Source organism: Esox lucius, chromosome 9 (assembly GCF_011004845.1).
Source record: "Esox lucius isolate fEsoLuc1 chromosome 9, fEsoLuc1.pri, whole genome shotgun sequence".
Lineage (NCBI taxonomy): Eukaryota > Metazoa > Chordata > Actinopteri > Esociformes > Esocidae > Esox > Esox lucius.
In genome coordinates, this window is record NC_047577.1 from 4,619,312 (window position 1) to 4,720,955 (window position 101,644).

At 42.2% G+C, this 101,644-nt stretch overlaps 6 protein-coding genes and 1 pseudogene across 19 annotated transcripts in view; 6 read left to right on the plus strand and 1 right to left on the minus strand.

The window, feature by feature from the left end:
- The window catches only part of LOC105031592 (zinc finger protein OZF-like), a 4,780-nt gene extending 2,352 nt beyond the window's left edge, over window positions 1-2,428 (plus strand). The window contains exon 3 of the mRNA XM_013132205.4: window positions 858-2,428. Within this exon, the coding sequence (XP_012987659.3) occupies window positions 858-2,116 (1,259 nt within the window). The 3' untranslated portion in view covers window positions 2,117-2,428. The remainder of the gene's footprint in view (window positions 1-857) is intronic.
- A 9,718-nt stretch (window positions 2,429-12,146) lies between these two features.
- Window positions 12,147-17,060, plus strand: LOC105031600 (zinc finger protein 271-like). Of its 2 annotated transcripts, XM_013132206.4 has the most exons (3): window positions 12,147-12,459; window positions 12,938-13,138; window positions 15,460-17,060. In XM_013132206.4, exons 2-3 carry the CDS (start codon window positions 12,952-12,954, stop codon window positions 16,707-16,709), a joined length of 1,437 nt encoding a protein of 478 aa, XP_012987660.1. In that variant the 5' UTR covers window positions 12,147-12,459; window positions 12,938-12,951; the 3' UTR covers window positions 16,710-17,060. The 2 variants fall into 2 exon arrangements, with proteins under 2 accessions (XP_012987660.1, XP_019905148.1); XM_020049589.3 differs by lacking the exon at window positions 12,938-13,138.
- Window positions 17,061-22,819: 5,759 nt separating this feature from the next.
- LOC106023903 lies at window positions 22,820-25,906 on the plus strand (annotated as a pseudogene).
- Window positions 25,907-25,991: 85 nt separating this feature from the next.
- LOC109616102 (zinc finger protein 239-like) lies at window positions 25,992-31,180 on the plus strand. 2 transcript variants are annotated; one of them, XM_029122156.2, is made up of 3 exons: window positions 25,992-27,363; window positions 27,852-28,059; window positions 29,056-31,180. In XM_029122156.2, exons 2-3 carry the CDS (start codon window positions 27,855-27,857, stop codon window positions 29,883-29,885), a joined length of 1,035 nt encoding a protein of 344 aa, XP_028977989.2. In that variant the 5' UTR covers window positions 25,992-27,363; window positions 27,852-27,854; the 3' UTR covers window positions 29,886-31,180. The 2 variants fall into 2 exon arrangements, with proteins under 2 accessions (XP_028977989.2, XP_034150438.1); XM_034294547.1 differs by having other exon boundaries at window positions 27,855-28,059.
- A 1,752-nt stretch (window positions 31,181-32,932) lies between these two features.
- Window positions 32,933-37,669, plus strand: LOC106023902 (zinc finger protein OZF-like). Its single transcript, XM_029122124.2, has 3 exons — window positions 32,933-33,231; window positions 33,749-33,935; window positions 36,325-37,669. Exons 2-3 carry the CDS (start codon window positions 33,752-33,754, stop codon window positions 37,563-37,565), a joined length of 1,425 nt encoding a protein of 474 aa, XP_028977957.2. The 5' UTR covers window positions 32,933-33,231; window positions 33,749-33,751; the 3' UTR covers window positions 37,566-37,669.
- Window positions 37,670-41,755: 4,086 nt separating this feature from the next.
- LOC105031601 lies at window positions 41,756-73,797 on the minus strand. 11 transcript variants are annotated; one of them, XR_004576205.1, is made up of 30 exons: window positions 73,714-73,797; window positions 72,746-72,860; window positions 71,397-71,491; window positions 69,480-69,540; window positions 69,033-69,309; window positions 68,680-68,816; window positions 66,193-66,472; window positions 65,849-65,916; window positions 65,584-65,678; window positions 64,728-64,788; window positions 64,278-64,557; window positions 62,321-62,436; window positions 62,060-62,154; window positions 57,692-57,752; window positions 57,178-57,537; window positions 56,573-56,831; window positions 53,635-53,795; window positions 53,219-53,372; window positions 50,949-51,044; window positions 50,826-50,854; window positions 50,658-50,716; window positions 50,338-50,552; window positions 49,416-49,672; window positions 48,939-49,073; window positions 48,690-48,837; window positions 48,460-48,486; window positions 47,375-47,401; window positions 47,269-47,295; window positions 43,716-44,684; window positions 41,756-42,129 (listed from the first exon to the last, which is right to left on the minus strand). XR_004576205.1 is itself a non-coding variant. In XM_034294526.1 (29 exons), the coding sequence occupies exons 2-29, from the start codon at window positions 72,851-72,853 to the stop codon at window positions 44,407-44,409; spliced, it is 3,933 nt and encodes a 1,310-aa protein (XP_034150417.1). In that variant the 5' UTR covers window positions 72,854-72,860; window positions 73,714-73,797; the 3' UTR covers window positions 43,195-44,406. The 11 variants fall into 11 exon arrangements, 8 of the variants coding, with proteins under 8 accessions (XP_034150417.1, XP_034150416.1, XP_034150415.1 ...); XR_004576206.1 differs by lacking the exon at window positions 41,756-42,129 and adding an exon at window positions 43,148-43,188; XR_004576207.1 differs by lacking the exon at window positions 41,756-42,129 and adding an exon at window positions 43,166-43,188 and having other exon boundaries at window positions 44,344-44,684.
- Window positions 73,798-76,744: 2,947 nt separating this feature from the next.
- Window positions 76,745-84,285, plus strand: LOC105031595 (basement membrane-specific heparan sulfate proteoglycan core protein). 2 transcript variants are annotated; one of them, XM_020049482.3, is made up of 8 exons: window positions 76,745-76,896; window positions 78,837-78,983; window positions 79,188-79,322; window positions 79,727-79,893; window positions 80,009-80,204; window positions 81,426-81,605; window positions 81,866-82,132; window positions 84,107-84,285. In XM_020049482.3, the coding sequence occupies exons 1-8, from the start codon at window positions 76,848-76,850 to the stop codon at window positions 84,112-84,114; spliced, it is 1,149 nt and encodes a 382-aa protein (XP_019905041.2). In that variant the 5' UTR covers window positions 76,745-76,847; the 3' UTR covers window positions 84,115-84,285. The 2 variants fall into 2 exon arrangements, with proteins under 2 accessions (XP_019905041.2, XP_019905042.2); XM_020049483.3 differs by having other exon boundaries at window positions 84,110-84,285.
- Window positions 84,286-101,644: the final 17,359 nt, after the last annotated feature.

The window sequence follows — 101,644 nt, forward strand, 5'->3', positions numbered from 1 at the left end:
CTTGTCGTTTCAGAGATGCTCTGACCCAGTCGTCTGGCCATCAGAATTTGGCCATTTTCAGTCGCTCAGGTCTTTTACTCCTGCCTATTTTACCTGTATCCAGCATGTTGACTACAAGAACTAATTGTTCACCTCCCATCTAATCTATCCAGACCTTGTCATGTGTTCTTCTTAGGAGATATTCAACATTATTCTCTTCACCTGTGAGTGGTCATAATGTTTTGTCTCATCAGTGTAGGCCCGTTCATATTTTATGTTTTTAAGTTCACCTGATTGATTAGGAACATTTAGGTGGTAAGTCTACTCCCCAAACACATTGGTCTTGTGTTGGTTGGGTCCCCTTACCGGTTACATGAGGCGAGGGGTCCCTGATGACCTCCAGGAGAGTTTCTGACTTGCAATTATTTTGCATACTTTATGCACAAAATAAACACAAGCGTGGCCGTACATTAGTCTGTCACAGGCGCTTACGTCATCCTTTTCCAGACAAAATCATCTGAGTTTATCTACATTACTTATTTACTGCCCTAATAGTGTTGACAAGTATTTTCAGGCATGTGACTATCTTTATAGCCCTATCCTGATAAAACATTTTCCATGTTCAAGTTGATAAATAACAATGATATTTTAAGTGTTTTGGTACCCTGGGTGACACCGTTTTGGAGGGCACTGATTGAATAAAGATTTTGGCCATATATTGTTACGCCTGGGACAAATGTGAAATTGTTTTCAGAACTTGTTCATGTTTATCATTCTTAAAACTCTTGTAATAGTTCTGTTGATCTTTAATGTAATTTACTAATTGTATTGATAAATTGTCACAGCATTAAATAACTATTCTGGTATTAATCACACAGATGAGTTGGCTGAAGTTGATACATTTCCTACATGTGGAGAGCAACAACAGGAAGACTACAAAGATAAGAAGTCTCACCTCTGCACCCACTGTGGAAAACATTTCCTTTCTATATCACTGCTAAAAAGACAAATTAACATACACTCAGGAGAGAAGCCTAACTCGTGTTCTGACTGTGGGAAGAGTTTCATTTCATCATGTAATTTAACTGGACATGAGAGATTGCATTCAGGAGAGAAGCCTTACTCCTGTCCTGACTGTGGGATGTGTTTTTCTCAAACACATTGCCTTATTACTCACCAGCGCATACATACTGGAGAGAAGCCTTACTCCTGTTCAGACTGTGGGAAGAGTTTCTCTCAGTTAGGCAGCTTTAAAACTCACAAGCGCATACACACAGGAGAGAAGCCGTACTTGTGTCCTGATTGTGGGAAGAGTTTCTCCCTGCTAGATAGACTTAAAACTCACCAGCGCATACATACTGGAGAGAAGCCTTACTCCTGTCCTGACTGTGGGATGTGTTTCTCTCGACTAGGTAACCTTAATAGTCACCAGCGCATACATACTGGAGAGAAGCCTTACTCCTGTACTGACTGTGGGAAGAGTTTCTCTAGTCGAGGTAGCTTTAAAATTCACCAGCGCATACATACTGGAGAGAAGCCTTACTCCTGTCCTGACTGTGGGATGTGTTTTTCTCAAACAAATAGCCTTATTACTCACCAGCGCATACATACTGGAGAGAAGCCTTACTCCTGTACTGACTGTGGGAAGAGTTTCTCTCAGTTAGGCAGCTTCAAAACTCACCAGCGCGTACACACAGGAGAGAAGCCATACTTGTGTCCTGACTGTGGGAAGAGTTTCTCTCTGCTAGATAGACTTAAAACTCACCTGCGCATACATACTGGAGAGAAGCCTTACTCCTGTACTGACTGTGGGAAGAGTTTCTCTCAACTAACTAACTTTAAAATTCATCAGCGCATACACACTGGAGAGAAGCCTTACTCCTGTTCTGACTGTGAGATGTGTTTCTCTCAACTAGGTAGCCTTAAAACTCACCAGCGCATACACACTGGAGAGAAGCCTTACTCCTGTTCTGACTGTGGAAAGAGTTTCTCTCATTTAGTCCGCTTTAAAACTCACCAGCGCATACACACTGGAGAGAAGCCATACTTGTGTTCTGTCTGTGGGAAGAGTTTCTCTCAATTGGACCACTTTAAAACTCACCAGAGCATACACACTGCAAGCAAGCACCTTCATTGATATAGCACAGTGGAAGCAATACAATGTGCTTTAAAATGAAAAGGAACGTAAAAAAATGCCAGATTCTTACAATTCTGTAACAACCCTCCACCCCGGTATCTGAAGCCATACTCTTGTTCTGACTTTGGGAAGAGTTTCAATCGTCTTGTCTTCCTCCAAACACATCAGAGGATTCATAGTACTGGATAACACTACTTTTGAATGTAGGAAGTGCTTTTTGACAATATATTAATTATTATTCATCACAGAGTACCGAAGGAACTGAAAAATGTAAATTCTAGATACACAGCTCTGGAAAATATTAAGGGACCACTGCACTTTTTTCTTTCCTTTCCAAAAAGTTGAAAAGGAACATTTTGAGTGAGGAACAGAAGCGTTTAATTTGCAGTGGTCTCTTAATTTTAACCCTTCTGTTCCTCACTCAAAAGCTTCCTTTCCGACTTTTTTGGAAATGTTTTTATTTACTACCCATTCAATGAGCTTTCATTTTGTAGTGTATCCATTCAGAAGTACACTGATGTTCAAAAGTTTGGGGTTACTAATAAATTACCCTGTTTTCTTACAAAACATACATGAGATGAGTTTGAGTAGGAAATATAGCAAATTTAATAGGAAATATTTTCCCTGACAAGGTTAGAAATAATAATTTTTAATTGAAATAACAATTGTCCTTCAAACTTAGATTTTGTCAAAGAATCCTCCATTTGCAGCAATTACAGCCTTGCAGACCTGTTGGCCTACATGTTATTGTTCTTGGATAAATGCATGCCCATTTTGAATTCATTGCCAGCAACAAGTTTCAAATAGGTTGGGACATGGGCCTGTTTACCACTCTGTTGCATCACCTCTTCTTTTTACAACACTCTGTAAGCGTTTGGGAACTATTTTCGGTAATTTTGAAAGTTGTTTTCCCATTCTTGATATAGGGTTTCAGCTGCTCAACTGCTCTTGGTCTCCTTTGTTGTAGTTTTCGTTTCAAAATGTGCCAAATGTTTTCAATGGGTGACAGGTCTGGACTGCAGGAAGGCCAGTTTAGCACCTGGACTCTTACTATGGAGCCATGCTGTTTTAGTACGTGCATAATGAGATTTGACATTGTCTTGCTAAAATAAGCAAGGCCTTCCCTGAAAAGGATGTTCCCTGGATGGCAGCAGATGTTGCTCCAAAACCTTTATAGTTCAGCATTAATGTTCCCATCACAGATGTTCACGTCATCCATGCTATGTGCACTAATGCACCCCCATACCATTACGGGTGCTGACTTTTGAATTGTGCGCTTATAACAAGCCGGGTGGTTTGTCTCCTTTTTAGCCCTGAGAATCTGGCATCCATGATTCCCAAAAACAATTTAAAATGTTTATTTGTCTGACCACATTATCGTTTTCCACTTCGCATCAGTCCACCTTAAATGAGCTCGGGCTTAGAGAAGGTGGCAGTGTTTCTGGATGTGGTTTATATATGGTTTCTTTGCATGGTAGAGTTTTAACTTGTATTTGTGGATGCACTGATAAGCTGTGTTCACAGACAATGGTTATCGGAAGTATTCCTGAGCCCATGCAATGATGTCCACTACAGAATTGTGTCTGTTTTTAATGCAGTGCTCCCTTCGGCCTTGTCTCTAGTGTATTGAGATTACTCCAGATTCTCTGAATCTTTTAATGATTTTATGTATCGTAGATGTTGAGATCCTGAAAATATTAGCAATTTTACATTGAGAAACTGTTCCCCATCTCTACTTTTGAAAGACCCATCCTCTCTGGGATGCTCTTTTTATAGCCAATCATGTTACTGACCTGTTGCCCATAAACCTAATTATTAGTGAGATGTACCATTTCACAACTTTTCTACAATTTTTTTTTGCCCCTGTCCCAGCTTTTTTTAAATGTTGCTGGCATCAAATTACAATGAAAATGTCTCCATTTCAACATTTCATATGTTGTCTTTGTACTATTTTCTATTAAATATAGGTTTTAAATGATTTGCACATAATATAATTTTTTTATTTACATTTTACACAGCCTTCCAACTTTTTTGACAAGTACATACATTTATAAAATAAGTACATCTTTCTTTTAAGTATATCCTATTGTATATCCTATTGATCACCTAAATCCTATGACATGTACTGTATGAGTCTTATATGGTGTCATTTGAATACTATTTGTTGCTGCTGTTCTTTCTGTGTCCTAGTCCAAATGTAATGCATTAGATGTGTAGGTTAGATGCTTTAAACAGACACTACCTATAGACTGGAATGTGTCCACTGATGACATAGTGGGTTAAGTGGTCATAACACATCCCCCAAACCCTCATGATGGATTATAACAGATCGTTTTAGAAACGCACTCTTCTGGCTTTCTTTCCTGCCTCTATGCATGCATCTTAGCTCTCACAAAGTTGAATCTCTGTAGATCTTCTGTCTTTGACACTTGTATTGAAATTGGGTACTCCTTTTAACTATTACATTTACATGTCACATTCATCTATTGACTCTTTGGAAATATATAAAATGGGTCAAATCCAGTTCCATCAGTACTTGGAACATTGAAGGAAATGTGTAATCTGGGATGACTGACAGTAATGAAAGATCCTTCACAGAGATGGGGATTGTGGTTTAAGTGACATTTTGGGGAACAGTGCTGACACATCTAAATACATTTTGGCCATAAAATGACGGAGGAGAGCAGTGTTTGATCTGTGTGGATTTCATATTATTATTTTAGATTACATTTGTATACTCTTTTGAAATTAGTCTTTTTAAGTAAATGTGTGTTAGGAATGACTAAATGCCTTTATTAGTTATCTATTTTTTTAATAGTTTTTCAGCATTATACATTTTTATATGAGACACAATTAACTTTTTGTAGCCAACCACTCAGATTGTTAGCTCAGTCTAGCCCCTCCAGTAAAGGTAATAAATATTACATCCCTTTAGGAAGAGGTGTCATCACTGATCTCCTGATTTGTATTTGATTCACAAGGTCCTGATTCCATTCAATTTAATGTTGATTTGATCTGGATATAGTGATCATTTCTTAACCAATTTTGCTTAAAACTGATATTCTTTGAGAATGAAGGCTATAAACTGCACAGGGAACCTCTAAATTATATAACATGGCAGATGATTTATAGATGTAACGGTTAGGAGGCAGGACACAAACACATTTAATAAACTATTTGAATATTCTAATATGCTTTATTTTACTGTACAGGTTATAGATTAAACTTCACCAGGATTTTGTAGAATGTTTGTGTTGCCAGGCTGACAACAACAGGCAGCAACACCCAACCCATTAGACATTGGTTAAGTGGGATAGATCCTGTCTTTTGTGTTCATTGTGTTTGCCAAGGTAAAGTTATGCTAATGAATATTTTTAGGTGCGTTTTATAAATGTCTGCTATTAGGATGAATAGTAATGTCTCAAACAGTTATTGGAGTCTGTTCTGTGTAATGAATCCTCCCGACACATTGTGTTTTATTATTTAGGAATATATTGTTAACAGATACTCATAGCACACGTTTTTTGCTATAGTGTGTTTTAGACACGTATGTTATACTTTGTAGATGTTTATTCAATTTAAGAGGACATTGAATATTGATTGTTTGTAACTCACATGTATTGAAACTATTACTTGATCCGAATAAATTGTGTTACTTTGAAATATAGATTATGATCTTCTCGTCTTCATCCGCTTATCCGGTATCAGTATCAGATCTAGAGGTGCTAATCCTCATCCCAACCGCTTCGCACTCTACTGCGAACCGGCCTAGTGAGTGCTGAAGGTAACAGACCGTTGATGCCATCAGGACCACATCATCCTCAAAAAGCAGCGGTGAGATCCCCAGCCCAGCGAACTGCAACCCCTCCCCACCCCGACTACGCCTCGATATCCTGTCCATAAAAGTTACAAATAGATTATGATGTCATTCCTAATTCATCTACAACAGGGCTGCCCATCCATGTTCCTGGATATCTACTGTCCTGCAGGTTTTCTATTCAACCCCATTTGTGACCAACCTGATCTAGCTTTTCATCCAGCTAATTTTTAGGTGTGCTAAATATAGGTTGGAAAGAAGCTAGGAATAGGACTGCCTGAAAAACCACTGCCTGAAATACCTTGCAAGGACCAAATTGTGAGATTTTACTTAATGGCTTTTTTAAACTGTGCATCCGTTCAAATATTATCGCATTATAAAGGTGTCAAAACATCGTTTGAACTTAAAACATTTGGTAAAGCTCAGACATAATTGATTTCGCACCACAGTGATTGAGTCCACAACGCGACCGGTTAAGCCATCACTGGGTTGAAAATGCGAGCAACTTCATTTTAAATTACTAAATAAGGTTACCAGTAGTTAATGTAGTTACCAGTGTTAAAGTCTCAGTCATCAAACAACCAAATAGCCCATCAAAAAAGAGGCTTTGGAGCAACATCAGTCAGTCGTGTTTCAACCATGCTGTGTTTTGTTAATAATATGAAAATTGTCACAAATACACGCACCATAATCTGTTTGCTGTACATGATGTTCTATTAAATCATTTTTATTAGCATCTAACATTTTAGAGATTGAATTGACAAAACGGAAATAAAATAGGCTATACTGACTAACTTCACACAAAAATACAGAGCTGTCCATAACTATTTTTGTGACCATTGATTCATCTATTTTATTCAGTCAGCCTTATTTGTAGCCTATAGGCCTAATAAATATTAACATTACTTTGATTTAATTTCTAATATTTTAAAACCCAACGCAGCACAAAGCGAACTTTTACCGGCACAAACCAGCACAAACGAAGCACTAACAAACGAGACTATTTTGGGTGGATTTGGAGAATGTGACCTCAGAATGACCTAAAAATATTATTTTAATATCTAAAAAACCGAAACAGCACAAGCGAAACTTTTTACAGCACAAACGATTGAGCATAGTGTGACGACGTTTTGCGTTGGGTGGGGGGCCAACTTCACGCAGGTCCTTGGCCCGGTTGGAACTTGCAGGTGATTTAGTGACGCCCGAGGCCTCGAACGTTATTGGTCACGTGGTGTTGTAGTTTGAAACGTGCTTCTGGTTCACTGCATCCAAACAGTGGAGTCTCGGATAACTGAACGGCACGTCGTTCATACGTCCTATCCCTGCTGTTTAGTGTAGAATAACGATTGGCCTCTCCATACACTGACTCGCCAATTTCTGTAAATTCCCCCTAGCTTGAAATAACAGAAAAACGTAGAACTATTGCGGAACTGGTTCTCCGTCACCCTGTTTACTGTGGAATAACCATTGAACGAATACGTACTGGGATCAGATCGTTGAGGCTGGGCGAGGAGTGGGAGACGGTTCTTGGAAAAGTTTCGTTGGTAAATTAATGTATTGCTTTTATGTATACAGATTATTTATATTTATTTTATTACAGTGACTAAACCAACATAATTAAATTAATTAAAAAGTTAATTAGGATATGTAATGAAAAAAACAAAGCATTTAACTGCGTTTTGTAGGCTCCAACTTCATCCAGATTACAGGTTATTTATCTAGCCTAGCCTGCTACCTGTTGGTGTTGTAGCCTGTCCTGATTAGATTTAAATCCTAGTTCAGTAATTACAAATCCGTTGATTGGTCAGGTTTCTCATAATACCTTGCCACATGGAGGCTTTAGCGTGATTATCGTGCAGTGACTAACGGAAAACCATAAAATGTTCAATTTGTGTACATCCATCGTTGAGAAGCATTACTCCTGTCCTGAGTGCGAGAAGGGTTTCTCTCAGTTAGGCCACATTATTATTCACCAGCGCACACACTGCAGAGAAGCCATACTCCTGTTCTGACTGTGGGAAGGGTTTAATTTCCTCATGAACTAACTAGACATCAGAGATTGCACACTGGAGAGAAGCCATACTCCTGTTCTGACTGTGGGAAGAGTTTAATTTCCTCATGAACTAACTAGACATCAGAGATTGCACACTGCAGAGAAGCCATACTCCTGTTCTGACTGTGGGAAGAGTTTAATTTCCGCATGAACTAACTAGACATCAGAGATTGCACACTGGAGAGAAGCCATACTCCTGTTCTGATTGTGTGAAAAGTCACCTGCTGGTGAGTAAATACACTCACCTAAAGGATTATTAGGAACACCATACTAATACTGTGTTTGACCACCTTTCGCCTTCAGGACTGCCTTAATTCTACGTGGCATTGATTCAACAAGGTGAAAGCATTCTTTAGAAATGTTGGTCCATATTGATAGGATAGGAGTTAAACAGAGGGGTCATATCCGACATCCATCTTGCCTTTCCAGATAACCTTCGAGCGAATGCACAGTTTAAAAAAGCTATCGGATTATGAAGGTGTCAAAAGATGCACTAAATTTTACGAGTCATATGAACAACAATAACTGGATCGTTTGACCTAAAAACATTTGTTAAAGCTCAGGCGGAAGCAGGCGAATCATCTTTCATGCAGTGCTGGAGTTTAAGTGGACAATCAAACTCACGATGCTGCAGTGAAAATATATATTTCTTTTTTTTACTTCCAGGAACCAGAACTGAAGGAAATCTCACAGGATTAAAGGACCATTTTGCTGTAATCCTCCTTTAAATCCTCCAGATAGTCTTAGTGAAAACGTTCTGCTGGATATTTTGAGGATTTGTTTCCTGAAGGGCTACCTACGGGATCCAACAATTGTCCTACAGGATTTTTTTAATGCAGGATTCCTGCCGGATCTATTTCCTGAAGGACAACCTGCAGGATTCCTACAGGATCCTGCATGAACTATCCTACAGGAAAGTGGCCCCAAAATCTTGTGGGACTTGTCCTGCACAATTCCTGTGGGCCTTTTTTGTAAGGGCATTATGGAAATGTCCAAAATGTAATAAGCCAGTGGAAAATGGGGATTGCACACGTTATTGGTCTTTTAATTCACATGGATGGAAATATAAGTTTGTCAGAAATGTAAGAATGTTCCAAACTGTTTTGATAGTTAACCAATCAAGGTATACCCACGTCTCCAGGCACCACACCATGGTCTTTATCTGTGCGTATATACTGGGACGATGCACTTTCATAACTGAAAAAACATCTTGGGGGAAAAAACACTGAGAATCTCTATTTTCAAAATCCTCCTCCCCAACTATGGAAGTTTAATACCACTATTGTCACAAATATATTTTTGTCTAGTCTCGTTTTTGTCAGCCAAAAGTAATTTTCGTTTTTTATGTTTCTATTCATTCAGTCATCGTCTGGTCAACTGCTACTGAAAAATATAAATACTTAACTAATATTTGTCACTATTTTTGTTGACGAAATGAAAAATACACACATTCCCCATTGATTTCTAATACACAATCTTATCACCCTTTCCAGGAATCAAGCTAAGCAACATTTAATATTTATCTACTCAAATGAACTACTCTTTTTTTTATGACTCTCAAACAATAGCTTACCTACATTAACTATTCTCTTGTATGACTCAAAATACTGTTCTATGACTACTATCAAATAACAAGCTCTATGACTCTCGACTCTTCAACGCCCACGTGGCCAACAACAGTGACACCTGGAGGGGCTTGATTGGGAGGAACGGCCCCCCTGATCTGAACCCGAGCGGTGTTCAGTTATTGGACTTCTGTGCTAGTCACAGTTTGTCCATCACGAACACCATGTTCAAGCATAAGGGTGTCCATCAGTGCACGTGGCACCAGGACACCCTAGGCCGTAGTTCGATGATCGACTTTGTTGTCGTTTCATCTGACCTGTGGCCGTATGTCTTGGACACTCGGGTAAAGAGAGGGGCGGAGCTGTCAACTGATCACCACCTGGTGGTGAGTTGGATCCGATGGCGGGGGAGGAAGCTGGACAGACTCGGCAGGCCCAAGCGTACTGTAAGGGTCTGCTGGGAACGTCTGGCCGAGTCTCCTGTCAGAGAGACACATTAAATGCATGTCCAACAAACAGACCATAATGCCCATGGTAGTTACTGAGTCTGTATACAGTATGTCAAAGCTGTATCCAACTATGGGAGAAGAAGCATCCAGACTGGAAAAACATTTCTCATAACATAAAGAGAATGAAAAAGTTGTCTGGAATTATAGAGGTACTGGAAGCAGTAAACTGACTCAGGAGGACATGCCCTGAAAGTGGCCTGGTAAAGTATCTAGTGTTTCCCTCTACACCCTCATGTGTCTAGGACTAATAGAAAATCAGCACGAAATAAAATGTTCTAGAAGTTTGGATTCTGGACTGGAGATTACATAACGGGTGGATTTTGCAGTGGTTGTCAAAAGTCCTCTGGAACCGGCGTGCACACCTGCTCCAATTAGAGGGGAACACTCACTAACATTCCCAAAGAAAGAAATCAACAATCAGAAATGTGCAGGTAAAAATGTCTAGCCCTTGAATTTTTAATTGGGTAGTTCAGGGCTTTAACCAAAATTTTCCTCAAGCAGCTAGCGGTCATAGCCTACATATTCCGATCACTCTCCATCCACAAATGTTTATATTTTGGTCAGTTAGCAGGTGCCAACAGGAGCAATAAAACGTAGGCCTTACTCGGGGGTATACTAAGAACTTTCAGCTGGGGAATTTGAAACGGCAACATTTTGGTTACCAGCCCAACACTGAATGAAAGGCTACTGCTCAGTTACCCTTTGTGACTGGATGTGAGCAGAGATCATGTTTTGTAGATGCATCCATAGTTTACACCACCCCAAAGATATGAACTCCTTTTAGGCCCTATCTGTGATAGTCTGCCGCATCCCAGCTCTGAATAAACAGACAGATATGGTCACTGATGGAATGGACAGGAACAGTCAAGAGACACAGAATAATTAATAGACATGAAAAGAAGGGTTTTTCCATTAGTCAAGTAGATTGTTATTTAATCTGTTATTTTAGCTGGTAAGTTGACTGAGAACACATTCCTATTTAGAATAATGACCTGGGGGAATAGTGTGATGGTAATTCCATCAATCTGAATCAATTTAATGCGCAAGCCAGGATGTCCCGCAGGCTGGCGGAATGTAATTCTTTGCTTAACGTGTTAAACGTCTACCTTCCCCTAAATGCCCATTGGTCAATTGTAGTCAGCTGATATTTTGCACTAACTTCAGGCGACAGAAGTTTAGCAACCCATAAAAACAACTTTGTATCCATTAATCCATGGATTTCTGGACAGTGTATCCTTAGATAGTGATTTGTATCCATGTCCAATGTTTTTTTTTTTATCTTTGTCTTAGTGTTTTTTTAAGTAGACAGCGATTTGCTAAAAAAATATTGTAAAAGTTCAGATCATTTACTTACGCATAACTCAGGAAATACAACTCTCAAGTGAAAGGAGTATCTGTAGATCGCGAGGTGTCCTTGTAAATGCCGATTTTTCTGCGTAAATAAGGAGTAGTGTGTGTATTTCTTAAGTAGTGAATGTGTACATATTTTTTTGAATAGAATTTAAAATAATTGAAAAAAAATATTGCAATTCTTTAATCACGTATTCACAGATCTTTAAATACATCTGCAAAATGCAAAACTGTCGTGTGGATTGTGATTTACAGATGTACACAATGCTTTATTTACCCAAAAATAAATTTGGCAGTAATTTGAGGCCATATATAGGCATATGAAATCAATAAAACTAGGCCAAACTAGGCTGTGAAGACACAAGAACGCTATGAATATTCTATAAGGACGATGCTATGAATATTCTATGAGGAGGCATGCACTTCCCTGTATGAACAAAACAAGAAATAGAAAGAATAAATATTTTCGTTTTTCTTTCACCGTTATTCAATTTCCTATTATAACAGAGGAAATGAAAATTGCGGGTATTTTTGTTTTAAATCCAAAAATAATGAACGAAAAACGAGCCGTTACCCGATTGATCAATATTCGAAATCGGAAATCAAATATTGCAAGTCAAATACAAAAAAACGAACGGTTTTCCGTTTATCCGGTTTCCTATAGCTATTAGGACATAATCCAATGACCGAAAGGTACACGGACCTTGTGGTGCCCGGAAGGAACTTGCAGGTGATTTAGTGACGTGGTGTTGTAGTTGAAACGTGCTTCTGGTTCACTGCATGGAAACAGTGGAGATCGGATAACTGAACCGTGCTTCGTGTTCATTCGTCCTATCCCTGCTGTTTAGGGTAGAATAACGATTGGCCTCTCTATCCACGGACTCGCCAATTTCTGTAATTTCCCCCTAGCTTGAAATAACAGAAAAACTAGCGCTGAACTGGTTCTCCGTCACCCTGTTTACCGTGGAATATCCATTGAACACTGATTGGATCGTTGAGGCACGCGAGGAATGGGAGACGGTTCTTGGAAAAGTTAACAACTTTCGTTGGTAAATTTTTTCTTTTATTTATACAAATTATTCATATTTACTAATTCCAGTGTCTGTAAACAATTAGAAGTGAATTAAGCCAAGTTATGAAAAAACATAGAATTTAACTACGTTTTGTAAGCTCCAACTCCATTCGGATTACAGGCTAATTCGCTAGCTTAGCCTACTACCTTTTGGTGTTGTATCCTGTCCTTCTGATCAGGTATAAATCCTAGTTCTGTAATTAGAAATCCATTGATTGGTCAGGTTTCTCATAATACCTTGCGACAGTGAGGCTGTAGCCTGACTATCGTGCAGTAACTAATTAAACAGTTAAGAAAATGTTCATTTTGGGTCACATCCTTATGAGTGTTGTTAGTTTTTGTCTTTGTACTCGATACCGCGGTCAAGTTGAATAAAGTAAACCTAGATCTGTTGTTCTGATATAGTGATTGTTTGTCGTTTTTCCTCCATTGTGTTGTATTTTATTCCCATCTAGTACGTTCATCAGTCATGTATGGGTCTGGTTTGGTCAAAGAAGAGCCCAAAGAAGAGTCACTGGATTCTTATTGGGACAATGGAGCTCAGTGTTCATTGGTGGATTCAAAGATGAAATCAGAGATGCTGGAAGACTGCAGTCAAACACATGATATTAAATATGAAAAAGAGGAGAAGAAGATTAGGGATTTAACTAATCTAGGTAAGAACTGGTTTATGAAGAGGGTTTAATCCCAGCCAACATTAAATGGGTCCATGGGTTCCACAAAGGCTTCATGTTGTTCCACAATTGCCCACATGGGGTTCATTTAGGATTACACTGGGTGTTAGATGGGCCCCAACCAGACAAGACCCATGTGGGTCCCATCTTCAAGCTTTATGTGGTGCTACATGGTCTGAAATGGTGGGTTTGTCCACCGGTTCCATAATGGGCCCATTTCAATTACCCACTTTATTATGCCCCAATCTATTGTACACACCAGGCCTTTGTGGGCCATATTGCCTCCTGGTCTATGTTACATATCCCATTGATCAGAATAAAAGGCTTGGAATTAATAAGATGATTAATGCCTCACTCACAGACATCCTACTTTTCTTCTGGACTATATGCATCTAGTTTGCTTGGACCTGGTCTGTAAATGGACTCTGTGGTCCATTTTAAGGGTCCATTGCGGTGTTGGGTTCTGTCTTCTGTTCTATCCACCATCTCTGATCACTTGAAACTGAGTAGACAAAGCTTCTGGTACTTCTGGAGTTCATATTGTCATTTGGTTTAACAATGTTCCCAGGGAAGTAAAATAACCTCACAACATAACAGGTCCTCCACTATACAATGCCCTCCACTAATTTTGTGACTCTTGGTATGTGCAAAACGGGCTGTGAACTTTTTATAAATCCTTAAAAATTTAATTTTGAAAATATATGTATTTCCAAAATCTGTACCAGAATAATTGGCATCCTTAGAAATTCTTGAGTTAAATTTATCTGATGTAGTATACACTGATGAGCCAAAACATTCTGACCACCTGCCTAAATTGCTATTGGTCCTCCGCGTGCCGCCAAAACAGCACCGACCCACTGAGGCATGGACTCTACAAGACCCCTGAAGGTGTCCTGTGGTGTCTGGCGCCAAGACATTAGCTGAGGATCCTTCAAATTATTTAAGTTGCGACGTGGAGCTGCCATGGATCTGACTTATTGGCCCAGTACATCCCGCAGATGCTCAATCAGAGTGAGATCTGTGGAATTTGGGGGCCAGGGCAAAGCCTTGAGATCTTCATGTTCTTCAAAACATTTCTGAACAGTGTGGGCAGGGTTCATTATCCTGCTGAAAGAGGGCACTGCCATCAGGGAATACCATTGCCATGAAGTACCTGGCAGATCCTCCAAGTCCTGTAAGTTGCGACGTGGAGCTGCCATGGATCGGACTTGTTGGTCCAGTACATCCCGCAGTGCTCAATCGGAGTGAGGACCAGACGGGAAAGCCTCGGGCGCCCAACACCCTGTCGCAGGTTTATTCTTGGTCCCTGTCCCTCCTCTGACAGCACTGCTGACTGGGAGTACCCTACAAGCCTTGCCGTTTCAAAGATGCTCTGACCCAGTCGTCTGGCCATAAGAATTTGGTCCTTTTCAAAGTCGATCAGGTCTTTACTCCTGCTCATTTTTCCCATATCCAACTGTCAATCAATCAATCAATCAATCAAAATGTATTCATAAAGCGCTTTTTACAACAGCAGTTGTCACAAAGTGCTTTACAGAGACACCCGGCCTTAAACCCCAAGGAGCAAACAACAGTAGTGTTGAATTTCAGTGGCTAGGAAAAACTCCCTAAGAAGGTCGAATTTTAGGAAGAAACCTAGAGAGGACCCAGGCTCAGAGGGGTGACCAGTCCTCTTCTGGCTGTGCCGGGTGAAATATTAACAGTCCAATTGGAATAATAAATACATTTCTCTTGGCTAAATCCAGAGTATATTTGATTTTAGACTAGGTCAGAAGTATGACCAGGTGGACAAGGACAGGAACAGCAACGGTCGCCCCAAACCAGGTAATCCGCAGGTGTGGACCAGGACCTCATCTCCTTCTAAAATTTAAAATTGGAGGAAACTGAGAAGAGTTAGTAGTACATCCCTCATGTCCCCCAACACAATAATATAGCAGCGTAACACCTTGGAAACTGTTTGTTTGCCTACCATCTAATCTACCCAGACCTTGTCATGTGCCCTTGTTTGGAGATGATCAACATTATTCTCTTCACCTGTGAGTGGTTGTAATGTTTTGGCTCATTAGCATTAATTTTTAAAGTTCACCTGATTGATTTGGAACATTTAGGTGGTAAGCCTATGTTGGCAATATTTTGTCACGCCTGGGCAAAATGTGAAACTGTTTTCAGAAAATGTTCACAATCATCACTCTTAAAACTCAATGTAACTCTTGGAATAGTTAGATTGATCTTTAATGTAATCTACTATCTGCATTGATACAGTGTCACTGCACTAATGAACTTCTCTGGTATTAATCACACAGATGAGATGACTGAAGTTGATACACTTCCTACACCTGGAAGGGAGCAACAACCGGAAGATTGTGAAGATAAGTCTCACCCCTGCCCCCATTGTGGAAAATGTTTCCTTTCTATATCGCTGTTACAAATACATATTAATATACACTCAGGAAAGGAGCCCAACTTCTGTTCTGACTGTGGAAAGAGTTTCATTTCATCATATGAATTAACTAGACATGAGAAATTGCACCATGGAGAGAAGCCGTACTTGTGTTCTGACTGTGGGAAGCGTTTCACTTCACCATGTCATTTAACTAGACATCAAAGATTGCACACAGGAGAGAAGCCATACTCCTGTCCTGACTGTAGGAAGAGTTTCTCTCAATTGGGTAACCTTAAAATTCACCAGCGCATACACACTGGAGAGAAGCCTTACTCCTGTACTGACTGTAGGAAGAGTTTCTCTCAACTAAGTAGCCTTAAAACTCACCAGCGCATACATACTGGAGAGAAGCCATTCATTTCATCTTATGAACTAACTAGACATCAGAGAAAGCGCACAGGAGAGAAGCCATACTCCTGTTCTGACTGTGGGAAGAGTTTTTCTCGACTAGGAAACCTTCAATCTCACCAGCGCATACACACTGGAGAGAAGCCTTACGCCTGTCCTGACTGTGGGAAGAGTTACACTGAAGCAAGTAACCTTAAATCTCACCAGCGCATACACACTGGAGAGAAGCCATACTCCTGTCCTGACTGTGGGAAGAGTTACACTCAAGCAAGTAACCTTAAAACTCACCAGCGCATACACACTGGAGAGAAGCCATACTCCTGTTCTGACTGTGGGAAGAGTTACCCTCGACTAAGTAGCCTTAGAACTCACCAGCGCATACACACTGGAGGGAGAACTTTTCACTGTTCTGACTGTGGGAAGAGTTTCCCTGAATTATGTAAGCTTAATGTTCACCAGCGCATACACACTGGAGAGAAGCCATACTCCTGTTCTGACTGTGGGAAGAGTTACCCTCGACTAGGTAGCCTTAGAACTCACCGGCGCATACACACTGGAGGGAGAACTTTTCTCTGTTTTGACTGTGGGAAGAGTTTCTCTGATTCACGTGACCTTATAGCTCACCAGGGCATACATACTGGAGAGAAGCCATACTCCTGTTCTGACTGTGGGAAGAGTTACACTCGACTAAGTAGCCTTAAAATTCACCAGCGCATACACACTACAAGCAAGTTTATTTATACAGCACAGTTCATACCATAGAAGCAATTCAACGTGTTTACAGTGAAATGAAACACAAAAAAAACGCCAGATTCGTACAATTCTGTAACCACCCTCCAGGGGGGCATTTATGTTATGTCTGCACATGCATTTTATATTCATCCTCGATGAATTACAGTTCCCAAAACTGTTTACCGCACCGCCCTGGTATTTCTATCCTCACGTTCCAACGCTTAAATAAACTTGTCAGTCGTTTTGTGAGATAATACCCTGCATCGATGTCTAAACAGCAGAACAAGAACTTGCAGTATCCGTCCTCAGCAGATTGTTACATTTACACAGAGGCTATTCCTCTGATAGCACCAAAACTTGCATTACAATGGAATAAAAACAATACACAAAAAATAAAACATCCTAATAATAAAACAGAATAAGAAAATAGAATAAAAACATAACTGGTAGATTCTGTAATAGATTCCATGAGGAAACTATAAAAGCTGTAACACAGTTATAGGTGTGTGAAAATGTTGTTTTTACCCTGGATTTAATCTATTTGGGGCCTAAAGCATTCAGTGATTTATAGACTAAAAGCACCAGTTTAAAATCTATTCTGTAACTGACTGGAAGCCAGTGCAAAGATTTAAGAACCAGGGTGATGTGCTCTGCTCTCTTGGTCCTGTTTAACATTCTAGCAACAGCATTCTGAATGAGCTGCAGCTTTTTCACAGTCTTTTTGGGGAGTCCAGTTAAGAGGACATTACAGTAGTTTTTGAGGCACCAAGCCCTTGATTCTGTCTATATTTTTCAGGTGATAGGATGCTGTTTTGGTGACTGTTATGATATGGCTATTGAACGTGAGATGATCACGTTGATAAACAACAATTAAATTTTTATAGCCTTTTGTTACCCTGGGTGACACCATTTTTGGAGGGCACTGACTGAATTAAAATGTTGGCAATATTTTGTTACGCATCATTTGGCCATTTTCACTTAGGGGTGTACTCACTTTGGTTGCCAGCGGTTTAGACATTAATGCCTGCGTGTTGAGTTATTTTGAGGGGACAGCAAATTTACACTGTTATGCAAGCTGTACACTCACTACTTTACATTGTAGCAGTGTCATTTCTGAAGAGATTCCACCCCATGCTTCCTGAAGCACCTCCCACTGGTTGGATTGGCTTGTTGGGCACTTCTTACATACCATACAGTCAAGCTGCTCCCACAACAGCTCAATAGGGTTGAGATCCAATGACTGTGCTGGACACTCCACAATAGACAGAATACCAGCTGATTGCTTCTTCCCTAAATAGTTCTTGCATAGTTTGGAGCTGTGCTTTGGGTCATTGTCCTGCGGGTACTTTTTAATGAAGCTACCATTTGAAGAGCTGTGAGGCGTCTTGTTTCTCAAACTTGACACTAATGTAATTGTCTTCTTGCTCAGTTGTGCACTGGGGCCTGTGATGGTAATTCCATGTATCGACACTCGGAGTAAGGGACACAGAGACAAAGTTCTCTTTGTACATTATTTTATTAATTATTATGCACAGAGACTTATGAGAGACGCGTCAACCGCTTACACAAACATAATCGTCTGAGGAGTCTCTAACTCCAAATAGCTCATTCAACCATATATATCACATAGGAAAAAGGGGCGTGGTAAGATGCTGACATCTGTCTCATGTCAATCAAACACATTCCCTTTGTTCTATCACACAAGTCAAATGCTATCTTCCCCCACCTTATCCTTCCTGCCATAAATTGCCTCTTCAATTCTAAGAGTTCTTACAGTATCTGGACAGACAATAGATGCCCCCTATGCAAATACCAGATCCCCCACATTCCTTTACCTATCTAAACAATGGGACTCAAGTCCTTTAATCAGTAAGAATGCATCAGGCTTCAGAAACTTCCCCAACAGGCCTCCCACAGTGTAATACGAGGTCTTCGGTTTCTTGGCAGTTTCTCACATGGAATAGTTTTCATTTTTCAGAAAAATAATTAACTGATTAGTTTCAGAAGTCTATTTTTTTTTTTTTGGACATTTTGAGCCTGTAATTGAACCCACAATTGCTGATGCTCCAGATACTCAACTAGTCTAAAGCCCAGTTTTATTGTTTCTTTAATCAGCATGACAGTTTCAGCTGTGCTAACAATTGCAAAAGGGTCTTCCAATGATCAATTAGCCTTTTAAAAGTATAAACTTGGATTTGCAAACAACGTGCCATTTGAACACAGGACTGATTGTTGCTGATAATGGACCTCTGTACGCCTATCTAGATATTCCATTTCAAAATCAGCCAGTTTCCAGCTACAATAGTCATTTAAGACATTTACAACATCTGCACTGTATTTCTGCTCAGTTTGATGTGGCAACCCAATTTTCAAAAGTTGCAGCGCTGCGTAAAATGTTAATAAAAACAGAATGCAATGATGTGCAAATCATTAAATCCCTAAGAGATCCATGATTCATTGTCTAAAAACAATATATCCCTATATCTCACTTTATTACTGTTACTGGTTAGGTGACTGTGTCTTAGATTATGTGTAATGAGAGATTTTGACAAGAAATTGGAGAAATATACTTGGTAAGATTTTGATTTTTTTTGGTGTCATTTAACATCATGTCACAAACATGAAACCTTCAGGACAGTTAAATACTATGTGGCCTATTATAAGTTTTATTATTAGTGAAATGTTTTTTCCATTGTTGTAGACATTTCCCAATGGCTAGAGAAAGACCAGTCATTTAGCTGAAGTGCAAGGATGTTGCAACAGGCAGCAACACCCAATCCATTAGACATTGGTTAAGTGGGATGGATCCTGTCCTTTGTGTTCATTGTGTTTGCCAAGGTAAAGTTATGCTAATGAATATTTTGAGGTGTGTTTTAGAAATGTCTGCTATTAGGATGAATAGTAATGTCTCAAACAGTTATTTGAGTCCGTTCTATGTAAAGAATCCTCCCGACAGATTGTGTTGTATTACAATTTAGGAATATATTGTTAACAGATACTCTTAACATGTTTTTTGCTATAGTGTGTTTTAGATACTTGTGTTATACTTTGTAGATGTTTATACAATTTAAGAGGACATTGAATATTGATTGTATGTAACTATGACATGTATTGAAACTATTACATGATCCGAATAAATTGTCTTACTTTGAAATATAAATTATGACGTCATTCCTAATTCATCTACAACAGGGTTGCCAACCCTGTTCATGGATATCTACTGTCCTGCAGGTTTTCTATTCAACCCAATATGTGACCAACCTGATCTAGCTTTTCATCCAGGTAATTTTTCAGGTGTGCTAAATTAGGTTTGGAAAGAAGCTTCAGGACAGTAGATCTCAAAGAACAGGGTTGGGCAGCACTGATCTCCAATCACTCTGGTGGATTAATAACCCAAACCTGTGTTCATAGAGATACTGGTAATCACACCAGTAGCTCTATGAACATACTTATGTCAAAATGACCAGAAAATCCCTGAGTCCTGGATTGCTCCATAAACAATTGATTTCTGTACTTGACTGATGAGTAGGTGCCCTTTGAAGCACTATTTTAGGCACAGGATTATGGCTGGACTGGTAATCTGGCATATAGGGAAATGTCCAGTGGGCCGAGTCACTTTTGGAACTGACAAATGTTTTTTTTAATTGGCCAGCAACCGGCCAATAAACCAGGGACAGCGGCCCATTGGTTCATTTTCTAAACTGACACTGGGCTGGCCCAGTCACATCTCTTACTATGGCCCTCCCCCTCTGTCTCTCGTGTCATATGCCAGGGCTCAGAGCCAGAAATCTGTGGATGAGGGTGTCAAAATGGACAAACAAAAGTGCAAAGAAGTTGCTGGCCAAAATCTGGATCACTGACATGTTTGCTGCAGTAGATTAATTATCTACAGAACCGGACATTAGTAATGGGAAATCAAGGCTTTCTGAAGCATCCAAGGCTTTTGTCTCATTGTGCTGAAAAACGGTTCCTTCTCTCAAGGCTTTTGAACTGACTGCACAGTGGTGACACCTGCTGGTGAGGAAAAGTATCACTGGTGCAGCGGTTAGACGTGTTCATTGTGAAGGGGAATTAAATTGCATGGTCGTACCCAAAATTAATCTTGTCTTTCCAAATAGCTTTTTTGGGGAGTGTTAAAGTCTCACGAATCAAACAACCAAATAGCAGTGACATGGATCAGACTGGGTGGAAATTTCAAAGCAAGACTGAGAATTTTGTTCAATAAGCTTTCCAACACAGTGCAGAGCAGGCACATCTGCTGGACAAAATGTAACGTGACAGGTTTGATTTAAACGTGATCGTAAATAGCCCGGAGCGGTGTATTTGAAGTAATGGTAAAAAAGGGATTTGTGGACGGAGAAAGGTTAACATTTTGCGTTCAATAAAATCATATTACCTACATCAGGAAGAATCAAACCCCTGATTACGTAAACAGCCATCTGGAGTAAATGCGCCACAGTCTTAAATGTTTTACTTGGGTATTTGTGCACTGTTGGGTGTTGCGTTCCTGTTTGAAAAAAAACTGTCAAAACTTTGGACCTCATCGATCACGTGATATCATACTAAAACATCTTTCAGTTTTAGTCACATTCGTATAATTTGAATAATGATTGTGTCATTTAACAAAATGCCTGCATGTTTTATTCTAATTTTCGCCCAATCACAGTAATTGACTCATTGACCTATAGTAGCCTAAACATATCACCATATTTAATAGTCTAACTAATGGGACATATCATAATGTTTCACTTACAATGTTGATATTGCCTACAATTAGGCCTATTAATTAAAATTGTAAGCGCAGTGTTGTGCACATTATAGAAGCCTGAAATGTCTGAAATGTAATAAGCCAGTGGAAAATGGGTATTGCACAGGCGTTATTGTCACGAGACAATAACTGTTATTCAATCAATCGGTCAATCAGTTATTGTCTCGTGACCTGCCACTGAAAAATGTATATTTAACGATATTTAACGAATAGTTCAACTATTTTTGTTGAAGAAATGAACATTGTCATACACACACATTCTCGATTGCTCTCTAAAACACAATCCTATTACCCTTTCCAAAACCTAACTAAGTAAAGTTCTTAATAATTATCTTGTCTACTTCTCAAATTACGGCCCGGTTGGAACTTGCAAGTGATTTAGTGACGTCCGAAGCGTCGAACATCATTGGTCACGTGGTGTTGTAGTTGAAACGTGCTTCTGGTTCGCTACATCCAAACCAAGCGTGCCGCACAAGCCCTGAAAAGTGAAGCCAAAACGTCTCGATCGCCCCCTGGTGAGTGGTCCCAGTATAGGTCATAAACCCCGCCCTCCCCATGTTATTCAATGGGACGCGAGACCAACTAAACAATTAAATTACCCTTCAAATATATTTTTTCCGAAGCTGGTTTCTGTCATTTACTGTAGTTTGTATCACGCTAATGTAAATTCAAGAGTTTGTTTTTAAAATAAGTTGGTTTTTAGTTAGTTATTTAATGCTCTAAAAACGGTGGTGTGACGTCGTGATTCACAGCTGTGATTGACAGCTATCTGAGCCGAGGAGCCACTGAATCTTCGGAGGACTGAGGAGATTGGAACTTTACATTTAATCTCTAAATTTCTATAATTGATATAATTTCACACGGACATAATGGGTTGTTCTGCAGTACATTGTGCTAACCGATCTGGCATTTCCAATCGATCTTTGAATTTTTTTCAGTAAGTTAAATTTATAAGCAATTTAATTAGTAAATAAATGTAATGGGCTAGCTAACGTTAGCTAAAAGACAACAAGCCTCGTTAATAGCCATGTTAATAGCTAGCAGGTGATCGTTAGCTAGAAGTTACCAATTATTTTTGTATTAGGCCTATTCTAAATTAAGGTTAAACATGATGTAAGTTAGGCTATAACATATCGTCTAGGTTTAACAAGCAAAGGTTGTACTGTACTTGGACTTGCGATTGATTACGGTATGCGCATTCTGCGAGGGAGAGTAAGTGCGGGGCACAGGGGTGGGTCTGTTGATTTCGCGGCTTTACGGCTTTACTTCCTTCTCGCTACTGCGCATAACTACTGCGCAGAACTGGTCCCAAGATCGCTATCTGCGCAGACGCAAGTCCAAGATGTCAGCGCCGTATCAGGACACTGGTGGCTTCATTTTTCACCAATGGAAAAGAGCGAAAGGGCGTCGTCCATTATTTATACAGTCTATGATCCAAACAGTGAACGGTGCTTCGCGTTCATTCGCACTCTCTCCTGTTCAGGGTAGAATAACGATTGCTCTGTCCATACACGGACTTGCCAATTTCAGTAAATTCGCCATAGCTTGAAATAACAGAAAAACGGAGAACTAGCGCGGAATTGGTTCTCCGTCACCCTGTTTACGGTGGAATTACCATTGAATGAATCTCTACAGGGATCGGATCGTAGAGGCACGCGAGGAGTGGGAGACCGTACTAGGAAAAGTGTACAACTTTAATTGGTAAATGAAGTTATTGCTTTTATTTATACAAATTATTGATATTTATTCATTACAGTGGCTGTAAACCAACATAATTAATTAATTAAAAAGTTAGGCTCCAATTTAAATCCATATTACAGGCTAATTAGTTAGCGTAGCCTGCTACCCGTTGGTGTTGTAGCCGGTCCTGATTAGATATAAATCCTAGTTCTGTAATTGCAAATCCAATGATTGGTCAGGTTTCTCATAATACCTTGCGACATGGAGACTGTAGCCTGGTTATCGTGCAGAGACTAAAGGAAAACCATAAAAATACGGTTTAAACAGTAAAGCAAATGTTAAATTTGTGTACATCCTATTTTACCCAGATCGTGTAACCCGAGTTTCTGACTTGCAATTATTTTTCATACTTTATGTACAATATAAACACTATGGTGGCCCTACATTTATTTGTCCAACAGGCGCTTATGTTTGTGATTTGGTGGCAGCAGAGTCTTCTGACAATCCTTCCAGATAACTTGTTGGAAAACAGGTGGGGTCTAATAGTAGTTTTGGAGACTGGCAGATTTTCTTCTAGAATACATTCGTCCTCTTCCATATAAAATCATCTGAGCTTCAGTGGATTTACATTTCTTTATTATTGCCCAAATAGTACAGATGAGTATTTTCAGGCATGTTACTATCTTTATAGCCCTCTCCTGACCTTTATTAAACGTTGATAAACAACAATTACATTTTTAAAGCTTTTTGGAGGGCACTGAATGAATTAAAATGTTGGCAATATTTTGTAACGCCTGGGAAAAATGTGAAACTGTTTTCAGAAAAGGTTCATATTATCACTCTTCAAACTCTTGGAATAGTTACATTGATTTTTAATATAATATACTAACTGTATTGATACAGTGTCACTGCACTAATGAACTTTTCTGGTATTAATCATACAGGTGAGATGGCTGAAGATGATACATTTCCTACACCTAGAAAGCAACAGCAGGAAGATTATGAAGATAAATCTGAGCCCTGCCCCCATTGTGGAAAACATTTCCTTTCTACATTGCTACTAAAAAGTCATATTAATATACACACTGGAGAGAAGCCTTACTCCTGTCCTGACTGTGGGAAGAGTTTCATTTCATCATATGAACTAACTTGACATCAGAGAATGCACACAGGAGAGAAGCCATACTCTTGTTCTGACTGTGGGAAGAGTTTCTCTCATTTAGTCCGCTTTAAAACTCACCAGCACATACACACTGGAGAGAAGCCATACTTGTGTTCTGTCTGTGGGAAGAGTTTCTCTCAACCAGATAGGCTTAAAACTCACCAGCGCATACACACAGGGGAGAAGTCTTACTCCTGTTCTGACTGTGGGAAGAGTTTCTCTGAATTACGTAGGCTTGTAGTTCACCAGCGCATACATACTGGAGAGAAGCCATACTCCTGTCCTGATTGTGGGAAGAGTTTCTCTCGACTAGATACCTTTAAAACTCACCAGCGCATACACACTGGAGAGAAGCCATACTCCTGTCCTGACTGTGGGAAGAGGTTCTCTCGACCAGGTAGCCTTAAAACTCACCAGTGCTAACACACTGGAGAGAAAGTGTAACCCTGTTCTGACTGTGGGAAGAGTTTCATTTCTCCGTATGACTTAACTAGACATCAGAGATTGGACACTGGAGAGAAGCCATACTCCTGTTCTGACTCTGGGAAGGGTTTCTCTTGACTAGGTAGCCTTGAAACTCACCAGCGCATACACACTGCAAGCAAGTTTATTGATATAGCACAGTTCATACATGGAGGCAATTCAGTTTTGTTTACAATGAAATGAAAAATATAGAAATGCAAGAAAATAAGTCAGATTCTTACAATTCTCTAACCTCCCTCCAGGGGGACTCTCCGACCCGGTATCTCAATCCTTGCCCTCCAGCGTTAGAATGAACCCTTCAGTCCCTTTGTGAGAATCTCTGCATTGATATCTTACCCGGACGTCGCCAGGGGTACATGTATGCCATGTCTGTACATGCATTTAATATTCATCCTTAATAAACTACAGTTCCCAAAACTCTACTGCACCACCCCGGTATCTCAATCCTTTACGCTCCAGCGCTTGTATAAACTCGTTAGTCGTTTTGTGAGATAAGACCCTACGTCAATGTTTAAACAGCAACACAAGAAGTTCATCCTTCATCAGCACATTGTTAAATTTACACAGAGGTTATTTTACTGATAGCACCAGAACGTGCATTACAATAGAATGAAAACAATAAACAATAAAACCTCCTAATAAGAAAGCATAGAATAAGAACTGAATAAAAAACTAAATAAAAAAACATAAATGGTGGGTTCTGTAATAGATTCCAAGAGGAAACTATAAAAGCAGTTTTTACATGTATATCTTAGGTCCACGTCTAAGATCTTCTGGTAGTTTATTTCCAGTTGTGTGTTGCATAACTGTTGAGTACAGCTTTGACCTGTTTAGTTTGGACTCTGGGATCTACTAGCTGATCTCAGTTCATGGGTCTATAATCTTTAAACATGTCAGAAATGTATTCAGGGCCTTAAGCATTCAGTGATTCATAGACTAAAAGCACCATTTTCAAATCTATTCTGTAAGTGACTGGAAGCCAGTGTAAAGATTTAAGAACCGGAGTGGTGTGCTTTATTCTCTTGGTCCTGGTTAACATTCCAGCAGCATATTGAATGACCTGAAGCTGTTTTACAGTCTTTTTGGGGAATCCCGTTAAGAGGCCATTACAGTAGTTAACCCTACTAGAGATAAAAGCATGGATGAGCTTCTCTTGGTCCTTTTGGGACACCAAGCCCTTGATTCTGGCAGTATTTTTAAGATGATAGAATGCTATTATGGTGACTGCTTTGATATGACTGTTGAATGTGAGGTCTGTTCAGAACCCCAAAGATTACACACTTGGTCCCTGTTTTTTAGGGCCTGAAGGGAAAGCTTAACCCTGTTCTGGACTTACGGGTTCTGTTCTGTGTATTTAGTTGGACATAATGTTTCTCTTACAATGTTGATATTGCCTACAATTAGTCCTATTAATTAAAATTGTAAACACAGCGTTTTGCACATTATAGAAGCCTGAAATGTCCAAAATGTAATAAGTCAGTGGAAAATGGGTCGTGCACAGGCGTTATTGATCTTTTAATTCCCATGGATGGAAATATCAGTTTATCAGAAATGTAAGAACGAAGGGAGAACAGAAGATTCCAAACCGTTTTGATAGTTTACAAATCAGGGTATACCCACGTCTCCGGGCACCACCTCTCCTGTGCGTGTATATATATTGGGATGATGCGCTTTCAGAAGTCTTTTGATGACATCTGTAAAAGCATCTTGGGGAAAAATAACTCAATCTCTATTTTCAAAATCCTCCTTCCCAACTTTGGTAATTAAACAACACTATTGTCAGAAATATAATTTCATCTAGTCTCATTTTTGTCAACCAAAAGTATTTGTCGTTTTTTCAGTCTGTTATCGTTTCCTCAACTTCCAATGAAAAATGTATATTTAAAGAATTTTTTCGTCACTGTTTTTGTTGACGGAATGAACAGTCATAAACACATTATCCATTGCTCTCTAACAATTCTATTACCCTCTCCAAGAACCTAGCTAAGCAAAACTCTTAATAATGATCTTGTCTACTTCTCAAATTACTTACTATTTTGTGTGACTCTCAAATAATAGCTAACCACAATTATTCTCTTGTAAGACTCTCAACTTACTGTTCTTTGACTCTCTTGACGAATCCTTCTCTCTAATTTCCATTTGCCTGCGTGTCTCAAACCCCTACCGTCAACCCCCGAAGTGACCGGATTTAATTATCCTTTTATGCACCCAGTTTCAAAACGGCCATTTTGAAAACGACACCTGTTCGGCCCGGTTGGAACATGCAGGTGATTTAGTGACGTCCGAAGCCTCGAACGTCATTGGTCACGTGGTGTTGTAGTTCGAAACAGTGGAGTTCGGAAAACTGAACCGTGCTTCGTGTTCATTCGTCCTATCCCTGCTGTTTAGTGTAGATTAACGATTAGCCACGGAGTCGCCAATTTCTGTAAATCCCCCTAGCTTTAAATAACAGATAAACGGAGAACTAGCGCGGAACTGGTTCTCCGTCACCCTGTTTCCCTTGGAATAACCATTGAACGAATCGTACACGGATCGTTGAGGCACGCGTGGGAGTGGGATACGGTTCTTGGAAAAGTGTAGAACTATCGTTGGTAAATTAGGTTTTTGCTTTTATTTATACTAATTACTGTGTCTGTAAACCGATAGAAGTGAATTAAGCCGAGTAATGAAATAATAAATAATTTAACTTCGTTTTGTTGGCTCCAACTCTATTCAGATTACAGGCTAATTTGCTAGCCTAGCCTGTTGGTGTTGTAGCCTGTCCTTCTGATTAGTTCTGTAATTGCAAATCTATTGATTGGTCAAGTTTCTCATAATACCTTGCGACATTACGTGATTATCGTGCAGTGACTAACGGAAAAACTTAAAAATGCGGTTTAAACTGTAAAAAACATGTTCAGTTGTTGTCGTTGTACTCAATACCACGATCAAGTTAAACGAAGTACACCTTAAGTATTTTACCCAGATCTGTTGTTCTAATATTGTGATTGTTGGTCGTTTTTCCTACATTGTGTTGTATTGTATTCCCATCAAACATGTTCATCAGTCATATGTGGGTCTGGTTTGGTCTTTATTTTAGCAGATGGAGGACAAACCCAGCCTGCTGCTCTCCTTCCACACTGAGCCTAAAGAAGAGTCACTGGATTCTTATTGGGACAGTGGAGCTCAGTGTTCGTTGGTGGATTCAGAGATGAAATCAGAGAAGCTGGAAGACTGCAGTCAAACACTGGGGGCAAATTATATTAAATATGAAGAGGAGAAGATGATTGGGGATTTAACTAATCAAGGTAAAAACATGTTTATGAAGAAGGTTTAATCCCAGCCAACATTTGTATGTGGGGCCCATATGGGTAGTAAATGGGTCCATGGGTTCCATAATGGCTTCATGTTGTCCCATAATTGCCCATATGGGTTTCATTCAGGATTACACTGGGTGTTAGGTGGGTCCCATCTTCAAGCTTTATGTGGTGCTACATGGGAACTACGTGGTCTGAAATGGTGGGTTCCATTTTTTGCCCACGGGTTCCATAATGGGCCAATGTCAATTATCCGTTTTATTATTCACCAATCTATTATACACACCAGGCCTTTGTGGGCCATATTGCCCCCTTGGTCTATGCTACATATCCCATTGATCAGAAGAGAAGGTTTGGAACAAATTAGATTATAAATGCCTCCTCTCACAGACATATTTAAGGGACCATTTCAGTTTTGGGTTCTGTCTTTTATCCACCATCTCTGAACACTTGAAACTGAGTAGAAAAGCTTCTGGTACTTCTGGCCCTACTCCTGACCCAGTTGTTCAGGTCTGTACTCCTGCCCATTTGTTAGGAGATGATCAACATTATTCTCTTCACCTGTGAGTGGTCATAATGTTTTGGCTCATCAGTGTATGCCCATTCATATTTTATGTTTTTAAGGTCACCTGTAAATCAAAAAAACTTGATTTACATTTCTTTATTAATTCCCTAATAGTGCAGAAATAATAAAAAAAATTCAGGCATGTAACAACCTTTGTAGCCCTTTCCTGACATTTTTCCCCAGTTTTTTTGCATGATCAAGTTGATAAACAACATTGACATTGCTTAAGGGTTTTCTTTCCCTGGGTGACACCATTTTGGGAGGGCACTGAATGAATTATGACTGGGGAATGTGAAACTGTTTTCAGATATTGTTCATGTTTATCACTTTTGAATTAGTTACATTGATCTTTAATATAATCTACTAACTGCACTGATACAGTGTCAATGCACTGATGGACTTTTCTGATATTAATCACACAGATGAGATGGCTGAAGATGATCCATTTCATACACATGGAGAGCATAGACAGGAAGATTACAAAGATAAGATGTCTGACCCCAGTCCCCATTGCGGAAAACATTTCCTATCTATATCACTGCTAAAAAGACACAACCTACATTCAGGAGAGAAGCCATACTCCTGTTCTGATTGTGGGAAGAGTTTCTCTTGTTTAGCCAGCCTTAATAATCACCAGCGCATACACACTGGAGAGAAGCCATACTCCTGTTCTGACTGTGGTAATTGTTTCATTTCATCATCTCACCTTACTAGTCATCAACGATTGCACACAGGAGAGAAGCCATACTCTTGTTCTGACTGTGGGAAGAGTTTTTCTCATGTAGGCAACCTTAATAATCACAAACGCATACACACTGGAGAGAAGCCATACTCCTGTTCTGACTGTGGGAAGAGTTTCACTTCATCATATAGACTCATTACACATCAGAGAGTTCACACAGGAGAGAAGCCGTACCTCTGTTCTGACTGTGGGAAGGGTTTCTCTGATTTTGGCAACCTTAATATTCACCAGCACATTCACACTGGAGAGAAGCCATTCTCCTGTTCTGACTGTGGGAAGGGTTTTGTTTCGTCGTATAAACTATCTTTACACCAAAGAGTTCACACGGGTGAAAAGCCATACTCCTGTTCTGACTGTGGGAAGAGTTTCTCCCAACTCTGTATCCTTAAAACCCACTTGCGCATACACACTGGAGAGAAGCCATACTCCTGCCCTGACTGTGGGAAGAGTTTTTCTAATTCACGCAGCCTTAATATTCACCAGCGCATACACACTGGAGAGAACGCTTAACACTGTTCTGACTGTGCGAGTTTCATTTGGTTGTTTAAACGAACTAGTCATTAAAGATTGCTCCTCTTTTGACTGAGGGAAATGTTTTATTTCATTATATTAACTAACTAGACATCAGATAATGCACACTGGAGTGAAGTACTACTGTTCTGTCTGTGGGAAGGGTTTCTCAATTAGGTTGCCTTTCAGTTCACCAGCGCATATATACTGGAGAGATGCCTTACTCCTGTTTTGACTGTGGGAGGGGTTTCTCTCAGTTATGTAGCCTTAAAACACACCAGCGCATACATACTGGAGAGGTGCCTTACTCCTGTTTTGACTGTGGGAAGAGTTTCAATCATCTAATTTCCCTCAAAAAACATCAGAGGATTCATACATGAGGATAAGGCTACTTTTAAATGTAGAAAGTGCTTTTGACAATAACTTACCTTATTGTCAAAAACTGATATATAATATCTTAACTTATGTACATCCGAGCACTGAAGGACCTGAAAAATATGAATTGTAGATTCCTTTACTACCTATTCAATGAGTCTTCATTTTTTATTTTGTAGTGTATCCATTCAGAAGAACACTGCCGTTCAAGAGTTTGGGGTCACTTAGAAATGTCCTTGTTTTCCAAGAAAACATACATTAAATTAGTTTGAGTAGGAAATATAGCAAAATGAATAGGATCTATAGTAGGGCTGTCAAAATTCCTCAATAATGACGTTAGAATATTCCCTCTAAAAAAGCTCACCTGGGGAGGTTTAAAACTTTTGAGTAAACTGGAATGTAAATAAATCAATTATATTGTGGACATTTATCTGTAGTGTTTGGATTTCCCTTGTTCCCCATGGTGTGAATATTCTAATGTGCTTTTACTGTACAGGTTACAGATTAAACTTCACCAGATTGTAGAATGTTTGTGTTGCCAGGCTGACAACAACAGGCAGCAACACCCAAGCCATTAGATATTGGTTAAGTGGGATAGATCCTGTCCTTTGTGTTCATTGTGTTTGCCAAGTTAAAGTAATGCTAATGAATATTTTGGGTGTGTTTGACAAATTCCTGCTATTTGGATGCTAATAGTAATGTCTCAAACAGTTATTGGAGTCTGTTCTGTGTAATGAATCCTCCTGACACATCTTGTTTTATTACATTTAGGAATATATTGTTAACAGATATTCTTAACATGTGTTTTGCTATTGTGTGTTTTAGATACTTATGGTATACTTTGTAGATGTTTATACAATTTAGGAGGACATTGAATATTGCTGGTGTGTAACTATGACATGTATTGTAACTTTATTACTTTATCAGAATAAATTGTGTTACTTTGAAATATAGATTACGATTCTATTCCTAATTCATCTACAACAGGGCTGTCCAACCCTGCTTCTGGAGATCTTCTGTCCTGCAGGTTTTCTATTCAACCCAATTTGTGACCAACCTGATCTAGCTTTTCATCCAGCGAATGATTAGGTGTGCTAAAGGTAATCTGTGGATGAGGGCGTCAAAATGGACAAACGAAAGTGCAAGCGCAAGAGAGGTGCGGAGAAGTTGCTGGCCAAAATCTGGATCACTGACATGTTTGCTGCAGTAGCTTCATTATCTACAGAACCCGACATAAGTCATGGGAAATCAAGGCTTTCTGAAGCATTCAAGGCTTTTGAACTCACTGCACAGTGGTGATACCTGCTGGAGAGGAATATATCACGTTTAATTTCACATCGACCTCTTCTTCCATAGTATCCTACATGACTTCCTGGTGCAGTGGTTAGACGTGTGCATTGGGAAGGGGAGTTAAACAGCGGTTCGTATCCCACATTCATCTTTCAGCCTTTCCAGATAGATTTTTTTAAACTGTGCAGTTTTTTTTTTTACTTCCAGGAACTAGAACTGAAGGAAATCTCACAGGATTAAAGGACCATTTTGCTGTTATCCTCCTTTAAATCCTCCAGATAGTCTTAGTGAAAACGTTCTGCTGGATATTTTGAGGATTTCTGCAGGATTTGTTTCCTGAAGGGCTACCTACGGGATCCAACAATTGTCCAACAGGAAAGTGGACCCAAAATCCTGCAGGATCTACAGGATTTAGAAGACACTTTCCAGTAGGATTTCTTTTATGCTGGATTCCTGCAGGATCTATTTCCTGAAGGACAATCTGCATGAACTATCCTACAGGAAAGTGGCCCCAAAATCCTGTGGCACTTGTCCTGCACAATTCCTGTGGGCCTTTTTTGTAAGGGCATTATGGAAGCCTGAAATGTCCAAAATGTAATAAGCCAGTGGAAATTGGGGATTGCACACACGATATTGGTCTTTTAATGCACATGGATGGAAATAAGTTTGTCAGAAATGTAAGAATGAAGGGAGAACAGATTATTCCAAACTGTTTTGATAGTTAACAAATCAAGGTATACCCACGTCTCCAGGCACCACACCATGGTCTTTGTCTGTGGGTATATATTTGGACGATGCACTTTCATAACTGAAAAAACATCTTGGGGGAAAAAACACTGAGAATCTCTATTTTCAAAATCCTCCTCCCCAACTATGGAAGTTTAATACCACTATTGTCACAAATATATTTTTGTCTAGTCTCGTTTTTGTCAGACAAAAGTAATTTTCGTTTTTTATGTTTCTATTCATTCAGTCATCGTCTGGTCAACTGCTACTGAAAAATATAAATACTTAACTAATATTTGTCACTATTTTTGTTGACGAAATGAACAATATACACATTTCCCATTGATCTCTAATACACAATCTTATCAGCCTTTCCAAGAATAAAGATAAGCAGCACTTAATAATAATCTTGTCTACTTCTTAAATACTCTCAAATAATAGCTTCTCTACATTAATTATTCTCTTGTATGACTCAAATTACTGATCTATGACTACTATCAAACAATAATTTTTATTTGCAAAATCCTGTCAACTGTAAACCCCTCGAAGTGACCGGTTTTCATTAACCTTTTACGCCCTCAGTTTCAAAAGGACCATTTCGACACCTGCTGGGGGGGGGTTGGAACTTGCAGGTGATTTAGTGACGTCCGAAGCGTCGAACATCATTGGTCACGTGGTGTTGTAGTTTGAAACGTGCTTCTGGTTCACTGCACCCAAACAGTGGAGATCGGATAACTGAACAGTGCTTCGTGTTCATTCGTCCTATCCCTGCTGTTTAGGCTAGAATAACGATTGGCCTCTCTATCCACGGACTCGCCAATTTCTGTAATTTCGCCATAGCTTGAAATAACAGAAAAAGGGGGAACTACCGCTGAACTGTTTACCGAGGAATATCCATTGAACTCTGATTGGATCGTTGAGGCACGCGAGTGGGAGACGGTTCTTGGAAAAGTTTGTAAGTAGTTATTTCTTTTATTACAAATTATTTATATTTTCTAATTACAGTCTATGTAAACCATTAGAAGTGAATTAAGCAATGAAAAAACATAGCATTTAACTACGTTTTGTTGGCTCCAACTCCATTCGGATTACAGGCTAAATCTCTAGCCTAGCCTGTTGGTGTTGTAGCCTGTCCTGATTTAGGTATACATCCTAGTTCTGTAATTGCAAATCCATTGATTCGTCAGGTTTTTCATAATACCTTGCGACAGTGAGAGTACTGTTTAAACAACATTTAATTGTTTTCGGTTAAGAAAATGTTCAATTTGGGTCACATCCTTATAGTTAGTTAAACAAGTTTTTTGTTGTTTCCGTCTTTGTACTCGATACCGCGGTCAAGTTAAATAAAGTAAACCTAGATCTGTTGTTCTGATATTGTGATTGATTGTCGTTTTTCCTCCATTGTGTTGCATTGTATTCCCATCAGACATGTTCATCAGTCATATGTGGGTCTGGCTTGTTCTTTTTTTTAGCAGATGGAGGACAAACCCAGCCTGCCGCCCAAAGAAGAGTCACTGGATTCTTATTGGGACAGTGGAGCTCAGTGTTCGTTGGTGGATTCAAAGATGAAATCAGAAAAGCTGGAAGACTGCAGTCAAACACTGGGGACGAATGATATTAAATATGAAGAGAAGAAGATTGGGGTTTTTACTAATCAAGGTAAGAACTGGTTTCTGAAGAGGGTTTAATCCCATCCAACATTTGTATGTGAGGCCCACATGGGTAGTAAATGGTTCCATGGGTTACATAAAGGCGTCATGTTACATAAAGGCGTCATGTTGTTCCACAATTGCCCAAATGGGGTTCATTTTGGATTACACTGGGTGTTAGGTGGGCCCCAACTGGGCAACATATGCAAGACCCATGTGGGTCCCATCTTGAAGCTTTATGTGGTGCTACATGGGTACTACATGAGCTAAAATGGTGGGTTTCTCCACAGGTTCCATAATGGGCCCATTTCAATTACCCACTTTATTATACCCCAATCTATTATACACCCCAGGCCTTTGTGGGCCATATTGCCCCCTGGTCTATGCTACATATCCCATTGATCAGAACAAATAAGATAATAAATGCCTCCTTCTCTCACAGACATCCTACTTTTCCTCTGGACTATATGCGTCTAGTTTGCTTGGACCTGGTCTGTAAATGGACTCTGTGGTTTAAGGGTCCATTGCAGTGTTGGGTTCTGTCTTCTGTTCTATCCACCATCTCTGATCACTTGAAACTGAGTAGACAAAGCTTCTGGTGCTTGGAGTTCATATAGTCATTTGGTTTAACAAGGTTCGTAGGGAAGTAAAACCGCCTCCCAACATGACAGATCCGTCACTATACAATGCCCTCCAATCATTTTAGGGCTCTTGGTAAATATGTGCATAACGGGCTTGAAAATTAAAATTTGAAAATAATTATTCTGAGTTAAATTTATCTGATGCTGAGCCAAAACATTCTGACTTCCTGCCTAATATGCTGTTGGTCCTCCGCGTGCCCGCAAATCACCGCCGACCCACTGAGGCATGGACTCTATAAGACACCAGAAGGTGTCCTGTGGTATCTGTCACCAAGACATTAGCTGAGGATCCTTCAAATTATTTAAGTTGCGACGTGGAGCTGCCATGGATCTGACTTACTGGCCCAGTACATGCCGCAGATGCTCAATCAGAGTGGGATCTGTGGAATTTGGGGGCCAGGGCAAAGCCTTGAGATCTTCATGTTCTTCAAAACATTTCTGAACAGTGTGGGCAGGGTTCATTATCCTGCTGAAAGAGTGCACTGCCATCTGGGAATACCATTGCCATGAAGTACCTGGTCTGCAATGATGTTTAGTTAGGTGACAGGTGTGAAAATATCAATCATGGTTGCAGGAGGAATGTTTCACAACACACACTGCTGCATATGGGGCTGAGTAGCCACAAACTGGTCAGAGTACCCATGATGACCCCTATCCACCGTCACAAGTGCGAGCATGCAAGTGTCAGAACTGAACTTTGGAGCAGTGGAAGATGGTTGTCAGGTCTGATGACCTGACAACAATTTTCTGTGCCACAGTAGAGCTTCTGTCGGTTTGGAGCTGGGAGCACCCCACAAGCCTTGCCGTTTCAAAGATGCTCTGACCCAGTTGTCTGGACATAAGAATTTGGTCCTTTTCAAAGTCGATCAGGTCTTTACTCCTGCACTTTTTTCCTGTATCCAACATGTTGACTACAAGAACGGATTGTTTGCCTACCATCTAATCTACCCAGACCTTGTCATGTGCCATTGTTAAGAGATGATCAACATTATTTTCTTCACCTGTGAGTGGTCATAATGTTTTGGCTCATCAGTGTATGCCTGTTCATATTTTATGTTTTTAAGTTCACCTGATTGATTAGGAACATTTAGGTGTTAAGTCTACTCCCCAAACACATTGGTCTTTTGTTGGTTGGGTCCCCTTACCGTTTGCATGAGGCGAGGGATTCCTGATGACCTCCAGTAGAGTTTCTGACTTGCAATTATTTTTCATACTTTATGTACAATATAAACACTATAGTGGCCCTACATTTATTTGTCCAACAGGTGCTTATGTTTGTGATTTGGTGGCAGCAGAGTCTTCTGACAATCCTTCCAGATAACTTGTTGGAAAGCAGGTGGGGTCTAATAGTAGTTTTGGAGACTGATTTTTTTCTTCTAGAATCGTCGTACTCGCTGTATGTGGGAGAAATTCATTCGTCCTCTTCCATACAAAATCATCTGAGCTTCAGTTGATTTACATTTCTTTATTATTGCCCAAATAGTACAGATGAGTATTTTCAGGCATGTTACTATCTTTATAGCCCTCTCCTGACCTTTATTAAACGTTGATAAACAACAATTACATTTTTGGAGGGCACTGAATTAAAATGTTGGCAATATTTTGTAACGCCTGGGGAAAATGTGAAACTGTTTTCAGAAAATGTTTTCAATTATCACCCTTCAAACTCTTGGAATAGTTACATTGATCTTTTAATATACTAACTGCATTGATACAGTGTCACTGCACTAATTAACTTTTCTGGTATTAATCACACAGATGAGATGGCTGAAGTTGATACATTTCCTACACCTGGAGAGCAACAGCAGGAAGATTGTGAAGATAAGTCTCACCCCTGCCCCCATTGTGGAAAACATTTCCTTTCTACATCGCTACTAAAAAGTCATATTAATATACACTCAGGAGAGAAGCCCAACTCCTGTTCTGACTGTGGGAAGAGTTTCCTTTCAACATATGAACTGACTAGACATCAGAGAATGCACACAGGAGAAAAGCCATACTCCTGTTCTGACTGTGGGAAGAGTTTCTCTCAACTAAGTAATCTTAAAATTCACCAGCGCATACATACTGGAGAGAAGCCTTACTCCTGTCCTGACTGTGGGAAGAGTTTCTCTCAACTGGGTAGCCTTAAAATTCACCAACAATTACACACTGGAGATAAGCCTTACTCCTGTTCTGACTGTGGGAAGAGTTTCTCTCAACCATGTAGGCTTAAAACTCACCAGCGCATACACACTGGAGAGAAGCCTTACTCCTGTTCTGACTGTGGGAAGAGTTTCTCTGAATTACGTAGGCTTGTAGTTCACCAGCGCATACATACTGGAGAGAAGCCATTCTCCTGTCCTGACTGTGGGAAGAGTTACCCTGGACTAGGTAGCCTTAAAACTCACCAGCGCATACACACTGAAGGGAGAACCTTTCTCTGTTCTGACTGTGGGAAGAGTTTCTCTATATTATGTCACCTTATAGATCACCAGCGCATACACACTGGAGAGAAGCCATACTCCTGTCCTGACTGTGGGAAGAGTTTCTCTCGACTAAGTTACCTTAAAAATCACCAACAGACACACACAGGAGAGAAGCCATACTCCTGTCCTGACTGTGGGAAGAGTTTCTCTAGTATAAGTACCCGTTCAGTTCACCAGAGGAGACATACTGGAAAGAAGCCTTACTCCTGTCCTCACTGTGGGAAGAATTTCATTTCTCAATATGGACTAAGTATCCACCAGAGAATACACACGGGAGAGAAGCCTTACTCCTGTCCTGACTGTGGGAAGAGTTACACTGGACCAGGTAGCCTTAAAACTCACCAGCGCATACACACTGGAGGGAGAAATTTTCTGTGTTCTGACTGTGGGAAGAGTTTCACTGTATTATATAACCTTATAGCTCACCAGCGCATACACACTGGTGAGAAGCCATACTCCTGTCCTGACTGTGGCAAGAGTTTCTCCCGAGTACGTTACCTTAAAAATCACCAACGAATTCACACAGGTTGAGAAGCCGTATTCCTGTTCTGACTGTGGGAAGAGTTTCTCTCAACCCGTTAGCCTTAAAACTCAACAGCGCATACGCACTGGAGAGAAAGCCTTACGCTGTCCTGACTGTATGAAGGGTTTCTCTCAATTATGTATTCTTACAGCTCACCGGCACATACATACTGGAGAGAAGCCTTACTCCTGTCCTGACTGGGGGAAGGGTATCTATTAGGAGACATTAAAACTCACCAGTGCATTCACACTGCAAGCATGTTTATTTATATAGCACAGTTCATACCATAGAAGCAATTCAACTTGCTTTTCAGTGAAAAGAAACATATAGAAATGCACTAGAATTAAAAAACGTCAGATTCGTACAGTTCTGTAACCACCTTCCAGGGGGGCATTTATGTTATGTCTGCACATGCATTTTATATTCATCCTCGATGAATTAGTTCCCCAAACTGTTTACTGCACCGCCCTGGTATCTCTATCCTCGCCTTCTACTGCTTGGATAAACTCGTCAGTCGTTTTGTGAGATAATACCCTGCATCGATTTCTAAACAGCAGGTCAAGAACTTGCGATTATTATTGGGTTCACGTCTGTCTTTGGTAGTTTACTCCAGTTGTATGCAGAATAACTGCCCAAACGCAGCTTTGCCATGTTTAATTTGGACTCTGGGCTCTACTTGCTTATCTCAATTCATGGGTCTGTACTCTTCAAACATATCAGAAATCTATTCGGTGCCTAAAGCATTCAGTGATTTATAGACTAAAAGCACCAGTTTAAAATATTCTGTTATTGACTGGAAGCCAGTGCAAAGATTTAAGAACCGGAGTGATGTGCTCTGCTCTCTTGGTCCTGTTTAACATTCTAGCAACAGCATTCTGAATGAGCTGCAGCTGTTTTAGTCTTTTTGGGGAGTCCAGTTAAGAGGACATTACAGTAGTCAACCCTACTAGAGATGAAAGCATGGATGAGCATGGTCTTATATTTTTCAGATGATGGAATGCTGTGACTTTTGATATGACTATTGAACGTGAGGTCTATCAGAACACCAAGATTTTCAGGCCTGTCACTATCTTAATAGCCCATCCTTATTTTTATTCATGATCACGTTGATAAACAACAATTACATTTTTAAAGCCTTTTATTACCATGGGTGACACCATTTTTGGAGGGCACTGACTTAAACTTGAAACTGTTTTCAAAAATGTTTACTCAAAGTAACTCTTGGATTAGGTACATTGATTTCTTTATGTAATCTACTAACTGCACTGATACAGTGTCACTGCACCAATTACCCTTTCCAATATTAATCACACCGATGAGATGGCTGAAGTTGAGACATTAAGCACTCGGTGCCTTGATTTTAGGGCCTTAAGAGGAAGCTTAACCCTGTTCTGACTGTGGGAAGTTTCATTTCGTCATATTAATTACTAGGCATCAGAATGCAAACCGGAGAGTTGCCATAGTCCTGTCCTGACTGTTGGAAGAGTTTCCAATCATCTTGTTTCCCTCAAAACGCATCAGAGGATTCATAGTACTGGATGACGCTACTTTTGAATGTAGGAAGTGCCTTTTGGCAATCTTAATTACTAATCATCATAGAGTACCAAAGGGACTGAAAACTGTCAGCCCATTCAATGAGGCTTTATTTTGTAGTACATCCAAACAGCAGTACACTGCCGTTCAAAAGTTTGGGGTCACTTAGAAATGTCTTTGTTTTCCAATAAGTCATACATGAAATTAGTTTTTGTAGTAAATGTAGCAAAATGAATGAGGTATTGCCACTGACAGGGTTAGAAAAATGTTTTATTGAAATACCAATTGTCCTTGTACCAGATTTTCAGTTTCTTGGCAGTTTCTCACATGGAATATATTTCTTTTTTCAGAACAAGAATAAACTGATTAGTTTCAGATGTTTTTTTTTTGTTCCTGAACATTTTGAGCCTGTTATTGAACCCACAATTGCTGATGCTCCAGATACTCAACTAGTCTAAAGCCCAGTTTTATTGTTTCTTTAATCAGCTCAACAAGTCAGGATGGCCCCTCCTCTCAGAGCATAGTCCAGTCACATTACAGACTAGCCACCTCAGGTCAGGATGGCCCCTCCTCACAGAGCATAGTCCAGTCACATTACAGACTAGCCACCTCAGGTCAGGATGGCCCCTCCTCACAGAGCATAGTCCAGTCACATTACAGACTAGCCACCTCAGGTCAGGATGGCCCCTCCTCATTGAGCATAGTCCAGTCACATTACAGACTAGCCACCTCAGGTCAGGATGGCCCCTCTTCACAGAGCATAGTCCAGTCACATTTCAGACTAGCCACCTCAGGTCAGGATGGCCCCTCCTCACAGAGCATAGTCCAGTCACATTTCAGACTAGCCACCTCAGGTCAGGATGGCCCCTCCTCACAGAGAATAGAGTCCAACATCACGGCCATGCCCGGCATGGCTTGGTCCTGTAGGGTCTTGATGTGGTTACAGATCTGCCATTTGTATTGAGTGGAATCAGTTCCCATCACAGCTCTATTGTGTGAATCAGACCAGTGTTGTGTCCTTGTTAAACACCAATCACCTCGGGTCAACAAGGCCCTTCAAATGACTCTCTGTCTGTCCACATCCCCTGATGTTGATCTGTCCACAGCCTCCTGTCAGACTCTCTTAGACCGTTTAAAAGTAAAGTGACATCCCATGATTTTGTTGCATCCATGGCAACCTATCAGGCTTTATTCTTCTCCAGGTCTCTGATCAGAAAGGGGTCTGCTTCTCTCAGGACCTGGTAGAACTCCTCCTGGGCCTCATCTCCCTTCCTCACCACCATGTCCAGCAGGGCCTGGTTCTGTAAGGTCTTGGTGGATTTACTGATCACCACCTCCCTCTCCACGTCAATCAGAACCCCACGATCCTGCAGACGGAGTAGTATGGGCTGCAAGAGTCCCAGGCGAGTCTCCAATGCCGTTCTGTGTTTTTTTTTATGAAGGCTTGGCTGGTGGGGTTGGGGGAGGTGAGGGGAGGGGCTACAGGCAGTGGGACATAGAAAACATAGTTTCATTAAAATGGAGGACCATAAAATCTAGATTCAAGCAAACATTACAGATGACTATGAACTGACAGTAAGTCAATCACAACAGCAGGAGGAAAGTACTGTTTAGCAAAGGCTCAAATACCTGTTGATGTGTTTTCTGTTGTTGAGGCTGTGGATGGAGAAAGGTGTTGTAATTAATCCCACTGATATTATATATTCTCACTTCTGTTTCTAATCACAATGCTTATTGATTTTTGAGGTTTGATGATTGGTGTCTGTTGTTGAGAAATGAGCAGGGTTTACAGGAATTGAGCCAAGAGCACTCAGGTTTTCTTAATCACAATAAAAGCCATAATTGAAATTTATAAGGCCATATAGTTAACAATTTAATCTGTAAAAAAGAACAGTTAATTAAACGTTTCTTTAATAGAAATATTGTAATTAAAAAAGTATCTACGTGATAGATATTGGGCATGAAAAGTAGCTGAATTACACAATGTATGAGAGTATTAATGATCTCTGTACTTGGACAGAATCGAACATACATATCTGCCAGGATCTGACCACTGATTGTGCTCAAGCTCGTTCTGTTATTGACTCCTTGCCACCTTTCACCGCTCGAGCAACGCTTGGCTACACATGCCACAATATTCGTTGTGGATAGGCAAAGGTTCAAACGCAGGCTTTGCAAAATGCAAGGTATGTGTTAAAGAATTTGATGTTTCAAATATGGGTGAGGCTGTTTTATCAAGCCATTTGAGGGGAAAAACATCAGCCGCCTGGCAACTGAGGCGACCAACAGCCCCATCACACGTATAGTAATACACGTTATATACATCTTGGGGCGGTTTCCCAGACAGGGATTCGTGGTAGACTAAAAAGCTATTTCAATCGAGATTCTTCCTTGAAAGTTATCTTTACTCTAGAACTGGGCGTAATCACTGTCCAGGAAATTGCTCCCCAATTTTACTGTTAAATCTGTGAAAGTACCGTATACATAGTTATAATTTTACATATTGATACTGCTTTTGTAGCTTTTTCAATAGAAATATTTTTGAATGAACCGATTTGTAATTCCTCAGTTAATTAGTTTTGCAATAGTGGGACTTAAAATATCATGTTTTGTTTTCATAATTCATATTATGTATATGTAATTGCCCAAAATGTATCATGGAAATTTGGTCAAAAGTCATGGAATTCCATTAGTCAAAATGTGTATGAACTCTGTGTGATCTGACCTGGCTACTTAACCTCCTGTAACCTGGCGCTGTTGATTTACTAACCGGATTAAAGGTAAAAACTTGTAAGAACTCTGTCTTCCTCTCAGTCTCTGTGTGTGTGTGTGTGTGTGTGTGTGTGTGTGTGTGTGTGTGTGTGTGTGTGTGTGCATGTTTATGGGGATTGTCAAATGCTCTATCATAATTTCTCTGCCTCTGAGCCACAGCCCCGTTTGTGTAGCGATAGTAGCCAGTGATGCTAACCGTGTACTCCATAAATCAAAACTTAGACCTTGGGGCGATATCAGTTCCCCTTCCAGGTCCCTTGTAGGCAGCTGAGGAAAAAGAGTTTGACACAGTTGTTGGTGAGTGTGCTTGGCATACGGGCTGATGTTTACTCTTAGGTAAAGTAAAAATTTGTGAATTCTCTGAGGTGCAGTGGTTAACAGGGTACATGCAAGTACATTTTCTGAAGTGTTAACTCTATGGCAGAGTGAGAAGTGACCTTGAACGTCAAAAGGTTGGCTAATGGTTCAGATAGGGGGAATAGTTGTTTAGTCTAATACAGAGTAAAATGATGCACGTTTTCTGAGGTGTAATTTTCAGAGACGGATTACAGAACCTTGATAACTTGCCAAAAAAAGATCTGGGACTGTATTCAAGAAAACATCTTACGGCTAAAAGAAGCTCCTAAATTGCTGATTTAGGAGAAACTCTTAAAAACAATGGACATGTCAGTCCTAACTAGGACTCCTACGTTTTTGGTCTAAGGGTATTTCACAAAGCGTTTTAGCACTAAAACCAGTTCCAAAAACTTTGAAAAGTTAGGAGTCCTCTTTACTACCCCAAAGTCTGCAGTAATGCGGTCGATGTATCGGTCTGTCGTGGTGAAGAAAGAGCTGAGCCGCAAGGCGAAGCTCTCGATTTACCGGTCAATCTACGTTCCTACTCTCACCTATGGTCATGAGCTTTGGGTCATGACCGAAAGGACAAGATCCCGGATACAGGCGGCCGAAATGAGCTTTCTCCGCAGGGTGGCCGGGCGATCCCTTAGAGATAGGGTGAGAAGCTCGGTCACCCGGGAGGAGCTCAGAGTAGAGCCGCTGCTCCTCCACATCGAGAGGGGTCAGCTGAGGTGGCTTGGGCATCTTTTTCGGATGCCTCCGGAACGCCTTCCTGGGAAGGTGTTCCGGTCCCGTCCCACGGGGAGGAGACCCCGGGGAAGACCTAGGACACGCTGGAGGGACTATGTCTCCCGGCTGGCCTGGGAACGCCTCGGTGTCCCCCCGGAAGAGCTAGAGGAAGTGTCTGGGGAGAGGGAAGTCTGGGCATCCCTGCTTAGACTGCTGCCCCCGCGACCCGGCCCCGGATAAGCGGAAGATGACATGACACCCCTTAGGGAAAAAGAAAGTAAAGCAATGACGAGAATTGAGAGAACTTGATGACCTATTGCTACCTTTACCCAACACCGATTCCAGTGCTCTCAGTATCTCAAGTATTCATTCCCACATGAACACTGCTTGGTGTCTTGCCAGAGCAAAATGAACCATATTGGCTCAATATGTCCATAGCATCTCAATCTAACATAGCATTTACAGGACATCAGAAGACCAATGAGCCATCACTCAAATATCTTCATAAAGCCCTTATAACATGTTTTAGGAGTTGTAAAAAAGCTTCTACAGATAAACAAGAGTTGATGCACAGTGGCTAGTACACACTTTTATTGGACCATTTTGGATTGGCATTACCACCTTTAGGACCACTAGCCAAACATCACAGAAAACATCTTTAAATATATGAAAAATAGCACAACAGTTTGAAGAAAAGATATATGGAATTACATGCATACGATTATTTAAAATTATTAATCCAAATTGATAGCCTTTTAAAACTAGGGTCTCTTTCGCTTATAAATTACATTTAGTGTACATGCAGCACCAGTATGTTGTCTGGTAGACCAGTGGTTGTCTGGTAGATCAGTGGTTGTCTGGTAGATCAGTGGTTGTCTGGTAGATCAGTGGGTTGTCTGGTAGATCAGTGGGTTGTCTGGTAGATCAGTGGGTTGTCTGGTAGATCAGTGGGTTGTCTGGTAGATCAGTGGGTTGTCTGGTAGATCAGTGGTTGTCTGGTAGATCAGTGGTTGCCTGGTAGATCAGTGGTTGTCTGGTAGATCAGTGGGTTGTCTGGTAGATCAGTGGGTTGTCTGGTAGATCAGTGGGTTGTCTGGTAGATCAGTGGGTTGTCTGGTAGATCAGTGGGTTGTCTGGTAGATCAGTGGGTTGTCTGGTAGATCAGTGGTTGTCAAATCTCTCTACGACCCCCAGCTGTTTCATGTATTTGATCTGTTCCAAAGCTAGAACTTCTGAATCAACTGGTCATATTGTGGAACATCTTTGGGTTCTCCAAGTAGAGGTTTTAGGAGCAGTAAGATAGCAATGGAGCCTCGTCTAAGATGACGTCCTTTACTTTTCATGTTGTGTGAAGTGTAATGACGTTTATAAACAGTACTTGATTAGAATTTGAAAAGCTTTAAAAAAATGTTTTACATTTTGACGCTTGACAATGAAGTCAACTTCCTCTCCATAGGAATGTAATGGATCATTTACTCATCATGAGGTGTTCAGGACCTTCTGTTGTAAAGTCTCAGCCAGGTTGTTCTGCTTGATACTCCTCAGGATCTTCAGTGTGACTTTGACAGCATCATCACAGTACGTCTCCACCATCCTATCCACCGTGTCTGGCTTGTCACAGTCCTCCATCTGGCCTTTTGGGATGCCAGGAAAACCATCCACACCCTTGGTCAGGACCCACTTAAATGTCTTCAGATCTTCTGAGTTGAGCTCCATCAATGTTTCCAGCAGATGAAAAGAAACATCTCTGGTTGTTCCTGGACAAAATATAATTACAAATCAGGAATATATTATGTGGCCCAGAAATAATAACAGCAGTGCCTTCGAAAAATATTCAGATCCCTGTTCTTTGTCCACATTTTCTTGTGTTATAGACCACATTTTTACATGTATACAGTGGGGCAAAAAAGTATTTAGTCAGCCACCAATTGTGCAAGTTCTCCCACTTAAAAATATGATGGTGCCTTCATTTTCGTACACTTCAACTATGATAGACAAAATGAGAAAAAATCAAGAAAATCACAATGTAGGATTTTTTATGAATTTATTTGTAAATTCCTTGGTAAAATAAGTATTTGGGCACCTACAAACAAGCAAGATTTCTGGCTCTCACAGACCTGTAACTTCAAGATGCTCCTCTGTCCTCCACTCGTTACCTGTATTAATGGCACCTGTTTGAACTTGTTATCAGAATAAAAGACATCTGTCCACAACCTCAAACAGTTGATAGATATTGGGCATGACAAGTAGCTGAATTACACAATGTATGAGAGTATTAATGATCTCTGTACGAAGGACACTAGGTAGAAAATGTGATGCCCCATTTCTGATGGTTTCCACACATCCTGTCCATACCTCCTGATAGGAGTTTTCCATCTGACTGTCATAGACTCTATGAATAGACCCATGGACCTTAGGTTGGCACATACCATTGTGAGGAAACCTGTCTTTACCTGATGATATGCATGTATTTTAGTTCTATTCTCTTGTTAGAAGAAGTGGTTCGTTATCTTGTGCCATATGAGGTACCGTATCACAAGCAGTTGGTATCTACTACTGAGGGGCCTCACACAACCTGATAAGCTGTGGAGCCAAGAAACTTAAGAGGGGACACTATTAGGCCATGTAAGGTTAGGATATAGAGTACACATATGTGATTGGAAGACAGCCAGATATTGGAGGGGATGTGCTGGGGCATAAATACTGTGTACACTTTGTAATCATTGGAGAGAAAAATGAGAGAAATGGAAGGTCAACATCATAGACTCATGCTGAATAAAGATGGCTCTCCCCTGACTTCCGATTGCATTTATTTTGTTCATGGATCAAACTTGGACAGAATCTAACACAGTCACACTCCAAACTCCACTATGGCCAAGACCAAAGAGCTGTCAAAGGACACCAGAAACATAATTGTAGACCTGCACCAGGCTGGGAAGACTGAATCTGCAATAGGTAAGCAGCTTGGTGTGAAGAAATCAATTGTGGGAGCAATTATAAGAAAATGGAAGACATACAAGACCACTCATAATCTCCCTCGATCCGGGGCTCCACGCAAGATCTCACAACGTGGGGTCAAAATGATCACAAGAACGGTGAGCAAAAATCCCAGAACCACACAGGGGAACCTAGTGAATGACCTGCAGAGAGCTGGGACCAAAGTAACAAAGGCTACAATCAGTAACACACTATGCTGCCAGGGACTCATATCCTGCAGTACCAGACATGTCCCCCTGCTTAAGCCAGTACATGTCCAGGCCCGTCTGAGGTTTGCTAGAGAGCATTTGGATGGTCCAGAAGAGGATTGGGAGAATGTCATATGGTCAGATGAAACCAAAATAGAACTTTTTGGTAAAAACTCAACTCGTCGAGTTTGGAGGAGAAAGAATGCTGAGTTGCATCCAAAGAACACCATACCTACTGTGAAGCATGGGGGTGGAAACATCATGCTTTGGGGCTGTTTTTCTGCAAAGGGACCATGACGACTGATCCGTGTAAAGGAAAGAATGAATGGGGCCATGTATCGTGAGATTTTGAGTGAAAACCTCCTATCAGTAAGGGCATTGAAGATGAAACGTGGCTGGGTCTTTCAGCATGACATTGATCCCAAACACACCGCCCGGGCAACGAAGGAGTGGCTTCGTAAGAAGCATTTCAAGGTCCTGGAGTGGTCTAGCCAGTCACCAGATCTCAAACCGATAGAAAATCTTTGGAGGGAGTTGAAAGTCTGTGTTGCCCAGCGACAGCCCCAAAACATCACTGCTCTAGAGGAGATCTGCATGGAGGAATGGGCCAAAATACCAGCAACAGTGTGTGAAAACCTTGTGAAGACTTACAGAAAAAGTTTGACCTCTGTCATTGCCAACAAAGGGTATATAAAGTATTGAGATTAACTTTTGTTATTGACCAAATACTTATTTTCCATCATAATTTACCAATAAATTCATTAAAAATCCTACAATGTGATTTTCTGGATTTTACCCCCTCATTTTGTCTCTCATAGTTGAAGTGTACCTATGATGAAAATTACAGGCCTCTCTCCTCTTTTTAAGTGGGAGAACTTGCACAATTGGTGGCTGACTAAATACTTTTTTGCCCCACTGTATATGTTTTGAAAATCTTCTAAAAGTATATATGATTGTGTTTGCTGCAGTAAACAAACATTATGGATGCCTCTTTTAAACCAGGGGCATTCTTTTAAACCTATGAGGTCTAGAGGCAGCTGATTTTCTGTGATACTGAATTCATTAATTGCACCCACCTGATGTCCCAGGTGAGTGGAATTATAAAAGTCCCTTATTAGAGCGTTGCAATGAAAAATAAATCAACATTTGAAAATACCTGCTGTAGTGTCCGCAGGTTGTGTATCTGCAGGTAAAAAGAAAACAAATTAGCTCCTTAAATGAGAACCTGATTAAATATTACAAGGTTTGATGAGAACAGTTACCTGTAGAGGGGCGGTTGATTGGTGGGGCTGTATGAACAGAAAGAGAATGTGATTTATTATATGGTAAAATAATTAACAGTATAAAAAGGTATTTTAATTCAGTCAACAACAGAAGTACTTCTATGACTACTACCTCCACCCATCACCACCACCACAACTACTACCACCCCCATAACTACCACCATCACCACTACCACAACCATCACCACTACCACAACCATCACCACTACCACAACCATCACCACAACCATCACCACTACCACAACCATCACCACTACCACAACCATCACCACTACCACAACCATCACCACCACCACAACCATCACCACCACCACAACCATCACCACCACCACAACTACTACTATTACTACTACCATCACTACTACTATTACTACCATCACCACCACCACCACCACCACCACTATTACTACTACCACCACCACCACTATTACTACTACCACCACCACCACCACTATTACTACTACCACCACCACCACCACTATTACTACCACCACCACCACCACTATTACTACTACCACCACCACCACCACTATTACTACTACCACCACCACCACCACTATTACTACTACCACTACCACCACCACTATTACTACTACCACCACCACCACTATTACTACTACCACCACCACCACCACTATTACTACTACCACCACCACCACCACTATTACTACTACCACCACCACCACCACTATTACTACTACCACCACCACCACTATTACTACTACCACCACCACCACTATTACTACTACCACCACCACTATTACTACTACCACCACCACTATTACTACTACCACCACAACTATTACTACTACCACCACAACTACTACTACTACCACCACAACTACTACTACTACTACTACTACCACCACCATAGATATTATTACATTGATGAAAAGCAAAATGTACTAAATAATGCCTTTGTTTTAGTTTTCAGATTCAAGTAAACATTACAGATGACTATGAACTGACAGTAAGGAGAAAGTCAATCACAAAAACAGGAGGAAGTGCAAAACACAAAGTCCTGTTGTCATGGGTGACGTGACTCATGAAAAGGTCATAAATACCTGTAGATGTGTTTTCTGTTGTTGAGGCTGTGGATGGAGAACTGTACTGTAATTAAACCCATTAGTTATATTATATTTGTAATCAGCATGTTTTAACATCTTATTGGTTTTTGGAGTTTCAGGCTCTGTGTCTGTATAAACACTTTGTGACAACTGGAAAAAAGGGTTTTATAAAACAGACTTGACTGACACCACCAACACCCCCACCCAAACCACCACCTTCAACTTACCTGGAAGCCAGACCAGTCTGTCCCACACAGACAGAACACAATCGTTTTCTTTCAGGAGAAGATCAACTTGTTCAACAACAGTTTGCAAGAACAACTGAAATGTTGGGAAGTAATTTTCATAGGATTCATAATCCAAAAATTCTGCCTCCTAGTACAAGGACAGAGTTAGTCAATAAAACAAAGAATCTGCTTAATGTATAATGATAACAACAAAAGTTGGCACAAACTGATTGCTAGCATCAATATCACCTTGGGTTTTATTTGATGTTCAACGGTGAGCTCTGTGAACAGGCTGTATTTTTTATTTGGAGTTAACTGGCAGCGAGGATTTGTTTCAATGTAGATGTATTGGTCTCCATTTCTTCTTCTCCATTCCTCTTGGACCTTGAAGCATTTTTTAATAAAATTTAATGTTTTATTCATAATTTGAATCAGAAAACGTTAACATGACCATAACACGTCTTTGTTATTTCATGCCCAGTGGATTTAGGCAGTGGATTTAAGCTATTGTTATGATTTTGTGAGTCTTCAGTTTTCCCTGGAACTTGAGTTAATACCAAAGTAATCTCAGTTAACTCAGAACTAAAATCATACGTAATTGGTCAGATGCCCTGGTTAAGCCCTGCATGTACTTGGAATTCCTGCCAGCAGGTGGACATTTCTGACACGCCAACAGCACATATTAACATTTATAGTTTGGTAAGGATACATCTCTGATGTCCTTACCTCCCTGAAAACAGTATTTCTGGGAAGCAACAGAACATACAGGATGGACCTCTTCATAGGGACGTCTGGGACTTTGTAGAACAACAACACCAGAGTGCGTATAGGGACAGTGGGGGAGTCTTCATCCTTGACGTCACCATACGCAGAGAATCCACTGATGTTGATGATGAGGTGGGTTTCTGTTATCTTGTGTGGAGTGATGAGCTCCATACTGTCATCAGTGACATGGGCTACAGACAGGAAGCCACACCCTCCCTCTAGGAAATAAATCTCAGTGTGACAGGTGTAGTTGACTGCATTACTCACCAGAAGGAATCTCACAGTGTGGCAGGTGTAGTTGACTGCATTACTCACCAGAAGGAATCTCACAGTGTGGCAGGTGTAGTTGACTGCATTACTCACCAGAAGGAATCTCACAGTGTGGCAGGTGTAGTTGACTGCATTACTCACCAGAAGGAATCTCACAGTGTGGCAGGTGTAGTTGACTGCATTACTCACCAGAAGGAATCTCACAGTGTGGCAGGTGTAGTTGACTGTATTACTCACCAGAAGGAATCTCACAGTGTGGCAGGTGTAGTTGACTGTATTACTCACTAGAAGGAATCTCACAGTGTGGCAGGTGTAGTTGACTGTATTACTCACCAGAAGGAATCTCACAGTGTGGCAGGTGTAGTTGACTGTATTACTCACCAGAAGGAATCTCAGTGTGGCAGGTGTAGTTGACTGTATTACTCACCAGAAGGAATCTCAGTGTGGCAGGTGTAGTTGACTGTATTACTCACCAGAAGGAATCTCAGTGTGGCAGGTGTAGTTGACTGTATTACTCACCAGAAGGAATCTCACAGTGTGGCAGGTGTAGTTGACTGTATTACTCACCAGAAGGAATCTCAGTGTGGCAGGTGTAGTTGACTGTATTACTCACCAGAAGGAATCTCACAGTGTGGCAGGTGTAGTTGACTGACAGACATCTGAGGACAGTAGATGTTGAACAGGGGTCCTGCTGGTCTCTTGCCACTCTGAGCTAGAAGCTTCCTGTTCCAGGGGACAGTCCTGTAGACCACATCTCCCTCTCCCTCCATCCCAAACACCAGGCCTGTTGTACTGCACTGGAACAGACCTGCACAGGGACACTGGAAACTGGGAGAGAACATTTTAAAATTTTATTAATTTAGGGAATTGTTATTTTACGAATCTACCACTGTACTATTGTATTAATAAACAGTGTCAAATACATCGAGTTACCGGTATTCTCGCCCATTCTCCGGATTGTGGATTTCAGGTGTAAATTCATCTGTAGAAATCTAAAATGTAAAGGTAACACTATAGTGTAATTCAACCAATAGTCTGTAGATTGTATTTATTTATTATCAAATGTTTATTCTTTGAGTCTCTTTCAGTTGAGGGTCTAACCATGTCAGGATGTTCCAAAACAGAAGAATCTAAAGAGAATAAAATACAGATTAATCATGTTGTTCTAAACTAATGTATCTTCATCATTGTTCCTTACTAAGCTGTCAGCTGTGTATCTCTTACCTGTTTCATAGTCTTTATCCATCCCATGTATGTTCTCAAGGGGGTTGTTATCAGTCATGTCTGTGTTGAGACTGTAAGACACTCCCAGCTGTGGCTCTATAGACGGTAAAGAGGATGGAAGGACACCAGTAAGATTCCCTAAGAGACTGAGCTCCATCAATGAGTCAGTAGTCAAATCACTGTACTATAAAGTTAATTTACACATAATGGACACTTTATTAGGTACACCTGCTCGTTAATGCAAATAGCCAAACAGCAAATCTTGTGGATGCAACTGTGATGGCAATTCCATCTATCAGAACTCTTAAAGGAGGAAGTACAGAGAAAAAAATCTCTTGGCACAAATTAACCATTTATTTATTTGTAAATAGAGAGACACGTCACATGCTTACAAACATAACCATCCGAGGAGACTCTAACTTAATACATGAACAGTTTGTATTTATCAAGGAAAAAGGGGTTTGGTAAGTTGCTGCCCATCTGTCTTGTGTCACATAGGTTTTACCTAAAGGGCGGGCTGTTCCCCCACCTTATCCTTCCTGCCATAATGTTTACTGTTGTAAAGGGGCCAACTGACCTTACATTCCTAAGGAGCTTGCGTTAATTTCATTACAGCTACTCATAATTTGACTCAGTAATGTGTATGACCCCCATGTGCCTGTATGTATTCCTGACAACGTCTGGGCATGCTCCTGATGAGAAGGCAGGTAGTGTCCTGGGGGATCTCCTCCCAGAACTGGATCAGGGCATCAGTGAGCTCCTGGACAGTCAGTGGTGCGACTTGGCTGTGTTGGATGCACCCATACATAACATTCCAGAGGTTCTCAATTGGATTCAGGTCTGGGGAATGTGAGGGCCAGTCAATGGCATCAATGCCTTTGTCATCCAGGAACTAACTACAAACTCTGGTCACATGAGGCCAGGCATTGTCCTGCACCAGGAGGAACCCTGGGTCCACTGCACCAGCTGAAGGTCTGACAAAGGGTCTGAGGATTTCATCCCGGTACCTAACAGCAGTCAGGGTACCGTTGGCCAACATGTGGAGGTCTGCGCGACCCTCTAAGGATGTGACTCCCCAGACCATCACTGACCCACTGCCAAACCGGTCATGCTGGATGACGTTGCAGGCAGCATAATGTTCACCCCTGCATCTCCAGACTCTTTAACATCTGTCTCATGTGCTCAATGTGAACCTGCGCTCATCTGTGAAGAGAACAAGGCGCCAAATGCGGACCTGCCAATTCTGGTCTTCTCTGGTGAATGCCAATTGAGCTGCACAGTGCTGGGCTGTGAGCACAGGTCCCACTAGAGGACGTTGGGCCCTCATGCCTCATGGAGTGACAGTTTGGTCAGAAACATGCATACCAGTAGCCTGCTGGAGGTCATTTTGTAGTGCTCTGGCAGTGTTCCTCCTGTTCCTCTTTGCACAAAGGAGCAGATACCGGTCCTGCTGCTGGGTTCATGCCCTTTTACACCCCTGTCCAGCTCTCCTTGTGTTACAGCCCGTCTCCTGGTATCTCCTTCATGCAATTGAGACTGTACTGGGAGACACAGCAAACGGGCAAAGGCTCGTATGGATGTGCCATCCTGGAGGAGCTGGAGTGCCTATGCAACCTGAATGGGCTGCGGGTACCGCCCCATGCTACCAGTAGTGACAAGGACACTAGCGAAACGCAAAATTAAAGAAGAAACAGTCAGGAAAGATAAAGAAACAGCAATTGTCTGTGGCCACCACCTACAAAACCATTCCCTTTTTGGGGGTTGTCTTGCTGTTGCCTCTCCAGTACACCAGATTAAAATTTTCCCCAAAACAGGTGATGTTGATTGACAATCGCTTATGCTTCCTAACTGGACAGATTGAAGTTTAATTGACTTGGAGGTATACTGTGATGATTACTTGTTCCCTTAATATTTCTGAACAGTATTTATACCATGTAATCAGTTGTATATTAATTGGGTGTAAACATTTAACCAGGTCACTTGAGCCTAATGCATCATATTATCATTTTTCTAACCCGTCTGTCTGTCTTTGATTCATCAGAACACCAAGATTACTCACTTGAACCCTGGTTTTAGGGCCCGAGAATCCAGCTCTTTACTAATACTAGTTATTTTATTTTTGTGGCCAAACACAATCATCTTTTTTTAATCTTGGTTTAATTGTGCTCTATACAGTGACACAGTGAGTCACTCTCTCAATTTCTGCTGTGTGGCCACGGAGTGTCTTCCTTTTAAATAATTCCAAAACGTAAACCGGTCAAAAGACTCACCAAAAGCAGAGTCCTCCATTTCTTCTTTAAAATCCAGACTGAGGCCAGACTCCTGTACATCTACAGCCTGTGCATCAGATGTGGCCTCTTGCTGCTGGGATGCCCCCCAGATATCCTCTTGACTAGATCTTTTGACTAATGAGGAGATTGACTTCTGTTGGAAAGAGATGAAAGGTTTCAGAGGACATCAGGAGGAGACCGTATGTGTGGTAGAGTTGTCACCGGGCCTGACCTTTGAGCCCAGTCTGTCCCAAGCAGGCTCTGCTATAAGCTGAAAACAGGTCACATATATCAAGAATTGACACCTTTAGAGTTTCCTAGAGTCAAACCAACAGAATGGACAAAAACATTACAGTTAATTTCCTGTCAAGTCGACCTGCTTTCTGTTCTGCCGTCTCTGTCCCTCTCCTCCTCACCGTGTCCAGTTCATCTCTGTCCTGTTGGATTTCAGTGTCTCCTCTGTCTGAAGATTCATCACTCAGGGTACCAGAAGAACTGTCTGTCAGATATACACAATTCTCATCTCTCTTCTTGACACTCCCAGGACCAGGCAAGGAGGGTTTCTTCCTTCTCTTCCCTGTGGGGGTGACAATTATAAAAAATACAGAAGCAAAGTTACCACAGAATTGCTCAAAAAGCAGAAATGGAGAGTTATGGAATTTTCTAGTCAGTCAAAGCCCAGATCTCAAAGTTATATATGAAATACCAATACATTTTCATTTTAATCTGAATCTGGCTGCCTCTGCCAGGGAACTACAACTGTGTCATCATGGGATCCCTAAACATTTTGGACATACCAAAGTAACACAAAAATGGTTCACTTAACACAACATCAAGCTTCTGCCATGGCCATCTCAGTCCCCAGACCTGAACCCCATTGAAAACTTGTGGGCTGAGCTGAAGAGGAGAATTCATAAGAGAGGACCAAGAACCCCGGATGATCTGGAGAGATTCTGTAAAGAGGAACGGTCTCAGATTCTCTGCTCTGTATTCTCCAACCTTATTAGATGTTACAGGAGAGACTCAGTGCTGTTTTATTGGCAAAGGGAGGTTGTACAAAGTATTAAATGCAGGGGTGCCCGTGGTTATGTTAGAAATAATAATTATACCTTTTTTCTCCAAATAAATTAACTTCAATTAAACTTTGGATGTTTCTAATTTTTTTCAGTGTGACATTAAGCTAATTCACCAAAGATTTTATTATAACCCTTTTTTACTCATCATTACTAGGGGTGCCAATAATTGTGGAGGGCACCATGTAGCAAAGGTTTTACTGCTGCCAAAGTCGCTTTGACAATGTACTGACTAAAAGGTCTGAATCCTTATGTAAATTAGATTTTGGAAAAATACATATTTTAAATGAACTGAACATTTATTTTTGCTTCGTCATTATGGGGCATTTGCCTGTTTATTTCTTACTTTTGCTGTTAATACTATTGACCTGAATTCTAATCACACCAGCCTTTTTGAGAATGTTACGCTTGTTATGTTTGCCAGCGCATGCTGGCGTTACCTTGCAGGCAGTTCATTCATTCACCACTCAATGCAACAACAAACTCCACTTATAGTGAGGGACAAAATTAAAGTTATGATCAGTCTTTAATTTTAATGGTAGGTTTATTTGAACAGTGAGAGACAGAATAACAACAAAAAAATCAGGAAAAATTTCAAAAATGTTATGAATTGATTTGCATTTTAATGAGTGAAATAAGTATTGGACTCTTCAGCAAAACATGACTTAGTACTTGGTGGCAAAACCCTTGTTTGCAATCACAGAGGTCAGACGTTTCTTGTTGTTGGCCACCAGGTTTGCACACATCTCAACTCGAACCTTCAGCTCCCTCCACAGGTTTTCTATGGGATTAAGGTCTGGAGACTGGCTAGGCCACTCCAGGACCTTAATGTGCTTGTTCTTGAGCCACTTCTTTGTTGCATTGGCCGTCTGTTTTCGGTCATTGTCATGCTGGAATACCCATCCACAACCCATTGTCAATGCCCTGGCTGAGGGAAGGAGGTTCTCACCCAAGATTTGATGGTACATGGCCCCATCCATCATCCCTTTGATAAGGTGAATTTGTCCTGTCCCCTTAGCAGAAAAACACCCCCAAAGCGTAATGTTTCCACCTCCCTGTTTGACAGTGGGGATGGTGTTCTTGGGGTAATAGGCAGCATTCCTCCTCCTCCAAACAGGGCGAGTTGAGTTGATGCCAAAGATCATTGACAAGATCCTTTCATGTAGTTCTGGGCTGATTCCTCACCGTTCTCATGAACATTGCAACACGAGGTGAGCTCTTGCATGGAGCCACAGACAAAGGGAGATTGACAGTTCTTTTGTGTTTCTTCTATTTGCGAATAATCGCACCAACTGTTGTCACCTTCTCAACAGGCTGCTTGGCGATGGTCTTGTAGCCCATTCCAGCCATCCATTCCAACCTACCATTTAAATTATAGACTGATCATTTCTTTGTCAGTGGGCAAACGTACAAAATCGGCAGGGGATCAAATAATGTTTTCCCTCACTGTAATGTTCTATTGCCCACAATATTTCAGGAAAAATTTAATAGCTGGGATAAAAGTTGCATTTGGAGACTTCACGGAGGTGTACTGACTACAAGCAAACCCTATGGTCTTGTGGGATCATGCCCAACCTTCAATGTTTTCATCCCGGTTCAATTCCCCTCTCAGACATCCCAGTTTTTGTCTCTCAGAAATATTTATCCATTATGTACTTTTTATCCGTTTCACAACAATATATATCCACTCTGTAATACCATGAATGTCATATATTTCAGAGAAAAATTGTATTACCTGACCCTTTTATACTATTTTGGTTTTCTCAAGAAACGAACCAGCCATGGAGGGATTGGAGCCATTGTTTTCATTATAGGTAGGCTGTAATGCTATTAGCTGTTTAAATAACATAATGGTTACAGACACAGTCTGCCCCATAGAAAAGACAGATTGAAACCAGCCAGGAACAACAACATTCATCCCTTCTATCGTGGGTTGGCAGAACTAGGCTTACCTTGTTCCTTTTCTGGTTTTATTGTACCTGTATCATCTGATCAAATTTAAGCAAACTCTGAGGCACAGACTAAATGTGAAAAGGGAGTGGAGACATTCTATAGACACAGTGCGTCAAATAACAAGACTACAAATGTACAAAGCTAAAACAAAGAGCATGAAAATTATTTCAAATAAATCATCCAGCTTCAATCAGAAACAATACAGTTTAAGAGTTGAGTATTAATTAGAATTTGAGTGTGTCAACATCAAAAGATGATGTTACACTCACTCAACATACTCTATAACTAAGAAACATAACTTTTAAAAAGCAGATTATGGCTGTTTTACCTTCAAACTTCTTGGCAAGATCATGTCGTTTAATTGTTCTCAGGATCTTCAATGTGATCTCCACAACTCTCTGAGGACCGTATCTCCACATCATCTGACCCACTGTGTTCTGTCTGTCAGTGTTCTTCACCAGACTCTTTGGGATGGGAGGATAGTTGTACCACAGTGGACTAGTCAGGATAGACTGAAATGTCTCCATCTGTTCATCAGTGAGTTCCTCCAGAGTGGCCAGCACTCCTCTTGGTGCCATTAAGTTGCTCTAAAAAAATAAAGGTGACATGATTTAACTAACAGACACAAGCACGCATTTCTTTTTCAATCCTTGTGATAACCGAAAAAAACAATGCCTCTTTTCCTTGTACCCAAACCCAACCTAAACTTAACCTAACCAAAACTCAACAAAATAAAGTGTTGTCTATATTTAAACTAGCCCTGACCTTAACTAGTACTGCATAAACCTGAGATTAACCCCAATTAAACAAATCACCAGGAGTAGGGTAACTATTACAATTTGGTTTAAAGACCTAGATAGCACATCGTTGGCAGTCCCTAGATTGAAACCAACAGAATAAAAAGAAACATTGTTTCTTTTCTGTCAAGTTGACCTGTTTTCTGTTCTTCCCTTTAACCCGTCTCCTGTCGTCTTCATCCAACGTCTCCTTACTCACGATACCAGAAGAACTGTCCATTAGTTGGGAACAATCTAATTTCTTAGCAAGTTTATTCTGGTCCATCTTCCTCAGGATCTTCACTGTGATCTCTATGGCTCTCTCAGGGCCATATCTCCACACCATCTGACCCACTGTGAGCCGTGTGTCGGCGGTCTCCAGTTCAAACTTTGGAATGGGAGGAAGGTCGGACCTCTGAGGACTGGTCAGGTAAGACTGAAATGTCTTCAGATGTTCTTCAGTGAGTTCCTCCAGAGTTTTTAACAGCAGAGCTGGAAGAGGTAACATTTGGTCCCTCTAAAACAACAGTGACAAGATGTAAAGAAGGAATCTTTATACTGTGTACTGAATTAAAGAACGAACACAATCACACAAACTTTATATTGCCCTGATTTCAGAGAGGACTGTGATATTTTCATATTGATGCTTCATCTTCAGAGACTAGTCCTACCTTAATACCTGGTTCCAATGGCAGGGGCACACTGCTCAGCTCCTCATCAGACAAGGTTGTCCTGGACAAAGAAGAGTGTTATGGAAATGTCTGTCTTTCTACCACCTGGTTTGTAACTCATCTTTGATTGTGACACACGTCTGTATAATATCAGCATCACTAGGTACTGTGACCATCTGTTCTTCTGCCTACACCAAGAAGGGTATCAGTCCTTTGTTCCTTAGAAATGTGGTCCTTGGGGGGAATTAAGGTCAATTGGCTTCTTTAGGTAAACAGTAAACATTATGGCAGGAAGGATAAGGTGGGGGGAAAGACCACCCTTTGGGTAAAACCTATGTGACATAAGACAAACGGGCAGCATCTTACCACACCCCTTTTCCCACTATAAGTACTGATGATTGTCATGTATTAAGTTAGAGACTCCTCAGATGATTTTTCAGTAAGTGTTTGACGCGTCTCCCTATTTGCAAATGAACTATTAATTGAACCTAGAGAATTTTGTCTCTGTATATACTCCTTTAAATGTTCTGATCAATGAAACTGCCATCACAAGAGTCAAACAAATCCCCTAAACCACCACCACACTGTCCTGTTCCCCTACACCACCACCACCACACTGTTCTGTTCCCCTACACCACCACCACACTGTCCTGTTCCCCTACACCACCACCACCGCACCGTTCTGTTCCCCTACACCACCACCACACTGTTCTGTTCCCCTACACCACCACCACCACACTGTTCTGTTCCCCTACACCACCACCACCACACTGTCCTGTTCCCCTACACCACCACCACACTGTTCTGTTCCCCTACACCACCACCACACTGTTCTGTTCTCCTACACCACCACCACCACACTGTCCTGTTCCCCTGCACCACCACCACCACCCTGTTCTGTTCCCCTACACCACCACCACACTGTTCTGTTCTCCTACACCACCACCACCACACTGTCCTGTTCCCCTACACCACCACCACCACACTGTTCTGTTCCCCTACACCACCACCACACTGTTGTGTTCCCCTACACCACCACCACACTGTTGTGTTCCCCTACACCACCACCACCACACTGTTGTGTTCCCCTACACCACCACCACCACACTGTTCTGTTCTCCTACACCACCACCACACTGTTCTGTTCCCCTACACCACCACCACTACACTGTTCTGTTCCCCTACACCACCACCACACTGTCCTGTTCCCCTACACCACCACCACCACACTGTTCTGTTCCCCTACACCACCACCACATTGTTCTGTTCCCCTACACCACCACCACCACACTGTTCTGTTCTCCTACACCACCACCACCACCACCACACTGTTCTGTTCCCCTACACCACCACCACCACACTGTTCTGTTCCCCTACACCACCACCACACTGTTCTGTTCCCCTACACCACCACCACCACACTGTTCTGTTCCCCTACACCACCACCACCACCACACTGTTCTGTTCCCCTACACCACCACCACACTGTTCTGTTCCCCTACACCACCACCACACTGTTCTGTTCCCCTACACCACCACCACCACACTGTTCTGTTCCCCTACACCACCACCACCACCACCACACTGTCCTGTTCCCCTACACCACCACCACCACCACCACACTGTTCTGTTCCCCTACACCACCACCACCACACTGTTCTGTTCCCCTACACCACCACCACACTGTTCTGTTCCCCTACACCACCACCACCACACTGTTCTGTTCCCCTACACCACCACCACACTGTTCTATTCCCCTACACCACCACCACACTGTTCTGTTCCCCTACACCACCACCACCACCACACTGTTCTGTTCCCCTACACCACCACCACCACCCTGTTCTATTCCCCTACACCACCACCACCACACTGTTCTGTTCCCCTACACCACCACCACCACACTGTTCTGTTCCCCTACACCACCACCACCACACTGTTCTGTTCCCCTACACCACCACCACCACACTGTTCTGTTCCCCTACACCACCACCACCACACTGCTCTGTTCCCCTACACCACCACCACCACACTGCTCTGTTCCCCTACACCACCACCACCACACTGTTCTGTTCCCCTACACCACCACCACCACACTGTTCTGTTCCCCTACACCACCACCACCACACTGTTCTGTTCCCCTACACCACCACCACCACACTGTTCTATTCCCCTACACCACCACCACACTGTTCTATTCCCCTACACCACCACCACACTGTTCTGTTCCCCTACACCACCACCACCACACTGTCCTGTTCCCCTACACCACCACCACACTGTTCTGTTCCCCTACACCACCACCACACTGTCCTGTTCCCCTACACCACCACCACACTGTTCTGTTCCCCTACACCACCCCCACACTGTTCTGTTCCCCTACACCACCACCACCACACTGTTCTGTTCCCCTACACCACCACCACCACACTGTCCTGTTCCCTACACCACCACCACACTGTTCTGTTCCCCTACACCACCACCACCACCACACTGTTCTGTTCCCCTACACCACCACCACCACCACACTGTCCTGTTCCCCTACACCACCACCACCACACTGTTCTGTTCCCCTACACCACCACCACCACACTGTTCTGTTCCCCTACACCACCACCACCACACTGTTCTGTTCCCCTACACCACCACCACACTGTTCTATTCCCCTACACCACTACCACCACACTGTTCTGTTCCCCTACACCACCACCACCACACTGTTCTGTTCCCCTACACCACCACCACCACACTGTTCTGTTCCCCTAACACCACCACGCACCACACTGTTCTGTTCCCCTACACCACCACCACCACCACACTGGTTCTGTTCCCCTACACCACCACCACCACACTGTTCTGTTCCCTACACCACCACCACCACACTGTTCTGTTCCCCTACACCACCACCACCACACTGTTCTGTTCCCCTACACCACCACCACCACACTGTTCTGTTCCCCTACACCACCACCACACTGTTCTATTCCCCTACACCACCACCACACTGTTCTGTTCCCCTACACCACCACCACCACACTGTCCTGTTCCCCTACACCACCACCACACTGTTCTGTTCCCCTACACCACCACCACCACACTGTTCTGTTCCCCTACACCACCACCACCACCACACTGTCCTGTTCCCCTACACCACCACCACACTGTTCTGTTCCCCTACACCACCACCACCACACTGTTCTGTTCCCCTACACCACCACCACCACACTGTCCTGTTCCCCTACACCACCACCACACTGTTCTGTTCCCCTACACCACCACCACCACACTGTTCTGTTCCCCTACACCACCACCACCACACTGTTCTGTTCCCCTACACCACCACCACCACACTGTCCTGTTCCCCTACACCACCACCACACTGTCCTGTTCCCCTACACCACCACCACCACACTGTGCTGTTCCCCTACACCACCACCACCACACTGTCCTGTTCCCCTACACCACCACCACACTGTTCTGTTCCCCTACACCACCACCACACTGTTCTGTTCCCCTACACCACCACCACCACACTGTTCTGTTCCCCTACACCACCACCACCACACTGTCCTGTTCCCCTACACCACCACCACACTGTTCTGTTCCCCTACACCACCACCACACTGTTCTGTTCCCCTACACCACCACCACCACACTGTTCTGTTCCCCTACACCACCACCACCACACTGTTCTGTTCCCCTACACCAGTGGCCCCCAACCTTTTTTAGTTACTGTACCCCCTAAAATATTTTGCACTGCTTGGAGTACCCCTGAAGTACCCCCTCATGTTAACTTCACAAGTAAGCCTATGGTGGCATGAATGTTTTCAAGTACCCCCTATGGAGAGGCCAAGTACCCCCAGGGGTTCTAGTATTCCTGGTTGGGAACCACTGCCCTACACCACCACCACACTGTTCTGTTCCCCTACACCACCACTACACTGTTCTGTTCCCCTATTTTACTGATAGATTCAGTACTGGCCTGGCAGATCTTCACCAGGGAATATTTGTCTGCAGATGGATGTGTGACCAAGTACTAAACATATTTGTAGAGAATTTCAATCTGTCCAATTAGGTTTAAGACCCTAAAATGTTAGTAAATATGTTTTAAAAAATTGTCATTTGAAAGCGGTTAATCTATGAGGAAGAAAAACAAAAGGTCAGCATACATGATTGTCCTGTCTGCACCTTCCCAGAGTAGTGTAACATTTTAAATCCTAACTCCCAGAATACATAGCCATAAATTAAAAATAACATTTCACGGAAAACTAATATTTTTGAAGTTCACAGTAACTCTGTAGTAAAAATGAACCAAAAGAAGAGCTCATGCTGAAGTTGTAATTATTCGTTGTCTTTATCTCAACTGACCCTCCAGAGTAGTAGCAAGAGGGTTCATCAAACTGATCTGGGAGGAGGGATGTTGATGCTGGATGAGACAACTCATGCTTCTTGATGTCTTCTTGCTACAGATAGACACAGAAACACACATACACAGACAAACACAGACATAGATTTAGCTACTTACATGAGGTCCAGCCATTAAGTACCATTTAAAAAATACTATTTACTCTAATCAGGTGTTGTTTTATCAAATGAGGTTACTTGTGTTCCCACAAACTATTCTCTTACCTGACTGGGCTGATGTGAACTGCCAGCACGAGTGAAATCTGAAAACATTTTGTGGTGCAGTGCTCTGGTCAAGGGTTGGTAGAGGTTTGCCTGATTCTTGAAGTCACGATAAAAAGCTGATGAAGAGGGATGAGGTAATGGGGATGATAAAAGTGGGATGAAGTTAATTGGCAGTCCAACTTCTCTTAGATCTCTAACTGTTCTTCCAGATCATCCTGCTTCATCCATCTCAGAATCTCCACTGAGATCATAAAACTTGACATTTCCATCTTAGAAACAGTCAACAAACCAGGAGGATCAGATAGTACAGATTACACACAGTATCTCACAAAAGTGAGTACACCCCTCACAGTTATGTAAATATTTGATTATATCTTTTCATGTGACAACAATGAAGAAATGACACTTTGCTACAATCTAAAGTAGTGAGTGTACAGCTTGTATAACAGTGTACATTTGCAGTCCCCTAAAAAAAAACTCAATACAGCCATTAATGTCTAAACCGTTGGCAAAAAAAGTAAGCGCACCCCTAAGTGAAAATATCCAAATTGGGCCCAAAGTGTAAATATTTTATGTGGCCACCATCATTTTCCAGCACTGCCTTAACCCTCTTGGGCATGGAGTTCACCAGAGCTTCATAGATTGCCAATGGAGTCCTCTTCCACTCCTCCATGACGACATCACAGAGCTGGTGGATGTTAGAGATCTAGCCCTCCTCCACCTTCCGTTTGAGGATGCCCCACAGATGCTCAATAGGGTTTAGGTCTGGAGAAATGCTTGGCCAGTCCATTACCTTTACCTTCAGCTTCTTTAGCAAGGCAGTGGTCGTCTTGGAGGTGTGTTTGTGGTCGTTATCATGTTGGAATACTACCCTGCGGCCCAGTCTCCGAAGGGAGGGGATAATGCTCTGCTTCAGTATGTCACAGTACATGTTGGCATTCATGGTTTCCTCAGTGAACTGTAGCTCCCCAGTGTCGGCAGCACTCATGCAGCCCCAGACCATGACACTCCCACCACCATGCTTGACTGTAGGTAAGACACTTGTCTTTGTACTCCTCACCTGGTTGCAGCCACACACGCTTGACACCATCTGAACCATCTGCAGTTTATCTTGGTCTCATCAGACCACAGGACATGGTTCCAGTAATCCATGTCCTTAGTCTGCTTGTCTTAAGCAAACTGTTTCTTGTGCATCATCTTTAGAAGAGGCTTCCTTCTGGGACGACAGCCATGCAGACCAATTTGATGCAGTGTGTGGCGTATGGTCTGAGTACTGACAGGCTGACCCCCCACCCCTTCAACCTCTCCAGCAATGCTGGCAGCACTCATACGTCTATTTCCCAAAGACAACCTCTGGATATGATGCTGAGCATGTGCACTCAACTTCTTTGGTCGACCATGGTGAGGCCTGTTCTGAGTGGAACCTGTCCTATTAAACTGCTGTATGGTCTTGGCCACAGTGCTGCAGCTCTGTTTCAGGGTCTTGGCAATCGTCTTATAGCCTATGCCCTCTTTATATAGAGCAACAATTCTTTTTTCAGATCCTCAGAGAGTTCTTTACCATGAGGTGCCATGTTGAACTTCCAGTGACCAGTATGAGGGAGTGTGAGAGCGATGACACCAAATTTAACACACCTTCTCCCCATTTACACCTGAGACCTTGTAACACTAACCAGTCACATGACACTGGGGACGGAAACATGCTAATTGGGCCCAATTTGGGCATTTTCACTTACAGTTATGTAAACCAGCGGTTTAGACATTAATGGCTGTGTGGAGTTATTTTGAGGGGACAGCAAATTAACACTGTTATACAAGCTGTACACTCACTACTTTACATTGTAACAAAGTGTCATTTCTTCAGTGTTGTCACATGAAAAGATATAATCAAATATTTACAAAAATGTGAGGGGTGTTCTCACTTTTGTGAGATACTGTATGTATCTTGTTGTGTTACCTTTTATGTGATCACTCTCTAACTTCACTGCCAGATCATGTTTGTTAATCGTCTCCAAGATCCTCACTGTTGACCCAACAGCTACCAGAAGGCCCCAGTACTTCACCATCTGATCCACTGTGTTCTGTCTGTCAGTGTTCTTCAGCTGACTCCTTGGGATGGGAGGATATTTGGACTGCTGAGGACTGGTCAGGTAAAACTGAAATGTCTCCATCTGTTTTTCAGTGAGTACCTCCAGAGTTTTTAACAGCAGAGCTTGATCAGGTAACATTCGGTCCTTCTAAAACAACACAGGTGACAAGATTGACAGGATGTAAAGAAGGAATCTTTATACTGTGTACTGACATAAAGAACATGAACACAATCACTAACAAACATTAGATTGCACTCATTTCAGAGAGAACTGTTATATCTTCCCATTAATGCTTCATCCTCAGAGACTAGTCTTACCTTTTTAACCAGATCCATTGGCAGGATCACACCGCTCATCTCCTTATTAGACCAGGTTGACCTGGATAGAAAAAAACAGTCAAACAAATCCCCTAAACCACCACCACACTGTTCTGTTCCCCTACACCACCACCACCACCACACTGTTCTGTTCCCCTACACCACCACCACCACACTGTTCTGTTCCCCTACACCACCACCACCACACTGTTCTGTTCCCCTACACCACCACCACCACCACAGTGTTCTGTTCCCCTACACCACCACCACCACACTGTTCTGTTCCCCTACACCACCACCACAGTGTTCTGTTCCCCTACACCACCACCACCACACTGTTCTGTTCCCCTACACCACCACCACCACACTGTTCTGTTCTCCTACACCACCACCACCACAGTGTTCTGTTCCCCTAAACCACCACCACCACACTGTTCTGTTCCCCTATTTTACTGATAGATTCAGTACTGGTCTGGCAGATCTTCACCAGGGAATATTTGTCTGCAGATGGATGTGTGACCAAGTACTAAACATATTTGTAGAGAATTTCAATCTGTCCAATTACGTTTAAGACCCTAAAATGTTAGTAAATGTTTTAAAAAATTGTCATTTGAAAGCGGTTAATCTATGAGGAAGAAAAACAAAAGGTCAGCATACATGATTGTCCTGTCTGCACCTTCCCAGAGTAGTGTAACATTTTAAATCCTAACTCCCAGAATACATAGCCATAAATTAAAAATAACATTTCACGGAAAACTAATATTTTTGAAGTTCACAGTAACTCTGTAGTAAAAATGAACCAAAAGAAGAGCTCATGCTGAAGTTGTAATTATTCGTTGTCTTTATCTCAACTGACCCTCCAGAGTAGTAGCAAGAGGGTTCATCAAACTGATCTGGGAGGAGGGATGTTGATGCTGGATGAGACAACTCATGCTTCTTGATGTCTTCTTGCTACAGATAGACACAGAAACACACATACACAGACAAACACAGACATAGATTTAGCTACTTACATGAGGTCCAGCCATTAAGTACCATTTAAAAAATACTATTTACTCTAATCAGGTGTTGTTTTATCAAATGAGGTTACTTGTGTTCCCACACAATAACTATCCTCTTACCGGACTGGGCTGATGTGAACTACCAGCACGATTGAACAACTCACTGAAGGCCAGTTCTCTGCTGCTGACTGAAAGGGAATGAATACGTAAGGAGTGATTGTCAAGAGCTGATGAAGAGGGATGAGGTAATGGGGATGATAGAAGCGGGATAAAGTTAGTTTGCAGTACCACATCTCTGTTCTTTTACTGTTCTTTCAGATAATCCTGCTTCATCATCTCAAGATCTCCACTGAGACCATCAAACTTGACATTTTCATCTCAGAAACAGTCAACAAACCAAGAGGATCAGCTGGTAATATAATCCCAATCATACCCCACTATAATTTCATGTCTTGTTGTGTTACCTTCTGTGTATTCTCTCTCTAACTTCACTGCCAGATCATGTTTGTTAATCTCCTTCAAGATCCTCACTGTTGTCCTGACAGCTCTCAGAAGGCCCCAGTACTTCACCATCTGATCCACTGTGTTCAGTCTGTCAGTGTTCTTCAGCTGACTCCTTGGGATGGGAGGATATTTGGACTGCTGAGGACTGGTCAGGTAAGACTGAAATGTCTCCATTTGTTCTTCAGTGAGTTCCTCCAGAGTTTTTAACAGCAGAGCTGGAACATGTAAACACTGGACCCACTAAAACAACAGAGGAGACAAGATTGACAGGATGTAAAGAAATAATCTTCATACTGTGTACTGACATAAAGAACATTCTCATAATCACACACAAACATTAGATTGCACTGATTTTAAAGAGCACTGTGATATGATCACATTGATGCTTCATCCTCAGAGACTTTGATGTTCATCCTCTGAACATCAAACAGCTATGAAACGAAACGTACTAGTACGTGTCTCTCAAGAATGGACAGAAAAAGTCCCATACAGAAATAGCTCTTGGGGGCGCTATAAACATCACAGATGTTTCTCACGATTTTGCCGTTAATAAAGATACACTTAAACGACATCTCCTCCGAAACCGCTGAAGAGATTTGGTTGACAATCAGTGTAAAGGACCACTGGACCATTGTCTTTAAAAGTTATATAAGAAAAGGTGATATCTCAAACAATATGGCCGAAATCAGCGAATGAAATTGAGCTGGGCGGGTCTATGATTTTAGACGTCCATCAAACCCAAATGGAACATCAAACAGCTACAAAACGAAACGTACTCGTAAATGTTTCTGCTAGGAATGGACAGGAAAACTCCCATACAGAAATACCACTTGGGGGCGCTATAAATTATGTTTCTCATGATTTTGCCGTTGATAAAAACACACTTAACTGACATTTCCTCTGAAAGAGCTGAATGGATTTGGATGACAATTGGTGTAAAGGACGACTGGACCATTGTCTTTAAAAGTTATATTATTGTAAATGTTTCTGGTGGATTTTCAAAATATGCATCTGTGTGCTATTTCGGGTATTATAGATCACAAAGCGATGAGACTATTGAGTCTGCCATCCGGCCCTGTGGTGTAGTGGGAACATCCCGGTCCTTCAATGTTGTGACCCCAGTTCGATTCCCTTGTCAGATATTCCAAATTCTATATCTCAAATGCTTTTCCACAATACATATCTGAAATACCATGATTTTCATTTATTTGCAATAATTGTATTACGTGACCCTTTTATGCTGTTATTGTTTTCCAAAGAAAATGGAGTGATTGGAGTCTTTGTTTTCATTTTAAGTAGGATGTATAGCTATTAGCTAGCCATCTATAATAATCTTTGTACAACAGTACACTTTAGTTCCGTTACAAACGTCTTGTTGCCCACTTTATCTCAGCAAAATTGTAACGGCTGGGGTAAAATTTACATTTGGAGAGGATAAAGAGCTGTAGGGACAACCAATAGCCCTTGTGGTGTTGTGTGGACATTCCTGTTCTTCAATATACTGACCCTGGTTCGATTCTCCTATGAACTGTTCCAAATTTAGTATTTCAGAAATGTATATCCACTCGGTACTTTTCACCCTTTCCACACAACAATATATATCCCCTCTTTAATACCATGATTCTCATGTTTAGGAGAAGAATTGTTTTATGTGACCCTTATACTGTTATTGTTTTCCAAAGACACAAATCAGCCATGAAGTGATTGGAGTCACTGTTTTTGTTATAAGTAGGATGTATAGCTATTAGCTATATAGTCTTTGTGCAAGACTACTCTATAGTTCCGTTAATAAATGTTATTTTGTCCACGTTATTTCAGCAAAAATGTAATGGCTGAGGTAATAGTTGCATTCTGCTGTTTAAATAGTGTAATGATAAAAGACAGTCTGCCACATAGAAAACCAGGGATTGAAACCTGCCAGCATCAACAATATTAATCCTTCCTAATCGCCTGAACTAGGATTGCCTGGTTCCTTTTCTGGTTTCAAGGTCTTTTTGTTTTGTTTTGATTTCCTCTCCTTCGATTGGACATCCTGACTACTAGCGGCATTGGGCATTTTTAAATAGAAAAACATTTCTCTAGTGAGAGCATGCAGTGAGATGCTTCCTGTGACCCGCTTGGCCCCCTGAAACGCTGCTCGCAGGCTTAAATTATTCGTTGTTTTTATCTCAACTGACCCTAAAGGGAAGAAAGGGGGTGCATCAAACTGATCTGGGAGGAGGGATGTTGATGCTGGATGAGACAACTCATGCTTCTTGCTCTCTTCTTGCTACAGACAGACACAGAAACACACATACACAGACAAACACAGACACACCCACAGACATAGATATAGCTACTTACATGAGGTCCACCCATTAAGTACCATTTAAAAAATACTATTTACTCTAATCAGGTGTTGTTTTATCAAATGAGGTTACTTGTGTTCCCACAAACTATTCTCTTACCTGACTGGGCTGATGTGAACTGCTAGCATGAGTGAAATCTGAAAACATTTTGTGGTGCAGTGCTCTGGTCAAGGGTTGGTAGCGGTTTGCCTGATTCTTGAAGTCACGATAAAAAGCTGATGAAGAGGGATGAGATACTGGGGATGATAGAAGCGGGATAAAGTTAGTTTGCAGTACCACATCTCTGTTCTTTTACTGTTCTTTCAGATCATCCTGCTTCATCATCTCAAGATCTCCACTGAGACCATCAAACTTGACATTTTCATCTTAGAAACAGTCAACAAACCAAGAGGATCAGCTGGTAATATAATCCCAATCACACCCCACTATAATTTCATGTCTTGTTGTGTTACCTGTGTGATCTCTCTCTAACTTCACTGCCAGATCATGTTTGTTAATCTCCTTCAAGATCCTCACTGTTGTCCTGACAGCTCTCAGAAGGCCCCAGTACTTCACCATCTGATCCACTGTGTTCAGTCTGTCAGTGTTCTTCAGCTGACTCCTTGGGATGGGAAGACAGTTGGACTGCTGAGGACTGGTCAGGTAAGACTGAAATGTCTCCATTTGTTCTTCAGTGAGTTCCTCCAGAGTTTTTAACAGCAGAGCATGATCAGGTAACATTCGGTCCTTCTAAAACAACACAGGTGACAAGATTGACAGGATGTAAAGAAGGAATCTTTATACTGTGTACTGACATAAAGCACATTCTCATAATCACACACAAACATTAGGTTGCACTGATTTCAGAGAGAACTGTTATATCTTCCCATTAATGCTTCATCCTCAGAGACTAGTCTTACCTTTTTAACCAGATCCATTGGCAGGATCACACCGGTCATCTCCTTATTAGACAAGGTTGACCTGGATAGAAAAAAACAGTCAAACAAATCCCCTAAACCACCACCACACTGTTCTGTTCCCCTACACCACCACCACCACACTGTTCTGTTCCCCTACACCACCACCACCACACTGTTCTGTTCCCCTACACCACCACCACCACCACACTGTTCTGTTCCCCTACACCACCACCACACTGTTCTGTTCTCCTACACCACCACCACCACACTGTCCTGTTCCCCTACACCACCACCACCACACTGTTCTGTTCCCCTACACCACCACCACCACACTGTTCTGTTCCCCTACACCACCACCACCACACTGTTCTGTTCCCCTACACCACCACCACCACACTGTTCTGTTCCCCTACACCACCACCACCACACTGTTCTGTTCCCCTACACCACCACCACCACACTGTTCTGTTCCCCTACACCACCACCACCACCACACTGTCCTGTTCCCCTACACCACCACCACCACCACACTGTTCTGTTCCCCTACACCACCACCACCACACTGTTCTGTTCCCCTACACCACCACCACCACACTGTTCTGTTCCCCTACACCACCACCACCACCACACTGTTCTGTTCCCCTACACCACCACCACACTGTTCTGTTCCCCTACACCACCACCACCACACTGTCCTGTTCCCCTACACCACCACCACACTGTTCTGTTCCCCTACACCACCACCACCACACTGTTCTGTTCCCCTACACCACCACCACCACACTGTTCTGTTCCCCTACACCACCACCACCACACTGTTCTGTTCCCCTACACCACCACCACCACACTGTTCTGTTCCCCTACACCACCACCACCACACTGTTCTGTTCCCCTACACCACCACCACCACACTGTTCTGTTCCCCTACACCACCACCACCACACTGTTCTGTTCCCCTACACCACCACCACCACCACACTGTTCTGTTCCCCTACACCACCACCACACTGTCCTGTTCCCCTACACCACCACCACACTGTTCTGTTCTCCTACACCACCACCACCACACTGTTCTGTTCCCCTACACCACCATCACCACACTGTTCTGTTCCCCTACACCACCACCACCACCACACTGTTCTGTTCCCCTACACCACCACCACCACCACACTGTTCTGTTCCCCTACACCACCACCACACTGTCCTGTTCCCCTACACCACCACCACACTGTTCTGTTCTCCTACACCACCACCACCACACTGTTCTGTTCCCCTACACCACCACCACCACACTGTTCTGTTCCCCTACACCACCACCACCACACTGTCCTGTTCCCCTACACCACCACCACCACACTGTCCTGTTCCCCTACACCACCACCACACTGTTCTGTTCCCCTACACCACCACCACCACACTGTCCTGTTCCCCTACACCACCACCACACTGTTCTGTTCCCCTATTTTACTGATACAGTACTGGCCTGGCAGATCTTCACCAGGGAATATTTGTCTGATTAAATTAGTGTCTGTTGCAATCTATGTGTTACAAACTACAGAAAATCATTACAATCAAAGGATGTGACCAAGTACTAAACATATTTGTAGAAAACTTGAATCTGTCCAATTTCTTTTAAGAGCATAAATGTAAATAAATATGTTAAAAAGTGTTGTAATTTGAAAGTGGTAAACCCATGAGGATGACAAAACAATGAGTCAGCATACATAACTGTCTGCACCTTAATCCCATAGTCAAGAAGCATTCTACATCCTGACTCCCTGAATACATTGTCAAAAATAAAGTTTCACCACACAAATACATACCGAGTTCACAGTACTGTAACTCTACAGTAAAAATTAAACACAAGAAAAGCTTATGCTGGAGTTGTAATTATTTGTTGTTTTTATCTCAACTCACCCTCTAAAGTAGTGGTGACGGCGTCCAGCAAACTTATATGGGAGGAGGGATGTTGATGCTGGATGAGACAACTCATGCTTCTTGCTCTCTACTTGCTACAGACAAACACAGACACAGATTTCGCTACTTAAGTGAGGACCAGCAATTAAGTACCATTTAAAAAATACTATTTATTTAAATCCTAAAACCTACCCTAACCCAAACCATAACAATGACCCCAGAAATATATGCCTAACTAACTTATATGCATAACCCTTTAAAATGCAGAATCTTAACCACAACCCTAATTATAACAAATCTTAATCCTAAACCTAACCCCAGATCTGAAACTTAACCCCAACTGAATTTGAGATGTATCACACTGGATTGGGAAACTCAAGCTATATGGGCGCCACACAGAAACTTGATAGAGTTTCAGACAGAATTGTCTTCACAATTGCAAGTCTCTGGGGGGCTCGATACAAAATGTGGCGCACCCTACCTCAGAAGGTGGTGTGTTGGCCTATCCACATCTCGTTTACACAACGGAATCATCTAGCATCTCGAGTCTTTAATGTGTCTCGGGAAATGTAGCATTTTGTATATAAGCCCTTGTGGCTGCCTCCATGCATTAAAGGCAATAAAAATGAGAATTGTCCCCCATGTGGAATTCCTTTAAAGTACTCTTTTAAAGAGGTAAGACTGAATTCTCTTTTAAACAGTTCTCCTTTAAAGAGGTAAGACTGAATTATCTTTTAAAAAGATAAGACAGTTCTTTTTTAAAGAGGTAGGACTGAGTACTCCTTTAAAGAGGTAAAACTGAGTTCTCCTTTAATGAGGTAAGACTGAGTTCTCCTTTAATGAGGTAAGACTGAGTTCTCCTTTAATGAGGTAAGACTGAGTTCTCTTTTAAAGAGGTAAGACTGAGTTCTCTTTTAAAGAGGTAAGACTGAGTTCTCTTTTAAAGAGGTAAGACTGAGTTCTCTTTTAAAGAGGTAAGACTGAGTTCTCTTTTAAAGAGATAAGACTGAGTTCTCTTTTAAAGGGGTAAAACAGAGTTCTCCTTAACAAAGATGGTACCGAGTTCTCCTTAACAAGAGGCAACATTGAGTTCTCCTTTGAAAAGGTAAGACTGAGTGTTGCTTTAATTTTAGAGTGCAGCTGTATCGTGCTGACATTGTCCTGAAACGGTGTGCTTTTATGTCAACCAAGGTTGATGCTGTGATTTCAATACACTAATCCTGCTCTCCAGACTCTGAATTTATTTTCTATTTTGCAACATCATTTTGTCTGGAGTTTACATGGCATCAAGCCCCTGTGTGTCTACAGCGCAACCGCTAGCCAACTTTTCGACATGTTGCTGGTCTTACCTTCAGCCTCTCCTGCATCTCCTTCAGCCTCTCCTTCAGCCTCTCCTGCGTCTCCTTCAGCATAGAGGTGTCAGTCTCCAAAGTGGGAGGCTTCGACTCCTCTGACATGGTCAAACTGGACACAGGAAACCGTCACTAACTGCTTGGCTCCCACTTAATAGTTCCAGATTTACTTCACCAGGATCATTGGGCTGGGCAATAAGCCTTAGAAATCATTAAGGAAGACTCTAGGATGGTAAATAATTCATTTTAGGTGTTAGGCTGTTAGCTATACTTTGTGTTCACTTTTCACAAACACAATGAGCCTAAGAACAATTCAATTAACAAATAATGGTCTTATAAAAGCGTACACAATAAATTAGTATTTAAGTATTCTAACTTAAATTCACGTCATTGTTACTGCATTGAACCATGTTTTAAAACTTTTCAGGCATGAGGGACTTTTAAAAAGTGAAGCATGTTGTGAACAACTGTCTAATTTTACTTTCAATTAGGCACATGCTTCTCTCCCCGGCATTTTTCCCTAGGTCCCTAATGTATAAGGGAAAGTACTGCACGAAGTTTTCTGTCAATACACCTGTTCAAATATGGGTTCATAAACTAATCTGGCTAAGAGCAGAAACGATCTCCCCACCAGATCATACTAATTATGCTATGCTGTATAAATTATCAAAGGGTTTTTACTGTGTACAAATTCGCTGCGGAGCGTCTAACCCAGGCTTGTTCAGTCCTTCGAATTTGGTTCATAGCAATCTTTTTTACAATTACAAATTTTAATCAAGAACTTAAAACATTTGTTTTTCGCCGTTACATCCATTTAGATAACTGTAAATAAAACATTTGGTCCGAGTCAATCTCGCACTTCCGTGTTTCTGGATAATGAAAATGAATCGAAACCAAATTGTGTATTAAAAGACGTTTGAAGTGAAACAATCATTAACTAGAGGTAACAACGAAATACAACATACCCAGTTTTCCGTCTAACGATAATTCGTATAATTTATAATATACTCGCGGGGCCACGAGCGAATTGTGACAGTTTTCGTTGCCTGTTATTACAGCGATGCTGTAACTTTTTACAGAGAAGTTAGGTTATGGAGGCGTTTCCTCCAGTTTTCTGGGGGTGTCGCCCTTGTGTGGACAAACTTCCATCAAACAAAACACAATATATATCAGAGTCAAAACACTCCAAATTTGGTCCAGTGGAGTACAAAAACAATTCGTTAATATTCGGTAAATTTTCCATGTCTTACGACACTTTACATAGTTAACAATTTAAATGCCTTCATTGAAACTTGTGGCATATTTTTGTTAGAAAACCTGACAAGATAAATGTTTCCCTTCAATTATTATTGGCCAATCTTACAGATGTTCCAGCTAACCTCATCATGTATGCTAACCTCATCTTCATGATATCCCTTGTAGGGAGCTAACTGATCAAATAATGATGTAAAACAGAATATCTAAAATGTTAAACTATATTGCACATAAAATCTCAGGAAATTAGCTCAATAACAAAACTACTTTTGTTAATTTTATTTCTGGACATTTTAAAAGAGTTACTCTCCTACTGAGATTTATTTAAGCAGTTTGTCACCTGGACACTGCTCTTTGCCGTGGTGTATTGGCCATATACCACAAATCCCTGAGATGCAATATTGCTCTTATAAACGTGTTACCAACACATTTAGGACAGTAATAAATTGTGCAACATCCTACAAGTACGGTCTCATCTACCACAGCTCCTCAGCCAATCAGGATTCAAACACCCGGTAATTAACAACGTTGATACCCTTACAAAGACCCATCTAGTTGGTTGAGAAAGATTTGACGCATATGATAAAGGGCAGAAGGAAAAGTGTTTTGATCAAAAGAAATGACGTCAAGGAACACTCCTTTTGAAACTCCAACATGTATTTTATAGAAGAGAGGTGTGTATCTGGTCAATGCGCGGTGCCGCCTGGTTAACAACAGGACAGAGAAGCGAAAATTGTCATAGATTTGAGAAGGGGCGGTCCTCCCCTCTAACTTCATGCATTTTTCCTCTGTGGTTTTATGTTGGACAAGAGCCACACGAGGACGAGATCAACCCACAACCTTTTTGTCATTGTCAGCTGCTTTATTATATTCTGTATGGATTATCCATCCACGTTTTTCCACGCAGTTTTAATTCTAGCCCCTCTTTTAGTACATCCTATCTCCTAAGACCATCCACTTTTAATTTTCTTGTGACATATTTTTCTTCGCTTTGAAAAATCTGTGACCCAAATGAGATCAGTCATAAGTTGTTGTCTGACATACGTTTTGAACATCAGTAAATGCAACAGATATGTTTTAAACATGGAGGAGGGAACATTATGTAATGTGTTGTCGATACCTTTCCAGATCACCTGACAGTTGTATTTGCAGAATTATTTTTAGATTAAATTAATGATCTATTTAATATATCGTTTTTCTCAAAGAAAAATGCTATGCTGAGGTGCTTGTATTCCCCATATAGCGCTCACAAGGATGTCTTCTCACAAAACTGACTGTCCGGACCAGACAATTTTGGCAAACTAATAACTACCTTAGTTACACTCAGGGTATTCTTAGGAGCGTGTCGCCACAACGCGACGCCACAAACCTCTGAGGAGCGGTATGAAGGTTTCCTTGTAGGACGTCAGGCTACAGAGACGGAAATGCATGGGGTGTCATTACTAATGGAAATGCATGGGGTGTCATTACTAATGGAAATGCATGGGGTGTCATTACTAATGGAAATGCATGGAGTGTCATTACTAATGGAAATGCATGGGGTGTCATTACTAATGGAAATGCATGGGGTGTCATTACTAATGGAAATGCATGGGGTGTCATTACTAATGGAAATGCATGGGGTGTCATTACTAATGGAAATGCATGGGGTGTCATTACTAATGGAAATGCATGGGGTGTCATTACTAATGGAAATGCATGGGGTGTCAATAATGATGTATTGACTGCTTATACAATCGGGATAACTGCCTCTCTGTCTGTCTGCCCCAAAAAAGAAAAAACAAGTACATCTATTAAATTACATGATTCGCGTGCCGGAGAAAAGGTAGGGACCTTCAGTCGAGGTTTGCTTAACTGGGGCCTGCCCTGCCTTGGGACTGACACGGCTGAACCAAGCACTCTGGGAGTTTCGGGATTCGCAGTGTAATTTCTTTGAAACCTCACATTTTGGTGTGTTCAGTGTAATATGTTGTTTATTTGTGCCTAATCTATAAATAGGTTGACTATAACATCTCAGTTAGACGTTGAATCCCTAGTTTGAAACCAAGTGGTTTTAATGACCTGAGGCACCAATAAGCATATATACAGGGCCAGCTCTAGAATTTTGGGGGCCCTAAGCAACATTTTACTTGGGGCCCCCTCCCCTAGTGGTTGGGTCCCCTAGCGGTTGGGTCAACCGTTTATATTGGTTATGCCCAGAACCGGCCCTGCGTGTATGTGACACAGTACACAAATGTCTGGGACCATTTCTGCTCGACCGAGACGCTTTTGCAACGAGCTGACAGAAATCACAGACTTGCGTCTTTATTGCAGTCGGTTTAATATGCAATACATTGTCTTTCAACCAGAGTAGCTATTTGGCCGTCTGTCAGTCAGCCGTTCTGTTTGTCCTGGTCAGCTGAAGGGAGGGAGGGAGAGGGGGAGATGATGAAAGGAAAGGGAGACACCCAGCAAAAGACTGAAGTTCAGGGAAAGGGGGGTTTCGTCAGGGTAGTTAGGGGGAGGGAGTTAGAGAGAGAGACAGGAGGAGGGTGAGAGAGAGAGACAGTTAGAGGGGGAGAGAGAGAGAGAGACAGAGACAGGAGGAGGGTTAGTGAGGGAGAGACAGTTAGAGAGAGAGAGAGAGAGAGAGACAGGAGGAGGGTTAGTGAGGGAGGGACAGTTAGAGAGAGAGAGAGAGAGAGAGAGAGACAGGAGGAGGGTTAATGAGGGAGAGACAGTTAGAGGGAGGAGGAGGGTTAGTGAGGGAGAGACAGTTAGACAGAGGAGGAGGGTTAGTGAGGGAGAGACAGTTAGACAGAGGTTGTTGGTAGTAGAGGGGATCGTTTGTGTTGTTCTGTTCACCATGGAATCCTCCACCACAGGTCTGGTCCTCTGTTCTCTACTGTGGACAGGTAAACAACACCACTACACAACGACAGCAATAGAAATAGGTATAAAAAGATGTAGATAATAAAACGTTTCATTGCTATTTTGCTTCTGTTGGGTGGTTCCGTAGGCTGAATGGTTGTAAAGTTGTTGAACCGCTGTTGCAGTGATGTGGGATGTTTTACATGATGAACTGTTGTTTTGTTACAGCTAAAAGCACATTACAAAGGTGTTTTATATTAGATTAAGGCAAGGTCCATCTACACTGGCTTAGTCACGGAAACCAGTCCTGCCGAGAACTGCATGTTTGTCTGTCTGATTGGATGTTTGCTCTGGGGTGGCATTTGTGTACTCTACTCCCTGACTGTCCACTCACAGATGTGTGTGTGTGTGTGTGTGTGTTTGTATGTGTACGTGCATACCTGCATGACTTTGAGATGTATATCACTAAAAGTGGACAGAGTCCTCTGTTTCTATCTGCCTTCTGTGAATACAAGCCTCCTGTTTATGTGTGTATGTGTGTATGTGTGTGTGTGTGTGTGTGTGTGTGTGTATGTGTGTGTGAATGTGTATGTGTGTAGGTGTATGTGTGTGTGTGTGTGTGTGTATGTGTGTGTGTGTGTTTGTCTGTGTATATGTGTATTTGTGGGTATGTGTAGGTGTGTATGTGTGTGTGTGTGTGTGTGTGTGTGTGTGTGTGTGTGTGTATGTGTATGTGTGTGTGTGTTTTACCTCTACCCTTCCTCCCAGACCCTATTTGTGTAGAATCCTGTGCCCTCTAGTGTCAACGACCCCTGTGTGTCTGTGTTATGAACTTCATCCCCTCTGTCTCTGGTCAAAAACTTCTATATTATGAACTTCATCCCCTCTGTCTTTGGTCAAACACTTCTATGTTATGAACTTCATCCCTTCTGTCTTTGGTCAAACACTTCTATGTTATGAACTTCATCCCCTCTGACTCTGGTCAACCACTTCTATGTTATGAACTTCATCCCCTCTGTCTTTGGTCAAACACTTCTATGTTATGAACTTCATCCCCTCTGTCTTTGGTCAAACACTTCTATGTTATAAACTCCATCCCCTCTGTCTTTGGTCAAACACTTCTATGTTATGAACTTCATCCCTTCTGTCTTTGGTCAAACACTTCTATGTTATGAACTTCATCCCCTCTGTCTTTGGTCAAACACTTCTATGTTATAAACTCCATCCCCTCTGTCTTTGGTCAAACACTTCTATGTTATAAACTCCATCCCCTCTTTCTTTGGTCTACCACTTCTATGTTATAAACTCCATCCCCTCTGTCTTTGGTCAAACACTTCTATGTTATAAACTTCATCCCCTCTGTCTTTGGTCAAACACTTTTGTGTTATAAACTCCATACCCTCTGCCCCAAGTGTGTGTTGTCGTGTCTTTGTGTGTGGTTGTGTCTGTGTGTGTGCACGCTTTTATGTATGAGGGAAAAATGCATCAAACAGTTCCACCCAGTTAATAGAGTTATTACCTCTATCCCTTCTCCAGTGTTTTATTAACTCTGTCCCTCCTCCAGTGTTTTATTAACTCTGTCCCTCCTCCAGAGCCTTATTAACTCTGTTCCTCCTCCAGAGCTTTATTATCTCTGTCCCTCCTCCAGAGCTTTATTAACTCTGTCCCTCCTCCAGAGCTTAATCAACTCTGTCCCTCCTCCAGTGTTTTATTAACTCTGTCCCTCCTCCAGTGTTTTATTAACTCTGTCCCTCCTCCAGTGCTTTATTAACTCTGTCCCTCCTCCAGTGTTTTATTAACTCTGTCCCTCCTCCAGAGCTTTATTAACTCTGTCCCTCCTCCAGAGCTTTATTAACTCTGTCCCTCCTCCAGAGCTTTATTAACTCTGTCCCTCCTCCAGTGTTTTATTAACTCTGTCCCTCCTCCAGTGTTTTATTAACTCTGTCCCTCCTCCAGAGCTTTATTAACTCTGTCCCTCCTCCAGTATGTGCTCAGGTCCCAGTGGTTTCAATTGAACCCAAGGCAGCGGGGGTCCGCCAGGGGGAGTCTGTCAGTTTCCGTTGCCGGGTGGTCAGTGGGTCGCAGCCTGTCCGTCTGGAATGGAAAAGAACAAACAACAGTCCGCTGGCAGGTGGGGCTGCACAAACACACACAGACCCCACACACGCACCCATGCACACACACATGCACCTACACACACCCACACACACACATCCATGCACAGACACACAAACACAAAACCCTTTGATGGTACTCAGACACTAACACACAGACTGTTTGTGGGAAGTCTGTGGATCCAGTGGGTTCTAACTGGTTCTAACTGGTCTGTCGGCAGACAATGTGAAGATAGGCCCGGATGGATCAGTGCTAACCATCGCTAACGCCAGGATCAATAACCAAGGACAGTACCGTTGCGTGGCAACCAACTCAGCAGGACGAAGCACCATGACAACCTTGTTGACCATCAAATGTGAGTGACTGGTCCTTAACCTGGCCTCAAGACAGATCGGCAGGTGTGTGTATTTTGGTGGGGGGGGGTCGCCCCAGACTAGAGCTCCAGAAATAGGGAGGGAGGAGGTTAAGAATAACCCTGGAATTGAACTCCAGGAATAGGGATGGAAGAGGGAAGAACAGCCCTAGAATAAAGCTCCAACAACAGCGTGGAATTAAATGCCCTAAAAGACTTCCCGGAGAAGGGAGGGAATGCTGAGGCTACAATTCCACCTTGGGTGGATGGAATGTGGAGCCACATCATTAAACAAAACCCTGCCTACGTATGTATACAGTATATCTGTCTGATTACTACTAGAAGAAGTGAAAGTGTGTAATGTGTGTGTGTGTGTGTCTGTCTGTGTGTGTGTTCCCCACCATCAGATTCCCCCAAGGTGCAGGTGACCCCAGTCGGGCCCCTGCGTGTACGGGTGGGTGAGCCCGTGTCTCTGGAATGCCGCGCCACAGGCAAGCCACGGCCCACCGTTACCTGGCAACGAAACGGAACACCACTGGTCACCACGGCGACTGAGGACAACAACACTATGCAGGTAGGACACTCTGCCCGCATATACAAACACACACACACACATGCACACTCACACATAAATTCCCAACCCCTTATCTGCCCTCCGGCGCCCGTCTCAGCTGCCCTCCGTCCTCTAGGTGGCAGCAGCCGGTCCTGAGCACGCTGGGGTGTGGGTTTGTCAGGCTCAGAACAGCGAGGGCATCGTGGAGGTCAAGGTGGAGGTCATCGTGGAAGGTGTCCAGGGCGGAGCCACGGCCCCCATGGCGTCGGTGTCGGCGGCGGAGTTGATAGCGGTGGAGGGGAAGACGGTTACCATGCAGTGTCAGGCCAGCGGTAATAATGACCAATCAGGAAATCAATTGGTCAATAAAAGACTGAGTACATGAATAAACAAATAAAGCAATAAGTATATAAATAAATAAAGCAATAAGTACATAAATTAAATAAATCAAGTAAGGAATAATTACATCAATAAATTAGTCTATCAGTAAAAAAATAAAAAAATAAATCAATACATCAATACATCAATAGACAAAAAATGTATAAACAAATCAGTCAGTCAGTCATCTAGACATGTAATCAATCAGAGGCAATAACATATTGCAAATCAGTGCAGTATAGTCACAGGACTAATAAGACTAGCAGATGGATCCATTTGATACTGTAGTCACAGGACTAGTAGATGGATCAGTTTGATACTGTAGTCACAGGACTGGTAGATGGATTAGTTTGATACTGTAGTCACAGAACTAATAGATGGATCAGTTTGGTACTGTAGTCACGGAACTAATAGATGGATCAGTTTGGTACTGTAGTCACAGGACTAGTATATGGATCAGTTTGATACTGTAGTCACAGGACTAGTAGATGGATTAGTTTGATACTGTAGTCACAGGACTAATAGATGGATTAGTTTGATACTGTAGTCACAGGACTAGTAGATGGATCAGTTTGATACTGTAGTCACAGGACTAGTAGATGGATCAGTTTGATACTGTAGTCACAGGACTAGTAGATGGATTAGTTTGATACTGTAGTCACAGAACTAATAGATGGATCAGTTTGGTACTGTAGTCACAGAACTAATAGATGGATCAGTTTGGTACTGTAGTCACAGGACTAGTAGATGGATCAGTTTGGTACTGTAGTCACAGGACTAGTAGATGGATCAGTTTGATACTGTAGTCACAGAACTAATAGATGGATTAGTTTGATACGGTAGTCACAGGACTAGTAGATGGATCAGTTTGATACTGTAATCACAGGACTAGCAGATAGATCAAGACCACCAATAGCATAATGGGTAGAGCCAATAACTCAATGGTATCTGGTTCAAATCCCTGAGAGGTAAAGTATGTTGATGAGCCCTTGAGCAAGGCTCTTAGTACTAAACAGTACGACTAAATGTTAGTTCAACGACCATGACAAGATGTCTAAACAAATGTTTATTGCAGCCGATTCTGGATCAGTAATAGTGTCATCAGAGGTTCTTAACAAAACAATGAGTATTAATACACTCGGGCCTGTATCCATACCCCCCCCCCACACACACAGGTTCCCCCCCTCCTGTCATCTCCTGGTCTAAGCTGCGTGCCCCGTTGCCATGGCAGCACACGGTAGAGGGTGGCGTTCTGACACTGACCAGTTTGGGGCGTCAGGACTCAGGACAGTACATCTGTAACGCCACGAATATACATGGATACAGCGAGGCATACACACAACTAGAGGTGGACTGTGAGTACACACACACACAACTAGAGGTGGACTGTGAGTACACACACATACACACACACAACTAGAGGTGGACTGTGAGTACACACACACACACACACACACACCTTTTTCATTGTGGGGACCATTTGGGATTTTGGGGCTCCAACAAGTTAGTAAAAAATGCACAAATGCAGACAAACAGACACACACACACACACATACACACACATTGAAGCCGGTACACAACACCTCCTCACTTGTCCTCCCCTGTGTCTCCCTAGCACCTCCATACACCACCATTCTACCTGATCAGTTGAAACTACGCCCGGGCGACGCACTCCGCCTCCAGTGTCTCGCACACGGCTCCCACCCAATCGCGTTCCACTGGACCCGGGTGGGCAGGGCCACAATGCCCGCGGGGGCAGAGACCACCAAGGAAGGCAAGCTCCTGATTGGCCGGGTGAAGCTTGTTGACAGTGGGACATACAGATGTGTGGCAACCAACCATGTGGGCTCCAGTGAAGCCACGGCTAAAGTCACCGTGAAAGGTCAGCCAGGACAGAGCCATAATCCCACTTAACTCTACAACGTTCTTCAAAGGTCTGTGTTGTAAAGACGCCGTCTGGGATTTTTGTCCACTGATTGTGAAAGTGGTGACGTCGAGGGAAAACGGATCACCGAAAATGATTTAACGCTTACTGACACTTGCTTTTAAATTTGGAATTCAATGTGCAACTGGGACATGATAGTGATTTACAACGGGGACATGATAGTGATTTACATCTGGGACATGATAGTGATTTACATCTGGAATATGATAGTGATTTTCATCTGGGATATGATAGTGATTTACAACTGGGATATGATAGTGATTTACATCTGGGATATGATAGTGATTTACATCTGGGATATGATAGTGATTTACATCTGGGATATGTTAGTGATTTACATCTGGGACATGATAGTGATTTACAACTGGGATATGATAGTGATTTATATCTGGGATATGATAGTGATTTACATCTGGGATATGATAGTGATTTACAACTGGGATATGATAGTGATTTACATCTGGGATATGATAGTGATTTACATCTGGGATATGATAGTGATTTACATCTGGGATATGACAGTGATTTACATCTGGGATATGATAGTGATTTACATCTGGGATATGATAGTGATTTATATCTGGGATATGATAGTGATTTACATCTGGGACATGATAGTGATTTACATCTGGGATATGATAGTGATTTACATCTGGGATATGATAGTGATTTACATCTAGGACATGATAGTGATTTACATCTGGGATATGACAGTGATTTACATCTGGGATATGATAGTGATTTACATCTGGGATATGATAGTGATTTATATCTGGGATATGATAGTGATTTACATCTGGGACATGATAGTGATTTACATCTGGGATATGATAGTGATTTACATCTGGGATATGATAGTGATTTACATCTAGGACATGATAGTGATTTACATCTGGGATATGATAGTGATTTACATCTGGGACATGATAGTGATTTACATCTGGGATATGATAGTGATTTACATCTGGGATATGATAGTGATTTGCATCTGGGATATGATAGTGATTTACAACTGGGATATGATAGTGATTTACATCTGGGATATGATAGTGATTTACATCTGGGATATGATAGTGATTTATATCTGGGACATGATAGTGATTTACATCGGGGATATGATAGTGATTTACATCTGGGATATGATAGTGATTTATATCTGGGACATGATAGTGATTTACATCTGGGATATGATAGTGATTTACATCTGGGATATGTTAATGATTTACATCTGGGATATGATAGTGATTTACATCTGGGATATGTTAGTGATTTACATCTGGGATATGATAGTGATTTATATCTGGGATATGATAGTGATTTATATCTGGGATATGATAGTGATTTACATCTGGGATATGATAGTGATTTACATCTGGGATATGATAGTGATTTACATCTAGGACATGATAGTGATTTACATCTGGGATATGACAGTGATTTACATCTGGGATATGATAGTGATTTATATCTGGGATATGATAGTGATTTATATCTGGGATATGATAGTGATTTACATCTGGGATATGATAGTGATTTACATCTGGGATATGATAGTGATTTACATCGGGGTTATGATAGTGATTTACATCTAGGTGGTGCTCATGTAAACAACATATTACACATCCAGTCAAAAATGGGAGGTTTTGAAAAGGTTTTGTTCCTTGCAAAAGTCCCAGACGGTGTCTTTGAGGGCCTTGTTCAAGCGGATCAGAACGAGTGCAGATGGATGCCCAACAGTCTAAATGAATCCCCTTGTTACACTGCAGTTCTGACCCTCTTAAACACGACCAATGACTTAAGTCCAGATTACCTCGAGTCTGATGAAAGATGCATTGACCGATTGGTAAAATAAAACAATTAGTTGATGCAAATATTTGAATTTGTGTGTTCTCTCCACGCCCTTCCTCTCAGCAGCCTGAACCAGCCAATCACCTGTGCCCCTTGCTGTGTGACATGTTGATGACAGGTCGCCACACCCATCCTCTGCTGTTGCCACACCCCCTGCAACTGCACATCCTGTGAAACAGGGTCATCGTTACCATGTTGAAGCTGTATATTAAATTAAATAAAAGCATTGATGTCACACTGTATTGAAAGTCGCTTCGTAAAACTTGTTTCTAACAAACGGTCAAAACACACGTTTATGGTCTGTTTTGGAAATAAATGTTAACGAAAGAAATGTTGATGCGTGTGCTGATTTATGAATCCCTGTTTAGTTCAGGTAGGGCATTTTCAGTTGCTGTACAGTCAAGCCTTTTGAAATAACATTTAATGTCTAGTTGCACTTTGACATTCCACTTTTGGCCACTTGATGGTGAGCTTGAGCTGGATACATGTAAAATGTGTAGTCACATGGTCATCCATATAAACCTCTTTCCAACTGAAACATAACACCCTGCAAACCAATGATGGGTTCAGAAGACAAAATAAGAGTCACAGCTGACAAGATATGAGTGACAACTGACTTTAGAAAACCAAAGAGAAACAACTGACTTTAGAGAAGAAGATGAGTGACAACTGACTTGAAAACAAAACAACAGTTTAGAAAACAAAACAGTGACAACTGACATAAATACTGCTAACTTGAGACATGTGTTTTGGAGGATCATGTGATCAGGATCAGGATCAGATCTCCTGAGGTGAACACACCAACAGAGGAGAGATCTGGTGGAATCCATTCATCCCAAATATCTGACGTAAGGCCAGAGTAACCTGCGCCCCATTCCTGGATCCTGTGAGGTTTTATTTGCTCATCGCCCACTCTTTCAAGTGATGTTCACCTCCTCAAAATCCTTTGAAACAGAAGAGCAAACATCTGCCCGCTCTTATCTCAACACCCCCTCAATTCTCAGAGTAAGTGAAATAGGATGAGCAGAGACACGGAGAGGAGCAGAGAAAGAGAGGGACTGCACAACGAGAGAGGAAAGAAGAAGAGAGGAAAGGAGAGAGAGGAGGGGGGGGGGTTTAAGGGGGGAGGGATTCAAGGGGGGGGGATTTGTGGGGGAAGGAGAGAGGAGGGAGTTCAGAGTGGATAGGAGGAAGAGGTTCAAGAGATCTGTAGTGTGTTAGTCTCTGTGTGTGTGTGTGTGTGTTGCGTGTGTGTTTGTTAACATACGTCTGTTGTACTTCCTCTTGGCAGGACGTCACCAGGGCCTCCAACCCTCCCGTGTGACGTCCTGTTCCCTATGAAGACCACTAGTTTCACCGTGTCCTGGTGGAAAGTAGGGGCCCACAGAGGGGTTGCTGAGCCATTTAGGACACAGTCCTAGTGTTTACCCAACAGGCTATATGAGGGAATACATCTGTTACACAACACATGCACACACACACACACGCACACGCACACGCACACACACACACACACACACACACACACACACACGCAGACAGACACAAAGGAAATGGTATTTGAATTCCAACTTCCAAAGATAACTCAGATAACTGAATTTACTGTGTTGTTATAAAAATATGAAGGTAAAGGCACTTCCTCCCTCCTGGGATTCTCTCCCTCTGTCTCTCCTTCTGTCTCTCCCTCTGTCTCTCCCTCTGTCTCTCCTTCTGTCTCTCCCTCTGTCTCTCCCTCTGTCTCTCCCTCTCCCTCTGTCTCTCCCTCTGTCTCTCCCTCTGTCTCTCCTCCTTTCTCTGTCTCTCTCTTATCCCCTCTCTCTCTCCTCCTTTCTCTGTCTCTCTCTTATCCCCTCTCTCTCTCACTCCTTTCTGTGTCTCTCTCTTATCCCCTCTCTCACTCCTCCTTTCTCTGTCTCTCTCTTATCCCCTCTCTCTCTCACTCCTTTCTCTCCATTTCTCTCTTTTTCTAGGACCACACACGCACACACACACACACACAAACAATACTGTTAGCAGTGGATTCTGTTTAGGCATAACTGTTACTGATAGGCCTATGCTTAAACATAATCTACCGCTAATTAATTTCTAAACCTGACCCATAATGCCTAAACTTAACCTTAATTCCAAGCCTTGCTCTAACTCTTATAAAATGAAGAGTGAAAGTGAGGACCTGCCCAAAATGTCCTGACCTTAATTGGGTGAACCTCAAACCAGGGCTAGGTCTGACAGAAAGCTGAGCGTTGCAATATCTTTCCACACACTCTCTTCCTCTATCTCCTTCCTACACACATTCAATAACTCACATAACATTAGTTTACATTGCATGTCCAGTGAATAAGCAGGCCTACTTTCAGAATCATCTTTGTTTACTGTGACATTCCTGTTACAGGGATGCCATCAAATGTAACACACAGCCTCTCAAACCACAATTAAACACCCTCAAAACATCAGAGTAATGACACAACGTCAGCATTAGACATGTGTGTGTGTGTGTGTGTGTGTGAGCGCTGGGATTTTGATGTAGTTTGAGAAAAAGTTTGAGCAACCTGGCTGTACAATACATGGGACAAATTCCCATGGCAACGACCCGGCAGCGACCCCAGCCTTTCAGGAAGGAACCAATAGGGTGTCACGGCAATAGGTTTCCTCACGGCAGGAAGGGAGTGATGGGAGGTGGCGCCAGTGTCCAGTCATGTTTTCCACCTGTGAAACTCTGATAAGCCAAAGGTCACCGGGTCATTATAACAGGAAGTTGTACTGAATGGCAGGTCATGACATTGCAGAGGAGATACCAGAATGGTCATGACATCGCAGAGGAGGTATCAGACTGGTCATGACATCGCAGAGGAGATACCAGACTGGTAATGACATTGCAGAAGAGGTACCAGACTGGTCATGACATCGCAGAGGAGATACCAGACTGGTCATGACATCGCAGAGGAGATACCAGAATGGTCATGACATCGCAGAGGAGATACCAGAATGGTCATGACATCGCAGAGGAGGTACCAGACTGGTCGTGACATCACAGAGGAGATACCAGACTGGTCATGACATCGCAGAGGAGATACCAGACTGGTCATGACATCGCAGAGGAGATACCAGAATGGTCATGACATCGCAGAGGAGATACCAGACTGGTCATGACATCGCAGAGGAGATACCAGACTGATCATGACATTGCAGAGGAGATACCAGACTGGTCATGACATTGCAGAGGAGATACCAGACTGGTCATGACATCACAGAGGAGATACCAGACTGATCATGACATTGCAGAGGAGATACCAGAATGGTCATGACAATGTGGAGGAGATACCCATTCTGTTGGTTTCACTGGGTCAACGCACATTTACAAACGTAATTTTTTTTAAATATGGGGAGGGTTTTTGCCGAAAGAGCGTTGCCCACACATGGAGGAACTTTCACTGACTTGGGATTTCACGTTGGCTTCCTTTTGGTTACAGATGACATCTCCCAGGCAGTTTAAGATCATGTTGAATCCCTCTCGGCTCCAGTTGGATGTCCTCTTCTAATTCAGTCTAATTCTGATTCTGACAAACAAACACACAATTACCCGTTTTGTTGTGAAACCTGTCATCTGTGAAGCTGTTCAGGATGTCTCATCACTGCAATGGGATGTTGTGGGCGGAGATGCCAAAGGTCACAATGCTGAGAGAAAATCTGAGTGTGTCTTCCAGTAATATCTCCTTGCACACATTTGAGTTTCAGTCAGTCAGGTCTTTTTCACAAATCCATTTAAACATCAACTGTAAACAGATTCCAAACCTAAAATCCTGAAGAGCAACAAAGTTGAGACAACACAGCGGGGCCAAACAGAACCTAGAAAGGAGGTCCAGTTGTTGCTGTTGGGCTTAGAAGACTACATTACCTTTTAAGGCCAAATTGTTCATTCAGATATTCAAACTTTCGCCAGTGGGTGAAAAAAGGCCTACCGTTAACAAGTAAAATGTCAGTTGGCTTCTTAACCAAGAGCACAAAGTAATCCCTGTGGTTGTAGACGGAGCCAAATGTTTCGGTCCTCAAGAGAAAATGTAAATGTCAGTTGGCTTTATGTAGGCCAGTGTTGAGTTTAGGTTGTGACGAAAATAGCAGGGTAGACGTGGGAGGTGGCCAGCGACACTGGAGTGGTAACGCAGAATGTAGATCAGCAATGCAACAAGGGTGGATGGCAGGCAGGCAGCGACAGGAGTACAAGGCTGATGTTTTATTTATTATATAATACCAATGAAATCCTCAAAGATCTCCACAAGAGCACAAGATGTAAGAGCATATGACTTAAACACATATGCAAACAACTCTTCAGGCTGGTGTGTGGACGGGCAGATGGCTACGAGTCAGATGTGCCTAAATGTGTTCAATGAGTGAGAGGGTTCTGCACAAGTTCAAGAAACTATAGAAGATTCATTCTGAAATGTATAACATAATTGTCAAAAGGCCATCCCAGCCATCTTCTGGCCTCTGGTGCTGGGTAGGGGAGCTTTTTGAGGCAGATCTTCCTCTTCTGGCCTCTGGTGCTGGGTAGGGGAGCTTTCTGAGGCAGATCTTCCTCTTCTGGCCTCTGGTGCTGGGTAGGGGAGCTTTTTGAGGCAGATCTTCCTCTTCTGGCCTCTGGTGCTGGGTAGGGGAGCTTTTTGAGGCAGATCTTCCTCTTCTGGCCTCTGGTGCTGGGTGGGGGAGCTCGTTGAGGCAGGTCTTCCTCTTCTGGCCTCTGGTGCTGGGTAGGGGAGCTTTTTGAGGCAGATCTTCCTCTTCTGGCCTCTGGTGCTGGGTGGGGGAGCTTGTTGAGGCAGGTCTTCCTCTTCTGGCCTCTGGTGCTGGGTGGGGGAGCTTGTTGAGGCAGGTCTTCCTCTTCTGGCCTCTGTTGCTGGGTGGGGGAGCTTGTTGAGGCAGGTCTTCCTCTTCTGGCCTCTGGTGCTGGGTGGGGGAGCTTGTTGAGGCAGGTCTTCCTCTTCTGGCCTCTGGTGCTGGGTGGGGGAGCTTGTTGAGGCAGGTCTTCCTCTTCTGGCCTCTGGTGCTGGGTGGGGGAGCTTGTTGAGGCAGGTCTTCCTCTTCTGGCCTCTGGTGCTGGGTGGGGGAGCTTGTTGAGGCAGGTCTTCCTCTTCTGGCCTCTGGTGCAGAATGGGGCAACTGGTAGAGGCAGGTGACATAAGCAGGTCCTCTGGGCTCAGTTCTGCCACTGGGCTGTCTGATATGGCATCTCCATCCATCTCAAAATAGATTGTAAATACATTATAATACATGAACGTGTCATCGCAACTAACAGTGGAGCGTATTCACTACAGTGTCAGAGGTTTGAAATAGCCATGCTATTTAGTACAGAATATTCTATGAATGCCTTCAGGGGTTAAATTGGGTTTTGGGCAGAGACCTGCTTTCTACCTTCCAGTTGTATCTGAAATGTTAAACCGCTGGCCAGCAGGAGCTCCGTAGCTCAGCTCCTCCCAGGTCTCATTGCAACCATGCTCTGCTCCTGCTGGCTCCTGCACACTTTAACCCCTGCACCCCTGGGGGGGGGGGGGTCATGACTGACCAATATTACAGACAGGTCAATGTAACCCTCCTGGAAAAAGAGTGACCCCCCCCCCCCCCCCCCCCGATACTTAATACAGACGATGCCGTTGTCTACACACAGCGGTTGAAATGCTCGGCCTGGTTTCAGCCGCTGTAACTTTACATGTCAGAGGCAGGACCCAGGCACACAGAGAACTGAGAATTTTAATTAAAAGAACCGAAACTAAGACACATTGGGAAAAAAGAAACAATGACCGACAGCATGCACTAGGTGTCCGTGCCCCTAACGGGGGAAAACCGCGTTAGATCTCACTGGCAGGCAGGACGGATGAGTCAGAAATTGCAATAGGTATTTCCCGAGGTCCTGGGAGCACTAAATAAGACGCAAATCTCACATGCTCATCAGAACCTCCCTCAGGCAGCCGTTCCCGGCAGGAATTGGCAGTCAAAAGTTAAACGGGGGATAATTACCGTTTTGGCTGGATTAAACTGCTGGCTTGAAAACACGGTTGCATTTCTGAAGTAGGCAAATATTCAGTAGAAACAACTGGGCCAAACGAATGTATTTGGACAGACGGCAAAGGCCAAATCTTCCTCTGTGCCCACTGAGGATATTCTGAGTGGAATGAATTACCCACCGGTGACTGTTCTCAGATGTTTGAACAAGCTGTAGTAATTACCATGACAACAACACAGGCAACAGCACGACTTCCACAAAATCTCCACCAACCAGAAAAGTGCGGATGGCACATTACTAGCCAGCTCTGCTAGAACATAATATCACAAACACGCTATACAAAAAGACTGAGCGGCATGAGAAGAATACATACCGTAGAGACCCTAATGGTGTCCGCGACGGCACAAAGCCAATCTGTCTTCCGCACAGCGGGACACACACACACACACACGCAGCTGCCTACTCCTCGTGAATGGCTGTGTTGATGAGTTGATTACCAGTAAAACGATGACTAGTTAACAGTAAGTCGATTAGCAAACAATTTCATGTATGGTCATAGTAACATCGGGGTCCATATTCTGCTGCTATTTCACTCCTGCTGTACTCCTTTTCCTGCCGGTGGGAGTACAACCACGCGGTCTGGTTGTAGATGCACCAGTGATTTGTCGGTGGTTGACACGCACGCTCCTCAAAACACACACGTGTACAAGAGTACAACCACACAAAATATTACGGAGGACACCCCTTTCGTGGAAAAAAAAAACGACAAGATGCAACTCAGCTCCTACTACCTTGAGCTTACAGGACCATTCAGGGCTCAGGTCATATTAAAATACAACAAGACACCAGATAACACGGGACAAATTAGACCATGATAGAGCATAGAGATAACCCCCAGATAGGGCCAACCAGGCCCCAAACCTTGAAACGACCATCAACAAACCAACTAACTTCCTTGAGGTAGCCATGGCCAAGTATTTTCTCCAGTGTTTCCTTCCATTGCACGAACCCAAGGGGACTTAACCAGACAGAAACACCTTGTCATGACACGGTACACCCTCTCAGGTAAAACATGCCTGCTGAAGAGACGAGGGTTCGGTCAAGTGAACTTAAAAGTAGTGACCGAGTCTGTGTCCTTCACATGGATTGACAGGTCGTTCCACAGAACATGTAGCGGAAAGCCCCGAGTCCCAGCTGTTTGTGAAGCAATTCAAGGAGGTGTGGTGTGATTGTAGCACGTGCGTAAGCATGGACAGCAGGACCAATGCAGAGCTGATTACTGTGGAGGCTTTAAAACACATCATCAAATGTGGGCTGAAACTATGCCAGTTCCAATTGCTTTTTGTATTGTTGCCCTCTAACCGGACACTGCTTTTGACCTGGGAAAACCAGGTGGGTACAATAAATTAGATCTGAACAGGAGAACAGTCAGTCTGGAGTCCCTTATAGGGTAAAAACGGATTTGTAGAGAAGGTTAGAAAACTCACTTGGAAACAAAGGTTGTTGTGCTCCAGGGCGTTGTTGAAGGATGCAGTACTAAATCCCTAAAGAACGCTAAGCTACAAGGTTGGAGTTTGTGTGTGTGTGTGTGTGTGATTTATCTACAGTATACATGTGAAAAATACATAGAACACGCAGCTATGTTGCAGGAAACTAGAATAAACATTCCAGTCGTGTCAGGTGGCTAATTTAAAAAGGCTACCGGCCTAGATCAACAATCCTTTTGTAAGACGCAAGTTCCAATGTGTTTACTGAACTATGTAGCACTGAATAAACATGACAATTAAAGTTGCTTACATCTTAGAAATAGAGCGGCATATTGACAATCTTTAATGTTTTTGTAGTCATGTAATGTACCTAAATAGGGAAAAACTAAAGAAGGCCTGAAATGTACTGATTTAACTTTTCTTTTTAACCATTCTCAAACACAAAAGTACCAGTTATACCTAACCCTAATTCTAATCCTAGCTCCAATTGTAACTTTTGCCCTAATTCTAAATACTTAACCCCCCCCAAAACACCTTTTGCTAAATGGAAAGGGAGTGGAGATCACTTTACCAATGTGAGTTGTGGTCAAAGAAAAACATTGCAAGGAAAAAAGAAAGCACTTGCTTTTTTTTAAATGCGTCTCTGACAAAGGCCATCGTATGCCGAAACTACTTATTATCTTTGGTATAATAAAATATTGACTTTTTGGGTGAGCAAAAGAAAAAAATCCCCATTAGTCAAATGTTTCTGATTAAAACACAGTTTGGGGACATTGTTGACCCTTTCATAAAGTTATGTCAGAAACACAAAAACACACCCCGTGATTGGTCAGCTGAGTTGACGTAATGATGATGGGGCTGGTAGCAAAGACATGGCACTTCAGCAACTACCACAAACCTACACAATTAAAGAAATGTGTGAGTGTGTGTGTGTGAGTGTGTGAGTTTGTGCCGACAAGAAATAGAGTCTAGGACAAAGAAGACAGAAGAAGGAGACAGACTGAAAAGGACGGACAGAGAAAGAGACAGAGTAAGACAGAGAGAGAGATAATGAGACAGAAAAAGACAAAGACAAACAGAGAGAGACAGACTAAGACAGTCAGAAAGAGAGAGAAAGAAACAGAGTAAGACAGAGAGAAAGAGAGCGAGAAAGACAGAGAGAAAGAGAGCGAGAATGAGAGAGAGAAAGAGAAGTGAATACCACAGAGTCCTCCTTGGATTAACCACTACCCAGAATTCCCTCCACTCAGCGGAAAACCTGAAAGGGCCCCTTTCCTCAAGTACTACTTGAGACCATGTCCCTTTGCCAGTGTGTTTGTACGTACGTGCGTGTGTGTGCGCAAGTTTCTGTACTCACATGTGCCTGCATTAGCAAGCATTTTTGTGTTTTTGTGTTCACGTGTGTCTCCAGTAGTGTGTGTTTGTGTGTCTATGTGTGTGTGCATGTGTTGGTATGTGCGTGTGCATGTACTAAACCACCCAAAGACCAACAGCAGCGTGTTATTATAGTTATGTTTCTACATATTGTTTCCATGGAAACATTCTCCTATTTAATTTCCTTGAAAATACAGTATCTCACAAAAGTGAGTACACCCCTCACATTTTTGTAAATATTTGATTATATCTTTTCATGTGACAACACTAAAGAAATGACACTTTGCTACAATGTAAAGTAGTGTGTACAGCTTGTATAACATTGTACATTTGCTGTCCCCCCAAAAAAACTCAACACACAGCCATTAATGCCTAAACCGTTGGCAACAAAAGTGAGTACACCCCTAAGTGAAAATATCCAAATTGGGCCCAAAGTGTCAATATTTTGTGTGGCCGCCATCATTTTCCAGCACTGCCTTAACCCTCTTGGGCATGGAGTTCACCAGAGCTCCACAGGTTGCCACTAGAGTCCTCTTCCACTCCTCCATGACGACATCACAAAGCTGGTGGATGTTAGAGACCTTGTGCTCCTCCACCTTCTGTTTGAGGATGCCCCACAGATGCTCAATAGGGTTTAGGTCTGGAGACATGCTTGGCCAGTCCATCACCTTTACCCTCAGCTTCTTTAGCAAGGCAGTGGTGTAGGGATATTTTCATGAAATGTTATTTCACATTAACCTGATGAAGAGTAGACAGAACGTCTCATGTGATCACCTGTATATTAATTGAGTGTTAATTGATAAAACATTTAACCAGGGCTCATATTATTTTCCCAAACAGTTTAATTGTTAAGAGAGAGTGATGAACTATTGTTCCCATGGTCAGTGCAATGAGGGGGTTTTGTTATCTCATATGGAGGACACAAGGACCTGTAGCTTGTCCTTGACTGTCTTGGCAAAATCTTGGGAGGATGAGTGAACCCATAGATAAGGAAATCTTTCCATTTCAAAGAATATGCTGAGTCATGATAAGTAGTGGCTGGGGGAACGAATCCCAGAGGGTTGTGAAAAACATTGATGGAATATTGGAGAAGGATCCATCCAGAAATTAGCATAATGGGAGGACCTAATATCATTGTATAACCATACTGTATAAAAATGTGTGTTTAAGGTTTGGAAGTCGGTTGTTCTGCGGACAAACATGGCTTGGTTGCTCTGCAGATCTGTACTTGTTAAGTGATCTTGGGTATTATGAAAGGTGCTATATAAGTATAAGTTATTATTATTAGATCAGCACGGCTTTATGACGTCAATAAAGTCTACTTTCGGATTCGAAGGCTCCTGAGTCTTTGCATCTTTTTTTGTTTTCCACGACAGTGGTCGTCTTGGAGGTGTGTTTGGGATCGTTATCATGTTGGAATACTGCCTTGTGGTCCAGTCTCCGATGGGGGGGGGGGGGGATCATGCTCTGCTTCAGTATGTCACAGTACATGTTGGCATTCATGGTTTCCTCAGTGAACTGTAGCTCCCCAGTGTCGGCAGCACTCATGCAGCCCCAGACCATGACATTCCCACCACCATGCTTGACTGTAGGCAAGACACACTTGTCTTTGTACTCCTCACCTGGTTGCCGCCACACATGCTTGACACCATCTGAACCATCTGACGTTTATCTTGGTCTCATCAGACCACAGTACATGGTTCCAGTAATCCATGTCCTTAGTCTGCTTGTCTTCAGCAAACTGTTTCTTGTGCATCATCTTTAGAAGAGGCTTCCTTCTGGGACGACAGCCATGCAGACCAATTTGATGCAGTGTGCAGCGTATGGTCTGAGCACTAACAGGCTGACCCCCCACCCCTTCAACCTCTGCAGCAATGCTGGCAAAGACAACCTGAAGAATGGGTGGACATAGGAGGTACTGGCAGGTCCCTTTCATTTCAGGTTAGAAGTTAGGTTTAGCGTTTAAGTTTAGAGGTTAGGTTTGGGGTTACAGTTTAGAGGTTAGGTTTAAGGTTCAAGTTTAGAGATATGACGTTTAGAGATATAACCTCTGGATATGATGCTGAGCATGTGCACTCAACTTCTTTGGTCGACCATGGCGAGGCCTGTTCTGAGTGGAACCTGTCCTGTTAAACCAATGTATGGTGTTGGCCACTGTGCTGCAGCTCTGTTTCAGGGTCTTGGCAATCTTCTTATAGCCTAGGCCATCTTCATGTAGAGCAACAATAATTTTTTTCAGATCCTCAGATAGTTCTTTACCATGAGGTGCCATGTTGAACTTCCAGTGACCAGTATGAGGGAGTGTGAGAGTGATAACACCAAATTTAACAAACCTGCTCCCCTTTCACACCTGAGACCTTGTAACACTAACGAGTCACATGACACCGGGGAGGGAAAACTGCTAATTGGGCCCAATTTGGACATTTTCACTTGGAGGTGTTCTCACTTTTGTTGCCAGCGGTTTAGACATTAATGGCTGTGTGTTGAGTTATTTTGAGGGAACAGCAGATTTACACTGTTATACAAGCTGTACACTCACTATTTTACATTGTAGCAAAGTGTCATTCCTTCAGTGTTGTCACATGAAAAGTTATAATCAAATATTTACAAAAATGTGAGAGGTGTATTCACTTTTGGGAGTTACTGTATAAGCCTGTTAATCAAAAAGCATATGTGTGGGGAATTCATCCTGAACAGACATTGATTCAGTGTTACTATGTTTGACGAGTCTCAATAAGGAAACATGCCCACAAATCAAACACACACACATTTGTCATTCTATCCTTGCTGATGAGCTGAGGCCTGACTCTTACACAGAAGTCCGTGTTTTCGTTGTTCCCCTAATACCTAAATCCCACTTTTAACTAAATGTTTGATTGTAAGTTTTTCCCTAAACCTAACCTTTCAACTTAAACGCTAAACCTAACCTCTAAACTGTAACCCCAAACCTAACCTCTAAACGTAAACGCTAAACCTAACCTCTTAGCTTTGTGGGGACATCAGGTCACCATCTTTACACATGCAGTAAACGTGGATCTCTCTCACAGACTTCCATTTTTCTATCCATGTAGCTTGTTTGTTATGCTAGTGGTTAGGGTGTGCGTGTGTGAAATAATAAACTTTTATTTATATCCGAGGGGAAATTCTGTGGGTTTGGTGTCTACACATTGCTGGGTATGTGACTATTGCGACGTGACTGTCTTCAATGATGATCATCGTTACATTTATTTGATGTGACTCATCTAGTTCCTCTCTGGAGCTGGTCATGAGGAAGAGAATGTTGTGTGACCTCTTCACCCTGTGGGATCCATATGACCAAATGGCCGACGTTAAAAGCCTCTTGAACACAACCACACACCTGGGGACAAACTGAACACACCCACACACCTGGGGACAAACTGAACACACCCACACACCTGGGGACAAACTGAACACACCCACACACCTGGGGACAAACTGTACACAACCACACACCTGGGGACAAACTGAACACAGCCACACACCTGGGGACAAACTGAACACAGCCACACACCTGGGGACAAACTGAACACACCCACACACCTGGGGACAAACTGTACACAACCACACACCTGGGGACAAACTGAACACAGCCACACACCTGGGGACAAACTGAACACAGCCACACACCTGGGGACAAACTGAACACACCCACACACCTGGGGACAAACTGAACACACCCACACACCTGGGGACAAACTGAACACAGCCACAACTACAAAACACACATTGGTTTGTTTTTCATATTTGTCATCCTTTTTTGTTAACCAATACCCTAACCCTAATCTTAACTAAACCCTAATCCTAACCTTTAACTTAACCAAGCTTTAACTATAACCATAAAACAAACCCATAATGCCTAGAACTAAAATTATTTTTATTTTTTTACCTATGCCAAAATCTATGTTTTTCCCTAAAACTATATTTTAAGACAGAAATCCCATATTACCTAGTTGGGAATTATTTGTCAGGTTTTACTATCTTTGTGGGGACGTCCACACATGAAGACATAGACCTAACAGGAGCTCACACACAAACACTTAAACAGAACCACACACACACACACACACAATCACTTAAACCGAACAAAACACACACAGATGGTTGGTTGTCAAGATGTGTCTGTGTTTTAAATTAGCTATGTTTACTAAAGAGTTTAACTCAGACATTCCCTCTTCTGTTTGCCACCGTAGCATCCTGAGGGTTTGACAGAAAGAACAAGTAACACATAATGGGTTTCAGAGACACAGAGAGAAAGACATAGAGAGAGAGAGCCATAAAGGGACATAAAAAGAGAGAAACAAAAAGAGACAAAGAGAGGGAAAGACATAAAGAAACAAAAAAAGAGAGAGAGAGGGAAACAAAGAGACGTAAAGAGAGAGAGACAAAGGGAATGAGACAGAAAGAGACATAAAATGAAAAGTTAAGAGAAACACAAAGAGAGAAATACATAGAGAGGGAAAGGCAGACATTCGGGACTCTGTCCAACTTCACTGACACATCCTAATTACCTCAAAACTTCCTAATTACCCTGACACATCCTAATTACACTGAAACATTCTAATTACCCTGACACATCCTAATTACACTGAAACATTCTAATTACCCCGACACATCCTAATTACCCGACACATCCTAATTACCCAAACACATCCTAATTACACTGAAACATTCTAATTACCCCGACACATTCTAATTACCCCGACACATCCTAATTACCCTGACACATCCTAATTACCCTGACACATTCTAATTACACTGAAACATTCTAATTACCCCGACACATCCTAATTACCCGACACATCCTAATTACCCAAACACATCCTAATTACACTGAAACATTCTAATTACCCCGACACATTCTAATTACCCCGACACATCCTAATTACCCTGACACCACCCCCGTCGCAACCACCACATTCTGCTGTACGCGGCACCCACTGAACACGCCACGCCTTCCTCCACCACCGCAACGGTACATCCACCTCCTGCTCTCCAACCACACCCCCCCACCAGCTGAGCCTCCTGAAACAAATCAACCACTGTAATTAAAACATTTGAACTCAAAATCAACCCTGAGCTACACGGAAAACATCCCCTTAAACATTACCGCCAGTTTCCCCGGGTTAATCCAACAGCCAACCAAGCCAGGGAAAACCAGCCAGACCGACGTACTGTAGTGAATGTGTGAGAGTATGCAAAGAGTATGCAAAGCTATGGAAAAGGGTGGCTACTTTGCAGAATCCACAATATGAAATGTTTTTTTAAATCTTTTTATAATTTTTCTTGGTTGCTTCATTATCCCATGTGTTATCTCATAGTTTTGTCGTCTTCACTGTCCTCTATATGTACATTTTCATGTGAGTGTGTCTATATGGCCTGTCTGTTTTTCTGTATTTGTGTGTGGTGAGACAGTGTGTGTTTGTATGTCAGTGTGTGTGCCAGTGTGTGTGTTTGTGTATGTGTGTGTGTGTGTGTGTGTATGTGTGTGTGTGTGTGTCTCTGCATGTCTGTGTGTCCCTCTGAAGACAGTGTTGTGGAACACAGACCTTGAGAGGATATGACATCATTAGAACACATCCAAGATATAGTTTACTCTGACCACCTGGACACCTGTGTGTGTGTGTGTGTGTGTGTGTTTGTGTGTGTGTCCAGTCTGACATCATCGTCTAGAACACCTGTGTGTGTTGATTTGTTTATGTTTACTCTGACATCATAATCCAGGACACACGTGTGCGGTGTGTGTGTGTGTGTGTGTTAACTCTGACATCAACATCTAGGTCACCTGTGTCCACTCAGACCCGTTGGTTTCTAATCCAGGTCCCGGGGCCCCGGTACAACATTGTTGCCCTGGTAACTAAACACCTGTGTCAAAACCTCACGTCTCATTGATGACCTCACCGAGGGACATGGGGGTCGGCAGTACCAAGCGGAAGAACCACCGTGCTCCACAGACAGCCGACCCGGGCCCAGGGACCGTCAGAACCATAAGAACACCTGGGTGTGGTTTGGCAGATGGGTGGGGTTTTTCCAGGTGGGAGGGATTTGTCAGGTGGGTGGGGTTTGTGCTCTCTTGTGACAAGTGTGCCGGGCAAGCTAAATCAAACACCCCTGTAGTATTCGAAATAGGCCCAGGCATGCCATGCTGCTTTCAGATAGGAATAGCGGATTCATTTTGTGGTACTGTTCATGCGGATGTGTTTTTATGACCGTATTGAAAATTTACAGAATGCACGTTTTACACAAAACTGAGAGGCACGTATTTTGCCACATTGCATTGAGGAACGTAGTCCAGAACTAGAACTTATGTTGGTTAGCATTCACTGGTTTGCTAAAAGCATGTAATATTATGCTGTCAGGTGTTCACTATTAACTTAACTAGCCAGCTAGCTATGCATGAGAAGCATTTCACTAGTGAACAAATGCTACGTTTAGAGCTTCAATTAGTAGTCACACTAATCCTCCCATTTTAACACTAATCCTCCCATCTTAATACTAATCCTCCCATCTTAACACTAATCCTCCCATCTTAATACTAATCTTCCTATCTTCATTGTAATCATACTATCTTAATAGTAATCCACTTATCTTAATAATAACAGATAAACAGTAGATTCAGTTGTTATAACAGTTGGTCAGTTACGGTGTCATAATTCAAATCACATGTCTCTGATAAGAAAGTTCAAACAGAGTCTAGATAGTGAGTTTAAAAAGAGAGAATTAACAAATAGGATTTCCAAAAAATGTTTAACGGAGTTTAGAAAAAGAGAGATTGAGCTGAATTTAGAAAGAGAATTTAGAAAGCAAGTTAAAACAAAAAATTAGATAATGCTAGATAGTTTAGAAAAAGAATGTAGAATGTGAGTGGTAGTTTAAAGAAAGACAGTTCAAAGCTTTTACTTGTTTATGCCTTTACTGTTCTTGTTGGATTTATGGTGTTGATGCTATTTTTTATTCTTCCCTGGCAGTATAAATATTCTACACTTGACAAGAAAGTCCCTTTGAAAGAAACTCAACTGAAATTGAAATGGGAGCGAGAGAGTGTGGGAAATATGATGGAAAGATTGAGAAAATGATTGAGAAACAGTAAAATTGTGAACTTCCCTTTCATTGTTAGTCATAGCTCATATTGTTGCAACACTGTACCTACAGTAGCTTACAATAAAACTTCCCAAGATAGCTTCATGCTTTTGAAATTGTGAGTGTGATTTATACTTAGAATAGCTGATTGTTTGTTTACATCCACATTTGTTATTTATTATTTTGACATCCCTTTTCTTCATTTTGTGAACAAGCTTTCAGACTGTGAGACAGAAAATACAGAAAACCATCTACACAATCGAATGGGAGATTATATTATTTATAATTAAGCATACCTGAAAGATGTCTTAACTCTCAGAAATATAATTCCCGTCAGCTAAATCCATTTTAATTCAAATATTTCAAGTTGCAGGTGAAAAGGTAGGACACAGTTGCAGGGAGAACTGAGGACTTTAAATGAAAATAACCAAATCATCAATATGACCTTTAGTTAAGGTCAGAACACGTTTGTGTGCTCTGAATGTTAAGGACTGCTCATGGGACAGATGTTTGCAGCACCCCTCCATCTCATGGCTATGCTCCTTTACTATCTCTGTTCCCTTGTGACAGTTTTTCTTTATGTATTCTTTTGACTGTTTAGCCTAACGAAGTGCCTTGGTGCTGACACGGCTGACTTGACATTAAAAGGCAAACACATTCTCACAGGAGCTGCCATGCTTAACGCCAACCTGTGGATCTGGGCCTGTCCTGATTTGACTTGGGATGCTAGCACTGTGGGACAGGAAACCGTGTCCTGCTGTACTGACTGGCACAGACTTGGAAGAATACAGCTCTAAGCGACATCGCTGCTCAGCAAGCAGACTCAGCTGCACTCTGATCTAAATGCTATGAGTTTTTTTGTTGTTGTTGCAATGGGCTCTTTGATCTTTGACAGGGATACATTCACTGGTCTGCATACCCCACACCGCACAGACCCTCAAAACAGATGAGCACAAAAACATGAACCTTGAAGGACTGAAGGCAGAGCTGCGGTGTGGCTAGCTGGGGTTCCAGTGGATGGGGTGTGGGGGGGGAAGAGGGACCCACAGTCCATCTCCGAAGGAAGATGTGAGGCAGTTTGAGTCTGACGATAAACAGCCATGGGAGGCAGTTGGCCAGCACTCCCGGAGAATACTCCAGAACAGCCCACATCTGACCTTGACCGAATCCGTGTTACCACAACAGGACAGTTAAGATAGCATCCAGGCCCCCCCCCCGCCGCCTGCCCCCCCTGCGTCAGACAGACAGACAGGTTCACTAGTTGACAGTCCCGATTGTCTTCAGGACGCAGAAGAACCAGCCCCCGCATCTGTCACAGGGATAAACGGCACCCCGCAGATCTCTGAGCCCCCCCCCCCCCTGCTGACCCCTGAGCCCCTCCCCGCTGACCCCTGTGGGGGAAAATAACCTCAGAAATATCCAATCCATGTCAGTGTAAACAAATGTTTCCCACGCCAATAAAGTCCTTTAAATTGGATTAAGAGAGCGAGAGAGGGGACATGCCACACCACTGGCAAAGACTGCATTACTTACTGGCAAACACTCAAAACTTGGCAAGGGGTTTAAAGTAGCAGCTGTTCAGATTTACTCTTACCCTGCATACGACCAGTTATAGGTTCCGCCGTACTCAGTTTCAGAAGCTATTCAGAT

Bases quoted from the DNA above. Each gene is read 5' to 3' on its own strand.
- LOC105031595 (XM_020049482.3), top strand. From the start codon at position 76,848: ATGGAATCCTCCACCACAGGTCTGGTCCTCTGTTCTCTACTGTGGACA. The intron at 78,984-79,187 runs GTGGGGCTGCAC...GTCTGTCGGCAG, and splicing joins AAACAACAGTCCGCTGGCAG to ACAATGTGAAGATAGGCCCG. The intron at 81,606-81,865 runs GTGAGTACACAC...GTGTCTCCCTAG, and splicing joins CACACAACTAGAGGTGGACT to CACCTCCATACACCACCATT.
- LOC109616102 (XM_029122156.2), top strand. From the start codon at position 27,855: ATGGAGGACAAACCCAGCCTGCTGCTCTCCTTCCACACTGAGCCTAAA. The intron at 28,060-29,055 runs GTAAAAACATGT...TTAATCACACAG, and splicing joins TGGGGATTTAACTAATCAAG to ATGAGATGGCTGAAGATGAT.
- LOC106023902 (XM_029122124.2), top strand. From the start codon at position 33,752: ATGGAGGACAAACCCAGCCTGCCGCCCAAAGAAGAGTCACTGGATTCT. The intron at 33,936-36,324 runs GTAAGAACTGGT...TTAATCACACAG, and splicing joins TGGGGTTTTTACTAATCAAG to ATGAGATGGCTGAAGTTGAT.
- LOC105031601 (XM_034294524.1), bottom strand. From the start codon at position 72,853: ATGTCAGAGGAGTCGAAGCCTCCCACTTTGGAGACTGACACCTCTATG. The intron at 62,437-64,277 runs GTAACACAACAA...CCTCTTCATCAG, and splicing joins AGAGAGTGATCACATAAAAG to CTTTTTATCGTGACTTCAAG. The intron at 49,074-49,415 runs GTAAGGACATCA...AAATGCTTCAAG, and splicing joins GAAATACTGTTTTCAGGGAG to GTCCAAGAGGAATGGAGAAG.
- LOC105031600 (XM_013132206.4), top strand. From the start codon at position 12,952: ATGTATGGGTCTGGTTTGGTCAAAGAAGAGCCCAAAGAAGAGTCACTG. The intron at 13,139-15,459 runs GTAAGAACTGGT...TTAATCACACAG, and splicing joins TAGGGATTTAACTAATCTAG to ATGAGATGACTGAAGTTGAT.